Genomic DNA, 144179 nt, shown 5'->3' on the forward strand with positions numbered 1-144179 from the left:
AATTTTCACTAACCAAACACATCCATGTGAATCAGCACCCAGATCAAGAACCAGCACAGAAGCCCCCTCATACTGCCCCTCCCACAGTCACTATCCTCCACCCAACCAGGGTAACCAATATCCTGACTTCCAGCAGCATACCTTAGCCTTGCCTGTTTGTACACTTTACATAAATGGAAGCATATAATATGTGTCTGACTTATTTTAATCAACATTATGTTTGTGATGTTCGGCCAATTGCTGCATGTAGTTATAGGTTATTCACAGTCACTCTTGTACGGCATTCCACTGTATGATAAAACACAGCTTATTTTTCTTCTCTACTGTTGATGGGCATTTATGGCTAGGGTACAGTTTGGAGCTAATACAAGTAGTGTTGCTATGAACATTCTAATACATGTCTTCCGTTAAGCATATGCACACGTTTCTGATGGGCATATACCTAGGAGTGGGTCATAGGTTGTACACATGTCAGCACCTACTGCCAAACTGTTTTTCCAAAATGGTCATACCAGTTTCTATTCCTGCCAGAAGGGGATTTCACCAACACTTGATATCCTCCATCTTTTTTCATTTTAGTCCTTCTGGTAGTTTCTTGCATTTCCCTGATGACTGATGAAGTTGAGCACCTGATCATGTTTATTACGTATTTCCTCTCATTTTATAGGCATGGCTCACAAACCCCCAACAAGAAAGCACAGCAGGGATCTTAACATATTAAACAGCTGGGTCTCTCCAAGCCTCCCACTCAGCCAGGGCACATGATGAAGTCCTGGCCTGTGCTGTTACATAACAAAAGGCTAAATTCCCCACTTGCCTGGCCAGGTTGCTGTCACAGGCACTGGGCTGGATTAGACATGGCTGGTCTGCTCCTCAATAATTATGTTTGCCCATAATAGTGTCCCAAGCACCAGGCTTTTTGCCAAGAGTACCAGATGTCACTGGATTGGCAATGGCTGGTTCAAAAAACCAACAATGGCATAAATACAAGCGTACAATTCTTCAGAACAACAAGTTACTCTTTGGGACACACACCACAAACAGTACAGAGAATTCTACAATCAGTAAAGGAACTAAGAGTAACCCATGTCTGGTTTTGCTTAAGAGTCTCACCAACCAACTCCCAGAACTTGACCCGATCCTTTGGCTGACCTAAATTTAATTTGATTCCATCTAGCAAATATTTATTGAGGTCCTACTACGTGATAAGCACTAAGTTGGATAATGCTAGGGTTCTAGCTCTCAGAGAGCTCATAGTCTACATGAACATGACTATAACATTGAATGTGATAGATGTCATAAGTACAAATATAATTCAGATAGAACATCATAAACTTAATGAAGAGAAAATGTCTGGTTAGAGAAAATCAAGGAAGCTTCATGGAGGAAGAGAAGTGTGAGATAGACTCTGAACTATGGCTAGGAGATCTCAGCAGTCAGAAACCGGTGAGGAAGGCACTCCAAAAACAGGGAACAGCAGGAACTAAAACAAAGAGGTTGGGATGGTAGAGGTCAGCTCAGTTTGGCAGTAGAACAAAATCAAAACCCATGAGGAAAGATACTAACTGATATGATGACATAAAATCAACCTCTAGATTAAAAACAAAAGTCACAAGCATAATTAAAAGGCAAATGCTACACTGGAAAAAATTATTTGCATCATAAGGTAGAGAACGGGGATTGCTGACATGAATTTTAGCAATCCACAAGATGATGATGTAGTGTGACTTACTGACCAGATAAGATATTTATAACATATTGCTGAGCAGAAAATACAGGTTACTAAACAGCGCAGAGTAAAATGCATGCAAAATTGTAATACAGCAAGGTACCCTGAAGGACTATCGTCAAAATGTCAATGGTGATTATTTCTAGGTGGAAAAGGATCACTCAGTAATTTTTTTTTTCTTATTTTTTTCTACATTTTTTGTTTAAGATAAATTATACTATTTTAAATTCAGGGAAAAAAGTGATTCAATTTTTTAAAATAGCATATGCAGTAATTATTTTGCCTATTATGTAGGCAAAGCTTTTTTAAAATAGCTATTGTAGACAAGAGTTCAGGGAATTCTCATATATTTCTGGTTGAAACATGATTGCTTTAATCTTTTTAGAAAACAAATTTAAATTTAAAATATGCTTATACTCTGACCTAGAAATTTCACCTCTACAAATTTATTATGAGGACATTGTAAATTTACACAAATATACATCTGGGATGTTCATTGTAGAATTTTTAGTAGGAAGGAAGGAAGGGAGGGAGGGAGGGAGGGAGGGAAGCAGCCTAAGTTTCTAACAATAGGGACATGGTTAAATAAATTATTCTATATTCATAAAGTGAGATTGTATTAGACTATTAAAATAACATTATAGAATATCTAATAACATGGAGAAAGTGCTTCCAATATAGCAAATAAAAAGCCCAGATTACAAAACAATATATAAAAGTTTGTTTAAAAATTCATGTACAGAACAATAGGAAAAATACCAGAAGGATGTACGCCAAAATGTTGTCAGTGTTTTCTCTGGATAGAAAGATTTCAGATTATTTTTTTCTTTGTATTCTTCATATTTTCTTAAATTTCTAAAATTAACATACATTACTTTTGAAATCAGAAAAAAATGCATATTAACAAAAGCTGTCCTGCCTGAAGGAAAAATGAGAGAAAAATTGCCCATGTTTCTAAAAACTATCATCTCCTCCATGACTTACATTCCCAGCAGCATCTCACTAACCTCTCTATCCACATCCCAGCCACGGAGGGGGAGGGTGCTCATTTTCCTCATGTGTAGGTGTAGCTGAAAATGCCCAGCATACTCCCATGGCCTACTCCAGTCCGGGTCTATTGAAGACAGCTTCTGGCTGTGCCGGGCACCACAGAAACCTTGCAGATGAGGTTATTGCCTGAAGCCTTGTCTCCACCAGTCTTTCTGGTTTTGCTTCTACCTGCTGCATCAGGTATGATACACTGCAGTGACTCTTCCCAACCATCCTGCAAGACCTATACCACAGACTCCTTAATATACTCACCTATCCCCTCTAATCCTCCATAGCCTGCAGCTCAACAAACTGTGATTAACACTCTCTGGTCTTCCCAGGTGCCTCCCTGGCTGCAAGAATCGCCGAGGACCCAGCACTGCCAGGTAAAGCTCAATGAATCTATATGTAATACTGATGAAACTAACTAATGGAGAATAAATAAGTAACAACAGTGGTGGATGCAGGTCACAGGCAGGTGGCGTCATCCTCATCTCTGGGCATGCAAGTGGGAGGAATCATGTATCCAGCAAATTCAGAAGTAAACAATGCCAGGTGACAATTAAGAAATAAGCAACACGCCCACTCTACATTCACAACAAAAAATATGAAGTCTTGAATGAATCCATTCATTTTGTTCAACAGAATCACCCAATCCTCATTTAGAACCTATTTATTCTTAGTTTACATTTAGTTAGGAAAGTTCATCTATTTCCCTTTCTTGGGGAGGTCAGCATAAGTAGATTAGTAGCAGAAAATTAGAAAAGGAGAACAAAGGTTTGTATGTATCCAGATGTTCACTGCAGCTGTTTTTGTTACAGCAAAAGACTGAAAAAATCTAGCTATGTAGGGGACTGTTTAAATAAATTATCTTACATGCATTCAGTAGCATAATAAGGGATCCATAGGTGCTGATTTAGAAAGAGTGTCACAATATATTAAGTGAAAAAAAGAACATGTAATAGTGTGAATGATGTGCTTCTACTTGTGTAAAAAATATGAAGATATATACTTATATCTGTCCTGATACATGCACCTAACATATCTGGAAGGATACAAAACATTGTCTTTTCCAGGGTGAACAAGCATTTGGCGTGGGAGAGAGATTTACAATTTAAAGCAGCGTTTGAACTTTTGGCTTTTGAATTTCTACTTTTATAGTTTTCCACGTCCGTGAATTATGGCTTCAATTAAAACACTGGTTTAAAAAAGAAAAATGGGAAGAAGGATAACTTTTGGAAGCAGAAATAATTGATAACAGACAGCTTGGGAGCAAGAGCAGAGATACAAGGAAAGTTTCAGTAAGTCAATAGTGTGAAAAAGAGAGAATGAGGGTGAGAGAAAAATAGAAGTATGGGACCTGCAAGTCAAATAGATATATAAGATTCATTAATTCCTGACCATATGACTACATGATAGGATGTTTTTTAATTATGTATTAATAATGCCTCAACATCAAATGTTTCAACATCAAAATAAGAAGACACAACAATCACAATTCCTTGAACTTTTTAAGACAAGTGAACATATATGATGGGGGGGAGGGGAGATAGGGAGGGGGGAAGAGGAACAGGTAAAGGGTCATGAAAATCAACTACAATGTATATTGAGAAGTTAAAAGTTAAAAAAAATAAATAAATACATAAAATAAAAGAATAAAAAAGTGAGATTATCTTGCATTTAACACTCTTTACTCAGAGAAATTTAAAACACTAGAGACATTCCCATTTAAGTCAGAATTAAGACAAGGATGCCTCCTGTTCTGATGGTATAACCAATGCAACAAGACAAGAAAAAAGAATAAATAGCAGAAACACTAGAAAGAAAGGAACAGAATTATTGTTACTAAAAATGCTATGACGGTCTACCCATGAAACCTAGGAAGATTGCCCCTCAGTTTAGTGATCAGGCCAGTTACTAAATAAATATGTAAAAGCCAATTGATTTCATACATACTAACAGCAAACAATTAGAAAATATGCAAGAGAATACCACTCACCATGGCTACAAACAATTAAAAATGTCCATGTATGAACTTAAGAAACATGCAAGGACCTACATGAGAAAATCATGTGGACCTCTGATGGACATACTGAAGTAACAGGTGAGAAGATTCAATATTATAAAGATGCTAAGTCCCTCAACATTCATTTATAAACTTAACTCAATGTCAATTATCACACAGGATTTTTTTTTAAGTTGACCAAATCATTCTAAAGTTCATTTGGAAACAAAATGCAAGAGATCAGCCAAGAAATTTTGTAACCACAGGATTCACACCATAAAATAATTAAAATATTAAGACAGTGTGGTACTAGCAAAACAACATAGATTCATATCATTGGACAGAAAGAACTCCAGAAACAGACCCAAGAATGTATGGGAACTAACACATGACAAGGGAGCATTTTGAACCAGTAGGGAAAGGACACACAATGTTGGGGAAATGTAAGGTTGGATTCTTTACCTTACAATGGACATCAGATCATTTTAGTAGTAGATTAAACATTTTAGTACAAAAATTGAATCTATGGAAGTGCTAGAATAAAATAAAACATAGATGAGTATCTCTAACATCTCAGAGAAGCAAGAGTTGCTAAGAACAACATCAAAGACAGAAGTTAAAAGGAAAACACTTAGAAATGCCTCTCTATAAAAATAAAAAGCACTTTTTACATCAACAAGCATTACAAACAACACTGAGAGGCAAAGGACAAACTGGGGGAAATTGTCTGCACTTGATATAACAAATAATTTACATCCTTGATATGGAAAGAATTCTCTTCAATGAGTAACAAAATATTAATCTCTTAATGGAAAAAATACACAAAGGTCATGAATAAGCAATTTCCAAAAGAAGAAACACAAATGGCTAACAGACATATAGAAAAATCTGCAAAAAAATGCATACTATGAAAAGCCAAGAGGCTATTATTTCTCACCATTCAAATTGGCAGCAATTTTTTAAATGACAGTAACACAGTATAAGTGAGGTTATGGGTAAACTGCCCCTCTTCCATGCTGCTGATGAAAATACAAATAAGCACAAGTTATGGGATAAGCAATTTGCTAATACGTATAAAAGATTCAAAAGATTTTAAAATGTATACACACTCTGACCCACCAACTGTTGTTCTAAACCAAAGAGAGAGCTAAACATACGTACAGAAGTTTAGCTCCAAGTATGTACCTCACCGTGCTGCTGGTGATAGGGAAAAACTGGAAACCACTGCAGATCAAATAGTAGGAAATTCAACAGAATTTGTGGTACATACATGTACTAAAATACTAGGCACTCATCAAAATTACGTTGCAGCAAGAGAGCCAATGTATCAGTAAGTTTTAAAAAGCAGCTTAAAACATAGTATATGTCTGACTATAAAATCCTATATTTTAGAAACCAAATGTATATGTATATGCATTAAAAGGTAAAATAGAAATATATATAACAACATATAAACAATATATACACCAGAACGTTCCCCGGATAATGAGATAATAAACGATTTTTTAAAATTTGTCCTCATTTGCTAGATGTTTTTAAATGAATATACTTCTGAAATAAGACAAGTATTTCCAAAAAGGTATTTTTTTTTCCCAGCAGAAAGCAAATTGCTCAGGGTCCCATAAATCTTTTCAGGTTCAGACCCCCATGCTTAACCAGATTATCTGCCTGGATCTTCGCACATGCATTTCACCCCACTCTCTTTATTTATTCCTTCCTCAACTAAAAGGTACTTTCAGTTCAGTATTAAGGTTTTTTTTCCTAAAATCATTCCACTACCAAACATTATTTAAAGCATCTTCTGAGTAGTTTTGAGAAATAAAAACAAATAACAAAAATGAAGAGACCCTATTAGGACTAAAATACGTATTTAGAAATACTTCAACTACAGTGTTATCTAGCTTAGCTTTTCCTGCAGTACTAATATTTTAGATAAAGTAAAAATGAATATATGAATACAACAGAACATTTAATAAGAATAGATTATTTCCCCACTATATCTAGCATTATCTGTCCCAATACCCACTTGTTTTTTTTAAATTTTATTTATTTAGTTATTTATTTATTTTATTTTTTATTTTATTTTATTTTATTTTATTTTATTTTGTTGATATATAATGTGGTTGATTATTGTGGCCCATTACCGAAACCTCCCTCCCTCCTCCCTGTCCCCCCTAGCTCCCAACAATGTCCTTCCTGTATGCTTGTCATATCAACTTCAAGGAATTGCAATTGTTATGTCTTCTTCCACCCCCCCCAACCCCCAGGTTTTGTTTGTGTGTGTGTGTGTGTGTGAATTTATTTATTTATTTTTAGCTCCCACAAATAAGTGGGAACATGTGATATTTCTCTTTCTGTGCCTGACTTGTTTCACTTAATATAATTCTCTCTAGGTCCATCCATGTCGTTGCAAATGGCAGTACTTCATTCTTTTTTATAGCAGAGTAGTATTCCATTGTGTAGATACACCACATTTTCCGTATCCACTCATCCGATGATGGACATTTGCGCTGGTTCCAACTCTTGGCTATTGTAAAGAATGCTGCGATGAACATGGTGGAACAGGTGTACCTTTGACTTGATGATTTCCATTCTTCTGGGTATATTCCCAGCAGTGGGATAGCTGGGTCACATGGTAGACCTATCTGCAATTGTTTGAGGAACCTCCATACCATTTTCCATAGAGGCTGCACCATTTTACAGTCCCACCAACAATGTATAAGAGTTCCTTTTCATCTGCAACCTCACCAGCATTTATCATTCACAGTCTTTTGGATATTAGCCATCCTAACTGGGGTGAGATGGTATCTCAGTGTGGTTTTGATTTGCATTTCCCAAATGCTCAGTGATGATGAGCACTTTTTCATATGTCTGTTGGCCATTCATATATCTTCCTTAGAGAAATGCCTACTTAGCTCTTTTGTCCATTTTTTAATTGGGTTGCTTGTTTTTTTCTTGTAAAGTTGTTTGAGTTCCTTGTATATTCTGGATATTAATCCTTTGTCAGATATATATTTTGCAAATATTTTCTCCCACTCTGTTGGCTGTCTTTTAACTCTGTTCTTTCTTTTGCTGTGCAGAAGCTTTTTAGTTTGATATAATCCCATTTGTTTATTTTTCCTTTGGTTGCCCATGCTTTTGGGGTCGAATTCATGAAGTCTGTGTCCAGTACTACTTCCTGAAGTGTTTCTCCTATGTTCTTTTTTTAAGAAGTTTTATTGGTTCAGGGTGTTTTTTTAATTCTTTAATAGATTTTGAGTTGACTTTAGTGTATGGTGAAAGGTATGGGTCTACTTTCATTCTCCTACATATTGATATCCAGTTATCCCAGCACCATTTGCTGAAGAGGCAATCTCTTCCCCAGTGTATAGGTTTGGTGCCTTTGTCAAATATCAGATGGCTGTAGGTGTGTGGGTTGATTTCTGGATTCTGTATTCTATTCCATTGATCAGTGTGTCTGTTTTTATGCCAGTACCATACTGTTTTGGTTATTATAGCTTTGTAGTATAGTTTAAAGTCAGATAGCCTTATGCCTCCAGCATCATTTATTTTGCTCAGTGTTGATTTGGCTATGCATGGTCTTTTGTTATTCTATATAAATGTCCGAATAGTTCTTTCCATTTCTGAGAAAAATGTCATTGGAATTTTGATGGGGATTGCATTGAATTTGTATATCACTTTGGGTAGTATGGACATTTTCACTATGTTGATTCTTCAATCCAAGATCATAGGATATCTTTCAATCTTCTTGTATCCTCTGTAATTTCTCTCTGCAGTGGTTTGTAGTTCTCATTATAGAGATTTTTCTCATCCTTGGTTAACTCAATTCCTATGTATTTCATTTTTTTGGTGGTTATTGTAAATGGGCAAGCTTTCTTGATTTCCCTTTCTTTTTTATTTATTTATTTATTTATTTATTTATTTATTTGATTTCCCTTTCTTCATGTTCACTATTGTAGAAGAGAAATGCTACTGATTTTTGTGTGTTGGTTTTGAATCCTGCTACTGTGCTGAAATCATTTATCAATTCCAAGATTTTTTTTGTAGAGGTTTTAGGCTGTTCGATATATAGGATCATGTCATCTGCAAACAGGGAAAGTATGACTACATCATTTCCAATTTGGATGCCCTTTATTTCCTACTCTTCTCTGATTGCTCTGGCTAATACTTCCAACACTATGTTGAATAGGAATGGTGAGAGTGGGCATCCTTTTCTAGTTCGTGTTCTTAAAGGAAAAGCTTTCAGCTTTTCCCCATTCAGGATTATATTGGCCGTGGGTTTATCATATATGGCTTTAATTATGTTGAGATACTTTCCATCTATACCTAACTTATAGAGTGTCTTTGTCAAGAATGAATGTTGAATTTTATCAAATGTTTTAATATGGTGTATCACATTTATTGATTTGCATACGTTGAACCAACCTTGCATCCCTGGGATGAATCTCACTTGATTGTGGTGAATAATTTTATGTATGTGTTGCTGTATTCTGCTTGCTAGTATTTTAGTGAGGATTTTTGCATCTATATTCATCAAGATCCTATAGAACAAGAAGCCCTTGAAATATCTGACTAGGAATTTTGAGTGATAATTCTAAGGAAACTGAGATACAATATGATGAAATGAGGAAAAGTATACAGGACCTGAAAGAAGAAATGTACAAGAAAATCAATGCCCTGAAAGAAAATGTAGCAGACCTTGCCAAACTGAAGAATTTATTAAGTGAAATAAAAAACACAATGGAGAGTTTAACCAGCAGGCTTGCGGAAGTTGAAGAGGGAACCTCTGAACTTGAAGATGGGCTGTTTGAAATAACACAAGCAGACAAAAAAAAAAAGAATCAAATGCATTGAAGAAAATCTGAGAGAGATATCAGACAACCTTTAGTCCTCAAATATCCGAGTCATGGTTATTCCAGAAGGGGAGGAAAAAGAGATTGCATTGAAAACATATTCAACAAAATAGTGGCAGAAAACTTCCCAGGTATAGGAAAAATCACAGATCTTCAGATCCAGGAAGCTCAAAGATCCCCAAACTTATTCAACCCAAAAAATCTTGTCCAAGACATGTTATAGTCAAATTGGCAAAACTCAAAGACAAAGAGAGAATCTTAAAAGCTCCAAGAGAGAAGTGTCAAATCACCTATAAGGGAGCTCCAATCAGACTAACATCAGACTTTTCATCACAAACCCTAAAAGCCAGAAAGGAATGGGATGATATTTTCAAAATACTAAAAGACAAAGATGTCCAGCCAAGAATACTCTTCCCAGCAAGGCTATCCTTCCAAAATGAATGGCAAATAGTATATTTCTCAGACAACCAAAAACTGCGGGAGTTCACCACCACACGGCCACCCTTACAAGAAATCCTCAAGGGAGTACTGGTTTTGGTTCCTGAAAAATAACTACCACTGCCATAAAAACCCAAGAAAAATCAAAACCCACTAGTATAATAAAAATGGCATTTATGAAGAGAAAATAAACAAAAAGGCTATCTACCACCCAAGGAACCAACAAATAAATAAAAAAAAACAGTAAATCAGAAAGCAAGGAACAAAAGAGACTTGAGACATCCAAACAAAAATCAATAATACACTAGGAATAAATCAACACTTTTCAATAACAACTCTTGATGTAAAAGGCTTAAATTCCCCAATCAAAAGACACAGACTGGCTGGCTGGATTAAAAAGGATGACCCAACTATATGCTGCCTTCAAGAGACCCACCTCACCCAGAAAGATTCACATAGACTAAGAGTGAAAGGATGGAAAAAGATTTACCATGCAAACAGAAAAGAAAAATGAGCTGGAGTAGCTATTTTTTTATCTGATAAAATAGACTTTCAACTAAAAACCATAAAAAGAAATAATGAGGGACACTACATAATGATAAAAGGATTGATCCATCAAGAAGACATAACACTCATAAATATATATGCACCCAATGTTGAAGCAGCCAGACTTATAAAACAAACTCTATTAGACCTAAACAAGGAAATAGACACTAATACCATAATAGCAGGGGACCTGAACACCCCACTCTCAATATTGGACAGATCATCTAGGCAAAGAATCAGCAGAGAAACACAAGATCTAAATAATACTCTAGACCAATTGGACTTGGCAGATATCAACAGAACATTCCATGCAACAACCTCAGAATATTCATTTTTCTCATCAGCACATGGATCATTCTCCAGGATAGATCACATATTAGGTCACAAATCAAGTCTCAACAAATTCAAAAAAATTGGAATTATCCCATGTATCTTCTCAGACCACAATGGATTAAAATTAGAAATCAATAACAAACGAAATTCTGGAAACTATACAAACACATGGAAATTAAACAGCATTCTACTTAATGACATATGGGTCCAAGAAGAAATCAAGCAGGAAATCAAAAAATGTATGGAAACTAATGAAAATAATGATACATCATACCAAAACCTGTGGGATCCTGCAAAAGCAGTCCTAAGGGGGAAATTTATCGCATTAAATGCTCACTTCAGAAGAATGGAAAGATGGCAAGTGAACAACCTAACACTTTACCTTAAAGAGCTAGAAAAACAAGTACAATCCAAACCTAAAGTTAGCAGACAGAAAGAAATCATTAAGATCAGAGCCGAACTTAATGGAATTGAAACCCAAAAAACAATACAAAAGATCAATGAATCAAAAAGTTTTTTTTGGAAAAGATAAATAAAATTGACAAACCATTAGCATGGCTAACAAAAAAAAAGAAGAGAGAAGATTCAAATAACAAAAATTAGAAATGAAAAAGGCGATATTACAACTGATTTATCTGAAATACAAGGAATCATTCAAGACTACTATAAACAACTATATGCCAACAAATTTGAAAATCTGGAGGAAACGGATAAGTTTCTGGACACACACAAGCTCCCAAAACTGAGCCATGATGACGTAGAAAATCTGAACAGCCCAATAACAATAAAGGAGATTGAAGCTGTTATCAGAAGGCTCCCAACAAAGAAAGCCCAGGACCAGATGGATTCACAGCAGAATTTTACCAAACATTCAAAGAGGAATTGACACCGATTCTTTACAAACTATTCCAAAAGATTGAAATGGACGCAAATCTCCCAAACTCATTCTATGAAGCAAACATCATCCTGATACCAAAACCAGGTAAAGATACAACCAAAAAAGAAAACTACAGGCCAATATCCTTGATGAATAAAAAGGTATTTGTAAAAGAAAGCTTGGGTATATCCATGTTCACAGCAGCATTATTCACCCAAGAGGTAACCCAAGTGTCCATGAATGGATGAACAGTTAACCAAATGTGGTATATCCAAACACTGGAATATTATTCAGCCTTTAAAAGTAGAGAAGTTCTGACACATGCTACAATTTGGGTAAACCATGAAGACATTATGCTAAGTAAAATGAGCCAGTCACAAAAGGACAAATATTGTATGATTCCACTTATATGTACCTAGAGTAGTCAAACTCATAGAGATAGACAGTAGAATGGTGGTTACCAGGGGTTGGGAGAGGAGGGAACTGTTGTTTACTGGGCATAGAGTTTCCATTTGGGATGATGAAAAAGTTCTGGAGATGGATGGTGGTGATGTTTGCACAACAATGTGAATGTACTTAACACTACTGAACTGTAACATAAAAATGCTTAAGACAGTAAGTTTTGTTACATGTATTTTACCATAAAAATGCTATGGTTTGAATGCGTCCCCGGAATTTATGTGTTGAAAACTTAATCTCCAATGCAACAGTGTGGAGAGGTGAGACATTTAAGAGGTGGTCAGGTCATGAGGCCTCTGCCCTCATGAATGGATTCATGCTGTTATCACAGAAGGGGGTTCCAGATTTGAGAATGAGATTGGCCCCTTCACCTCTCTTGTCCTCCTGACTTTCTCCATAGGACTACACAGCCAGAAGGCCCTCACCAGATGCCCAGGGCCCCTCCAGAATTGTAAGAAATAAATTTCTGTTCTTTATAAATTACCCGGTCTCAGATATTATGTTATAGCTGTACAAAAAGGATCAAGACCAAAAAAGTAATAATAAAAGAGCTTGACATACAAAATGGTTCAATGTTTAAAGTCTGGGGGAGGAAAAGTCACTTACGAGGAACAGCTCATTTTCTAATAATGCCAAATAAATGAGCTGTTTTTGTAGAAAGGGAGACATAACCAAAACTCCAGACACCTTTCTTTTGGCACTGCCGACTCCTCTGCCTGGCATCCAGTGCTCTTCTCAGGGTGGCTCTTTTTCAACCCATCTCCCTCTGGTCAACTTCACACACCCCGTGCTCCCCACTCAGGGCCCTGAGTGAAGGGGTCCCCCTGAAAAATAAGGGAAGGAGTAGCAGGGCTGCCTGGCACCTGCCTACCCCTCTCCCGGCCTGCAGCAGTCCCAGAACTGAGAAGCACCCCCAGTGAGGCTGAGCTTCCTCATGGCCCCACCAGCCTCCCTGCTCCCTCCTCTTGGCTCCCAGGCCATAGAAACATTTGACTTTCTAATTCTCCCCTCCTCACAACAAAAAGCTAAATGTTCCCCAGGCACTTGGCCTGGTTTCTGTACCCAAGCAAAGAGAAGGCTAGAGAAGTCTGGCAGCAAGAAGCCAGACATAGCAAGATGCCTAAGCAGCTGCCTCCTGCACTATCAGGCTTTAGACACTAACATCAACTGCTTGGTATCACAGAGTGAGTCCTTACTGCTTTGCCAAGTGAGAAAAACTAACAGTCTGGTAGCCCGGTTCTTACCAAAGGATGATCAACGCCAGAAGTTGGGAGGAGGCGAGTGTTAACAACATCCTCCACTCACACATCCATGTTCTGTCCTGTGGCCTCGGCATCTCCCCCACATGTTCTCAAATGATCATCTCCCCACTCAGCCTAAAAAGGATGGGTGGGCACGTAGGCTCCAGGACCATAGAAGGGAGCAGTGTTAATTTTGCTTTAGTAACTACGCTGCTGTGTCCAGATAGCTTTGTTACTGTTAAAAAAAGAAAATCTGTTTGACCACTCTAACAAGCCCTTGCAAGAAACTGCAGGAGGCTGGTGGTGGGAGCCAGGTTGTAAAAGGATGAAACCCCCAACTAGAAAAAGACCATTGCAGGCTAGCAGCTGCAGCTGCAGACACAGCTCCAGCGCTGTGGAGTGTGGGGTGTGCGGAGGTAGAAGGTCCCAGAGTGGCCAAGAGCGCCTGCCACATTCAAGGTGGCCTTTGCATGAAGGGAAGGCACAGAGTGGGAGTTCTCAGAAGGAGCAATTAACCCTTCAGTCCTGCCTAGCAGTGAGAAAGCCACCAAGGACGGCAAGGAGGGAACATCTGAGAAAGACTTCAGGCAAAACTTGTAGTGTGTTATCGACAGGAAATCACTGTCATCCAGGATGTTGCTTTAAGTATCAAGGTATAAGAAGCAGAAATTGGAGAGTAGCCAAAATATATGATGTTAATTTAATAATAAAGTTCAAGCACAAATTAGACTCCGCATGCCTGGTTTTCTCAGTTCTCCACATCATGGGAGCGTCTATACCCTGGGCTGGGGGTACTGACTCCCTATCAGTCACCACCACTCTGATGGTGGTTACCGAAGGTCCAGGCATGGTGTTGGGAAGAAAGTAATCAGTAAACCCAACCATTTAAATTGTTCAGACACATCACACTTTGCAGTCTGAACAGGTGCAAAGGTTTCATGATGGCTAGCTATAAGGAACCTAGAGAGAGGTCGTTTCTCTGTATTTCGAATCACTCAAACTCTTGATACTGGAAGGGGAACAGATTTTCAACCCTGAGGTCCTCCACTCATGCTTCCAGCCAGCTCATAAATGGTTACCTTGGCACAGCCAAGCTGCCAGCCCTGTCTGAAAACCCAAACCTGCAAAGAAGATAATTGAAGCAGAAAAATCCTCCATCTGTGACATCTGAGTGTGTTCCAGGCCTCTGGGTCTGCCCAGAGGTCTCAGTCCTCAAATGCACAACCCATCCGGGAGTGGTGGGGAGATCGGACTCGGAGCCCATCCCCCCATCTGTGCATGGCACCTATTTAGAGTATGTCATTGGGGTGCTAGGAGCTCCAGAGAATTGCAGAACAACTCAGCGGGAAGGGACCTCAGAGGACATCTAAGGCCAACCCTTGCTTCATAAAAAGGAGACTGAGTTCCAGAGAGGAAAAAGGACTAGTCCAACCTTACCCACTGAGTTGGTGATAAAGCCAGACTCAGCACCCAGAACTCCTGACCCAATTCACTAGAGATGCCTCAAAATTTTCACAAGTAGGACAAGGGAAATTTAAAGTCAAGGAAGTGGTGGCTAAAAGACCCCTGAAACCCACCTGGGCCCTCACAGAACCCCCTCAGCATGGCCTTTGGCAGCTTTTCCTCTTCCCCCTGCCTCCTGTTCTTCCCCACCAGGTGGCTTGTTTACCATGAACAGTGGCTTGGTAGATTTGGGGTTCTGCTCTGCTCATCCCAGCATGGCAGTGTGGCCCCCATCTGTGGATGTGGCAGCCTGTTCTCAGGAAAGTCACAAAAGCTATGCCACGGCCTCTGGGGAGGAGGGACAGCAGCAGAGAGTGAGACAGAGTGGCTGCATTCAGCCTCCTGTAGAGCTGGACTTTCTATATCCATTCCTGAGTAGACCACAAGCTCCCCGGGGCAGGATGCCCAAGGAGCCACCTCTGTTACTCTGAAGCCTCAGGGCCAGACCCTCAGCCTTCAGAGGAGTGGCTCATGAGCTCAGCATGAACCTTTGACCTCAAGACCAGGTTTGAGGATCAAGTGGCCACAGCCCAGGAAAACTTAGCGAAGACTCAGATCGACACCCTTCTGTTCTTTAAGGTTACGGTACTCAGAGACATCTCTTTAGGAAGTACAAGCCTGGCTTACTGTGTATCTTTTCCTGAAAGCTATTGGACAAATCAGTACAGGCCCAGAGTTCCAAACAAAGGAAAGGGAGCTGTCTTGAGAAAACAGAACCGTAAACTTCAGAGAGACCAAGTAGGGCCATTGGATTTAGCTATCAAGTCACCGGTTAGCTCAGTTAAAAAATTTCAGTGATGTGCCAAAGAAATGTTTGGAGACTGTCAGGAGATAGGAAACAGCTGTTGGGAGACCACTCCTTCAGGGACCAGAAGCGGCTAGAATGTGTGCTAGAAGAAGAAAACAGGTTTTAAGAAAAGAAACACTGCTACCACCGAAGCCATCGACACAGTGGGGGAGGCAAAGAGAAAATCTCCAGTGTACCCCATTGTCAAGGCACATTTTTAGGGGGCCTAGAAAAATCCCAAAGCTCAGGAAGAAGGGTTTCAGATGCTGAAGTAGCAGCCAGAGGGACAGGAGATGACTCATGAGTCAGGCTCATGGTCACTAAGTTTCTTCCTATCCAGGGACAATTTTATCCCAAATATCTGGTACTATGCTATGTGTGCTCAGGCCTGGGCCTGGGCAGAGCAAGGAGGCAGCTATTTCCCAGGTTTCGGGTATAAGGGTTCCACAGGGAGGGAGTGGCTGAATGGATACTATGCAGGGTCCATGTTCTGACTCAGCTCCTGCTCCTTGTATGTGACCAAAAATAGGACCTCTCTGTAGGTCCATGCTTCACTAGCTTCAGGATGATTTCTCTTCCTTCTCAAGAGTTTCCTCTCCTGAGCTAAATTTTATTCTAATGGTCATAACTACTGACAGCATCCCTGAGTGTTTACTCTGCTTTCCATACATACACGGTCTTATTTAATCCTTACAAAACCCTATGAGGCAAAGAACACTATTGTCCCCACTTTACAGATATAGAAACCAGGGATCAGAAAAGCAGACTCACCAAGACACATGGCTGGTAAGTGGCAGAGCTGGGATTCGAATACAGAACCCCAGTCTCTGGGCCATACCATCCTCTGTCTCCTCTCAGAAGGCTTACTTATGAATGAAGTCCAGGACACTCAGGGGCTCTTCTCTGAGAAGTTTAGAAGGGTGACTCAGGTGATCAAGCTTACCTTGGGGACACTCCAGGGAAGGTTTCTGTATCCCAGAAATGCATTGTCTCACTTTTCTATCCTATTCACTACAGCAGGTTGCCCAAAGGGTAGGCCCAGGTATCTTGGTCGACTCCTTCCAGAAAGGCAGACACAGTGCAAGTTGTGTTCAGGAACATAGAACCTCAGTCATAAAGAAGAATTAAGAATAGAAGCTTCTCTGCAATGTGGTAAAGTTGAAGCTAAACACATTTCTGCCAGAATTTAAGGAGATTCTCCTGTTCTTCTCTTTAAAATGCAGTTGGGAGCCAAAGATGCCACAAGGCAGGATGCTTCTGCTTTACCCTCACCTTCTCCGAGTTGAGCTGGATGGCCTGTGAAGGAAGGAAAGTTGAGGTTGCTGTGTTCTTTCTCACCTGTGGACCTCTGCAACTCCTGCAGTCCCTTTTCACCTGGCTGATTCTTCCCTGTCCTTCCTCCCAGAAGTATTCCTAAACACCCCACTGCTCCACCCTGGAGAACTACTACCTGGTATTTGGATAGCAACCTGTGCCTTCCTGTTCCTCCATCACAGCTTATGACACTCACCTGTCTAATTCCATACTACATTATAAGCCCCATGAAGGCCAGTGACTGCCACTCTTCTGCTGACCACTATATCCCCATCACCAAGCACAGTGCCTGACACAGAGCAGGGGCTAAATCTTTGTTGGTTGGTTGGTTGGTTGAATGGATGGATGGACGGATGGACAAATAAACAGAATACTGAGTGTTGACAAGGAGTGCTTAACTGCTGTCTGGGAATGGGAACACAAGAATTGTGTAATGATTAAACCTGTTATGGCAAACATCTTCCTTGAAATGACTTCCACACTCCCAACATGGAGCCCAGTGCCCACAAGCCCCCCAAAATACTAACGATCAACAGGCCTTCATTGGGCATCAGCCCTGCCACAGCCACTTAGAGGGATTCTTAGTTCTCCTGCATGGCTAGGTTTTGGATACCTTGTCTAAGACTAGAGAAATGGGTGGTTTATACATCATTTCTTCTGCCTCAAATTGCCTTCATTGAGCTCTCGACCACCTTCCCATGTTTCTGGATGTTAAACTAATTAACTTTATCTTCTCAACCTTTCCCCACTTTGTTTCTAACAGATAAATTACATTTATTATAATTATTATTATCACTACTACAATTGAAAATAAAGGATGTCCTCTTTGTCTTAGTTCATTTGGTCTCCACAACTACCTTGTGAAGTAGCTGGAGATTATTATCTCCATTTTAGAGATGAGGACACCAAGGCTTAGAAGGTTGATGTGACTTGCTCCAAGTACTAAAATCAGCTGACAGTACGGCCTGAATCAGAAACCAAATTTTTCGACCCTCAGCCCATTGCTCCACCTCTAGTGTCCTGTTGCCTCTGGATGCCTTCTCTCTCACCTCCAATTTATCTGAACTGCTGTTCTCCTGGGTCTGCTCTTCAAACAGCATGTACCCCCAAACCTTGTCTCTCTTGCTGGCCAAAATCTACATCATTATTTCAATTTCTTTCATTTCTTTGTTGTTGTTGTTGTTTTGTTTGTTTGTTTGTTTGTTTGTTTTTTAATCTTTCCATTTCCAACTGCAGACTTGGGACTGGCTACCCACATTTCGAAGACATTGTAGCCTCAGCTGTTATCAGTTCATTCCTCTGTCTCTTCCTTTGTTAATTCCAAGATGCCCAAAACAGGAAGGAGCAGGAGAACATGGCCAATCTGACGTGCACCCAACTGTCTGACCATCACCTACTGCAGTAGGGGGCTGGCGTGCTTCCAAGAAAGAGAGGGAAAAGCAGCAGTGTGGCAAGATTTCAGCTTCAGAAACACAATCCCTCCCCTCTGCTACACAACATGAGCAGAACTCTCAGACTCGCATTCATGACATCAAACTGGGAGTCAAAGTATTCCAAATCACCAGACGGGAAAGTGATAATGAGTCCACACTGTATTTCCTAGAATAAGTGCAGGGGAGCCCCCATAGCCAGAAAGCACCTCTGACAGTGTGGAGCCAGGAGACAGGGCACCTGAGTCCCTGCTTAGGGACACCTCACCCTGGGTGGCAGGTGACTGACAGATTACACAGGAGGTGAAAATAATTAATTGTCAAAATACCCTAGAAAATCACTTAGATCACCAATAACAGTGCCAAGTGTATGGTTCTATGTATTCATGTTGGACTCTAATTGTTAGACATGCTGAAGGCTGAGAAACTGTGAGCTGGTCTAAAGTGGGGAACCTAAAGTGGCATGTCCCGGCATTCCTATCCCTCTGCCTTTAAAGAATTCCTAGCTGTGATCAGTGCACATGAGGGATGGGCTGGATGAAGGATCCTGCGGGCTCCATTCACTTGGGTTGATTCCACTGCACATGGATATGGGACATCCCTTACATTAACAAAGGTGGTGAAGGTGGCAGCGTCATGAGGATTAAGGGCACAGTAAGGCTGTGTGTCTTCCACGAGAGTTAGGCTCTCATCTTGACTCCCACGAGTGCAGCCAGCTGAGGGAGGGACTTTGGGGAATCACTTCATCTCTTGAACAGTAGTTTCTAAAAAATACCTGATGGGGCTCCAGGATTTGATGGCCTCATCTCAAGGTCTATCCTGGCCAGCCCCTGAGGCCTCCCTAATTTCTACCCCAGCAATTCTGCTTTCTTCTGCTCTCGCTTCTTAAGTTCCATGGATCTTATCAACTAAAAGAGTTTGCCAACTACTGACCAGTTCTAAGGTAATTCTCCCCCTAGTAAAATATATTTTCCCCTCTCTTCCGTCCTGGCTCTTCCCCGCAGTGCTAGGACTGACAAGGCCACACCTCTAGGCCACAGGCTGAAGCAGGGCCACCCACAGCCCAAGTCTGAGGCCACAGGGCTAAAATCCCTAAGGGTCTCCAGGCCTTCTCCTCCCAAGGCAGCTAAGAAAGGCAATGATTAAGAACCACAGGATACTGACGGGCCTTCCCCTTTCATTCCTGTGGCCCATCAAGGTCAACTAATCCTAACACCAACCAGGTAAGACTCTCATACAGCCACATCTTACAGATGGAAAGACCAAGGCACAGAGAGAATAGGAAACTTGACCAAGACTGTAAGTGGTGGAGCTGGGATTTGAACTTAGGTAATCTGTCTCCTGAGTCCATGCTGTTAATCACTGGGCTATACAGAGCCTCTCAAAGAGACTCTTTGGTATACAAACCAACCACATCTGGCCACAATGTGGTGAGGTTGCCTTTTTAACAAGCCAGATCATTCCTTTGAGTAAGACCCTGGGGTGCTGAGGAAGGCAGGGTGTGGACTGCTCATTTATTCCAACAGTGTTACCACTGCCCAAAACATTTCCAAGCCTTGTCTTTGGGAGCTGCCCTCAGGTACTAATGAATATCCCAGATGGTGGCAGCTTCTCACTCCCTGGACATGAATAGGACTTTTACATCCAGCCCCAAACCTTGGGTGTCAAATCTGGTGAACAGTCTCAGGGATCAAGCTTGGGTAATGTTAGTTTTGGATAAAAAACTATCTGTGGCTGTAAAGCAACAAGACTGGCTTTCCCCTTGGGGCTGGTGAATTAGATCTCCAGATGAATTTGCCTCCCAAGGTGGATACTAAAGTGGACAGGACACTCATCTGGATCTGTCAACTTGAGTCTGTTTAGTGAAAAACAAGAAAGTCAGCTCCATCCTTAATAGTCACACCTCTGAAGCCAACGAGTCAAGAACTTAGAGTTTTTCCAGCAGTGGAGATGAATTTCCACTGATGTGCACACTCACTCACCCACTCCACGGCTCTGCCTCACAAGGATTGACACACATTTTCGAGAAGGCTGGCCAGGTGAGGAGTTCAACCCAAGGCCATTCGCAGAGACATGCTCAGTGACCCTTGATGAGAGTGAGTCACAGCACCAAACTCCAAGGGAGCTGGCTTCCTCCCATCCTAAGCTCTCAGAAAAGTGTACTTGCTTAACTTACATGCTGTCTTGCAGGAAGCCACCTCACCAACGTCAAGTTTCCTTATTGTGCTGGTTCGAGTTCCATGCTGTGAGAGGCCGGCACGGCTGTCTTCTCTCCCATGCTCCCTTCATCACCTAAGTGGTGCCCTCTGGCTCTCAGTGCCAGCAGACCAGTCCCCTAAAGGCTTCAATCCACATATCCACTGGTTCTTGGGCCTCCTGGGCTGGTCACTGTCACCAAACATAGAACTCAAGGTGCTGAGACACTGGCAACAGGAATCATGCATCTTCCAGGTATGTTTCCAAATGGCTTCCCTCTTTCTTGTTTCCCTTGTAGAACATTAAAAATGGAGGGAAACAGCCCGAGAAAAAACCCAAAGAGGGGATGCTGAACCCACTGCACCAGGGAGAACTGAAAACACCAACAGGCTGCTCATGCCATAGAGAAAGACTCATTTATAACAAGCACTTTCCAAGCCAGGCCCTGGCCAAGCTGGACCCAGAAGGCACAACCTGGATCAACAGGTGCAATTCTCGGAATCTCTCTCCAAGAACTGACCTTGTGAAAGAGTAGACACTCACCCCCACAGCAGGCAAAGTGGAGGCTGAATGTTCTTTGTTGAGGTAAAGTGGACAGGGGATTCCTGCACTGGGTGGGAGGTCAGGTGCTGCATGATCTCAAGGGTCCTCTCAACCCCTGAAACTGAACAGGTCCGGGAAAATCTGATGCAAGCAAAGACACAGGCACACCCCCCAAGCCTGCCACTGAAGTTAGCACCTTGCCTGTGAAGTCTGAAATTGCCATCCCAGGCTATTCTGGTGGGAAGGCTGCCCTAAAATTTGTGCCCTGACTTGATGAGCTCCCAGGGCAGGAAGTAATGGAGAACCCTCATGGGGACTTGCTTGAAAGGTTCAATTTTTTAACAAATGACTCACTTTCAGATCTGGGTCTCTGAATCACCCAGCAACCACCTTCACCCCCAGCTCTGATTCCCACCTCCAAGTCTCTGTGCTCAGGAGACAGGTGTCTGGGCCCAGGTGGGAGACCCGACTCCTCTGAGCCACCATTTGCAAAGCCGAACCCCTGTGCGTGGCGGCCTTGGTCCCACCAAGCCTCTGCTGTACAAAGTGAAGCATGGCTGCTAGCCTGCTTTCAATATTCGCTCTTCCTTCACTGGCCTACCAGCCACACGGTCCCCCTACCCCTTTCTCTTTGAAGAAAAGTGATTTAATTTCATGAGACTTTCGGGTAATCATGTTATGATCTTCAACATGAACCAGAACCAACTCCCTGCTAAGGAGGGTGGAGAAGGAAAGGAGAAGGAAAAAGTAAACAGTCCCATTCAGGATTGCCAGAAATGAGAGGAAAAAGAAAATCACAGCAGCTACTTTGCTGGTTCCCCTTATGAGGACAGGCCTCTGCAAGAAACCCGGCTTTTCTGCCAAGGTTTCTGGAAACAAGGAAGTTGGGCTTGGCAGGGCCTCCGTTTCTACCGGTTAATCAGCTCCATTCTGCGGGGAGAGATATTGGTTTTCATTCTTGGGCCTACCTTTTCCTCCCTCTTAATCCCACCCCACTCCTGCCTCCCACTCACTTCCCATCGTGCACTGTACCCCGCCCCACCCCTTGCCCCCCGCTTAGGTTACCTGACATCCTCTACTGCTACAGCTCAGGGGCCTCCCTGCCTCCTCTCTGAGGCCAGGGTATAGAGTTGCTTTAGAAACCAAGTCAAAGCAGCCACTTTTGATTTCCCTGAAGAGCTTCACTTCTACATCCCTCCCCACCTCTTAAAGCTTTTTGGGCAACAAAATCAAAGTTGATGAGAAGGCCAGGTTAAGAGAAGGCCAGAATACGTTTTTTTTTTTTTTTAATTTTTAATTTTTATTTTTTTTTTAAGGGAGAGGACTTGAAAAAGAAAAATTCAGGGCCACAAAACCAAAATAGTGTAAGCTAAGAGTTAGCTGGAGCCAGGGAGGAATTCTCACGAACAATGGTCCTTCTTGGCAGTCAGACAGGTGTGGTGCTCAGTTGAAAAAACAGCAAACAACTCAGGCTCCAGGGCCACCAGGGAGGGGGCTGGTGTGCAGCTGGAAAGCAAGGGTGATGGACTTCACACAGACCCCCAGGAAATGACACAGGGAAGGTGCTCCCCTGGGGACTCCTGTCCAAGGACCATCTTGCCAGACCTCAGCTGTGGGAAGAGCAGGGCTCTGTTACCCAGCTCCAGGTTCCCTTCCCTCTCTCAGGGCTGCCTCTCTGCTCAGGCCCCCAAAAGGCCTGTGAGGCTCCTCTAGCCCCTCTGCAGGGGTGCTGAAACTGCAGCATCTGCCAGGGGCTGGGACAGGTGGGGACCACCGCGCCATGTAAGGCAACTTCATCCCCTACACCTGGTCAAACCCCAGCATCCATTCAGATTTCAAGCTGGGACTCAGAGTGTCTTAGAAATTCTGGAGGGAAACAGACCCAAGACATGACTTTGGGGCCATATGCTTGCAGTTTTAGTCTGTTTCGAGGGTGTAGAGAAAACAATACCGGTGTCATCCACTGCGTGACAAGCACATTGCCCCGGCCTCCATTCAACACTGTTGGCTGCAGGGCATGCTGGTGGGATCTCCCTTTACCTGTGATTATACCTGCCCCAGGGTTGGGTCTGAGCCAAGACCTTGGCCTCCGTGAGGAGTGACAGTCTGGGACTTAGAAACTATTAGTTTTAATACTTTTTATTATTATTATTACAAGCACATTTTCGAGGGTTTTCTTGTCTTTAAACTTTATATTAAAGAATTTAATGTAAGATAAGGTCAAACAGAGTAGAATGGAGGGATTATGGAGTCTAATTACTGAGAATGTGAAGAAATACCATTATATTAGGAAAGTGATCAAAACAGGCTTAGAGCAAGCCTTGGACCACGTCAGTAGCTTAATATGGTGGTTCCAGAGGCTGCCCTTTCAATGCTTGAGAAGTACTAAAGAAAATCACTCTGTCCAAGGGTATCAGTGTTCAGCCAACCTGCATTACTTACAAAATAGATCTTTGTTTCTAGGGAGAGCAGGCTTCCTCATGGCAGCTGACAGAGGTGAAAAAGAGCTGGGTTTCTTGGCTCCATGGCCTGCGTGGTTTGTGGTATTCTCTCAATATGGAAAGTTCCAAGAGGTTGATGGGGAGAGGGGTGAGCTGTGGACCACAGAAAGGCTCTGGTGAGATGCACCATGGTGGTCACACAGTACAGGAGCAGATTTAAACAGAGTATCCCAGAAGTTCTGGGAAGACTGAATGGTGGATCCAGCCCTCACAAAATGATGGCTTTGCTCCCTAAAGCACGTCTCTTAAAAGTGAGCTCTAAATCAGTGGCAGTTTAAATTAGTGGTAAAAGTGCTGAACTAGGAGGTAGGAAACTGAGGTTCTAATCCCATCTTTTCATCACATTTCACTTTTCTGAAGTCTCAGGGGTTTGGGCTAAAAAATCAAGATTGCTCTGTCTACTTGCTGTGTCTCTGTGACCTCTCTAGATAGTGAAGTGAGCATGGACAAAAGTAAAACAATTTACTTTCTGGAGGTGAAACGGCACAGATGAAATCTTCTGAGTCATCCTCACCAGCAACTAAAGTAAAATCCACTCAGAAGGCTCAGAGCTAACATTTATTAAGCATTTGCTATGAACCAAACATTGTTCCAAACACTTGAGCACTCAGTTAATAGCAATTACATGAGTGGGCATTATTGTCACCCCCGAACAGATAGAAGGAGAAATGGAGTTGCAGAATGGTTAAGACACCTGCCCAAAGTCACAGAGTTAATACATGGTAGAACTAGGGTTTGAACCTAGACAATCAGGCACAGAGTCCAACCTCTTAACCCATTAGAACCTATAGTCTACCAAGAAGAAGATGGGAGTGCAGGACACCCAGCGTGTTCTGGCCCTGAAAGCTCTTGGCCATGGGTCTGGGAACGTTACAGACTAGCCCACTCTCTCCTCCCGAAAGGCTGCCTGCTTGAATCCGGGTTACCCAACACACTCTTCCCAGGTGGATGATCCATAGGTGGCTCATGTAGCCTGTGGCATGACACGGGGTCTTGGTACACTCCCCAACGGAGGCAAAGGTGGACTCTATTGTGGCCACAAACGGGAGATCAAAACTTCAAACGTTTTGCTAACATGAGATCAATCTCATCAGTCTTTTCCTTAGTATCAACTGCAAGTTCCACGCAGCCCTTCTACTCAGGCTCTTTGAATTCTTACTTCATGTCGCTTCCACCTTTTGGCCCTTCTGTCACCAAATCCCAGTTGGTGACACGAATCTGGGTCTCTAAGATGCAGACAAGGCAAGGCCCCCAAGGGGAAGAATAAGAGTTGTTTAAGGCAGGGAGGTGCTCAGAAGACTCAAATTCCTCTTGAAAAAGAAATGACCTTCTGCGGTGAAAGTGATTAATCCATAGTCAAACCAAAATAGTTTGTAAGCAGAGTCTGCTGAGGAGTTCCTAATTATGAAATATGAAAGAAAAAAAGTTCATTCTTCTGCTTTGGAATAACAAAAAGCCAATAAGGGGAAATTAAACTGATCATTAAAGAAGACCAAAAATAAATGTCCCTAAAACTTAATTTCCACTCGTTTTTTTTTTAATTCCCATAACTATAAACCAGTCAAACAGACCTTTAAAATGTTTTAATAGGAAAATTCCTGGGAGGGGAAGAGAAATCCTGGTGTCTTAGAGGTTCCAATTTAGCAGTTGGGAGAAGTGTTTTAGCAGCCCGCTATCCCCCCAGGATTGTGAAACTTATCAACACTCGTCTTGGTCCTGTGTCTTCACAAATGGTGAAGGAAGCCAGGCTGGGAAACCAGAGGCTATTTGCAAGGATAGAAAAATTCAGTTTTCTACTTTGAAGAGCAGATGAGCTTATTCCTGTACTAATGGGGGGTGGTTGCAGGTCCAGAGTCGAAGACACCAGCCAAGAAGAGAGCTGGAGTCAGCTGTTCTGTCACCCTGTGGTTTGGAAACCAGCCACTGCCCTTCCCATGTCTTAGATTTCCCTCTGGAAATCTGAGGTTTACATACTGTTCCCTCCCAAGGGACTAAAACGATTAAAGGCCTATTTTATAAAGAGCATAATCTGATTCTACTCACACAAAGAAGGTACTTCCCTAACCTCATCAATCCCTTCTTAGCCTGACCATGTATTCGTTCATCCAGTCAATAAACACTTAATAAAGCATCTCCAATGAGTGAAACATTCTGGGAGACACGAAGGCACTGTGCTTGGAGGCATAACCTCAATTTGATGCAGGTGGAAGCCAATGTGTGGGTTTATGCCAGAGGAGCCAAGCCCTCATCACCCAAGCCTGGAGCCCCAACCCCATTTCAACTGTCGAGGGGCCACACAGAGATGCCTGGGTCCTCCACCTCAGAGTCTTTTGTGAGACTGCAGCCAAGAAGTTGGCCAGGGACAGGGCTTTATCTGAAGACTACACTGGGGAAGTTTCCGCTTCCAAACTCACTTTTGTTGTTTTGACAGGATTCAGTTCCTCAAAGGTTATTGGACTGAAGGCTTCAGTTTTCCACTAGCTGTTGGCTTGAGAACACTCTCACTTCTTTGCTATACTTGCCTCCCCAACATGGCAGCTTGTTCCATCACAGACAGCAAAAGAAAGTAGGGGGAAGAGGAGAGGGAGTGAGAGAGAGAGTGAGTCTGCTAGCAAGATAGACGTCACAATCAGTTGTAACATAATTACAGAAGTGATGTCCCATCATTTTTGCTGTATTTTATCAATTAGAAGTAAGACTTAGTGATTTTGCCTACATTCATTAGGAGGAGTAATTAGAGCAGTCCATTGAAGTGGATTGAATGGCCACCCAAAGTTATTGAAGCTTAATCCCCACTGTAAATGTTTAGGGTGGGAAATCCTGTTATGGTAATTGAAAGGTGAGGCCTGAGGACCATGCCCTGCTGAATGGATAAATAATGGTGGTCATGAGTTTTGTTTTGAGGTCTTTAAGAGGAGAGCACCATGTGAGAAACTCTTCCTCTCTGCTCCACCATTTTCTGCCATATGAGACCCCTGCATTGCTGTAAAGCCACCACCAAAGAAGACTCTCACCAGATGTGTTCCCTGGACTTTGGACTTCCCATCCTCCAAAACTATAAGCAATAAATTTCATTTTCTCACAAATTACCTATTTCCAGGTATTTTGTTATAAACAACAGAAACGAACTGATACAGACATGAATATTGTATCCAAGGGTAGCTTGAAATCTAAATATCTGAGTTCTGTCTATGGGAATTTTTAAGTGTTTCCATTGCATTTGTTAGCTCACTGAAGAATTCTGGACCTGTTGTTAGCTTGTATTTCTTCTTAACACAAGTAATTCATGTTTTTCAAGAAAAATGCAGTTGAGTACAAAGAAAAAAAATCACCCAATATTCTATAAGAGGTAACCACTGTTAACTTTTTAATGTACATATTTTAAATTTAAATTTGTATGTAATAAATCGAAAGGTCTTTTTGCTGTTCTTATACTTTACATTTTAATGCTCTTTTCAACTGAATTCAGATATTCACCTTTATGTTCTTTTAGTTATTATGGTTCCTACTTAAGAACTGAGAAAATAATAAATATACACATACGAATAGACGTTTAGATATTAATGTGCATCAGAATAATCAAGAAAGCCTGCTAAAAATAAAATTTCTGGAAGCCCATTCAGCAGATTTAGGGTGGGACCCTTGATCTATGTATGAATCCGCATTTTCAAGAAAGTCCCAAGTGATTCTCACACAGGTGGCAGATTAGCATACTTTGAGAAACCCTGGGATATTACTAAATGAACCTAGTGTTCCTTTAGGAATTGCTAGTAATCTCTTTTTGAGATGTGAAGTTGCACATCCAAAGTTATTAATTCATTTAGGGACTGAACTGAGCCAAGATCTCAGAGCTCCTGACTTAGTCTTTATTAATTTTACTTTTAAGTGCCTACTTCTTGTCAGGCAGAAATTGCAGCATGACCAACAGGCTATTGCAATCCTGAGGGGAATAGAGAGTATGCTGGATTGGTGAGACCTATCTTTGGGCATTCTGCTAAATATATTAAGGGAAAATCTGATGGGGGTCTTGCATAATAGGTGAGGATGGATCACAGACTCATGACTCTGTTTCACAGTCATGTGAAGCTAAAGTCATCCCTGATTTATAGAAAAAAAATATCCGGCGTTTATTCAGCTAAGAGATGCAAATTTGGTCACCAAGTATTTATTAAGTGACCATACTGCTTTCATAAGGTCATTACAAATTGTTCCCATTTTTTCTCAAACTACAGAAAATATAAAGAATACATCAACCCATCTTACAGAAATGAGGCCCTATATTAATTATTTGGTATATTTTAATTTCAATCACTTTTCTCTTCATGTATTAAATAGTTAAATATAAGACTCTAAATAATAAAGGATAAATACAGAGAATGCTTTTTTAAATTGCTTTATTAACTTCACAATATATAATGAGCATCTTTTCATTTTATAGGTAAAACTCCCCTGCTGACAGAAACTTACAAATAGGGTAAAAAACACAACATTCAATTAGAAGCTGGTAATGGGAGACCCACAAGAAACAAGTAACATCAAAATGTTTACAAGAAAAGTCACAAACATGTAAGTTTTGGAAGCAGGTTTCTCCCTATAAACTTTAGGGAAAACATCAGGATTCAGGGCATAAGGCAAAACTCATCACGATGGTCATGGTGAGGGGGGTCAGTGCTAACTGCCCGCAGACTATGACTCAAGTGCTTTTCCCTCAGCTTTTCCTTGAGCTGCCTCACCTCCTCCCCAATCCTATCCGTATTGTCTTCTCTCATCCTTGCCTGTGGCTCTCCAAGCCTATGCATCACGTCCCATCTATACTGCAGGATGGGCTGCCTAACGCGGAACCGCCTACGATTTCCTCTAGGCACAGAGTATTCATCAGCTTCCAAAAGGAGGGCCAAGGGCTCTCCCCCTTTAGTAGCAACTGGCTCCTTTTCATCTTTTTCTTCATTTTTCTCGTTGGCATTTTCCACCTTGAGATTTTTTATCACTTCTTCCTCTTTGGATTCCATTACTCTTAGGAGACAAAAGGCGAGAGAAGGGACTGAATTTTTTGTGGGCAGTTCAGCACCAAGGGAAGAGGCCCTACTCCTCATTTTTCATTGAGTCCTGGATATCAATGTGTTTTGTTTTGTGTTTTCCATTTTTCCCACCTAAGAGGCTTCCTGCGCCCTCTAGGGCACCCCACCCCCCACCCCAGTCTAATCCCTCCCCCCTCCCTCTCGTTCCTCTCCCCTTCCTTTCCCCCAAACCCACCATTTTACCATTTTCACTACTCGTCCATCCATAGACCTCTGCAGGCACCAAAATGGAGGACAGATGATGGGGGAGCAGGGAAAGGGTCTCAGACCAGGCTCTGCATCCGCCCCCCATCAGTGTCCCTCGCACCAACCTGGGTCTATCCTTGCAGTCTCCTCCTCCTCCTCTTCTTGATTCTCGCCGCGAGGTGCGCCGCCGGGACACTTAGCCCCGCAGACCTGCAGACGGTCGGGGTGGGGGGAGCGGGGCCTGCTGAAGACGAACGCTCGGCGCCCACCCGCCGCCACCCGGCCCCTCCCCCGCCCGGGCCCTCTTCGCCGCCTCCCCCGAGCCCCAACCCTCAGCTGCCCCGACCCCCCGCTGTGTTCACCGATTTCCTGCAGGGAGTCGAAAGTGACTTCCCGTCGCTCTTGGTTGCTGTGCTGCCCCCCTGAAACCCCTGCCACCCCTTGATCCCCACGCCATTATGTTCCCAAGAATGCTGGGGTGTGGAGAAAGCTGCGGGACCCGCTGCTCTGTTCCCCTGCGTCCGCCGCGGGGGTGGGTAAGTAGCCGAAGCCCAGGGCTCCGCGAGCGGGGCCGGGGCCCTTACCTGCTCCGCTTTCCCCAGGCCCCGTGCCAGCCCGCCGTGCGCAGGGCAGCGGGGAGCTGGTAGCCAGACGGGAATGACGACTGCACCGAAGGCTGCGTCGTCGCTCTGCAGCTCCAGGTCACGTGAGGGCCGCGCGTCAGCGCCGAGCTCGCCCCCCAATTCAGGAGGCGAGTGCAGCAGGAACCCTCCCCCGCCCCCCGCCGCCTGCGCGCGCACAGCCTCCTTACCCCGGCCTGTCTGCGTGCGGGGCCTGAGCGCGCACAGCCCTGCCAGTCTTCTCGGTCCTCTCCAATCTGACAGCCCACAAGTGGCATCACCGTCTTACGGTTGGAGTTTGCCCCTCTCTGGTTACCAAGGAAAGTCTGTACCCCCATCCCTGGCTTTGGCCTTGGCCTTTTCTGCTTTCTTTCTTCTTCTCCCTGGCTGTATATATGCTTCCTAATTATTTCTCTACATTTCCTTTTCTAAAATAAGTATGCCTCAAAAAATTGAATATTATGAAATTTTATCTTCAAAGGAATTGCTTCCACCTGGGGAAGTAAGAAACAAACAAACAAACAAACAAACAAACACAACAAAAACGAAATCACTGTTTATATTCACCTGTACCACGCAGAAAATATTTTGTTTGGATTCCACACACCATCATTTTTAAAGCATTCTAGCTTGTTTGAAAATTTTATGGGGGAACAAAAAAGAAAGACTCTTCCTGAACACAGTCGGTATTATGAAAATGTTCTGTGAAATAAATTTTCAGAAGGAGCTACAGTAATGAGATGTCAGATCTTGGCCATTTTATGTAAATAACTTACCGTTTTTTCCTTCTGGGACAAATTTCAAGTTTTGTTAATAAACATTTCTATTTTATTCTATTATAATTAACATTCATTAAATATGGACAAGCATTTGCTAACAACTGATGTCATTTGCTGGAAATTAATGGCTATTACTATTGATGAAAAAGAAAGACCTGTAAGGCCAAGGCAGATTTAGGGATGCAGCGACAGTTAGATTATCCCTGACCTGGCGAGCAGTTGAGAAGGTGTGGGTCTTCCCACCACCATATTCCAGAGCCTCTCATTTCCTCCTTCAGTCTCCTGATTGTTGCTTACTCCAAAAATGTAGAAGGAGAGGTGACGAAGGTGGTGACCTTAGTAAATGCCTTTGGTTCTTTTCCTTCATTTCTTCCCCAAGTTCCCACCTAGTGACTCACGTCCCAGCAAAGATGAGAGGTCTGTTTCCATACTGGAAACCAGAATGGGGCTCTTCTACAACTCTGTGGTGGGAGATACCAAGAAGAGTGCAGAAGTAATTGTTGGGGTGGAAAGCCTCCAAAGACTTCCTGCTCTCTTCTCTTTTTTGCCTAGCCTAGGTAGAATCCTCTATGGGACCTTTCTATTATTTCTCACCTGGTTTTGGAAGTACAGACTGCTGGGACCCCAGCCTTAAGTGCTTTACTTCCAGATCACCCAGGAAGAGCCTAATCTTGCTGTAGGCTCACTATCTGCCAGTCCACATATACCCTCATAACCCAGGGCCTGAGGAACACTTTCCACTAACCATCTGAGTAAACTTGGTGTTTTCAACTCAGAGGTCTGTGAAACCCTTAAATGTTATTCAAAATTAACTGTGTGGGGAGGGCAGCAGTGCTATATTTACATTTTTCTGGAGAGAGGTGTCATTTTTCCTAGCTGATTCTCAAAAAAGAGCAGATTCTCAAAAGTGATTCCTTCCACCACAAAATGTTTGAGTCCCTGACCTACGCTCTTCTCTCTCTCTCTCTCTCTCTCTCTCTCTCATCACTTCTTCTCACCTTAGACTCCCCCTTTTTTCCCCTTTTATTCTACCCGTTGGCCAACCTAGAAACCTGGCAATCATCCTTGAATCCCTCTACATTTTCTCTCATCTTCAATTATTAACCAAGTCTGGTTAAGTCTCACTTTATATCTTTTTAAAGAAGCTTTATGAAGCTATCATAAAATTTTCCCACTTATTATGTACAGTTCAATAATTTTTAATATATTCATAGGTATATACAACCATCACCACAGTCAATTTTAGGACATTTTCATCACCTTGAAAAGAAACCCCATATTCTTTTCCTATCATTTCTCTATCCCCCAATCATCTCCAGGCCAAACAATAGCATATTTTCTGTCTCTGTAGATTTTTCTATTTTGGACATTTTATATAAATGAAATTGTATGATATGTGTTTTTTTTGACATTGGCTTCTTTCATTTAGCATAATGTTTTTAAGGTTCATGGTAACATTATGATTAATTGAGGACCTGCCAAACTGTTTTCCAAAGTAGCTGACCATTTTACATTCCTACCAGTAGTGTTTGAGGGTTCTGATTTCTTCACATTCTTGGCAACGCTTGTTATTATCTGAAATTTTGCTTCTAACCATTTTAAAGAGAGTGAAGTGGCATATTGTGGTTGTTTTGATTTGCATTTCCTGACAATTATTGATATTGGACATCTTTTCATGTGCTTATTGGATATTTGCATATCTTTCTCGGAGAAACAGCTGTTCAGATCCTTTGCCCATTTTTTATTTGTATTATATTTCTTTTATTATTGAGTTGTAAGAGTTTTTATGTATTCTAGATAGATATCCCATATCAGATATATGATTTGCAAATATTTTAACCCATTCTTTGGGTTGTTTTATCACTTTATTAATGGTGCGCTTTGAAGCACATAGTTTTTAATTTTGATGAAATTCAAATTACCTATTTTATTCTTCTGCTTTTGGTGTCATATCTAAGAATACTTTGCCTAATCCAAGGCTATAAATATTTATCCCTATGTTTTCTTCTAGAAGTTTTATAGTTATATCTCTTCTATTTAGGTCTTCAGTCCAGTTTGAGTTTATTTTTTATAAGGTGGGAAGTAAGAGTGTAACTTCATTCTTTTGCATGTGGCTATCCAATTGCTCCAGCACCACCACTTGTTGAAAAGACTATTCTTTCTCTACTGAATTGTCTTGCCATCCTTGTCAAAATTTAGTCCATAGGGTTAGAGTGTGGTGCTGGTAACAACAAGGTCATAGGTTCCCATCCCTGTACCAGCCAGCCACCATAAAAAAGAAAAATTCAGTCCATAGTAGTTATATGGTTTTATTCTTGGACCCTCAAAACTATTCCACTGATCTCTATGTCGCTTTGTGCCAATAGCAGTATCACACTGTTGTAATGACCATTGCTTTGTGATTAGTTTAGACATTGTGAAGTGTGAGTTCTAGTTTTTTGTTTTTTTTTTTTTTTTTTCAAAATTATTTTGACTATTCTGGGTCCCTTGAAATTCCATATGAATTGTAGAAGCAGCTTGTCAATTTCTACAAAGAAGTCATCTGGGATTCTGATATAGATTGCATTGAATTTGTAAATCAATTTGGTGGTCATTGTTATCTTAACAATATTAAGTCTTCCAATCTATAAACATGGGAGGTTTTTCCATTATATAGGTATTCCTTAATTTCTTTTAACAATATTTCCAAAAATCAGAGTATAAGTTTTGCACATATTTTGTTAAATTTATTCCTAAATATTTTATTCTTTTTCATACTATTGTGAATAGAATTGTTTTTGTCTTAAGTTTTTATTTTTTATTTTAATTTATGAGTAATAATTGTATATTTATGGGTACAATGTGATGTTTTAATAGATGTTTACACTGTGGAGTGATTAAGTCAAGCTAATTAATAAATACATAAATTCACATTTTTATCTTTTGTGCTGAGAACATTTAAAACATACTATTTTAGCAATTTTAAAATACACAATGTATTATTATTAATTATAGTCACCATTCTGAGCAATAAATCATTAAAGCTTATTCCTTCTATCTAACTGAAAGTTTGTGCCTTTTGATCAGCATCTCACCTTTCCCCATCCACCACCCTCCTTCAGCCTCTGATAACCACGATTCTACTCTCTACTTCTATGAGTTCTACTTTTTTTGATTCTACATATGAGTGAGATCATGTGGTATTTGTCTTTCTGTGTCTGGCTTAATTCATTTAACATAATACCCTCAAGGTTCACACATGTTGTTATAGATGACAGAATTCCCTTTTTTTTTAAGGCTGAATAGTATTCCATTCTGTATATATACCACATTTTCTTTATTCATTCATTCACTGATGTATGTTTAGGTTGCTTCCATATCTTAGGTATTGTGAATAATGCTGCAATGAAAACAGGAGTGCAGATATCATTTGACATACTGATTTATATGGAATTGTTTTCTTAATTTCATTTTTGGATTGTTCATTGGTAAATGTAGAGAAACATAATAGATTTTTTTTTTTGTATAATGATCTTATATCCTGCAACTTTGCTGAACTCATATACTAGTGTAATTTTTAGGGGATTTCTTATGATTTTCTATATATAAGATGATGTCATCTGCAAATAGAGATGGTTTTATTTATTTCTAATCAGGATGCTTTTTATTGCTTTTCACTCCCTAATTATTCAGATAGAAACTCCAGTGCAATGCTGATTAGGAGTGATGGGAGTAGAAATCATTGTCTTATACCTGATTTTAGGGGAAAAGCATTCAGTCTTTCACCATCAAGTATAATGCTAGCTTTGGAGTTTCTGTAAATGCCTTTTATCAGGTTGTGGAAGTTTCTCTCTACCTCTGGTTTGTTGGGTGATTTTATCAAGAAAAGTTGGAATTTGTCAAATGTTTTTTCTGCATCTATTGAGATGATCAAGTGATCTTTAAAAATTCTATTGATGTGATATATTTTAATAACTTATTTTTGTGTATTAAGCCAACCATGCATTCTTGAGATAAATCACTTTTAGTCGTGATGTATAATATTTCTATGTATTACCATATATTTTTCTAGTATTTTGTTGAAGATATTTGCATCCATATTCACAAAATATATTGGTCTGCAGTTTTCTATTCTTGTATGCCTTTGTCTTCTTTTAGAATCAGGGTAATAGGTAGCCTTATAAAATTAGTTGAAGTGTTCCCTCCTCTTCGTTTTTTAGGGGAAGACTTTGAGAAGGATAGCTTTTAACTTCTATAAGTGTTTGGTAGAATTCATCATTGAATCCATCCAGACCTGAGCTTTTTCTCTGCGGGTAGTTTTTTGATTACTAATTCAACCTCTTTGCTTTTTATAGGTCTATTCAGATTGTCTATTTCTTCTCGAGTGTGTTTTTCTAGAAATTTGTCCATTCTACCCAATTTATCTTATTTCTTGTTATAAAGTTGCTCATAGTGTTCCTTTATAATCTTTTTATTATTATTATTTCTGTAAGATTGTTAGTAATTTTTGCCTCTTCCATTTCTGATTCTCATAAATTGGGCCTTCTCCCTTTTTTAAAATTTTGTTGATCTTTTTAAAGAACCGTCTTGTGGTTTCATTAATTTTTTCTCTTTTTCTATTCTATAGTTCATTAACTTTTACTCTCATCTTTATTATTTGCTTCTTCTTACTTTGTGTTTAGTTTGCTCTTTTTTTTTTCTTCTGGTGTCTTTAGGTAGAAGTTTAGGTTGATTTCAGATATTTATTCTCTCATTATAAGCACTCCACCTCTAAGCACTTCTAAGCACCCTCAAAGCATTTCTTCAGCTGCATCCCCATAAGTTTTGATATGTTGTGTCCTCATTTTTATTTACCTTAAAATATTTTCTGATTTCCCTTTTTATATCTTCTTTGAACCATTGGTTTTTTAGGGATGTGTTAACTTCCGCATATTTGCGAGTTTCCGGAATGTTTTTCTGTTAATGAGATCTAATTTCATTCCATTGTGGTTGGAGAACATACTTTGCATTTTTCCTCTCTTTTTCAATTTATTGGATTTTCTTTTTGATGGCTGGCATCTTGGAGAATGTTCCATGTACACTTGAGAAGAAAAGTATTGTGTGTTGCTGAATGGCATACTCAACAAATATCATTTAAGCCTAGTTGGTTTATAATATTGTTTGTCTTCTGTTTCTTTCTTGATCTTCTGTCTAGTTGTTCCACTTATTATTGATAAAGCAATACTCATGTCAACTGCTTTTGTTGAATTGTCTACTTCCCTCTTCATTTCTGTCAGTTTTCACTTCATGTGTTTTGGTACTATTTTATTAGGTTTCTACATGTTTGTAGTTGTTATATTTTCCTGATAGATTGACCTTTTATTATTATTAAATATCTCTTTTTATCTCTACTAATAGTTTTTGTTTTATATTTTATTTTGTTTGATATTAGTACAGCCGCCCCAGCTCTGTTGTGGTAGCTGTTTGCATGAAATATCTTTTCCAACCTTTTACTTTCAATCTATTTGTATATTTGAATCTAAATAAAGTGTGTCTATTGTAGAAAGCATATAGTCATGGGTCCCTTAACAATGGGTATATGTTCTGAGAAATGCACCATTAGGCAATTTTGCTATTAAGCAAACTTCATAGTGTGTACTTACACAAACCTAAATGGTATAGCCTACTACACACCTAGGCTATGTAATATAGCCCATTGGTCTGACCACTTGTATATGTGGCCCTTCATTGATCAAAACATCATTATATGGCATATGACTGCAGTTGAATTTTGTATTTTTGTTTAGTGTGAAACGTCTGCCTTTTGATTGAATTGTTTAATATATTTATTGCTATTATTGACATAGTTAGATTTACATCTGCCATTTTATGTCTCGTTTCCTATGTGTCTAATGTCTTTTTTTTCTTTTATTTCTCCTTTACAACTTTGGCATGAAGTGAATATTTTCTATTGCAGCTTTTAAATAGTTTTAAGAGTTTTTTTCACTATAGTTTTGAAGGTTTTTTTAAATGATTGTTCTAGGGCATACCATATACTTCTTATCAAAATCAGCTGCTGTTTACAATAGATTAATTCTAGTGAGACATAAAATTGTTAATCCTATATAGCTCTGTCCTCTTCCCCCCATCAATGGTATTATTGTTATACATATTATATCTATTAATTTCACAAATCCGACAATATGTTGTTATAATTACTGATTTACCATCTATATTCATTTCCTAAGCCCAGCACAGGTTTGCTCATACTCACCTTCTTTGTGCTGTAACTGGCAAACATATTCCAAATAAAATACATTTCTATATATTATAAGCCAAGCTATCCATTATATACCTATTATTTTTATACAATTGCTCTATAAATAAATTAAAAGAAGACAGAAAAGAACTACACTTTTATACTGTCTTTCATAATTTACTAATTACCTTTACTGGTGCTCTTTGTTTTCTTGTATGTGTGGTTTCAAATTATCATTTGTGGTCACTTGTGTTCAGCCTGAAGAACTTCCTTATAAGGTGGATCTGCTGACAACAAATTCTCTTGGTTTTCTTTTATATGGTAATGTTTTCATTTTGCCTTTTTTTTCCCAAAAGTTAACTGCTTAGATGTAGGATTCTTGGTTGACAGGTTTTTTTTCCTTGAGCATTTTGAATATGTTATCCCACTTACTTCTGGCTTCCATTGCTTTTGCTGAGAAATGAGCTGCTAATTTTAATGGGTTCTCTTATAAATCAGGAGTCATTTTTTCCTTCTTTTTGCTTTGAATATTTTTACTGTAAGGTGTCTGTTTGTGGATCTCTTTGTGTTTATCTAACTTTGTTGTTGATCTTCCTGGATGTGTGTGTTAGTGCTTTTCAATAAATTTGGGAAATATTTAGACATTACTTCTTGAATATTTTTTATGCTCTTTTCTCTTCTCTCCTAGTGGTACTTTCACTATGCATATGTTAGTGTGCTTAATTGTGTCCTGCATTTCTCTGTGACTCTGTTCCCTTTTCCTTATTATTTTTCTCTCTTTTCTTTTGATTCCATAATTTTTATCAATCTATCTTCAAGTTTTCTTCTTCCACTTCAAGTCTACTGTTGAGCCCCTTTTATGACTCTTTCATTTCTTTCATTTTATTTATTGAACTTTTTGACTTCAGAATTTATATTGGGTTCTTTTATAATTTCTATCTCTTTATTGATATTCTACATTTAATGTGACATTTTCATCATACATTTGTTTACTTTTTTAATCATGCTTTAGTTCTTTGCACATATTTATAATGGCTACAGTAAGTGGTATCAGTATCCACCCACTGGCTAACCAAGAAACCTGTTCATTATCCTTGAATCACTCTACCTCACTCTTCACATTCAATTAAGAACCAAATCTGGCTAACTTTACTTCCTACATACTTCTGGGATGTTCAGTTTCTTTCCATTTCTTTTACCACCATAACCTCATACCTGAAATATTGGAACAGCTTCTTTTGTTATATTAATATGCAATAAATCTAATTTCGAACTTCAGTGGCAGGTAGCTGGGACCATAAGGAGAAATCCTGACTTTCTGCCCTTTTCGGGAAGAGAGCCCTCTGGCTACAAGCTGGAAAGAGGGTAATACCTGTGTTCTTGGCTGCAGCAGTCTCAAAATGAATGTTCAACTTGCTGAGCAGGGGCAGGGGAAAGGGGGCAGTCTTAATTCTAGTATCACAGGCTCTCAATTTTCTTACTAGATTTTCATAGATTTTCTTGAATAGATGTTTTTTTATTTGCTTTATGATCATTTATATGCCTTTAGGATCATTCCCAGAGGCTTTAAATGGCTGTTTTAAAAATAATTTTCACCAGTTTCACTAAGGAGTGGGTTTCTGGAGGTCCTTATGCTGCCATGTTGGAATTCAATCCTCTCTCTCTCCACACACACACACACACACACACACACACACACACACACACACACACACACACACACACACACACCCACACACACACACACACACACACACACACACACACATTTTTTCTAGGTTATCCAATTTATTGGCACATCATTTTTCATTATGTAATTGTCTCATGATCTTTTGTACTTCTGTCATATCGGTTGTAACGTCTCGTTTCATTTCTGATTTTATTTATTTGGGTCTTAACTCCTTTTTTGTTAGTTTAGGTAAAGGTTTGTCAATTTTGTTTATCTTTTCAAGAAAACAACTCAGTTTTGTTGATCTTCTATATCATTTTCCTAGTCTCTATTTTATTTATTTCCACTCTGGTCTTTGTTATTTTCTTTTTTGTGTGCTAAAATTGGGCTTAATTTTTCTTCTTTTTCTAGTTCTTTGAGGCAGAATGTTAAGTTGCTTGAGACCTTTTTTTTCTTTTTCAATGTAAGCATTTATTGCCATAAACTTCCCATTTATAACTTCTTTTGCTATATCCCATAAGTTTTGGAATGTTGTATTTTTATGTTCATTAGTTTCAAGGTAGTTTTTAATTGGGCTTTTAATTTCTTTATTGACCCATTGGTTGTTCAGGAGCATGTTGTTCAATTTCTATGTATTTGTGAATTTTCTGAAATTCCTCCTGTTATTGATTTCTAGTTTCCTGCAACTTCTGCCTTTACTTTGAGTTCAGGTGAGGCAATTGGATGGGCTCTGGTATTTTACAAGACCACTGGCTGAGATCTGCAATCTGGCTGAGCTACTAGATGAGCACCGCAGTGGCCTCTGATCATGCCTGGACATGTGTATTCCCTGGCCTGATGGTACCACTCTGAGTTCATCAGATAGACAGGGTTGCAGGAGGGGTCCTGAGGTTAGATAGAGTTGTTGATCAAGATAGACTCAAACGGCTGCTATGCTCAGTACGAATGCATGATTGAGGGAAGGGCTGACACAGGCAGAGTGAAATTGTTTTTCTTAGTCTTTACATGAGATTGTTATTCTGTTCTGTGGACTACACAGGTGACTCAGGCTTATTCCAGGTTTGGGGGGGGGCTTCATGTAGATGTTTTTATCCATGGGTAGTTGACAGTTGAACTTTCTGTGTGTGGCAGTGAAGCCTGGGAACTCCTATTTTGCCATCTTACTGATGTCTAGCTTTTATTTTAATTTCTAGATTAATATCTTGGGAATGTGTTTTTGATCTGGAGAAAGTGACTTCCTTTTTCTTATTTTAACATCTAAAACATGGTAATACAATCAACCATCCAGAAGAAAAACAATAGGGAAAAATTAATTACCTGAAAGTAAGGTGTATTATTGAGCTACAATAATAAAGGGTTTTTTTAATTTTTTTTTATTTTTTTTATTTTTTATTTTTTGGCCGGTAAGGGGATCGCAACCCTCGGCACCACGCTCAGCCAGCGAGCGCACCAGCCATCCCTATATAAGATCCGAACCCGCGACCTTGGCGCTACCAGCACCGCACTCTCCGAGTGAGCCACGGGGCCGGCCCTTAAATTTCTTTTTTAATTGATTTGATTTATTGAATCGAAATTGATTATACATATTTTTCAGGTTGAACATTGATATATGTTGATTAAATCAATATTACTAGCATATATATTGTTACAAATCATAATTATTCTTTATGCCCCTTGTCCAACCTCTCCCCTTCCCCCATTCCCTCCCCTTCCCCCCTATAATTGCCCTAGATTACTTCTCTCCTTCTAAAAGAATAATGGTTACTCTCTTAACTTGTTGCCTAGATGATCTGTCCAATGCTGAGAGATGTGATCAGGTCCCCCAATATTATCATAGAGCAGTTGCTTCTTCTGTCACTCTAGAATGTGCTCTGTGGAGAGAGACATCCTCTTCTTTTCTTTGTCTCTGCTGGTGACTCTTCTTGTGTGAATGCACTCCAGTGGCTGGTGGACCATCTGCTTGGTGGTTGTGTTGTCTAGCCGCTTTTGCATCAGCCATGGTTATTGTGGTGGTTGTGGTGGGCCACCCACATGGAGGTGCTGTTTTTGGCATGCTCATTGGCACTGGCGGTATGCCTGGTTGTGGGGTGTGTTTGGTTCCCTTCTCCATGCCTCTGGTCCCTGGGCAGGCCCCAAGGCACTGGCATCATGTGCCTGGTTGTGGGGAATGGGTCCGGTCCCCTTCTCCATGTCCCCAGTCCCTGGGTGGGCCCTGAGGTACTGGCGCAGTGTACCTGGTAGTGGTAGGGGGGTCCGTTCCCCTGCTCTAAGCCTCGGGTACCCAGGTGGGCCCTGAGGTGCTGACATTTTGTGCCTGGTGGGGGAGGAGGGTCCAGTCCCCTTCTGCATGCCTCTGGGCCAGGCAGGTCCCAAGGTGCTGGCAAGGTGTCCCTGGTTGTGGGAGAGAGTTCCAGTCCTTTTCTCCTTGTCTCAGGGCCCTAGGTGGGCCCTGAGGTACTGGCATGGTATGCCTTATTGGGGAAGGAGGGTCTGGTTCCTGGCTCCATGCCTCGGGTCACTGGGTGAGACCCAAGGTGCTGGTTTGGTGTACCTGGTTGTGGGAGAGAGGTCCGGTCCCCGTCTCCATGCCTCAGGTCCCCGGGCAGGCCCTGAGGCACTGGTATAGTGTGCCGGGTTGTGGGAGAGAGGACCATTTCCCTTCTCCATGCCCTGGGTCCCTGGGTGGGCTCCGAGGTGCTGGCATGTTGTGCCTGGTGTGGGAGGGAGGTCCGGTCCCCTTCTCCATACCTCAGGTCCCTGGGTGGGCTATGAGGTGCTGCCATGTTGTGCTTGGTTGCGGGAGGGTGGTCCAGTCCCTGACTCCATACCCCAGGGCCCTGGGTGGGCCCCAAGGGTGGGCTCTGAAGCTCTGGCGTGGTGTGCCTGGTTGTGGGAGAGCAGACCATTCCCCTTCTCCTTGTGCCAGGTCCCTGGGTGGTCTCCGAGTTGCTGGCTCAGTGTGCCTGGTTGTGGGAGAGAGGTCTGGTCCCCTTCTCCATACCCTGGGTCCCTGGGTGGGCCTCAAGGTGTTTGCGTGGTGTGCCTGGTTGTGGGAGAGAGGTCCAGTCCCCTTCTCCATGCCTCGGTTCCCCAGGCATGCCCCAAGGTGCTGGCATGGTGTGCCTGGTTGTGGGAGGGGGATCCACTCCCCTTCTCCATGCCTTGGATCCCTGGGCAGGCCCTGAAGCTCTGGCGTGGTGTGCCTGGTTGTGGGAGAGAGGACCATTCCCGTTCTTCTTGCACCAGGTCCCTGGGTAGGCTACGAGGTGCTGGCATGTTGTGCCTGGTTGTGGGAGAGAGGTCCCATTCCCTTCTACATGCCTCAGGTCCCTGGGAAGGCCCTGAGGCACTGGTGCAGTGTCCCTGGTTGTGGGAGAGCAGACCATTCCCCTTCTCCTTGTGCCAGGTCCCTGGGTGGTCTCCGAGTTGCTGGCATGGTGAGCTTGGTTGTGCGAGGGTGGTCCGGTCCCCAACTCCATACTCCGGGTCCCTGGGTGGGCCGCAAGGCGCTGGCTCAGTGTGCCTGGTTGTGGGAGAGAGGTCCAGTCCCCTTCTCCATGCCCTGGGTCCCTGGTTGCGCTCCAAGGTGCTGGCGTGGTGTGCCTGGTTGTGGGAGGGGGGTCCAGTCCCCTTCTCCATGCTTCAGGTCCCCAGGCTGGCCCCGAGGCACTGGTGAAGTTTGCCTGGAAGTGGGAGTGGGGTCCGGTCCCCAGATCTAAGCCTCCAGTTCCCAGGCAGGCCCCAAGGTGCTGGTCGTGTGCCTGGGCCAGAACTTAATTTTTTGTCCTTTGCTTGTAACACGGGGGAACTTCCTGTGGTAACCAATACTTGGGCTGTGCGGTTGCTTAAATTGCTACTTTGCTGCTGCTTCCCTAGGGAAGGCTTTTTGTGCAGCTGAGGGTTTAATGGTTGACCCTATAGGTACTTCCAGCTCTCCAGAGACCTGGTGGATCTGTGTTCTGTAGAATCACTGATCTGGGCATGAGTTTTTTCATCAAACTGCACCCCATGCAATTCTGCATTCCTGACCGGACTCCTGTGAGTGGTCCTGTGCTGACTGAGTGGTGGATCAGCTGTCCTTGATGTGTCCCAGTGTACCCCTGGTGGGCCTGTCTCCCCCACTGCCCATGCTGCAAACACTTCCCATGGGATCGGCCCTGCGCCTGTCCCTTGCACTGACTCACTGACCTCTGAGTGGCTCCCTTTTTTCAATTGTTCTGCCTCCTCGCTCCTGCGTGGTTCCGTGGGAACCCTATTAGCATTCTTGCTGTCCTGGGGGCCACGAAGGCCTTCTTCTCTCCTGCTGCCTCCTAGTGACTCCATCTGAAGGGCACAGCTGCCGCTTCTGCCGGCTCCTGCTCTATGCGCTTATCAGCTTGAGCCTTAAAGCAGCAGCGGCCCGAAATGATCAGAGCAACTTTTTCTTTCTCTCATCGTAGTTTCTCCTGCCTTCATGAACTCCGTAGGTCTCTCCTCCTCTTCCCCTGAGCTCCAGCATCCCCGGCTTGGCTGATGTTACGTTTTTATAGTTGTAAATTTGGTTGATTTGTGGGAGAGAGTGAGGCTGGGAACCGTCTATTCCGCCATCTTGTTTGGATCTCTACAATAACAAAGTTTTAGATACCAGAATAAGAGTGACAAATAACAGAAAAAGCAATACTAATCAACACACGCAAATATTTTTAAGTATGTAGTATTCATTAAATATAAAGTTTTATATCAGTAGAGAAGCATGCAGTACTTTAGAAACAGTGTTGGAAAAATTTGCAAAGATTGATATGAGCCTTACTTTCTGATAAAGTAAATTTAATAAGGATTAAAGATTTAGAGGTAAAACTAAAATATTAATGGAGTAGAAGAAAATATACATATTTTAATTCACAGAATGGGGAAGATGCACAAAAGCTTAGTATAAATTATTTTACAGAATATATACAAAGATTTCTACATATCAATAAGAAAAAGTTAAATAATACAATTATAAAAATGGGCAAAGGTTATGAATATTAAGGGCAGAGAAAATACAAGTGACCGCCTCACTTGTAATCATGGAGTTGCAAATTTAGACAAGATGAAATTCCATTTTTCTTCCATCAAATTGGCAAACTTTTAATTTAAGCTTTAGGGCTTGTTATGGGCTAATCTGTTTCCCCCAAAATGTATATGTTGAAGTATTGACTCCCCTGTACCTCAGAATATGACTACTTGGAGATAGTGTCTTTAAGTTTGAATTAAGTCGTTAAGGTTGGCCCTAATATAATGTGACTGGTGTGCTTATAAGAAGATATTTTTACACAGACACAGGTACAGAGGGAAAACATGTGAAGATACAGGGACAAAAATGGTATCTACAAGTCAAGGAGAGAGACCTCAGAAGAAAACAACTCCAATGACAGTTTTTTTTTTTTTTTGACACTTTGATCTCAAACTTCTAACCTCCAGAATTGTGTGACAATCAATTTTTGTTGTTTAAGCCACCCCGTCTGTGGTAGTTTGTTATGGCAACCCTAGCAAACTAATAGAAGCCCAATCTCCTCTTCTACGAAGTTCTTAAAAAGGGAAAAGGAAAAATAGGAAATATTTATTGAGTGAAGGTGTTAAGTGCTAGTGTATCTCACACCTTATGTATAGAATTTCAAACTTTAAAAAAATGAGCCCAATATATAAAAAGCTTCTTTATTATATTAACAATCATAAAATATGAAAGTGAAGAAAAACTTAAAAAAGAACTGTTTGACATTTTTCATCTTACCTCACTTATATGTTTTATAACTTTGAGCATTGACCCTGAAGTTTTTGTTGTTGATATTTCTAGTGGCTTGATATAGTATGGATATATTTGTCCCCAGAAAGCTCATGTTGAAATCTGATTCCTCATGAATAGATTAATGCCCTCCCTGGGAGTGGGGAGTGAGTGAGTTCTTCCCCTATTAATTCCAGAGAGAGCTGGTTCTTAAAAGGAGCCTAGCACTTCTCCTCCCTCTCTCATGCTTCCCCTCTCACCATGTGATCTTTCGCCCACTGGCTGCTGCTGAATTCTTCCACGAGTATAAGCAGCCTAAGTCCCATGACAGATACAGCTGTCCCAGAATTGTGAGCCAAATAAACCTCTTTAAAAAAAAAAAATATGTTACCTAGTCTCAGGTATTTTGTTATAGCAACACAAAAATGGATTAAGAGTGAAATTTGATACCAAGGAGTGGGGTGATGCTATACAGATACCTGAAAATGTGGAAGTGGCTTTATAACTAGGTAATGGGCAAAAGTTGGAGGAGTTTGGGGGACTCAGAAGACAAAAAGATGAGGGAAAATTTGGAACTTTTTAGAGTCTGGTTAAATGGCTGTGACCAGAGTGCTGATAGAAATGTGAACAATAAAGGCCATGCTGATGAGGTCTCAGGTAGAAATGAGAAACTTATTGGAAACTGGACAAAAGATCGCCCTTGCTCCACCATAGTAAGGAACTTGGCTGCATTGTGTCCATGTGCTAGGACTCTGCGGAAGGTGGGACTTAAGAGTTATGAATTGGAATATCTTGCAGAAGAAATTTCTTTCTTTTTTATTAAAGCATGATTGACTATACATATTTGGGGGGTGTAATATTGACTACCATTATTTCTGTACAATATGTAATGATCAAATCAATATTATTAGCATATTCATTTTTTTACAAATTGTAGTTATTCTTTGTGCCCCTTACCCAGTTTCACCCTGAAACCCTTCTTCCTCCCCCTCTCCCACCTCTAGTAACCATAGATTTGTTCTCTCCTTCTGGAAGTTCAACATATTATTGTGGTCTTTCGTTCTTTCTTTTCTTTCTTTCTTTCTTTCTTTCTTTCTTTCTTTCTTTCTTTCTTTCTTTCTTTCTTTCTTTCTTTCTTTCTTCTCTCTCTCTCTCTCTCTCTCTCTCTCTCTCTCTCTCTCTCTCTCTCTCTCTCTCTCTCTCTCACTCTCTCCCTCCCTCCCTCCCTCTCCTCTTTGTTTCTTAGCACTCACTTGTGACTGAGGATACGTGGTATTTCTCTTTCTATGTCTGGCTTATTTCACTTAATATTCTTGAAGCTCATCCATGTTGCTGAAAGTGGTGGAATTTCATTTTTTCCTATGGCTGAGTAGTATTCCATTGTGTATATATAGCATATTTTCATTATCCAGTCATCTGTCAATGGACATTTAGGTTGGTTCCATATTTTGGATATTGTAAGTAGAGCTTCAGTGACTGTGGGAGTGCAGGTATCCCTTCAAACTGATGATTTCCGTTCCTTTGGGTATATACCCAGAAGTGGGATTGTTGGTGTAGTGGATTGAATTATGTCCCCCCAAAATTCACTGAAGCTTCAATTACGTACCCCAACTTTTATGTATTAGAAATTTGGTCCCCACTGTGGCTGTTAAGAGGGTGGGAAATCCTATTATGGTAATTGATTGAAAAGTGGAGCCTTGAAGAGGTGATTAGATTGTAGGACAGTGCAGTAGTGAATGGATTAATAATGATGGTTCTGAGGGGCATGGTTCTGAGGGCTTTAAAAGAAGAAGAGAGTCTCTCTCTTACTCTATCTCTGCTCTCTGGTTTCACCATCTTGCAGTGTGAGACCCCTGGATGGACTTTGGACTTCCCAGCCTCCAAAACTATAAGCAATACATTTTATTTTCTTTATTATCACCCATTTCTGTGTATTTTGTTATAAGCAACAGAAATGGACTAATACAGTTGGATCATATAGTAGTTCTATCTGTACTTAGTTATTTGAGAAACCTCCATATGGTTTTCCATAATGGCTGTACTATTTTAGTCCCACCAACAGTGCAGAACAGTTTCCCTTTCTGCACATCCTGACCAGCATTTGTTATTCTCAGTCTTTTTAATAATGGCCAGTCTAACTGGGGTGAGGTGATATCTCAATGTGGTTTTGATTTGCATTTCCTGATGATTAGTAGTGTTGAGCATCTTTTTATGTACCTTTTGGCCATTTGTATGTCTTCCTTTGAAAAAATGTCCATTCATCTCCTTTGCCCATTTTTTAATTGGACTATTTGGGGGTTTTGCTGCAAGTTGTTTGAGTTCCTTGTGTATTCTGGATATATTAATCCCTTTTCAGATGCATAATTTGGAAATATTTTTTCCCTTTCTGTAGGTTGTCTTTCTACTCTGTTGATTGTTTCATTTGCTGTGCAGAAGATTTTTAGTTTGATATAATCCCATTTGATTTTTTTTCTTTTGTTGCTTATGCTTTTGGGGTCTTACTCATAAAGTATTTGCCCAGTCCCACTTCCTGGAGTGTTTTCCCTATGTTCTCTTTTAGTAATTTTATGTTGTTGGGTCTTTATTGATGGCGTTGCATGGCTGCTTTTAATTGCGTTTAGTAAAGTGACAGAAAGGAGAAATTACCTAAAGACAGAATTTATAATTAAAAGGGAAGCAGAGCACAAAGATTCGGAAAATCTGCAGCAACCTGGCTCTGTGGTAGAGAATGAGAGCATTTTCAGGAGAAAAATTCAAGCATGCAGCAGATGGACTCGTCTCTAAAGACATTAGCATGGCTATGAAGCAGCCAAGTCAACGAGAGAAAGGCCCTGAAGGCATTTCAGAAGTCTCCAGGGTGTCACCCCTCCTATCACAGACCCAGAAGCTTAGAAGGATGAAATTATTCCAGGGGACAGACTATGGGTGCCACTGCCCTGCACCTCTGGGAACACTGCTCCCTGGATAAAGCTGCCTTGCCTCAAGCAGTTCCAAGTGTGGTTCATGCAGCACCTCATGATAGTGCAAGCTGAAGCTTTGGCCATGTCCATATTGAATATTAAGTCTGTAGGCTGTCAGAATGCAAGAGCAAGGGAGGTACGGCAGCTTCCACCCAGATTTCAGAGGACATATAGAAAAACCTGGAGGTCCAGGCAGAGACCTTCCACATGGGAATAGCCACTGCAAAAGTCAGCTACTAGAGCAATGCAGAGCAGAAATGTGGGGTCGGAGCTCCCACAGAGAGTCACCACAAGAGCAATGCCTAGACAATTCATGGGAGTAGGGCAGCCGCCAGGACCCCAGAGCTGTAGGGCCATTGGCAATTTGCAATGCCAACCTGGAAAAGCTGCAGGCACCAATGCAACCACTTGGGTTGCTACCAGCAGAGCCATGGGGGTGGGGCTCTCCAATGCTTTGAGGGCCCAAATTCCCCACTGTGCCCAGGATGCAGGACTTGGAGTCAAAGGAGATTTATTTTGGAGCTTTAAGATTTAATGTCTACCCTGCTGGGTTTTGGACTTGTTTGGGGCCCATTCCTCCTTTCTTCTGGCCTAATCCTCCCTTTTGGAGTGGGAATGTGTACTCCATGTCTTTTACAGCACTGTATCTTGAAAGTAGATAAATTTGTTTCTGATTTTTACAGGTTCACAGCTGGAAGGAGTTTTGCTAGACTTTGTAGAACAAGCTAAGGCTTTGGGGACTGTTGGAATGGAATGATTGTATTTGATAGAGTTTGGATGTTATTGTCCCTCGAAACTCATGTGGAAATCTGATCCCCAATGTGGTAGTGTTGGGAGCTGTTTGAATCATGGGGGCAGATCCCTCATGAGTGGATTAATGCTCTCCCTGGGGGTGAGGGTAGTGAGTGAGTACTCACTCTGTTGTTTAAAAGACTCTGGCACCTCCCTTCTCTCTCTCTTGCTTCCTTTCACCATGTGATTTGCTTGTACCCGCTGGCTGCCTGCCACTTTCCACCACTAGTAGAAGCAGCCTGAGGTCCATGCCAGATGCAGCTGTCCCAGAATCGTGAGCCAAATTAACCTCTGTTCTTTATAAATTACCCAGTTTTAGGTATTCTGTTATAGCAACACAAAAATGGACTAATACAGTATTTGAGAGGTACATTAATTTGGGGGGTTCAGGGGTGGAATGATATAGTTTGGACATGTTTCCCCCTCAACTTTGTCCCCCCCAAAGCTCATATTGAAAGCAGATCCCCAGTGTGGCAGTGTTAGGAGCTGTTCGGGTCGTGGGGGAAGGTTGCTCATGAACAGATTAATGTCCTTCCTCGGAAGGAAGTGTCTCTTTTTTCTGATTATCTTTAGGAGGTATGAGGAGAGGCTCCCCTTGATAAAGGTACTGTTGATTCTTAGTTACAAGGGTATCCTATGAAGAAAATAATTTCTTTTAAAATTATCTCTTTATCACACATGTATAGCTGTTTAGTGCTTCTACTCTTTTTTAGTTTTAGATATTTTCTAATTTACATTATAATATTTTTGTTTTAGCTGTGAATCATTAAAAGTACGTGTTTTTCACATGGAAATTAAACAGCATTCTACTTAATGACATATGGGTCCAAGAAGAAATCAAGCAGGAAATCAAAAAATTTATTGTAACTAATGAAAACAATGATACATCATACCAAAACCTGTGGGATACTGCAAAAGCAGTATTGAGGGGGAAATTTATTGTATTAAATGCTCACTTCAGAAGAATGGAAAGATGGCAAGTGAACAACCTAACACTTCACCTTAAAGAACTAGAAAAACAAGAACAATCCAAACCTAAAGTTAGCAGACGGAAAGAAATCATTAAGATCAGAGCAGAACTGAATGAAATTGAAAACCAAAAAACAATTCAAAAGATCAACGAATCAAAAAGTTGGTTTTTTGAAAAGATAAATAAAATTGACAAACGATTAGCATGGCTAACAAAAAAAAAGAAGAGAGAAGACTCAAATAACCAAAATTAGAAATGAAAAAAGCTATATTACAACTGATTCATCTGAAAAACAAGGAATCATTCGAGACTACTATAAACAACTATATGCCAACAAATATGAAAATCTGGAGGAAATGGATAAATTTCTGGACACACACAAGCTCCCAAAACTGAACCATGAAGACGTAGAAAATTTGAACAGACCAATAACAATAAAGGAGATTGAAGCTGTTATCAGAAGGCTCCCAACAAAGAAAAGCCCAGGACCAGATGGATTCACAGCAGAATTTTACCAAACATTCAAACAAGAATTGACACCGATTCTTTACAAACTATTCCAAAAGATTGAAATGGACGCAAATCTCCCAAACTCATTCTATGAAGCAAACATCATCCTGATACCAAAACCAGGTAAAGATATAACCAAAAAAGAAAACTACAGGCCGATATCCTTGATGAATATAGATGCAAAAATCCTCACTAAAATACTAGCAAACAGAATACAGCAACACATACGTAAAATTATTCATCATGATCAGGTGGGATTCATCCCAGGGATGCAAGGTTGGTTCAACATACGCAAATCAATAAATGTGATACACCGTATTAATAAAGTCAAACACAAGGACCATATGATCATCTCTATAGATGCTGAAAAAGCATTTGATAAAGTTCAGCACTCATTCACGACAAAGACCCTCTACAAGTTAGGTATAGAGGGAAAGTATCTCAACATAATTAAACCCATATATGACAAACCCACTGCCAATATCATCCTGAATGGGGAAAAGCTGAAAGCTTTTCCTTTAAGAACAGGAACTAGACAAGGATGCCCACTCTCACCACTCCTATTCAACATAGTGTTGGAAGTACTAGCCAGAGCAATCAGAGAAGAGAAGGAAATAAAGGGCATCCAGATTGGAAAAGATGAAGTCAAACTGTCCCTGTTTGCAGATGACATGATCCTATATATCGAACAGCCTAAAACCTCTACAAAAAAACTGTTGGAATTGATAAATGATTTCAGCACAGTAGCAGGATACAAAATCAACACACAAAAATCAGTAGCATTTCTTTTCTCCAATAGTGAACATGCAGAACGAGAAATCAAGAAAGCCTGCCCATTTACAATAGCCACCCAAAAAATAAAATACTTAGGAATTGAGTTAACCAAGGAGGTGAAAAATCTCTATAATGAGAACTACAAACCACTGCTGAGAGAAATCAGAGAGGATACAAGAAGATGGAAAGATATCCCATGCTCTTGGATTTGAAGAGTCAACATAGTGAAAATGTCCATACTACCCAAAGTGATATACAAATTCAATGCAATCCCCTTCAAAATTCCAATGACATTTTTCTCAGAAATGGAAAAAACTATCCAGACATTTATATGGAACAATAAAAGACCACGCATAGCCAAAGCAATGCTGAGCCAAAAAAATAAAGCTGGAGGCATAACACTACCTGACTTTAAGCTATACTACAAAGCTATAATAACCAAAAAAGTATGGTACTGGCATAAAAACAGACACACTGACCAATGGAATAGAATAGAGAATCCAGAAATCAACCCACACGCTTACTTCCATCTGATCTTTGACAAAGGCACCAAGCCTATTCACTGGGGAAGGGACTGCCTCTTCAGCAAATGGTGCTGGGATAACTGGATATCCATATGCAGGAGAATGAAACTAGATCCATACCTCTCACCGTATACTAAAATCAACTCAAAATGGATTAAGGATTTAAATATACACCCTGAAACAATAAATCTTCTTAAAGAAAACATAGGAGAAACACTTCAGGAAATAGGAGTGGGCACAGACTTCATGAATACGATCCCAAAAGCACGGGCAACCAAAGGAAAAATAAACAAATGGGATTATATCAAACTAAAAAGTTTCTGCACAGCAAAAGAAACAATGAACAGAGTTAAAAGACAACCAACAGCGTGGGAGAAAATATTTGCAAAATATACATCTGACAAAGGATTAATATCCAGAATATATAAGGAACTCAAACAACTTTACAAGAAGAAAACAAGCAACCCAATTAAAAAATGGGCAAAAGAGCTAAGTAGGCATTTCTCTAAGGAAGATATACAAATGGCCAACAGACATATGAAAAAATGCTCAACATCGCTCAGCATCCGGGAAATGCAAATCAAAACCACATTGAGATACCATCTAACCCCAGTTAGGATGGCTAAAATCCAAAAGACTCTGAACGATAAATGCTGGCGAGGTTGCAGAGAAAAAGGAACTCTCATACATTGTTGGTGGGACTGCAAAATGGTGCAGCCTCTATGGAAAATGGTATGGAGGTTCCTCAAACAATTGCAGATAGATCTACCATACGACCCAGCTATCCCACTGTTGGGAATATAGCCAGAGGAATGGAAATCATCAAGTCGAAGGTATACCTGTTCCCCAATGTTCATCACAGCACTCTTTACAATAGCCAAGAGTTGGAACCAGCCCAAATGTCCATCATCAGATGAGTGGATACGGAAAATGTGGTACATCTACACAATGGAATACTACTCAGCTATAAAAACGAATGAAATACTGCCATTTGCAACAACATGGATGGACCTCGAGAGAATTATATTAAGTGAAACAAGTCAGGCACAGAAAGAGAAATACCACATGTTCTCACTTATTGGTGGGAGCTAAAAATTAATAAATAAATACACACACACACACACACACACACACACAAAACCGGGGGGGGGGGGAGAAGATATAACAACCACAATTACTCGAAGTTGATACGACAAGCAAACAGAAAGGACATTGTTGGGGGGGAGGGGGGAGGGTGAAGGGAGGGAGGTTTTGGTGATGGGGAGCAATAATCAGCTACAATGTATATCGACAAAATAAAATAAAATAAAATAAAAAATAAATAAATAATAAACGTGCTTAATTTAAAAAAAAAAAGTACTTGTTTTTGTGTGTGCTTGTATATGATTCAGTATCCAAATAGTTAGGGTATGAAGGCCATATTTTTGTCATTGATATCTCTTTTATTATAATTTAATCAGAGATAATCTGTATGACTTCAGTTTCTGGCATCTGATGACATTTGCCTTGTGGTCTAGCAGACAATCATTTTTTGTAAATGTCTAATATGTCCTGGTAAATATGTATATTTTCTATTTGTTGGGTTTTAGATTCAATGTAGTTCCATTAACTCAGCTTCTTAAATGAGGTTTTTCAACTCTTTTACTCGTTAGTTCTTTTTTGCTGTACCTGTTTTTTAAAAATGTGTGTTAATATCTCTTCCTATGAACATGAGTTTGCCATTTCCCCCTCTAATTATATCAATTTTTACAAACGTTGAGGCTATGTTAATAAATGCATATAGATTTTAAAATTTATATCATTCTGATGAATTATTCTTTTTGAGGTAAATAATATTTCTCAATGACTTCTTACCACTAATGAATTTTGCTGTAAATTCTATGTATGATATTATTACCAGTACACAAACTTTCTCCTGATTTGTATTTACTTACTTGGCATGTTTTTCACTCTTTTACTGTCACACTTTGTGTTCATTATGTTCCATGTACTTTTTTCTACATAAGAGAATTTTTGAAAAAATACAATGAGATTTTATTTTTTTAACAAAAACTTTACTCCACTTGCATTTACTCTTGTTACTGAAATATTCAGACTTATTTCTCCCATTTTATTTGGCATGTGCTTTTTACATTGTTTCTATCTTTTTTGCCTCCCCTACCTTATATTAGATTGATAAAAATGTCTTTATTTTAGTCAGTGTGCATAACATCCCCCCTAGCGATAACAAAGATGTTCATTACAACATTTTAATCCAATATTCATATGTTTGTTCTCAAATTTTGTCTAGAAATCTTGTCCACATCTCCCCCAAGAATTAATGACATATATTTTAAAAAACAAACAAACAAAAAACAGTAACTGCTCCTTTAGAGTTTCAACATGTTTAACAGTTTATTTTTGCTCACCGTTGCTTCTCTGATAACTTTTCTTTCTTCGGAGTTTAATATTCCTTTTTTTAAATGATATATTTTAGTGTTTTCAAACATTTATTTACTATTTTGTTTTGCTTTCCTTTATCAAGAATTCATCAGAGGTAAAGTTTTTCAGTCTTTTTCTGAAAATATCTTAATTTCACCTTTTCTCTTGAGTGATATACTTGAGCTAAATATGTAAATTCAGTTTAACTATTTTTTCTTAGTATTTTTAATGTACTATGCCATTGTCTCACACCATTGATTGTGGTTAAGGGGAAGTCTGAAGCTGCCATAATTTCACTGCTTGGTAAAAAATCTGTCTTCTCTTTGGCTGTGAATAAGAAATTCTTTTTGTTTTTGATATTTTGCATTTTCACCAGGATATGTCTAAGTAGATTTCTTTTTGTTTATTCCGATCAGAACTTTATGTGAGTCTTCAGTATGTGTAATCATGTCTTTTCTCGATTTTGGAAAATCTCAGTCATTATCTCCTTAAATGGATGGCTTTTCCCTCATTCTTTCAATTCCCATCTTCTAAAACACTTTTTATTATTTTTTCAGGTCTGTAGTTTTTATTATTTATTTATTTATTTATTTATTTATTTATTTATTACAAATATACATGAGATACAAAACTGATTGTCACCCCTCATGCCCATGATGTGAGGGCCAGGTTTATACTGGCAGCATAACCATTACCAGAAGTTGCTTTTGTACCCCATGTCCCCCAGCCAATTATCCCCAACCTCCCTCCTCCTCCCCCTTTCCACCCCCCACTCCACTTTGTAGCCCTAGAAATGTTCTCTCTCTCTGCAAGACCAACACACCACTGTGGTCTTTCTTTCCTTCCTTCTTTCTCTCTTTGCTCCCACTTATGCGTGAGTACATGTGGTATTTATCCCTCTGTGCTTTGCTTATTTCACTCAGCGTAAGTTTCTCCAAGTTCATCTGTGTTGTTGCAAATGGGAGCATTTCATTCTTTTTTATGGCAGAGTAGTATTCCATGATGTATAATTACCACAGTTTCCTTATCCAGTCATCTATTGATGGACATTTAGGTTGGTTCCATGTCTTGGCTATTGTAAACAGAGCTGCAATGAACATGGTAATGCAGATATCCCTTTGACTCTTAATAGACAAAATACGTTGGACATTTTCCTCACCACAAAAAGGAACCCTGCTTTCCTTATCTGTCAGCCCCCAAACACCCCTCTTTAACAGCCCTAGACAACCAATAATCTACTTGCTGTGTCCCTATAGATTTGCCTATTCTCTACATTTCATGTAAATGGAGTCATACAATATGATCAAATATTTGCAATTGTCCATTTCTTACCCTTTGCCTCAATTTAACCAAACTTTTTACTCAGGCTTTTTTTTCCTGCCTACAGGCCCCTCAACTTTAGATTCCACCAAGCCTGAGAAAGCACTAAAAGATAGAACATGCCCCCCTTATTAACTTTTCCTAAGAAATGATTTACCACAGCAACACACATTTCCTGTCCAACTACAGTGATCATGTAGTTAAATTACTCCCCTTCATATACCCAGCTATATCTTACTTACTGCTTACCATTTCCTATAGAATAAAGACCATTTCTTTTTTTATTTTTGAGATACTTGCAGTTCCCTAGTGCAGAGTATTTTTCCTACTGGTGTAGTTTTTCAGAGTAATATCCTTGCCTAAGTCTGGATTTGTTTTTATTTGGCAAACATGGGGTCCTTGTGATTAGATTCTTTTACTTAGCATGATAATATCAAGATTTATCCATGTTAAATATAAAGCATACATCAATTTTTCAACTTTTATTGTTTTTACTCTTTTTTACATTTCTTTTGTTGCAAAATAATATTATATATTATAAGTATTCCATATATTATCTACTTATTGGTTGTTGGAAATATTGTTCCCACTTTTCAGCTGCTATGAATAATGCTGATAAGCATTATAACTTTGTGTATAAGTTTTTATGTGGGCATATGTTTTTATCTCTCTTGGTTATATACCTAAGAAAGCAATTGCTGGATCATATGGTAACTATATGATTAAATTTTTGACAATACATGTAACTGTATTTCACAGGGACTGCACTATTTTGCAATCCCACCAGCAGGGTATGAGTGAGAGTTCCCATTTCTTCAAATTCTCACCACTACTTGTTATTGTACATCTTATTATAGTCATTTTAATGGTAGTAAAGTGATAACTCATGGTTTTGATTTGCATTTCCCTGATGGCTAATAATGTTGAGCATCTTTTTATGTTCTTATTGGTCATTTGAATATCTTTTCTGAAGAACTGTTTGAAACATTTTTTTATTGACACATAATTGATTATACATATTTGTGTGGTACAGTATTAAATATCGATGCCTATGTACAGTATGTGATGATCAACTCAAGACAATTAGCATACTCATCATTACAAAATGTGATCATTCTTCATGACCCATAACCAATTTCTTGCTAAGCCCACTCCCTCTCCCCCTTTCCCACCTCTAGTAACCACAATTCTGTTCTCTCATTTTGAAAGTTCAATGTATTATTTTGATCTGACTTTCTTTCTTATTTATTGATTTTTTTAGCTCCCACTTATAAGTGAGGATGTGTGGTATTTCTTCTTCTGTGCCTAGCTGCTTCACTTAACATAATTTTCTCCAAGCTCATCTATGTTGCTGCAAATGGCAGAATTTCATTCTTTTTTATGGCTGAGTGATATTCCATTGCATTTTCCATATCCAGTCATCTCTTGGTGGATACTTAGGTTGGCTCCATTGCAAATAGAGCTGCAGTGAACATGGGAGTGCAGGTAACCCTTCAACATGATGATTTCCGTTCCTTTGCCTATATACTCAGCAGTGGGATTGCTGAATAGTATGGCAGTTTTATCCTTAGTTGTTTGAGGAACCTCCATACTGTTTTCCATAGTGGCTGCACTAATTTACAGTCCCACTAACAGGGCAGAAGTGTTCCCCTTTCTCTGCATCTTCTCCAGCATTTGATATTCTCTGTCTTTTTGATAATAGCCAGTCTACCTAGAGTGAGATGACATCGCAATGTGGTTTTGATTCGCATTTCCATGATGATTGGTTATATTGAGAATTTTTTCACGTATCTGTTGGCCATTTGTATGTCTTCCTTTGACAAATGTCTATTCAACTACTTTGCCCATTTCTTTAAATGAATTACTTGTTTTTTCACTGCTAAATTGTTTGAGTTCCTGTATATTCTGGATATTAATCCCTTTTCAATGTATAGTTTGCAAAAATTAACTCAAAATGAATGAAAGACCTAAAGATAAAAGCTAAAAGTATAAAACTTTTAGGAGAAAACATAAGGGATTATCTTCATGACATTGGATTTGGCATTTCTTGGATACGACACTGTTACACTTCTCACTGTGTAACAGAGATGAAAAAAGATTACTCACAGCAACATGAATGCAATGAGAAGCCCAAAGGGACTGCACCTCAGCAACTCCTCTGTTAAAAGGAGAAAACTGGGTACAACACTGACTCAAAGTTAGCTTCTGTTTTTTATTGTAAGGACAAGGAAGTTTCACAAGAAAAATCAGTTGATTCAGTCATTTCAAAAGGACACAAAGACATGGACACTGTGACAAAAGTTATCTATGGCTAAGTATAGCTTCCGCAACGGAAACTAGTAGCATCATTTAAATCTAAGTATAATTGTCTAAAGTTTCTATCAACAAACAGCTTGCCCATAGCAAACATTTTTTTTTCACATTTTTCCCTATAGCAATTATTTAAAATCTCTTAACAGGAGCAGTATGTTAACCACGTGTTAGCTCTAAAATCATTACATTATTCAATCCCAACCTAAACAGTGATTGGAGTTGATTAGATGGACTGTTGCCTTGCTAGCTGTGGGCTTTTGCCCCCTGGCCTAGGACTTTTGCCCCATACATGCATTACCTAAAAACTGTATTCTAAAAATCAAATGAGAAACAAGATTTCTAACCCTGTACATGACACCAAAAGCACAGGCAATAAAAGAAAATAATAGATAAATTGGACTACATCAAAATTTAAATCTTTTGTGCATCAGGAGACACTATCAATGGAATGAAAAGGGAAAATATTTGCAAATCTTATATTTGATGAGGAATTTATATCCAGAATACTTAAAAATCTCCTACAACTAAACAACAAAAACAGCAACAACAAAAAATCAAATATAGACATAAACACCAGTAAAGCCTGCAAATAGAGGAAAAAATCTTAATCCTTATAACCAACCTCAGTGTAACAGAAGAAGCAAACACTCTACCAAATGACAAAATGTCAATGAAAAAATACTACAACTGCAAATAAACAAGAAGATATGCACTACTGAAGGAATACAGTAATGCTCAAATTTCACACTCCATGGAACAGGGAATCCTTGAAATGTCTGAAAAAGAATTCAGAGCAATGATCTTTAAAAAACTAGAAGAAATAAAAGAAGATTCAATTAGAGAACACAATGAAACAAGAAAAAATATCCAGAATATGAAGGAGGAAATCTACAAACTGATTAATACACTAAAAAAGAGTGTAGCAGACCTCCTAAAAATGAAAGATTCACTCAGTGAAATAAAAAACACAACAGAGAGCTTGAGCAGAGGGGAAGAGCAAGCAGAAGAAAGAAATTCAGATCTCGAAAATGGTCTTTTTGAAATAACCCAGGCAGACAATTAAAAAAAAGGAAAAAAAGATTTAAAAATAATGAGTAAAATCTAAGAGAGATAGCAGAAAACCCCAAGCACTCTAGTATCCTAATTGTGGGTATTCCTGAAGTGGAGGGAAAAGGAAAAGGTATTGAAAACCTAGTCAAGGAAATAGTAACAGAAAACTTCACAAGTGTAGGGAGAAATACAGACCTTCAGATCCAGGAAGCTCAAAGGTCTCCAAACAGATTCAATCCAAAAAGGTCCTCCCCAAGACACATTATAGTTAAATTTGCAAAGCTCAAAGACAGAGAATTCTAAGAGCAGCAAGAGAAAAGAGTCAAGGCACATATAGGGGAGCCCCCATCAGACTAACAGCAGACTTCCCAGCTGAAACCCTAAAGGCCAGAAGCAAGTGAAATGATATATTCAAATACTAAAAGAAATACTGAAAGAAAATACGAAAAGAAAAAAAAAATTGCCAGTCAAGAATTCTTTATTCAGCAAGGATCTCCTTCAGAAATGAGGGAGAAATAGTGTATTTCCCAGGTAAACAAAAGTTGTGAGAGTTCACCACCACACAACTAGCCCTGCAAGAAATTCTCAAGGGAGTCCTTCATCTTGAATCTGAATAATGATGACCACTATTACAAATACACAAGAAAGAGCAAAACCCACCATTAAAACAAAACTGCCAATGAGGAAGAGAAGCTAAATAATGCCACAGTAAATCTCCAACTAACAATGAAGAAGAGAAATAAATGGGGAAGTAATGATCAAAAACTATTTAAATCATCTAAACAGAAAGCACTTAAATGACAGGAATTAAACAATACTTTTGAATATTACCCTAAATGTGAATGGATTAAACTCCCCTTTCAAAAGACACAGACTGACTGATTGGATTAAAAAGCTAGACCAAAGTATATGCTGTCTCCAAGAGACCCACATCAGTTGTAGAGACACACACAGATTAAAAGTGAAAGGATGGAAAAAGATATACCATGCAAATGGAAACCAAAAACAAGCAGGAGTAGCTATTCTTATATCGGACAAAATATACTTTAAACCAAAAACATAAAAAGAGGCAAAGAAGGTCACTATATAATGATAAAAGGATCTATCCAGATAGAAAGCATAGCAATCATAAATATATATGCACCCAATACTGGAGCACCCAGATATATAAAGCAAATACTCTTAGACCTAAAGAAAGAAATAGGCCCCAATACATTAATAGTGGGTGATATGAACACTCCTCTCAGTATGGGACAGATCTTCCAGGCAACAAATCAACAAAGAGACACAGGATTTAATCTACATCCTAGACCAACTGGACCTGGCAGATATAAACAGAACATTTCACCCAACAACTAAAGAATATTCATTCTTCTCATCAGCTCATGGGACATTCTCCAAGATAGACCACATATTAGGTCACAAATCTAGTCTCAGCAAATTTTTTAAAAAATGAAATCATTCCAAGTATCTTTTCATACCACAATAGACAAAAGCTGGAAATTAATAATAAGCAAAACTCTGAAAACTGTAAAGTACATGGAAACTAAACAATAGGCTCCTGAATGACCTATGGGTCCAAGAATAAATTAAACAGGAAATCAAAAAATTTCTTGAAACTAATTAAAATAAAGACACATCATATGAAAACCTGTAGGACACTGCAAAAGCAGTACTAAGAGACAAATTTATTGCAATAAATGTTTACATCAAAAGAATGGAAAGACTTCAAATAAATGATCTAACACTATGCCTCAATGAACTTGAAAGCCAACAAAAATCCAAACCTAAATGTAGTAGATGGAAAGAAATAATTAAGATCAGAGCAGAACTAAATGAAATAGACACCCAGGAAACAGTAGAAAAGACCAATGAAACAAAAAGTTGGATTTTTGAGGAGATAAATAAAATAGACAAACCATTAGCTAGGTTAACAGAAAAAAAAAAAAAGAAGAGAGAAGATCCAAATAACAAAAATCAGAAATGAAAAAGGAGACATTACAACTGATATCACAGAAATACAAAGAACCATTAGAGATTATTATAAACAACTGTATGACAACAAATATGAAAATCTGGATGATACGGAAAAGTTTCTAGACACATACAAACTACCCAGGCTAAACCAAGAAGACATAGAAAACCTGAACAGACCAATAACATGCAATGAGATTGAAGTGGTAATCAGCAATCTTCCAACAAATAAAAGTCCATGTCCAGATGGTTTTATAGCTGAATTCTATCAAACTTTTAAAGAGGAGTTAATACCAATTCTCCTCAAACTATTCCAAACAACTGAAGCAGAAGCTACTCTCCCAAACTCATTCTGTGAGGCCAACATAACTCTAATACCCAAACCAGATAAAGACACACAAAAAAAGATAATTGCAGGCCAACATCCTTCATGAACATAGATGCAAAAATCCTCAACAAAATATTAGCAATCAGAATACAGCAACACATCAAAAAATTTATACAGCATAATCAAGTGGGATTAATCCTAGGAATGCAAGGATGGTTTAAAATATGAAAGTCAATAAATGTGATCCATCACATCAACAAACTCAAGGACAAATACCATATGATTATCTCAATAGATGCTGAAAAAGCATTTGACAAAATTCAACATTCCTTCATGATAAAGACTCTCAACAAATTAGGTATCGAAGGAAAGTATCTCAACATGATAAAAGCCAACTGTGACAAGCCCACTGCCACTATCATTCTGAATGGGTAAAAACTGAGGGCCTTTCCTTTAAGAATAGGAACAGGACAAGGAGGCCCATTCCCACCACTTCTATTGAATATAGTACTGGAAGTACTAGGCAGAGAAAGAAATATAGGGAATCCAGATTGGAAAAGATGAGGTCAAACTGTCTCTATTTGCCAATGACATAATACTATATTTAGAAAAACCTAAATACTATCCAAAAACTCCTAGAGGTGGTTAATAAGTTCAGTAATGTTGCAAGATACAAAATAAATGCCTCCAAATGAGTTGCATTTATATACTCAAATAATGAACTCACAGAAAGAGAAATAAAGAAAGTAAGCCCATTTACAATTGTCATGAAAGAAACAAAATACCTGGGGATCAATTTAACCAAGGAGGTAAAAGATCTCTACAATGAGAACTACAAACCACTAATGAAAGAAATTAAAGAAGACACAGAAAGATGGGATGATGTTCCCCTCTTGTGGGTTGGAAGAATTAACATTGTGAAAATGTCTATACTAACCAAAGTTATCTACAGATTCAGTGCAGTCCCCATCAAAATACCAATGACATTCTTCACAGAAGTGGAAAAAACAATCTTAACTTTTATATTGAACAACAAAAGACCCCAAATAGCCAAAGCAATCCTGAGGGAAAAAAAGTAAAGCCAGTGGAATCATTACCTGAATTCAAATTATACTACAAAGCTATTGTAACCAAACAGCATAGTACTGGCATAAAAGTAGACACTCAGACCAGTGGAGCTGAGCTGAGAACCCAGAAATCACCCCTCAGGCTTACAGCCATCTGATATTGGACAAAGGCAACAAAAATCTGCATTGGGGAAGACTGCTTCTTCAACAAGTGGTTCTGGCAAAATTGGATATCCATATGCAGAAGAATGAAACTAGATATGCACCTCTCACCATATACTAAAATCAACTCAAAATGGGTTAAAGACTTAAGCATAAGACCTGAAACTGTAAAATTACTAAGGGAAAATATAGGTGAAACACTTCAGGAATTAGGACTGGGGACAGACTTTATGAACATGAGCCCAATGGCACAAACAACAAAAGAAAAAATAATCAAACAGGAGTACATCAAACTAAAAAGCTTCTGCACAGCACAAAGAAAACAATCAACAGAATGAAATGACAAACTACAGAGTGGGAGAAAGTTTTTATGAACTATGCATCCAACAAGGGACTAATATCCATAATATCAAGGAACTCAAGCAATTACACAGTCAAAAAATAAATAACCCAATTAAAAAATTGGACAAAGGAGCTGAATAGACATTTTTCAAAGGAAGACATACAAATGGCCAATAGGTACATGGAAAAGTGCTCAACATCACTAGTTATCAAGGAAATGCAAGTTAAAGCCACATTGAGATACCATTTCACCCCAATTAGACTGGCTATAATCAAAAAGACAGTGAATAACAAATGCTGACAAGGGTGTGGAGAGAAGGGAACACTCCTGAACCATTGGTGGGACTGTAAATTAGTACAACCACTGTGGAAAACAGTATGGAGGTTTCTCAAACAACTACAGATAAATCTTCCATACGATCCAGCATTCCCACTTTTGGGTATATACCCAGAGGAACGGAAATCATCACTTGGAAGGGATACCTGCACTCCCATATTCATCGCAGATCTGTTTGCAATAGCCAAGACATGGAAACAATGTAAATGTCCATTGATGGATGATTGGATAAGGAAACTGTGGTACATATACACAATGGAATACTACTGTGCCATAAAAAAGAATGAAATTCTCCCATTTGAAACAACATGTATGAGCCTGGAGAAACTTATATTGAGTGAAATAAGCAAAGCACAGAGGGATAAATACCACATGTATTCACTCATAAGTGGGAGCTAAGAGAGAAAGAAGGAAGGAAAGAAAGTCCACAGTGCTCTGTTGGACTTGCAAAGGGAGAGAACATACCTTGGGATACAAAGCAGACTGGGGATGAAAGGGATGGGGGAGGAATAGGGGAAAATTGGGTGCGGGACATGAGGTACAAACACAATTTGTGGTAATGGGCATGTTGTCAATATGAACCTTTCCTTCACATCTTGGGCATGAGGGGTGACAATCAGCTTTGGATGTCATGAATATTCATAAACAATAAAAAAATTACACACACACACACACACACATATATATATATATGTAAAACCTCCTATAACTCAACAACAAAAACAACAACAAAAAACCTCAATTCAAAAATAGATGAATGACTTAAATAGACAGTTCTCCAAAATTGATATACAAATAGCATGAAAGTTTTCAAATATGTTCTGGGGAAAGAGCCAAGGGTGTGGCTGGAAACCTTCTGCTGAAGACATTAGATGTGTAACTAATATAGCCAATGAACACTTTAAGCTGAATCCAGGAATAGAGATAGAGTTATCCAGAAAGTATCTATGGAGAATTTTCTTGTCTGATGGCATGGATCTCCTTGATATGCACAGGAGACCCACAAGATTTGTAGAAAATATGTTATACCACCAAAAACCCTGCCAGCTTTGCATGAAGTCAACAAGTGAGGGACAAAACTGAAGAAAGTTTGTCAGACTTCTGGGATTTTACAGTCAATAGAAAGGATGATAGAACTACTTGGCTGCTAACGTGTCATCCTTCAAGAAAAAGGAAGAATGACCCCGAGGGCAGAGCCACAGATACACAAGCAGAGGCCGGAGAGGACAGTGCTGTCTCCACGGGTCCAGAGAACAAAGTGTCAAGCCACGGAGGATAATTCTCAGGCCTTGAAACCTAATGGAATTTATCCTGCTGGGTTGCAAACTTGTTTGGGACCAGCGACTCCTTTAATCCTTTCATATTCTCTCTTTCCGAATGAGAACGTGTATCCTATGCCTACCCCACCAATAAATTTTGGAAGTACATAACTCGTTTCCTGGTTTTACAGGTTCACAGATGGAGAAGAATTTTGCACCCACATAGATCATAGTCAGAGTCTCACCCATACCTGATTTAGATGATTTAGATAATGAGATTTGGGGCTTTTTGAGCTGATGACATTTAAATGGGAAATTTGACTTACAGTTGAGGCTGGGATGTGTCAACTTTTGAAGATGGTGGAATGGGGTGAATGCAGTTTTCACATAAGATGGATGGGAATTTTCAGGGCCAGAGGGCACAATGTAGGGGGTTGAAGAGTGGCCTCTAAAAAATATGTCCATCTGGAACCTCGGAATGTGAAATTATTTGGAATAAAGGTGGTTTCAGGCATTAATGTAGGAATCTCAAGATGAAATAATACTGGATTAGGGTGGACTCCAATCCAAAAATGGGTGACCTTGAAAGGGAGAGAAAAGGAGAAAACACAAAGACACAAGGAAGAAGGCCATGTGAAGAGAGAGGCAGAAATACAAGTTATGCTGCCACAAGCTAAAAAAAACCCAGCAGCAATCAGAAGCTGGAAGAGGCAAAGAAGGATTCTCTTCTTAGAGACTGTTGAAGGAGCATAGCCTTGCTCACATCTTAATTTTAGATTCCTGACCACCAGAACTGTGAGAAAATAAATTACTTCAGTTTTAAACCACCCGGTTTGTGGTACTTTATTATGGCGGCTTTAGTAAACTAATATTCTCACCAATATAGAGACACATGCCTGCACACACGAACTATGTATTTTTTCTGAAAATAACAATCTTTAGATTTCTTTTCTAATGTTTTGTAGTTATGTTTGAATAGCCTTTCATAGATTTCTTGGGTATTACTATTGCTTTCAATAACAATTCGAGATTAATATCAGTTTCCCCTCTCTCTACTGATTTCTTTGTATATCAAGAACATTAATCCTATGTCAGTCATACACATGGGCAGTTTTTCTTCTCAAGTTTTCGTGTGTTCTTTAATGCTGTTTTCCCTCAAATGCTTTTTTTTTAAAATTTAAATAGATTTGTATAGCTAAGAAAGAAATATTGTTCTCTACATAAAAATATTTGACTAATACACTAGGGACATAAAACACCAGCCCCCAGGTTTACTGGGGTTAGAGAGAGGCCCCACCTCAGAAGCCACACAGCCCTTTGGAGAATAGCTCTGGCCTAAAGGTGCATTCAGAATTTGAGTCTCTACTCCACTATTTCCCAGAAGTTGCTTACCCTCTCCAAGTGTCCCTTTTCTCCTCTGTAGATCAGAGACAGTAATGCCCACTTTGAATGGATTTTGCAGGGATTTGACAGAACAGGCAACATTACTCTTAATTATGAAAAGAAACAATAACTCTGGCAGGGGGTCGGGGGAGCATACAAATAAGCTTGAACAACTGGCCCTTTGGGTAGATAAGAGTCAGCCCTATGAGGTAGGCTTTGGCTATCCAGCCCCAACCAACCTCCCAGTTCAGTAACAGTAAAAATATTCATGAAGGAACAAAAACACAACAAAGATGATGAAGATGAAGATAATGACCCCCAAGGGTTTTTTCTCAGGGCTTTGTTCTCAGGATCCTGGATCAGTCTGTGTGAGGGCCTCCTCTGGGATCTTGCCCATGGCCTGGAGGAAGTGAAGGAGGGAGTTGGGAGATCAACAGAACCAGGCACTCTGAGTTTCATCCCCAGGCCACCTGTTCTCCATTCACTTGGCCTGAATTCCCAGACCTCACCTTAGGCACAGCAAGACCCTGAGCAGATCTGCTATAGTCCCAGTGGTTGTCATGAAGGCACCTGGGATAGAGGAAGGACAGGTGACATCCATTAAGACCCAGGAGAGACACTCTGACAGCACAATGCTATTTCCTAATCTATGCAACAGAAACATGCCTCCATGTTTACTGGAACATATGCAGCAGAATATACATTGTAGCACAGTGTGTGATGGGAAAACACAGCTGAAAAGCCAAATGTCTCACAGTAAAAGAGGGAGGTCTGTGAAATTTAGAGAAGTACCATGCACTTATTCAAAACAGCTAGATAACTTAATATGAACTGAGAGAAGAATGCTCAGTGTAATAATAAGTGAAACAAAGAAGCAAAACCAATTACCTGAAAGTTCCCATTATTCATTCCCTGCTCCTCCCAGCTTATACTATCATTGTGCACACCTAGCACTCACTTCTGGGACCACTCAAGGCCCATCCCAGACTGGGTGGAGAAAGCCTGCACCATTTCCTGCTGCTCCTTGGAGAGGGTGTGCATGGAGCTGGAGGAGGATGTGAGCATTGGGATGGAGAAGATACTCTGCGTCTCTTTGGTGCTAGCATTCCTCACAATTAGCTCATCGTTCACAATGGACAGACTGGAGGAAAGATGGACCCTCAGACAATTGGACAAATGGACAGTCCAACACTTCCAACAATGATCCTGTTTCCTCTGCCACTCGGCAACCAGATTTCTTCCAAATCCCTACTTTGCCTACTTCTCAGATTCTACGTCTGGTACCGTTTACCTCTGCCACAGAGCCCACTTTTGGAGACACCGTCTACACACTACGCTAGATTTGTAGGGTTGTCTATAACACAAGGGTGATTCACTCACATTTGCCCTTTACGACAGCCCAAGGGGAGTAGACAGTGTAATCACTATTTTCAGAGGGAGACAATTGAGTTACAGAGAGGTCATAAGACTTCACTAAAGTCACAGAGCTAGTGAGTACTATGTTGGGAAAGAATCCATATTCTGACTCCAGAGTCTACACTCTTAACTATTAGACTAGACTGCTGGTTTTTGGCATTACTGATAACACCTCTAGGACTCTGCTGCCACATTCCCACACCTGTGATGGTTGTTCCCATGTTGCACCCACAACACAGCACTTACCTGGAATTGCTGGTAGGGATAGTGATGAAGGTCCGAGTGAAGGCATGAACAGAACCCTGTGACTTTCCTTCTACTTCAAGGACAATAAACAACAATATCTCCTTAGAGCTACACGTGCTTTACACACTCACGCAGCATTCCCTAGTCAGCATCTTACTTGACACTCACTCTGAAGGGGGCCAGACTGAGACAATTGTTCACTTGTAGTCAACAGGGCATGGCAGGAATGGGGAGGCAACAATGGGAACAATCTGCTCCCTGTGATAGGGCCCCTAACATATGCAGGGGACCCTGTGACAACCACTTCACAAGTTCATTCCTGTTTCACAGTAGCACAAGAGATAGGCATTATTAGCACATTGTGTAGACGAGGAATCTGAGCTGTTAGGTAACCAAACCAAGTTTGCAGAGTAAGGACCTGAGATTAGAGGCATTGAACTCCACAGCCCGTGTCCCTAATGCCTCAGCTGTGTGGAGCAGACAGATGTGGACCCAGGTCAGACCAGGACAGTTCAGGGGCAGACTGGGGGCAGGAGAACACACAGGGCAGAACAGGAAGGCAAGGAACAGAATCAGGGAAGCTGGGAGAACTCAGAGAGGGAGTCTAGCAAAGGGGAGGGAGCAGCGGGGGCTGTGGAGAGAGTACTCTACAGTCACTCACCTTCCTTGAATACCCCGTTGACAGAAGAGCAGAGAATCGTTTCCTGAAGGGGAAGAACTTGGGAGCTCAGGATCCTCCTTAACCTCCTACCACCTCCTTCTCTCTGGTGCTGCCCAAGGGAGGAAGCAGGTGCTCACCATCTGGATGCACATGTCCACCACGAAGGAGCTGAGTTCATGCTGAGTTTTGGGCAACACACTGAGGGAGTCCACGATGTCACGTTTTGTGTGCTTCAGCAGCTACCTCCCCAGGTCTGTAGAAGGGGGCAGAAGAGGAGATCTGGGCCTGCCACACCCTGACCTTTGGCCCCTATGATTGTCTCCTTCACTCCCCGCCCTTACCCTGCCAGTCACACACTTACAGGGGTCCTTCAGCTTCTTCATATTCCTGTCATCCTTGAAGTACTTGCACAAGCTGATCCTAGAAGAAAAAGAGGAGCAGAAGGTGGTAAGCCAGTGCGGGTATTTTCAGGAGCTGGCCTGTGTCTGCTGGGGAGCCACATGGGCCCAGAACAGAATCTGAGCTGTGGTACTCAACGGGGCTGGGTGTTTGAGGTTGAAGGGAATGGTCAGAGAGAAGCAGGCCTCATTGTGGTAAGCTGCAAGGAGATCCTTTCGATCACCAGAGTCATAGATCAAGTAATACCTGTGGAGGAGGAAGGGGGACAGGCTATCTCTGTACTCTGGGCTGAAATGAGACTTGAAATTCCCCCTGAGAAGGCCTGTGTTTGGATGGCCTCACCTGTCCAAGTTTTTCCCTTACTTGTGGTCCCAGGAATAATTACTGCTACAGGAACTGCAGTACCAGACTCTTCAGTGTCTCAGATCCAAAGAAGCTTCTCTAAAATAAAGAGTCCTCAGGACCACAGCTATCACCCTCTACTCATGGTACCACCTGAAACCTTGCTTAATCCTCCCTCCTCACCTTGCAGGTTGGTAACCTTTTGTGGGCCTCAATGCCATAGAAGGTTGGTCTCGGTGACTCCTCGTCATCCTGGGGAAGATGAGAGGAAGTCAGCAGTGCAGATCAAGGAGGCAGTGATGGATGATCAGGGAAAGGGATAGGTGCAGGAGAGGGTGAAGGTCAAAGGTCATGTATGAAAAGGCCCTGTATGGGCAGGACTACAGTTGAGGTTGTCATCAGGGGTCCCTGAAGCCTGTGGATAACTTGTGTGAAGAGGCTCCATAGCCTTTGTAAGGTTCCCACATGGATCTGCATTACCTTTCCTCACCCCCTTGAGTTTTAAAGGTCAGATGGAAAACATTGCAAGACCTAAAGGGATTAAGGGCAGTTGGGGGCAGTGTCAGTGACAATTAGAGGTGTCAATGATCAAGGAATGCACTTACCAGGCATAATAACTTGGGGAACAATTCCAGGATGGAGCTGCCAAAAATCAAAACAAAATAGACAAAAGTAAGTGAAACTGTGGAGCTCCTCTGCCTCATGGAAGCACACTGACAATAAAGACACAGCCTACTATGTCCCACCCACACACCAGTTCCCTCGCTGCTCCAGCCCTGGTCAGCTCCCCTATGGACTGACCCAGAGGAAGATCTCCTTCTATTCATCTCTCTCTTTCTCACTCATCTTCTCTATCTTCCTCTCACTCTCTCTCTGTCTCTGACTCTCTCATCCAATCTCTGTCTCTTTCATCTTCTTTCTGTCTCTGTCTCTGTCTCTCTTTCTCTCTCTTTCTGTCTTTGTCTCTCTTGCTCTCTCTCCTCCCTCCCCTTCTTCCTGGGTAGCTCCCACCTAGACCGCCCTGGCTTCCTCCTTCAGTGCCATAACCAGTGTCATTTGGAACCCGGGCTTCCTCCAAGTCCCCAAGGAAGGCTCCAGAGGAAGCAGGGTCCAGGATTCTGCCGGGCCTGGCATGGCCAAGACCAGGTCATTCCCCAAGGAGCACCCAGATGCTGAGGCAGGGAGAGGAAGGCAGGGCCATGGATGCAGAAAGCAAGAGAGGGTGGTGGAGGGAGAGAGGGGGAGACATAGGAGAAGACAGGCAAAGGAGAAAGAGGAAGCAAAGCAATGGGAAGGGAAAGGTGGTGGGGACAGGGAGGAAGAAGGAAGACAACCTGCCCGAGGTTGGCCCTGGGGCCTGAGGTAGGACTGGAAAACATGCAGCTGTTGGGCTGGGCCCACCGGATGCAGGTTGAGCCTTTGTCACCTGTGTGAGGAGTAGCCACACGGACAGGAGACCTTCCCCAGCATGGGGTTGAGGTCTGGGGCCCCCACTTATGCTCACCATGTTCTCTCCTGATGGTTGCTGTGCACCTGTGCCTGTCTGAGTCAGTGCCTTGTCGGAGGAATCCTACCCATCTCGGGCTATCAGGGCTTCTCTGAAGGGTCGGGCAAGATGATGTGACACGTGGACTGAAGGAAGGAGGGAGGGCTGTGCCCCCTGAAAGGCCTGTCCTGCTGTCTCCTCAACCTCTTCTGTCCTCTGCCTTCCACTCCTGCCTTGGGAAGCCCTCTGCTCACTGGCGGTGACCCACTTCTGGTCCCCTGACTCCGGAAACCCAAGCTTCTCCCAGAGGAGGGCCTAGCTTCTTTCTCTGAGCCAGAGGAATGGATGTCATGACAGCAGTCACCCAGGTCCTCAGCCCTGAACCTGGGGCAGGAAGCCCCCGTATCAGCCTGGGGCAGGTGGGGGACCTTTTTGGAGCAAGGGAAGGAGGACCCATCTCAGCACAGGGCAGGGAAGCTCCATCTCAGCATGGAGGCATGAGGCCCTGGGCTGGAAGACCCTTCTCAGTCCAGGCACCAGCATGTGGCTCAAGGCTTTACATGCCTGGTTCTGGTGAGGATGGGGAGCCCTGCTTCCTGTAGCACACTCATGGAGGGCAGGCTGGATGAGGCTGGGTGCCGAGAGGCGGGAAACACCCCAGACCAGGAGAAAAGGTGAGCAGGTCAGAGGAAGGAAAGGAGACCTCTAAGCACAGAGGAGAGACAGAGGGAGAGGGGATGGTGTAGGGCCTATGGTCTCCCAGAGAACCAGGGCTGCCTTCTGCAGACAGCACCACAGCTGGAGCTCAGGCTCCTAAGGGGTGACAGAGGGTTCAACTGACTTTATGTTGTTGGACTTATATACCAGGAAGGTAGTGCACGGGAGGTTTCTGTCTGCACATATCTCTTCTGGCTGCAGTTCTTTCCCCTTGTTCGTCTCTCTTGCAAACTCCACCTGTAATTATGTGGAAGAACCATATGGACAGGGAAAGAGAGATAGGATGGCCTTTCACTGCCAGTCCCCTTCCTTGCTGACAAAAACCCTTTCCTGCCTCGTCACCACCCTAATGAGCCCTCCCATCTTCCCTTCAAAGAACAATCTGAGTATTACAACTCACCTCATTTTCAGAGCTGAAGATTTTGGTGTTGGGGGCCTTTGGCATAGTGTCAGACAGGCTAACCAGTTGGTATGGTTTGTTGCTGCTTGGGTTCAAGGGCAAAAGCTATGATGGGAAAAGAGGTAGAATGAAGGCCCCAAAAGGGGATATCTGAGACCAATCTGCCTTCTAGATGATCTTTCCCACCTTCACCCTCAACCCTAGCAATGGGCATAAGGCCTTACCTTAGTTATGTTCTCTTCATGGATCTGCTGGGAGGCAGCCATGCATTTTCTAGGATTCATTGCCATTTCAATGCCACGGGTCATCAAGTCTCCAGAAAGCAGAAAAGAAGGAATCAAAAAAGGCTGAGAGGGGGCCACCTGGACAAGCGCCAGCACCTACACCTGCCCAGGTTACAATCCCTAAGTCTCCTGCCCAGGCAGATCCCTCTGCTCTAGAATTACTGCTGTGAGCCATACCTGAGCCAAAGGGGAGTCCCTGGATTCCAAGAGCTTGCTGGGAGATGTCACATTTTTTGTTCGTGGTCAGCTGCAGAGACAGAGATGGAATTCACTGGTTCTGAGGCTGAGGTGGTGAAGGGGGCAACATGTGGGTAAAGAAATGTGGGTCTGTCTGTAGGTGCACAACTTGTCTTGAGTCTGCATTACCTTTATCTGCTCCACCTTTTCAGGCTTCAGCTCCTGCATAGAGCATGGTACATCAGAGAGGCTGACAAATACTGATATCTGCAGAGAATAAAAGAGAGGCTGGATAAACACCAGAAACTCTGAGCTCCAAGATCAAGCAAGACTTCATCCCTGTCCTGCACTCTTGCTCCTATCTAGCCTTGTTCATTCCCTTGACACACACCTTTTTGTTATCCTCATCCCAAATCTTGCCACTGATATTCTTCAATGCAAAGGTCATGCTGGCATTCTCAACGAAGAACTGGGCCTGCCTTTTCTCATAGTGAAACTACAGGGAGAGGAGCGAGAGAAACAGAATATGAGTCCAGAGTCCCTGCTCATTCAGTCTGCCACCTGTCCTTTTTTCTCTCGTCTGCCTCACTGCCCTCTCTTACCTCAACTGCTGTGAAGGGGACACTGCATTGGCTCTGAATCAAATTCAGCAGCCACTTCTCATCATATTCTGTGCCAAATGGAATCTAGAAGCAAAGGAAAGGATGGGAGAGGAGACTGACATAATGGAGTTAAAGGTTAAAATTAGACCCAAAAATGTTCCTTTTATACCTTTTTTCAGGCCTTAAAATAATTTCTAAAGCTAGGACAACATCCATTATTTCTAATTTTTATACCAGACACGGATTTCCTAAATACTCTTTTTATTCAAACAATGTTCATCAAATAACCAACTTAAGATACTTAACATCAACTTTCTTTTAAAAAGTCTGAAGAGATCGTATCCAAGGCAGACCTGGCCTGCTCCTCTGACAAAGGCTCCAGAGAATGAACGCCCCCACCCACCCATGCTCAGTTTGAGCCAAACCAAGGCATTCGGTGTGGAGTTGCTCCATCTCTTTAGCGTTAGTTTTCTCCTTTGCTTATACACAACTTCTTCTGTTCTCCCTGCAGTCAGCCTATTCCCCTTACATTACTTCTCTGAATTTTCCCTTAGATGATCTAGGATGTTAACTTCTAGCAATAAAAAGGACAGATTACCAAATCCTCTGAGCCCAGAAAAGTACCTAGTGTCTCTACACAAGTTCAACACAACTCCCCCTGTTCTTCCTCTTTTGAATTTTAGATCCATTTTTCTAGGACACTCACAGTGATCTTGAACCAGCTCCCTGAAGTCCCATCCTGCCTGTTCCCCTCCTTTCTTCTCTCTGGAAGTTTTTGCTCTCTCTCCCATGTTGTCAAGGGCTTGGAATTGTTTATGAAAATTACGCTTCTGATGATAAGGTGGAATAGCATAGAGAGTGCTGTAGGTAAGTGGAGAAAAGAAAGTAGTCTGCATATGCTCAGAGAGTCTTCTATACACATTTGCCCCACTGATACCAGGACTACAACAAAGTTTGCACAACCATTAATCTGATCCTGTCATTCTTCACTCTGCCAGGTTAGAGAGAAGAATGACATATTTAACTGCAGGGTTATGTATGTCACTGGCAGTACATTGTCACCATGCTACTGGTCACTTACTATCTTACTCAAGAGTCTACATGGGCATCACTCATTGACGGATCTCCAACTTGCCGCTGGTGGGATGAAAGATGCATGCCAAAACTGGCTTGTTCAGACCAATTGTTGTATCTCCTTCATAAAATACCCCAGCATCTTGCTTTTCTTTGAACGTTGTTAACTTGGTGATCGTGCACTGAAATCGAGAACAGCACATCAATATTTGGAATACCTGAAAATTTTCAGAGAAAATATAATGGCTAATGAAGAAATATCATAAATTTTTGTAACCTAGAAAAATATATAACACAATACCAAAAAGGTTGAAAAACCTTACTGTGGTTCCACTTCCTGGAAGATGAGAGGTGGGGAGCACTCACAGTCAAGGAGAAAACAAGCACAACAAGAAGGATTTGTGTCAAGGTCCTAATCTGTGATGTTAGTCCCTGCTCTGCCCTTTTCAGACTAAGTGATCTGGGACAAGTTGCTTATCATCTGAAACCCTCATCTCCAGTCCTCTGTTTGAGGGATAATAAAATCTACCCTAAAAGTTTGTTGCTATAGCTCAAAGGCCAAAGGCAAGTTCCCTGCTTGAATAAAGAATTAGAGAAATGAAAGATAGGTCTGAAGAAAATATCTGGAATGAATCTTGAAGATACATAATTATGGAGAATAGCAAAAGAGAGGTGGAGAGAATCAAAGAAAATGTATTAAGCATACCTAATACATGTTTAATTGAGTCCCAGAAATAAGGAGAGTGAACATAGGAGAAGCAGTATTTAAAGAGATCTTGGCTTAGAAGTTTCCAAAAGTAACAAGACATCAAGTCAGTATAAAAATATTAATGGGAGAAAAAGTACATTCTATGGAACAATATTCCTAAACAAAATACAAACATTTCATAAGGATGTTAATGTAACAAAAACTGGGCAAAAATGTGATCCAAAACCTCAAACCAAAGGAAATTTTTTTTTTAAACCGGTAAGGGGATCATAACCTCTGGCTCAGTGTTGTCTGCACCACGCTCAGCCAGTGAGTGCACCAGCCATCCCCATATGGGATCCGAACCCACGGCCTAGGTACTATCAGCACCGCACTCTCCTGAGTGAGCCACGGGGCCTGCCCAAACCAAAGGAAATTTTAAAGTTTCTTTCTCAGGTAGAGAAAAGTGATCCCAGATATAGGAAAGTAAAACAAATGACCTTTGTGAATACAAAGGCAAATTTAAGTGAGTATTGACTAAATAACACAATGATAATTTCTTCTGGGGGTTTTAATGTGTACAGAATTAAAATGCATGACAATAATTTGGGAGGGAGTAAATGGAGTCAAAGTGTTCCAAGGTCCCTGCATTGTCTGAAGAGCTGTAAAAGAGCTAATTTACATTAGGATGTGATAAGGCAAAGAGACACATTGTAATCTTAAGGGTTAATGCTATAAGAATGCCAAAGTAAAATCAGGCAAAAATTTCAAGATAAAGGAGAAAAAAGAAACTTAAAACAGGCAAAAATATATATAAATATACAGTAATATGATCTATTTAGACCAAATTATATCTATATTTTCCTTAAAAGTAATCAGACTAAATATTTCAAATTGAAAGGAACATAGTATCAGACTAGGTTAAAAAAAAGATTCCATCACATTCTCCTTAAAAGAGACGCATGTAAAATTTAATGTTATAAAAAATTTGAAAATAAAAAATGGCAAAATATATACCACTTACACACTAACCAACTGAAAGCTTGTATAACCATATTAGTGAGAGAAAATGTCTAACTTAAAGAAAAAATTAGATAAAAAAGGGAGATTTCATAATGATAAGTTTCAATTCAAAGAGGTATTAGGAAAATTATTCTAAATTTGTATGCATGTCTTAGCATAGAGCCAAAATGAATAAAACAAAAATTGCCCTAAGTAAACGGAGAAATGGACAAATCCGCAGTCACTGTGGGAAATTTTAACACACCTCCCTGAGTAACAGATAAAACTAGCAGGCAAACACTCAGCTGCATAGGGAAGATTTAAACAACATGAGTAACAAATTTACTTTATTGATCTATAACACTGCACATAAAAATTGCACATCGAACACTCCAGAATAGGTCATATGCTGAGCCATAAAGCAAGCCTTGAGAAACTTCAGTGGGGTTAATCTACCCCGAATGAATTCAAGAGTACTGAATTCATTCAGTACCCCCTCCCCCACCCTTCCCCCACCACTAGTATGAATCCAAAGAATGTTAATTTCAACCAGCCCCTGCCTCAATTGACTCTCCCGTACCTCAAACCCTGGACCTGAGAAGACCACATGACTCAGACAGGTCTTTCCCTTTAATCAGGGGAAAAATATCACCTCAGCCATCTCACAGGAAGGGACATTTTCCATTGGAACCATGCTGGGTATTTCAGGGCCCATCTGGCTCTCATCCTCTGGAGAGTAGAAAACAGTCAGCCTGGGCTCTCACTACCCCCCATTTAAAGGGCAGTCAGCTGGGTGTCCTATAGTTTATACTGGGGTGGGAGAGGGGGTCCAGAATCCCCTCTGCCCCATGAGGACCTGAGACCTCAGTGTCATAATTACTAATTCACCCATGGTGTGTCCTGAAGGCAGTGACTATCACCAGTGTCTTCACAAGATCCTTGTGAGAAGAACCTGTATGCTCTGGAGTTGGAAGTTCGGAAAATATTGAGGAAGGCTGCTGAGGAAGGCAAGAGCAGGCACCTAACCACTTTGTCAGGGCCACACAAACTTGATGGAGTCCTTACAGGAAGTTATATCCCCAAGGGCAAAGAGAAGAGAGCCCTGGGGGCCAGAGGAGACCAACTTCCTGTTCTTACTGCCCCCTAAGTTTGCTACCAGCCTAACACCCAGGAAGCTGTTTCCAACTGAGCCACCCCTGCAGAGGTGGTTAGCTACAATCAGGAGGCCTTGAATCTACGTACTTGCTGCTACAAACACAAGGAACTCTGTGAGCCAACCTCTGTGTCAGCTACATTACACTGTGTTCCTTCATTCTGCAAACTCAGAGAACTCTGAGTGCGTTCTGTAGGCCAAGCTCTGCTCTGTATTTTTTTAATGTAGTTCTCACAAGAAGACTCTTATCTCAGAATCACCAACTTTCTGAGGTTGTATAAGCTTCATGATGTGCAGGAGATTGTCTGGAGTCATCCAGATGCTACCTGAAAAAACAGAGAGTGGAACTGAGAACCATGGAATAGGGGGAGCAGTGACCCCTTCATGCGCAGCTTTGTTAAAGTGGGGTTTTCATTAGTTAGGGCAAAGTAACAGAATGTTCTGCGAATAGTCACATGGCCAGAATTAACTTTAGCCAATCCCAGAAAATTAATATAAAAAAATAGACATGGAAGATATAAAGGAAACAGCAAACAAAGTTTAGTGGGTCATTGCAATGAGAGTAGAAAAAAAAAATCAAGTCATTTTCTTAAAAAAAAAAAAAAAAAAGAAGTAGTCAATGTAGATAGATGTTTCCAGTTAGTGGTTAAATCCAGAAATGTAGCTCTGAAAGTCAGGCCAGAGGGCTTTGCAAAAGGGAGGGAAGAAAGGAGAGATTTGTGCTCCAGTGCATCAGCCAGAAGTTTATGGAATTGTCCACCTTTTGTCCACAGTCCCTTCCTCGGTCTCTATGCCCTGAAAGGAGAAGTCCAGCTTCTAAGTGAGCTGAAGAGAAATCTGCATATGAAAATATGTGAATATTTGGGGTGAAGGAAGTGTGAGGCAGAAAAGCACACACCTATGCAGATAAACTGTCAAGTCAGGAGTTAAAATTTTTGGTTTTTGATAAAACTGTATCAAATGAACATTTTTATAAAATGGTAAATGATATATGGTTTGAATGTTTGTGTCCCTCCAAAATTTATGCTGAAACTTAAACTCAATGCAGCAATATTAAGAAGTGGGGCCTTTATGAGGTGATTAGGCCATGAAGGTTTTGCCCTCATGGATGGAATTGGTACCCTTATAAAAGGGCTTGAGAAAGCAAGTTCATCTCTTTTTGCCCCTTCTACGATGTGAAAACACAGCAAGAAGCACTATCTATGAAGCAGAGATCAAGTCTCCATAAGACGCCAATATGCTGGCACTTTGATCTTGTACTTCCCAGCCTCCTGATGGTGAAAAATAAATTTCTGTTATTTGTAAATTACTCATTCTAAGGCATTTTGTTATAGCGGCCCAAGCAAACTAAGACAGTAAGTGTATGTGAACATTTTTGTCAATTGGTTATTAGATACTTTTAATTATTTCTCTCAACAAATTTGTCTTATTATAAAATATTAAACACTAAAAATGTATATACGTAGAAAATAAAATCATTACACATCTTCCATTTATAAGATCCTATTGAGACAGGAGGTATTTGGTTTCCATGGGCATTGGTTTCAGGACACACCTCTGGGTTTCAAGCCACTCCCCAAGGTCTTAAGCCCCTCTTCTAGGTCCTCCTCTAGAAGAGAGTTACTGTTGCTTGTTGAACCTATTTTTGGTACCAGCGTGGGGAGATTGAGATCACAAGGGGCAGACTTATGCAAATCTAGTTGCTGAGCATGCTCTACAATTTATACAGGCTTATATGACCCCAGTGACCAAGCATGCTCGGTGGAAGACAGTTTTAATGACCTTCCACTGGAAGTGCTAAAGAGCACAGAATATTCTTGAGTATGTCTGGCGCATGTGACAGGATTTGACCAATAAACATGCCCTAAAAAGAGACCAACTGAACATGTTCAAGACTATGTCACAAAACTGAAAACCACTCCCTTAGTTGAATATTTATTAGATAGCATGAATATGTATTAGATAGCAAAACTATAAAGTCAAATCCGAATCGATGGTGGGGCTGTTGCCCACTCTCTCTGAGGCCAGTTCACTCTAGAGCCAGCCTGCCCTTTGTCTGTAAATGTGTATTTCTTACTTTTGTATTAAACTTGCTGTGGGCCCTGCTCAGTCTTGGGAGGTAGGCTGAACTTTCTCTGCGAAATCTGTATCTCTTATTCTTTACATTAAACCTGTTCTCACTTTCTACTGTAACTCTGCTTTTGATTTCTTTCTTGTGGCAGAGTTGAGAATCTGGTAAGAGGATGGGGTGGGTTGATGTCAGCCATTGGGCCTCCCCAGATTCTCTACTCCGGTATCACTGTCACCATGACCCACAAATATCCAAGATATTCAGTGTAAATAGGTGGGTACACATTTTCCAGATGTGTATCTTTTTAGGTAATATGTATGCCTACCTTAAAGTATTTATGTGTATATAATATATATCCTAACATTCTTTTTCACACAGTGTTGCCAACATGAAAAACTGCAAGGTAGTGAATTTTCACACTGGATTTCCCAAGGGATGAACTGGAGCATAAGATATTTCTTTCCTATTATATCTGGCTAGAATCTTGGATTAGCTCTCCACTCTCCTCTTCCCCTGGCTAATGCCTCCTTACCTTAATGTTTTAATTATCATTAGCCAACCAGTAACTCTATCAGCTTCACCACTTCCAGATAAACTTTTTCATTTGAAAGGGGTCCAATGAGTGTAATCTCAAAATTTCTCATGGTCATGGCTTCACACATAACTGAAGACTCTAGAGCTTTCAAATATTTTATCTAATGATTTGCCCCAGTACCTACTTTTAAGGAGGGATGCCTGGGACACAGTTCTGATCAGCAATAGAATCACAGAATTGTTACATAGAAAACAAATGGGCATGCACTTCAGAGAAGACTGAAGAAGATTGAGCTTGATGTCTCTGCCTCTAAAAGATTCCATGAGAGTATTGAAAAGATAATCTCTTCTTTTTAGCTGACACAATTTGGCACAACAGAGTCTATATGAATCATCTACAGGTAGAATTGCAGGTTTGATAGTTTTGAACAACATACTTCATGGAATACTCTTTTAACTATACTTCCAAAACATTTAAATATATTTTTAAAAGAGGAACAAGTTAAAGAAGAGAGCAAAAATCTCCATCAACCACTAATTAGATATCATCATAATTTACATTCTCATTAACTGTGCATAGTATGACAAAGTCTTATCATTTAGTCTACATAATAACATAATCTGTTTGGCATAACTGCAAAAACAACATGGTATTTTCCTCTTTACAGAAGAGGAAACAGAGCCTCACATTTCAGTCATGACTGAGGCCAGAGCTCCTGTGTGGCCTTTTCTGACTTTTGACTTCAACAAATCCTGACAAGGACCTTATGTGGGAGGGAATCCTCACTCCCTATATGGAGAACTGGGGATCTGGGGAGCTTACCTGTCTCACACTGCCTGCCACACATCATGTTCCTAGTCATTGCAGAGCCCAGACTGGAGCTCGAGTCTTTCTGACACCAAAGCCTTTACTCTTCCTCCTGCTTCACCAAGCCTTGCTTTAATTATTGGATATACTTTTATGAGCTTTGTTTCTGACCATAATAAGAATTCCCACTTACTTTAGACAGCATGGAAAACACATACAGGGATGAAGGGGAAAATTCAAATTACTGGCAACCCCACAACCCATTGACAAACACAAATTAACTTTTTGAGTTTCCTTTCTGACCACTGAAAACTATTTTAAAACTAGTTTCAACTTTTGAGGCAACTCTTTATCTACATTTCTATAGTTTTCAATCATATTACATGAATATTGCTTTTAACAGAGAAGGAAAGCTATGTATCATTTGTCATTGAAAATGAATTGACTATTTCAAAAACGTCATTGGCAAAATCTGGCAGAGATATTTGTTTCTCGAAAATAATTTGTTTTTATGAAATTAAAAAGTTTCATTTTAAAGCACTACATTTGAAAACTTCATAACAATATATTGCTTATGAGTAATGCAAACTATAAATTTGAGGCCAAAATTAGGATGCCTTCATTCATGCTTGTGGAAATTTTGAAAAAAATCCTTGAATCTCACTAATTTGGTGATGCACCAAGACCCAGTTTAACTACCATCCATTACTTTCTCAAAGCAAATACCACTAGGGGCAAAGCAATCCTTGTCCTCCCATGGAGGCAATCCATATGTAGGAGTTAGGAAAATAAGGGTTTTGGCAGAAGGCATGACTACAAGGTAATACTTTAAAATGCAGAGGTGAATGTCCACAGTGGAAGGGAAACTGACTTTTTTATTATTTCTTTTAATTAAAAAACATCTTCAAAAGAAGAGGAGAGTCTGCCTTTTGCTCTCTCTGCTTCCACCCCTTGGTCACTGTTACCACTACCAGATGGACTTTGGACTTCCCAGTCTCAGAAACTGTAAGCAATAAATTTCATTTTCTTTATAAAAAAAAGTCTTTTTATTGAAACATAATTGATTGTACATATCTGTGGGGTACAGTGTTGAATATTAATACCTGTGTGCAATACGTGATGCTCAAATCAGGATAATTAGTATATTAACATTACACAATATATTCATTTTGTGTGGCCCTTTACCAATTTCTTGCTAACGCCCTCTCCCCTTTCCCTCCTCTGGTGGCCTCAGCTCCATTCTCTCCTTTTGAGAGTTCAAAGAATTATTGTGATTGCTGTATCTTTCTTTCATTTTTTATTTATTTGTTTAGGAAAACTGACTTCCTACTGGTGAAAGTATGCTGTACTCATACTTTAGAATATTGAGCACTAAGCTAAGCATGAGAAGAAAAGGGTTGCAAATTTCATTCATGGCAAGTTTTCTCCTGTAGAAATCCCAGGTGTGTCTGATAGTGCACTGTATGAGCATAAACAGCCATACCTTACTCACCCAAGTAAGTAATACCTGGCTTTACATATCCTCATCCTTAAGTGCCTGTCACAGTCTACAATCTGCCTGTTGGCCCACTTCCTTTCATAAAAACTGTCTCCATGGGTGAGTTGAATCCCTCCCCCTGTGCTGGCCCCATCTGTAAAGGAGGATAGCTCCAAATCTCACTGTTCAGGAAAGTGCACAGGGGGGTGAGGCAGAGCTGGGTCTGAGTCCTGGTTTCATTACTTTCAAGCCCAGTGGTTGCCATGTTTTCTCACCATGCATGCAGATAAGCAACAATATGTAGGGCTTTTTAGTCTGTACAACTGGTCTGGTCCTCCTCGTTGTCTCCATCTACACCTGGCTTTGTCTAGTCCAGCACTCTCTGTCTGTCCTGTTGAGAATACTCATGAGCGCTCAAGTTTGCCTTCCCCAGCACCCAACCATTCTCCATCATGAAGTGGCCTGGCACTGACAGCTGGGTTGAGTTGTTCTGCTGTGGAACACAGACCATCTCACAGAATATTGACATCAGACAAAGTCATTCTGTGAGTATGATGAAGTGTGACAAAAAGCAAGACGACCACGCAAACCACAAAAATGACCAAACATCCCCTTCTCCTGGCTTATATGAGTGACTGCTGCTTCGTTAGCAAGTACAGTTTTAACCTTACTGCATTCTCTTCTTCCAGATAAAGTCCATTAAGACACCCAATTATAGAATTGCTCTCACTTCATGACAGCACCCAATCTGGAGCAATGCCCCACTTCCTTGAATTCTTTCTAAAATCACCTGACACAAGTTTAAATCCTGTAAGTCATCCCTGATACTCTTTTTGAGACACCCCATTGTTCTCCATGATGTGCATTCTTCCTCACTGCAATGAATAAAAGCCCAACTTTGGCTACACGAGGGTCCTGAATTGGTTGGCCACAACAGGGTAACAATGCAGGGTTCCTAAGCCCTGTCACTCCTTGTCTCCACAACATCTGCATTCCATGCTGATCTGTGAAGAACAGAGTTCACGGCAGATGTCCGTAACAGATGTGCGTATACTAACTGTGGTAAGGTATGGAGCGTGGAGTGGAAGAGCTGATTTGGAAGGAAGAAAACAAATGGCAGCCACGGCCAGGAAGATCCAGCCTCAGCTGCTCTCTTCATTTTCCGGAGCCCTGGCACACTCTGCTTAGGAACAGTGTGGAAGGGAGGCTGGGACTGTGGAATTCACATGGGCTTAGCTCTGAGAAAAGGCACTATTGCCAGTCTGCCACTTCCCATCCTGCCCATCATCTAGGAAAGCATCAAGTTCACAGACACCTCTAATGAGGTGCCCATCTTACAGGTTGCTGGTGGGGGTGGGTGGTGGAACCCACACCATGCCCCATCACAGCCCAGGAACCTCTGTGGGAAAGGAACCCCAGAAACAGCGACAGGACCTATGGGGGGAGTGACCTTGATGATGCCATTTTCCACCCCTCACCTCATCTCCAAGTGACTTGTGTGCCTTCCTTCAGAATACCTCTGGCTCTTGGGGTGGTTAGGGAAAAGCTAGTAAAGGGCCACAAAAAAATGGTTACATTGTATAATGATAAAATTTTAAAAATTGAATTAAAAATAATTTTAAAAATATACTGCTGGCTCCTGTGTATTAATGCTTACTCCCAACACTTAGTCCGAGAATTTGTTTCTGAACTGGTACCTTAACCCCTAGGATCCCTGCCTGTAGCTCCCACCCCCAGCCCTAGCACATAACTGCTGTTTCTTTTTGTAAATAAGGATTCCATTCATCCTATTTTACTGCTCATAAGGCTTAAATAGCATCATTACCTTAATAACCATATGTAGTGGATTGAATTATGTCCCTCCAGAACTCCCTGAAGCTTGAATTTTGTCCCTCAAGTTTTATGTATTAGAAACTTGGCCCCCACTGTAATTGTTAAGAAGGTAGGAAATCCTATTATGGTAATTGAAAGGTAGAGCCTTGAAGAGGTGAGTGGATTGTAGGACCATGCAGTAGTGAATGGATTAACAATGGTGGTCAGGGGTGTGGTTCTGAGGGTGTTAAAAGAAGAGGAGAGTCTGCCTTTTGCTCTCTCTGCTTCCACCATCTTGCAATGAGAGACCCCTGGGTCACTATTGACACCACCAGATGGACTTTGGACTTCCCAGACTCAGAAACTGTAAGCAATAAATTTCATTTTCTTTATAAATCACCCAGTTCAGTGTACTTTGTTATAAGCAACAAAAACGGACTAATACACCATAGAATTGCCCTCTGTGTACTGCCCCTTGTGATCCCACCCTTTAGGCTAGAGAAAGCCAGTGGTTGGATGTTGTTGTGGATTGAATGTACCCCCCAAACTCATGGAAGCTTAAATTGTGTCCCCCAAAGTTCCAAGTATTGGGAACTTGACCCCCACTGTAACTTGGGATCCACTGGAGGGTGGGAAATCCTATTATGGTAATTGAAAGGTGGAGCCTCGAAGAGGTGACTAGATTCTCAGAACCATGCCATAGTGAATGGATTGCTAATGGTGGTCACAGTCGTGGTTCTGAGGGCTTTAAAAGGAGACCACATGTCTCTCTCTCTCTCTCTCTCTCTCTCTCTCTCTCTTTCTCTCTCCCCCCCTGCCATTTTCTGCCATGTGAGACCCCTACATTGCTGTAATGCCACCACCAAGAAGACCCTCACCAGATATGTTCTGACTTTGGACTTCCCAGACTCTGAAACTGTAAGCAATAAATTTCCCTTTCTTGCAAATCACCCAGTTCCAAGTATTTTGTTATAAACAACAGAAACAGACTAATACAGATGTGAACTCTCCACCACCTCAGTGGCCATATCCAAGGGCAGAAACCTCAAACCTAGAGCAGGTAATGTTAGAGACTGTCCCCCACTCCCATTAGAATTAAAGTGGTGGGAAGTGGCAGCTGGCTGTTCTTAGCGTCCTAACCTGCATCTAAGAAACGTGGTGATATAATGGTTCCACTTACTGGAAGCTCCTGTAATATCACAAAGTAGCAAATAAATAATAATTCTACAATCAGTTCTTGATCTGGATGGCCTCAGACCCTGGAGTGTGCAGTAAGTTATCTCAGAGCCCTATCTGCTCACTGGGAGGCACCCTCTTCATTCCAGTCAGGCTGGACTCCCTGTCTCCTCCCCCTACACAGCACCCATAATTCCTGCCCATGATGCCAGGTCCAGCTCCTCTTACAGGAGTCTCTGATGACTCCTTGAGGCCTCCCTCCTCTTTTTATATATTAAGGTGGTTCTACAGATGTCGCCATAAATTTCACAAGGTCCTGGACCTTGTGCAATGATTACTGTGACCCCTTCCTCCCCTGGGTCACTGGAGGTTGAAGAGTGATGGATATTCAGTGAACACCTGTGTGTTACTGCAGGTCAAGGCAGAAGGAATTCACCCTGGATGGCTCAGGCACTGGGGTTCAGGAATAGCTTCTAACTCTCCCTCCAGTGTCTCTCCCTGCAGACCCACAGTCACCTCTTCCTGGAGCTCCAGGAAGGTCCAGATCCCCAGGTTATGTGTATGACTGATGTGAACATAGAGGGCCCCAACAGGACAGGAAAAGCACAATTACTCACTGGAAAGGAAGGAGGACTTTTTTCTACCCAAACTCCATTATAGTGCACAGTATAGAGATGGCACTCAATTTCCTACATAATATAGATGAGTGTGTGTGATTCCGACTTCTTATATTCTCAAATACTCACTAAACTATAATAATGCTATTGAGGTTAAGAAACAGCATCCCTGTAAAAGACAGGAGCAGTTGGGATGAGAAGGAAGCAAGCACTGGTGGTGTTGTGAATGATGCACCGAATACCATGTGGTGGTTTATCTCTTTCTTTCTTTTTTTTTTTTTGGTGGCTGGCCAGTAAACGAATCCAAACCCTCGACCTTGGTGTTAGAACACCACACCCTAACCAACTGAGCTAACCAGCCAGCCCAATGTTGTGATTTTTACAAAGGTTTTCACATGAACTTCTCAGAAAGATCCCTTGAAGTACAGGTCAGGATTTCCTTTTACACGGAAGGAAAGTGAGGCTCAGGAAGGTTAAACAGATTTTTTCAGTTTCACACAGCTGCTAAGAGACAGGGCCAGGACTGTTCTTACAGTTTGCCTGATTCCAGGGCCCACGTTTGGAAGAAGAAACAACCTCACCTTTAGACGCATGATTTGGGCAAGGAGAACTGACATGTGCCACTGGTGAGTGCACTGTTGCTCTAGAGAGCAATATGGCAACAATCTAGTAAATATCTAGTTAGGCCAAAAGTGATCCTACATTATGATATAGCATTACACTCTTGGTAGACAACCTGGAAAATATCTGCCATAATAGCACAAGTAAAAAAAATATTCACTGCCACATAGTTTGTGATAACAAATCTGTAGGGGGAAAATTTCCATCAATAGGACATTGTAAAATTACATTGCGGTATATTTATACAATGAAATTACACAAAGTGGTGAAGAATGGGTGGAGTAAATCTACAGTAATCAGCATCTGAAAAACATAAAGTGGAGTGACAATAACAAGGGAGACAAGGGCTCTTATATTATGAATTGTAACACATACATAGAATTAAGCCCATGCAAAAGAGTACTTCATTCTGATTAAGGATGTAGTCATTGATACTGAAAATATAAATTATAAAAACGAATTTCAACACAGTGGTTACCTCTGGGAAAAGGGAAAATGCAATCAGAGAAGGATAGACAGGGGATTCCACTATAATTGCAGCATTTTATATTTTAACCTGTGTTCACAACTGGCAATTATATTATTTACTAGTCTTTGAACGTCTGCAATCTTCAAAATTAACAATCAGCACATGTGATCCTTATTATTTTAAAAGTAATCTATACTAATTTTAGAAACATTGGAAAATTTACACATGTGAGAGATGGATGAAAACATAATCAGAATTTCACCATGCACCAAGATAGAATCCCATCCCTCGGGAGGAGAGGCCAGGGTGTAGGAATTACATGGATAGGCTGGTCTCTGAGTAGGTGAGCAGGGCTCAGAGAGAAGTATGTTTGTTACCATCTTAATGATGACCTTTGGTAAAATAGTAACATTACAGAATTAATGTATATAAGACCTACATTACATTTTATCTCCTCCAGCCAAGCAGATACATCAGTTACATGTTGTTTTCTGCAGTACTTAGATTAGGAAGCAGGAATAAATGGAGCAAACAGCCATGTAAACTCTGAGTAATTAAACTTGGAATTACTCTATAGTTTTCCCATTGCGTCCTCAAGCCTCCAGGTCTCTAACTACTCTAACCTCCTGGGTCCTGGCACTTGATGCTCTGAAGGATATTGCTCAATTTCTATTACAATGAACTGTACTTTTTAAGTTAAAATATTAGTGGAATTTAAAAATATTTTCTAACTGTCAAAAAAGGTAAAAGTTGTATGAAAATCTGGGCTAAATTATTTGCAAATTATATTTCATGCTTGAAATATGAAGCATATTTATTAACCAACAAAGCGATGGACAAATAACAGAAAAAGAGGATTCACTTAAAAATATAAATGCACAAAAAGCATTTTTAAAATACCAAACTCACAAGAACTAATGGAATGTAGATAATAATTAAGATGAATAATATTAAACCAGAAAGCAAGCTAAAGATAAAGTACGCAGGTGTGATTATAATTTTGAATACGTGAACGTGAATATATATTTGTGTATATGTAAACATAAGTTAATTCTCCACCAACAGACAAACGCATCTGGAGAATATGTACCAATCTACTGAGAGGGGTTCCCTTTGGTTCAGGGGATGAGTATCAGGAGATACAAGATAATTTTACCTTTTTTTTTTTTTTTTTTTTTTTTTTAAAGATGACCGTTAAGGGGATCTTAACCCTTGACTTGGTGTTGTCAGCACCACGCTCTCCCAAGTGAGCTAACCGGCCATCCCTATATGGGATCCGAACCCGGGGCCTTGGTGTTATCAGTACCACACTCTCCCGAGCGAGCCACAGGCCAGCCCTAATTTTACTTTAAAATAAACATTTTCTTATTATTTGAAATGTTATAAATCAGGAAAATTACCAAGATAATAATTTGAAGAGATCACGTTTGTAAATTGATTGACAAAAAGGGGTATGCATGTCAAAGAGAAACAGAGTCAGACACTAGTTAAAGGTGGCAAAGACAGATTTTATTGAGTACTATTGCGATAGGGAAAAGAGACTTTAGTATAAAACTAAGCTCAATTCTAAATTCAGCAAAGACAAGTGTGGATTCCTAGCCAAAAAGCGGAGTGAAGGAGTCAGTAGATAGAAAATTACTAAGAGCAGATATCAAGGTTAGAGGGATTCTTGCTAAACTGACAACAGAATTGTTGCTAAAAGCAGGCCAAGGTGATCAGATATCAAGGGTGGGGGCTGAGGAATCAGGTCAGATATCACGAATGATTGCATATCAAGGGGGGAAATTGACTTAGCAAGGTTCTGTGCTAAGACTGGCTTCAGCAGGCCAAGGATATAGCCCAAAGATGAGACCTGTTTGAAAAGCGGGTTCAGAAGAACATGTCTAAAGTTTGGTCAAGGAGAGCATCTTTGTCATACACATACACTTACTGTCTTTGAAATATGTATAAAATATATAGTTTGGAGGGGAAAAAGCAGGTTAAAATAAATGCAGGTTAAAATATTTATGTAGTAGATGTGTGTGTGTGTACTTGTGTGTATGCATCTGTGACTGTGTGAGTCTGTTTTTAGGTCTCAAACTCTGTCAGCCCGTACACACACTCACAGGTGCAGCTTTCTCTCCATCTCAGAGAGGGGCTGGGCTTCCTGTCTTGGGGCTGAGAGATCCCCAAAAGTGATGGATCCAGAGGGATTGCTGACAATGTGTGAAAAATGCTAGAAGTTCTGGCTGATGCCATCAAGCGATGTCCCTATCTTCTTCCACCACTCTTGCTGAGTCCTCATCTGAGACTTCTAGAGCTGCAAGTCTGGATGTGACCAGCAAAGAGGTAACTGTGCCCATTTTGCTTTTGGTTTTCTTTCTTGAAAATTAAAGCCCCTAATTTTTGAAATGAGAAAATGTAAGACCCGTGCACTAGGCACAAATCCCACACACGCCGGAGTAGCTCGCTTCACAAAGACCACGAGACAGGAGTCCGCGGCAATCAAGCAAGAGGTGTTTATTTCAGCATGCTGGGTCGCTTTTTCATAAGCGGCCCTGAACTTACAATACCAAGGCTTTTTATACAGTTTATTTTTGACAGATTTTCATAACAGGCTGAGTTGTTAATTAGCCGTGGCGCCTTAAGATTTATGGTTAGGCTCAACAGGCCCGCACTGCTAGCACCCCGATAAAAGATGTTACATGTTTATCTTCCCTGGTCCAGCCAGGTGTTCAGAGGATAAGGGGGGGCTAGTTCAGTCCTTGGGACCGGCTGTCTCCTGGAATGTGTGCCTGGTTCTGCCTTGACTTCTGCCTGACCTCTTTAAAGCTGCTTCACTTAAAATACCTTTAGATATGCTTTCCCCGTTTTTAGTAAGTGCTTACAGGAATAATTTGTGCAAGTTAAGCTAAAGTCATATTTCTCTGTTACTTTTCTGTTACAATTTCATAACAGGCTAAGGCTATATAGGTTAGAGTTACAATTTTTTTATAACAAAAACAGGTGCTATTCTTTAGAGAATTTCATGAAATGGTTCGGAGAGAATACAGCCAGTTCTGTTTGGAAAATTCCTATTTACCTTAAAAGACTAAACATAAGCTTCATTTGATGTTCACTCCATATCTATATTTTGTTCACTGACCGTCTCCTCTCCTCGCTCTCTTCCCTCATCAGTCTTGGCTGATGTGTCCACAGTGCAGACACAGCTCCTCCCAGAGACCAGACCATTTAAGACTCCAAGACCCCACCCCTGTAAGTCTTCCCAAGACTTTCTCTCCACCCCCTCTCTGTCATTCCCTCTCCATGACGTTATGGACACAGCTGCCCAGGCCAGTTTCCCTGAATCATGCTCTGAGTTCAGAGGCAGGCTGTTGCATAGTTAACAGAGACTCAGAGCCAAATATAGCTCCTGGAAGGAAGAGTGGTCCAGGTAATAAACTGGATAAAAACCATACCTCCAAAATTCCCTCAAAAGCAGCCCACTTCCTTTCCCTGCCAAGGCCTCCCTTCCCCAAGGCCCTGGCCTACATTTCTAGCCCTGTGTGCCAAGCACATTTCTCTAAGCAAACTGTACCACTGCCGCTGGCTGATCCCTCCATTTTCCAATCACCCCAGTGCCTCATTAACATAAACGTATTATATTTGTGTGGGTTTTGTTTTCAGTACACACAGGGTGGCATTTCATCTTCAGGAGGACAACTCTGTAAGGAAGTGGGGACAATGCCCTTTGTTAAGATGAGGAAACTGTGTCTCCAAGATGGTGAGAACCAGGTCTGCCTCTCCTTTGAAAAGCCAGCTTGCAGTAATTTGTGAGGAGAGTAAAGAGCTGGGATTCAGAAGACCTGATCCAGTTTATGAAAGTAGATAAAAGGGCTCGAATGTCCCAGGCTAGAGCTGATTGTCCAGGTCCTCATACCGGAGTGTGGTCTTCCTTTATGAGATGCCAGCTGCTGACCTAGCTTCTCTCCTGCCCTCCTCTCAGGTGGAGGAGGCTGCTCTGTACCCTCACAGCGGGATCTTGAAAGTAGCCCTGACAACCTGTGTCCTTCAAAAGAGTCAACCCTATCCCACAAATGCCCTCTACCCCAGCCATGTGAGGCAACAATAATGCTGTTATTGCTCACAAGATCAGGAGCCAGTTTTCAAGACATGCAAACAGAGCAGTGTCATCCCCTGACAGGGATTCCAGATGCCTCTGAGAAGAGGAAGGATGCCACCCTTATCATTATGCATCATATCCATAAATGACTAGCCTGATTTAAGGCCACGGTTTTCACTCCTTTCTTACATCAAGGTCTCCTCCTCTCAGGGCTTTTTTTTTTTTTTTTAATTAGGACATAGTTGATTGTACATATCTGTGGGGTACAGCACTGAATATCAATACCAGTGTGCAATATGTGATGCTCAAATCAGGATAATTAGTTTATTTATCATTGTACAATGTAACCAATTTTCATGACCCTTTACTAATTCCTCCCTTTCCCCCCTCCCTCTACCCCTTTCCCACCTCCAGCAACCTTATTTCTGTTCTCATCTCTTTAAAAGTTCAATGTATTATTGTGATTGTTGTATCTTTCTTCATTTCTTTCTTTCTTTCTTTCTTTCTTTCTTTCTTTCTTTCTTTCTTTCTTTCTTTCTTTCTTTCTTTCTTTCTTTCTTTCTTTCTTTCTTTCGAGTAAATACATGTGGTATTTCTCTTTCTGTGCCTGGCTTATTTCATTTAACATAATTTTCTCTAAGTTCATCCATATTGCTAAGAATGGCAGAATTTCATTCTTTTTTATGGCTGAGTAGTATTCCGTTGTGTATATATACCACATTTTTCTTATCCAGACATTTTTCAATGGACATTTATGTTGGTTTTATATTTGGGCTATTGTAAAAGAGCTGTGATAAACATAGGAGTGCAGGTATCCCTTCGACATGATGACTTCCATTCCTTTTGATATACACAGTAGTGGGATTGTGGGATCACATGGTAGTTGTTTGAGGAACCTCCATACTGTTCTCCATAATGGCTACACTAATTCATAGTCTCACCAACAGTATAGAAGAATACCCCTTTCCCCACATCCTACCATCATTTGTTAGTCTTGGTCTTTTTGATAATAGCCAGTCTAACTGGAGTGAGATGATATCTCAATTTGGTTTTCATTGGCATGTCCCTTATGCTGAGTGATGTGGAGCATTTTTTCATGTGTTTGTTGGTCATTCATATATATTCCTTGGAGAAATTCCTTTTCAGGTCCTTTGTCCATTTTTTAATAGAGTTACTTGTTTTTTTTTTGGTTTTTTTGGTTTTTTTTTTACTGTTAAATTGTTTGAGTTCCTTGTATATTCTCAGTATTAATCCTTTGTAGGATGCATATTTGGCAAATATTTTCTCCTACTCTGTTGGTTGTCTTTTTGCTCTGTTAATTGTTTCTTTTGCTGTGCAGAAGCTTTTTAGTTTGATATAATCCCATTTGTTTATTTTTCCTTTTGTTGCCTGTGCTTGTGGGATAGTATTCATAAAGCCTATGCCCAGTCCTACTTCCTGAAGTGTTTTTCCTGTATGTTTCCTTTTAGGAGTTATATAGTTTCAGGATGTACATTTAATTGTTTAATCCATTTTGAGATGATTTTGGCATATGGTGATAGTACAGGTCTAGTTTCATTATTCTGCATATGCATGTCCAATTTTCCCAGCACCATTTATCAAAGAGACAGTCTTTTCTTCAGTATACATTCTTGGTGACTTTGTAGAAGATGAACTGGCTGTGGGTTCATGGGCTGATTTCTGGGTTCTCTATCCTGTTCCATTGGCCCATGTGCCTGTTTTTATGCCAGTACCATGCTGTTCTGGTTACTACAGCATTGTATTGTAATTTGAAGTCAGATAGCATTATGCTTCTGGATTTATTTATATTTTATTTATTTATTTATTTATTTATTTATTTTTGTTTAGGATTGCTTTGGCTATGCAGGGTCTTTTGTTGTTCCCTGTGAACTTTAGGATTGTTTTTTCCATTTCTGTGAAGAATATCACTGGAATTTTAATGGGGATTATCTTTGAAGAATATAGATGCAAAGTTCCTCAATAAAATATTAGCAAATAAAATACAGCAACACATCCAGAAAATCATACACCACAATCAAGTGGGATTCCTCCCAGGGATGCAAGGATGTTTTAACCTACACAAGTCAATAAATGTGATATATCACATCAACAAAATCAAAGACAAAAACCATATGATTATCCCAATAGATGCTGTAAAAGCATTTGACAAAATTCAACATCCTTTAACGATAAAGACTCTCAGCAAATTAGTCATAGAAAGAAAGTATCTCAACACAATTAAAGCCATATATGACAGACCCACTGCCAGTATCTTCCTGAATGGGGAAAAGTTGAAAGCTGTTCCCTTAAAAATGGGAACAAGACAAGGATTCCCACTCTCACCACTCTTATTTACCATAGTATTGGAAGTACTAGACAGAGCAATCAGGGAAGAGAAAGAAATAAAGGACATACAGATTGGAAAAGACAAAGTCAAAATTTCCCTGCTTGCAGATGACATAATCCTATAGTGAGAGACACCTAAAGTCCCTACAAAAGACTCTTATAGTTGATAAAAGATTTCAGCAAGTTGTAGGTTACAAAATCAACATGCAAAAATTAGTAGCATTTTTATACTCCAACAATGAACTAGCAGAAAAAGAAATCAATAAAGCTAACCCATTTACATTAGTCACCAAAAAAATAAAATACTTAAGAATAAAGTTTACCAAGGATGTGAAAGATCTCTATGCAAAGAATTACAAATCACTGTTGAAATTAAAGAGGACACAAGAAAATGGAAAGATATTCCATGCTCTTGGATTGGAAGAATTAACGATGTGAAAATGTCCATACTACTACCCAAAGTGATACACAGATTCAATGCAATGCCTCCCAGGACTTTCTAACAGCTGACAGCTCCCTAGTATCCCTTCCCATACTTACTTCCTGAAAAGCACACACCTTCAGAGCCAAAAACAGAGCACACAGAAAATAATTCAGGGAGTGAGAGAAGTAGAGGCAGCCTCAGGAGCCCACAAAGGAGCTGCCATCCCCAGTTGATTTTATCTTGTTAATGACAGAGCATCATCAATCATTTTCCATCTCACCACCTCATTCATGAAGTTTGGGGTCAGGGATAAAAAATGAACACCCCATTTCCACTTAATGAACTATTTTGTGTCTTCTCATTCTACCAGCAGGATAACATGACAGAAGTATGGTTTCCCTTTAAACTCTTGTAATACAAGATACTGCAGAAGAACAAGAGGTACGAATCTCTAAGTTTAAGGATCATCTGACAGAACTTTTCCAATGTGGTAGGTCTGGGGAAATGAGCAATCAGATTGGCAATAAAGGCAAAAGTTGGTTAACACCTGGTGCAGGTTTAATGAGGGGGAAATGTGCTTTTACATATTCTGTAGGTGCCAAATGGGTGTATCCATTTTCTGAGGCCCATATTATTATGGCTTCATAACTTTAATGGCCTTGATACAGAAGTCCTATTTCCACCAACAAGGGAGTTTTAGGTAAATGTTTAGAAAAGGATCTCCAAGGTGATTCTGATGTGCATTCTGGAAAAGGGGCCCTATCTGAGGGGTCAGGGCAAGAGTCAAATTTGTTGCCTGATCTAGAGAGGAACAAATTAGTTGGAGGACAGACAGCTAATATTCATGGACCCGATTGTTTAGAGGGTCCAGCTCCATGTTTTTCACTTTAGTGTCTGAATTTAATCTTCACAACAATCCTGCTAGTGAGGTATCACTGTTCTCTTTTCACAGGTATATTTGACTACAATGCACTTGCTTCCAAGCACAGAGCTTGGTGGCAAAGAGATTGCTCCCCATACAAACTGACAGAGCCAGGATAGAACCAGGCAGCCTGGGTATCGTGTGCAGGAATGGTCAGGGTTCATAATATCAAAACAGCCTCAAAGTCACCTTATTAGAGACACCTCTGAAACACTATTTTCAGAAGAAGAAAAGGTGCAAAAGAGCACTTACTCTAAGATTTCACATATATTTATAGCTAAAAACATGCAATTACATATTTTACTTCTCTCACAACAACTCTTTGAGGAAAGCATCATTATTCCCAATTTACAGATGACAAACTCAGACTCACAGATTGAAGTCAATTTTGCAGAGTCATCTAATAAAGAGCAGGAATGAGATTCTACATCTTACCCTCCCCAAAGGACACCTGAATTCTCCTTTATTAATGACCTCCAGGATTTAAAGAATTGTAGTTTTATATGTCTGTAGTCTTGTGCCCACATGAGAACTCATTCCACAACCTCTCCCTCTTTGAAGAAGTTGATGGTGCAGATGAAATCCTGGTGCAAGGTACTGTAGGTGGTAATGGGTCTTGTATCAGAGTTAAGGGAGTTGGATTCCTGCTTCTTCTTTGTCTTCACTCTCTATTCATTTGGGGTTTAGTAGAAAACTGCTTTCCCAATATCAATCTAAAAAATCAAATATAGGGATAGAATATGATAGAGTGTTAAATGAAATGGTTTAATAATCTTTTTCTCGCTCCCCTAATCCCTCAACAAAGTCATCCTGCAATATAGAAATAGTCTAAAACTTCATACATAATGTAAGTGTGAGTACGTTCTACTTCTTACTGCTGCATTTCCAGGTGGTCTCTATGGCACTTATTCTATTTGGTTTAAGTAACAGTCATCAGTTCCCTGGAGAAGGAGAAAGTGGGCCAGGATGAACATTCATTGAAGTCCTACTACATGCCATATACTCTGCACTATTTCCCATTTGCCCCTCACTACACTTCTGTAAGGAAGGCATCATGAAATCTCTTTGAGAGATGATGAAAAGCAAGATAACAGGCTAGGAAAGTATTCTAGTATCACACATTAAGTAAGGGGCAGAAATGGGGCTTCAACTCTTGCCCTCACCACAATATACAATGCAATCTCAACTGGAGCAATATCACCTCAAAGGGGCTGAAAATTGGTTCTTGAGGGTGGGGAATTATAGATATTACAGTGATTTGTGTCACTACAAGGACCATAGTACATAAACAACACTTCATCTGTAGATTTAAAATTTTGTGATCTGGGCAAAAGGAGTTGATAAGGAAAAAAAGAGTCTAAAAATCTTCCAGGCTGGCCAGTTAGCTCAGTTTGTTAGAGCATGGTGTTATAACACCAAGGTCAAGGGTTCGGATCCCCATACTGGCCAGCCACCAAAATATTAAAAAATACAAATAAATAAAAAGCCTCCTTAGTCGAGTGATAATGAAAGAAGGTGGAGTAATGTTTTATAAAACTCTTCTGTAGATGATGTGTCACCAAGGCTTAGGGTCTGGTAATTTTACATCCTCCTGGATGCTCACTCAACAACCCCTCTTGGTGATAATGATGAGGATAATGATGATAATGATGGTGGAAATGAAATCATACCCCTGGGTATGGGAACTATGTGAACTGACTAGGTTTTAAGGTGGCAGTCAGGGCTCAGTCACAACATCAGGTGTCTTCTCTGGTATAGATGACCTGCAGGGTGGGAAACTGATGTTGACAAAACTACTGTAAGCAAAAGTTATGCTAATTTGTATCTCCTTTTATTTCAACCTTTAATGGAGTAACCTATTATTAAATTCATAGTTTATTTTACAGTATAGGAATAAGGAAATATTAATTAAATCACAGAAACTACTTTGAATGCTTGCTCAGTAATGAAACCTGGAATGACTCTAAAGCTTTTCCCATTGTATCACGAAGGCAACAGGGCTCCAGTTGCCCTAATCTTTTTTGGCACTGGTATTTGATGCTTCCCAAGCAATTACTTATTTTTTACAAGGAGTTGTAGTAGTTTTAAATTATAATATCGTTGAAAATTTTAAAACACTTTGTGACAAATTTCTTATTCTCACTGCCTCCTGCTCTCACTTGGAGCTGTAGAAAAGAAGTGCCTGTCAAGATAGAGTTAAATGGGTTTCCAAAAAGCTGGAAAATGTTGGAAACCCACAGCCCTGTACTATGACTTCAGGAGACCACCTTTTCTAGAGTTCTGAAATAGTCCCAAACTTCATCCCTAACATAAACCATTGCCAGAGAGCACTGAGCTATTACAAGGTTCTCTAGCACTTGAATCAAAGAAATTGAAGTATTGTCTTTGCTAATGAAAAAGAAGGATGAGGGATACATAGGATGTGAGACTGCCTGTGAATGGGTAATTTCTGAAGGACTGTGGGAATCGTTCAGTGGAATTGGGAGAGAGGATATTTTCCTATTTATCAATGACCAAAAACCTTGGTAGAATCCTAGAGTTGTGAAAACAGAAAATATGAGTATGTTAATCTGTTCGCCTCACCTCCTCCCTGATTCATTTTCCCTTGATATCTCTCACTCTCCCTCTAAACTCATCTTATGCCAGAGGACTGAAGTGAGCATTTTGTAAGGACAGTCATCCTGTATCTAAGTCCATGTGCACATGTTTAACCACTTCCTTAGGATGCATTACCTGAGTAGTGATTGTAGGCCCAAAGGATGTGCACTGCTTTAAAGATTTTTCCATCTTTATTGACAATCTAATACCCAGAAAGATTTGATGATTGCTATTCCATGAACTCAAATTGTGATGATTGCCTAAAGTTCTAAGTCAGGAAGAAGCATGGCCTTCCTGAGATTGGAGCACAAAGTGAGTGAACTGACTCTGGTGTAGAAGGGGTAGACAGGAACTTTACTTAGTATGGGGGTAACAGCGTGGGAGGAAGAGCACAGGACCTGGGGTCAGCAGACCTGCGTTCCAGTTCAAGTTTTACCAACTATATGTAAAAACATATTAAGGTCTTCGCTCTAAAGACAGCAGTCATTCTTATGTGGCAAAAAGGTCCCAGACTAGCATCATGTTAGGCAGTCCTGATCCAAGATCTCATCAAACCAATCTAGAGCCCCTGCAGTATAAAAGACCGTGAAGCTCCTTACTTCCCGTGTGATTTAAACCTGGCCTACTGAAGTTAGAGACCTATGCTTATCAAACAGTGGTTTTTACTTTCCTCTTTAGCGTGTACTCCTCAAAGCCTGGATAGGCTCCTTGGGGGAACCTCTGAATAACTTCAGGAAAGAAGAAAGTACCCCGTATTCTAGCAAGGGACAAAGACACTGATGGAGAAATCTGTTAAGCATTTCCAAGTGCCCTGACTTGAGTATCTTCTTTGTAATCATTTCATGTGCACCAGATTGGCCTACAGAGCTCTATTACTACTTGCAGGAACTTGTGGGCACTTATCTGTATCTTTCACAGCACAAGAGCACTAGGGGTGGTATATACTCAGTAGACACTGCTGTTTGATGAGTGAACAACAGAGTGGGAAGCTGAATTGTTGATTGGGGAGAACGGGGCCAGTTCTCAGAAATAGGAGCACAACACCAAGCCACTACACCCCCCCGCCCCCGCAATCCTTTTTCAGGTTCTATAGAGGAAAATACACAGCCTATAAAGTCACTCAGACCTAACATCATTCTATATCCTGCAACCTAATGATCCTGGATTCACACTTAGAAAAGTTATCTCCACTTCCAGATCATAGAATTCACTTATGTTTTCTTCTAATACTTACATGACTTCATTTTCACATTCAAAACTTAGCCATTTGGAATTTACCCTGACTTAAGATGAAAGAATGGGTCCATTTTTACCTTTTTAAACACAAGGTTACCTAATTATTACAATACCACTTTTTAAAAATTTTTTGTATATTTATTTTTATTGACACATTGTAATTTAACGTATTTATGGGGTACAATCTGATGTTTTGATGCATATACATGTTGTATAATGAATACCACTTCAGTTTTTTTTTTATTTTTTTTTAAATTTTATTTTGTCGATATACAGTGTGGCTGATTATTGTTGCCCCTTACCAAAACCTCCCTCCCTCCTCCCTCCCCCCCTCCCCCCACCGATGTCCCCTCTGTTTGCTTGTCGTATAAACTTCAAGTAATTGTGGTTGTTATATCTTCTTCCCCCCCCCCCCCGGTTTTGTTTGTTTGTGTGTGTGTGTGTGAATTTATATATTAATTTTTAGCTCCCACCAATAAGTGAGAACATGTGGTATTTCTCTTTCTGTTCCTGACTTGTTTCACTTAATATAATTCTCTCAAGGTCCATCCATGTCATTGCAAATGGCAGTATTTCATTCGTTTTTATAGCTGAATAGTATTCCATTGTGTAGATGTACCACATTTTCCGTATCCACTCATCCGATGACGAACATTTGGGCTGGTTCCAACTATTGGCTATTGTAAAGAGTGCTGCGATGAACATTGGGGAACAGGTATACCTTCGACTTGATGATTTCCATTCCTCTGGGTATATTCCCAACAGTGGGATAGCTGGGTCGTATGGTAGATCTATCTGCAATTGTTTGAGGAACCTCCATACCATTTTCCATAAAGGTTGCACCAATTTGCAGTCCCACCAACAAGGTATGAGAGTCCCTTTTCCTCCACAACGTCACCAGCATTTATAGTTCAGAGTCTTTTGGATTTTAGCCATCCTAACTGCAGTTAGATGGTATCTCAGTGTGGTTTGATTTGCATTTCCCGGATGCTGAGTGATGTTGAGCATTTGTTCATATGTCTGTTGGACATTTGTATATCTTCCTTAGAGAAAAGCCTACTAAGCTCTTTTGCCCATTTTTTAATTGGGTTGCTTTTTTTTTCTTGTAAAGTTGTTTGAGTTCCTTATATATTCTGGATATTAATCCTTTGTCAGATGTATATTTTGCAAATATTTTCTCCCACGCTGTTGGTTGTCTTTTAACTCTGTTCATTGTTTCTTTTGCTGTGCAGAAGCTTTTTAGTTTGATATAATCCCATTTGTTTATTTTTCCTTTGGTTGCCCGTGCTTTTGGGGTTGTATTCATGAAGTCTGTGTCCAGTCCTATTTCCTGAAGTGTTTCTCCTATGTTTTCTTTAAGAAGTTTTATTGATTCAGGGTGTATATTTAAATCCTTAATCCATTTTGAGTTGATTTTAGTATATGGTGAGAGGTATGGGTCTAGTTTCATTCACCTGCATATAGATATCCAGTTATCCCAGCACCATTTGCTGAAGAGGCAGTCCCTTCCCCAGTGAATAGGCTTGGTGCGTTTGTCAAAGATCAGATGGCAGTAAGTGTGTGGGTTGATTTCTGGATTCTCTATTCTATTCCATTGATCAGTTTGTCTGTTTTTATGCCAGTACCATACTGTTTTGGTTATTATAGCTTTGTAATATAGCTTAAAGTCAGGTAGTGTTATGCCTCCAGCTTTATTTTTTTTTTTGCTCAGCATTGCTTTGGCTATGTGTGGTCTTTTATTATTCCATATAAATGGCTGGATAGTTCTTTCCATTTCTGAGAAAAATGTCTTTGGAATTTTGATGGGGATTGCATTGAATTTGTATATCACTTTGGGTAGTATGGACATTTTCACTATGTTGATTCTTCCAATCCAAGAGCATGGGATATCTTTCCATCTTCTTGTATCCTCTCTAATTTCTCTCAGCAATGGTTTGTAGTTCTCATTATAGAGATTTTTCACCTCCTTGGTTAACTCAATTCCTAAGTATTTTATTTTTTTGGTGGCTATTGTAAATGGGCAGGCTTTCTTGATTTCTCATTCTGCATGTTCACTATTGGAGAAAAGAAATGCTACTGATTTTTGTGTGTTGATTTTGTATCCTGCTACTGTGCTGAAATCATTTATCAATTCCAAGGTGTTTTTTTGTAGAGGCTTTAGGCTCTTTGATATGTAGGATCATGTCATCAGCAAACAGGGACAGTTTGACTTCATCTTTTCCAATCTGGATGCCCTTTATTTCCTTCTCTTCTCTGATTGCTCTGGCTAGTACTTCCAACACTATGTTGAATAGGAGTGGTGAGAGTGGGCATCCTTGTCTAGTTCCTGTTCTTAAAGGAAAAGCTTTCAGCTTTTGCCCATTCAGGATGATATTGGGAGTGGGTTTGGCATATATGGCTTTAATTATGTTGAGATACTTTCCCTCTATACCTAACTTATAGAGGGTCTTTGTCATGAATGAGTGCTGAACTTTATCAAATGCTTTTTCAGCATCTATAGAGATGATCATATGGTCCTTGTGTTTGAGTTTATTAATATGGTGTATCACATTTATTGATTTCCATATGTTGAACCAACCTTGCATCCCTGGGATGAATCCCACTTGATCGTGGTGAATAATTTTATGTATGTGTTGCTGTATTCTGTTGGCTAGTATTTTAGGGAGGATTTTTGCATCTATATTCATCAAGGATATCGGCCTGTAGTTTTCTTTTTTGGTTATATCTTTACCTGGTTTTGGTATCAGGATGATGTTTGCTTCATAGAATGAGTTTGGGAGATTTGTGTCTGTTTCAATCTTTTGGAATAGTTTGTAAAGAATCGGTGTCAATTCCTCTTTGAATGTTTGGTAAAATTCTGCTGTGAATCCATCTGGTCCTGGGCTTTTCTTTGTTGGGAGCCTACTGATAACAGCTTCAATCTCCTTTATTGTTATTGGTCTGTTCAAATTTTCTACATCTTCACGGTTCAGTTTTGGGAGCTTGTGTGTGTCCAGAAATTTATCCATTTCCTCCAGATTTTCAAATTTGTTGGCGTATAGTTGTTTATAGTAGTCTCGAATGATTCCTTGTATTTCAGATGAATCAGTTGTAATATGGCCTTTTTCATTTCTAATTTTTATTATTTGAATCTTCTCTCTTCTTTTATTTCTTAGCCATGCTAGTGGTTTGTCAATTTTATTTATCTTTTCAAAAAACCAACTTTTTGATTCATTGATCTTTTGTTTTGTTGTTTTGGTTTCAATTTCATTCAGTTCAGCTCTGATCTTAATGATTTCTTTCCATCTGCTAACTTTAGGTTTGGATTGTTCTTGTTTTTCTAGTTCTTTAAGGTGAAGTGTTAGGTTGTTCACTGGCCATCTTTCCATTCTTCTGAGGTGAGCATTTAATGGAATAAATTTCCCCCTTAATACTACTTTTGCAGTATCCCACAGGTTTTGGTATGATGTATCATTATTTTCATTAGTTTCCATACATTTTTGGATTTCCTGCTTGATTTCTTCTTGGACTCATATGTCATTAAGTAGAATGCTGTTTAATTTCCATGTGTTTGTACAGTTTCCAGAGTTTTGTTTGTTATTAATTTCTAGTTTTAATCCATTGTGGTCTGAGAAAATACATGGGATAATTCCAATTTTTTTGAATTTATTGAGACTTGATTTGTAACCTAATATGTGATCTATCCTGGAGAATGATCCATGTGCTGATGAGAAGAATGAATATTCTGAGGTTGTTGGATGGAATGTTCTGTAGATATCTGCCAATTCCAATTGGTCTAGAGTATTGTTTAGATCTTGTGTTTCTCTACTGATTCTTTGCCTAGATGATTTGTCTAATATTGACAGTGGGGTGTTCAGGTCCCCTGCTATTATGGTATTAGTGTCTATTTCCTTCTTTTGGTCTAATAGAGTTTGTTTTATAAATCTGGCTGCTCCATCATTGGGTGCATACATATTTATGATTGTTATGTCTTCTTGATGCATCAGTCCTTTTATCATTAAGTAGTGTCCCTCATTGTCTCTTTTTATGGTTTTTAGTTTAAAGTCTATATTGTCAGATAAAAAAATAGCTACTCCAGCTCATTTTTCTTTTCTGTTTGCTTGGTAAATCTTTTTCCATCCTTTCACTCTTAGTCTATGTGAATCTTTATGGGTGAGGTGGGTCTCTTGTAGGCAGCATATAGTTGGGTCCTCCTTTTTGATCCACTCAGCCAGTCTGTGTCTTTCGATAGGGGAATTTAAGCCTTTTACATTAAGAGTTGTTATGAAAATGTGTTGATATATTCCTAGCATTTTATTGGTTGTTTGATTGTCTTAGGTGTCTTTTGTTCCTTGCTTTCTGATTTACTGTTTGGTTTCTGTGTTTGTTGCTTCCTTAGGTTGTAGATAGCGTTTTTTTGTTTGTTTGTTTTCTCTTCATGAATGCCATTTTTATTATACTAGTGGGTTTTGATTTTTCTTGGGTTTTTTTGGCAGTGGTAGCTATTTTTCAGGAACCAAACCTAGTACTCCCTTGAGGATTTCTTGTAAGGGTGGTCGTGCAGTAGTGAACTCCCACAGTTTTTGTTTGTCTGTGAAATATACTATTTGCCCTTCATTTCGGAAGGATAGCCTTGCAGGGTAGAGTATTCTTGGCTGGCAATCTCTGTCTTTTAGTATTTTGAATACTAAAAGACATCCCGTTCCTTTCTAGCTTTTTGGTTTTGTGATGAAAAGTCTGATGTTAGCCTGATTGGGGCTCCCTTATAGGTGATTTGACGCTTCTCTCTTGCAGCTTTTAAGATTCTCTCTTTGTCTCTGAATTTTTTCAATTTGACTATAACATGTCTTGGAGAAGGCCTTTTTGGGTTGAATACATTTGGAGATCGTTGAGCTTCCTGGATCGGAAGATCTGTGATTTTTTCCTATACCTGGGAAGTTTTCTGCCACTATTTTGTTGAATATGTTTTCAATGGAATCTCCATTTTCCTCCCCTTCTGGAATACCCATGACTCGGATATTTGAGCGCTTATGGTTGTCTGATATCTCTCTCAGATTTTCTTCAATGTCCTTGATTCTTTTTTCTTTCTTTTTGTCTGCTTGTGTTATTTCAAACAGCCCATCTTCAAGTTCAGAGGTTCTCTGTTCAACTTCGACAAGCCTGCTGTTTAAACTCTCCATTGTGTTTTTTATTTTGCTGAATAACTTCTTCAGTTCAGCAAGTTCTGCTATATTTTTTTTCAGGACATTGATTTCCTTGTACATTTCCTCTTTCAGGTCCTGTATACTTTTCCTCATTTCATCATGATGTCTAGCTGAGTTTTCTTGTATCTCATTCAGTTTCCTTAGAATTATCACTCGAAATTCCTTGTCAGTCATTTCAAGGGCTTCTTGTTCTATAGGATCTAGAGTTTGAGATTTATTAACTTTTGGTGGAGTACTTTCTTGATTTTTTGTATTTCTGGTATCTTTTTTTTGATGTTTATTCATTGTGGCAGGGGGTTTCACAGTCCACCAGTTTGTGACTATTGACTAACTAAGATGTTGCTGTGGTTGCCAATTTTGTATGGCTACCTCCGTGACTGCTCAGTTGGCCTCTATTGCCTTGTGTGTATGGTTGCCTCGGGTCTTGGGCCTCTCCGGGGAGCCACCTCTCTGGTCAGCTTGGACTCTGCTGGGCTGCTGGATCACGGGGCAGTACCGCAGGGTGTGTTGTCTCTGCTGAGCTTTCACTTCCTGTGCAGGACTTCTCCCTGTTCCGTGCTCTCTGGCCTGGGCTGTTGGATTGTGCAGTGGCGACCCCACAGCGTGTGTGGTTTCTGTCGAGTCTCCACCTCCCTAGCCAGACATCTTCCCGCTCTGTGCACACTGGGCTGGGCTGGGACGTGTCTTCTGCAACCCTCGTCTGTCAGCTGGGCCTTCAAGACCCTGCTCAGCACCGCCTCGCCCAGGAAGTCTACCAGGTTTCTGCTAGGCGCAGACGACTAGTCGCTCTGGGTGCCTTTGTAGCACTGTGTAGATTTTTCTCGTGACTTATCACCTTCCTCCTGGTATCGCAGTTATTTGTGTACTTGTCTTATCTCCCACCCCAGAGTGTGAGCTCCTCAGGGGAGGAGCCCGCAGCACACGGTTCACCTTTGTATCCCCCCAGTGCACACCGAGTCCCGAGCCCACCCGCAGTCAGCTCTCCCGCAGGTTCAAGTGGACTTGGGAACTCTCCAACCACACTATTCCTAACCAGAAATCGGTTAAGCGTTTTTCTGAACTGGTGGCCGCAGAGATGGTATCTGCCTCCCAGTAACAGGAAGTTAACAGGGGGCTGGAGCCCAGGGTGCGGTGGGGTGACAGCCCCGCCCATACTTCCTTGCCTTCCCGACGCTGGCCAGGGAGCCCCACGCCACCAGCCCCACCAGAGAACCACGGAGGGAGTGGGAGGGGAGGCCAGCCCACAGGCCCCGGGAAGCCCTGTGCCAGGGCAAGCAAGTGGGAAGGCTCAGTGAGGAGCTGAGCCGGGCAAGGAGGACAGGCTTGGCTGAGCCGGGCCGGAGCTGCCACCACCTGAGAAAATGGAGGCAGCCCCGGGGGCGGTGAGTGGCCCGGTGATGCACGCGGAAGCCGGGCGGGAGTCAGCCCCTTGAGCAGGGCCGGGTCGGGGGTCACTCACAGGGCTGTGCTGGGTCGGGCTGCTCCCTCTCTGCCTCTGCTTTGTTCCCGTTCTCGGCTGCCACTGCCTTGGGCTGCTCACTCGGTCCCGCGGTGTGGCTCGGGCGCTCCCAGGAATCTTCTTTTATGCCGGCCTGAAACCTCAAATCCTGAATAGGGCAGCTGGCTGCCTTCAGTGCGGCCCCGGCCTCCGGGATCCTGGCTGCATCCACAGCAGCCCTGGCGCCGTGTTCCCTGTTTAGAGACTCGCTTTTGCGGCTAAGAAACAGTTCTTTTCCTGCTCCACACTTCAAAGCTGTTGCCTGTGAACGAGGCAGCCTCTCCTGCCAAAAGCAAAGTGGCGGTCAGCCCCCACGCCCGGCCACCAGCAGCGGTCCTCCCTTAAGAGATGGCAAGAGGAAGGTCCACAAGTTTCCCGGCTGCCTAAGGCCCAGTGGCCGCCTTTTCCACTTCAGCTACCCCGCGCCAACCGCCACAGCCACCGCCATCTTGAAGCAGAACTCCCATTGTCATGAATACCACTTCTTAAATCATCAATCATATCTCCAGTGGTTTGAAATGCTGCCTTAATCACATAGTAAATTTCCAAATATAATTAGGCCTGTATCATCATTTTTCTTCTGTCTTGTTAGTGGATTTATGAGCCAGTATCACACACATATATTGCACATTCTTTATTATATACTTTAGAATCTGGTAGGACCATGCCCTCTCTTCACTCTTCTTTTCAAGGTTTATCTAATTAGTTTTGCTGTTTACTCAGCCAAATAAATTTGATAATCAACTTGTCTAAGTCTATAAAAAGAGCTAATGGTATTTTTATTGGGGTCACATTAAATTAATAAATTAACACAAGAAAATTGGTACCTTTATGATACTGAGTCTTCTTACCCAAGAATATCTTATGTCTTTCTATTTGTTCAAGTCTATTTTTGTGTTTAAGTGTTTTTTATTACTTCTTAAGTTTATGTCCAGTCACTTTTTTTTTCATCTTCATTATACCTTCTATTTTTTTGTTTGTATGTTGAAAGCCATTGATTTTTTATGTTAATGATATAATCTGCTACTTTACTAAATTCTCTTTTTGTTTGCTGTAATTTTTCCATTGTTTCTTTGGGAATTCCAAATAACCAGAATTTTACCCCTTCTTTTGCTTCTAATTGCTTACCCTTGCTAATAGTGTTGGATAATACCTCCCACACAACGTCAGCTATTAGAGGAGATAAGTTAGCATCTTGTCTTGTTTTTGTCATTAGCAGGAAACCTTTAGAGGTTCTCCAATAAGTACAATACTGCCTTGTTATCCAAGGGGTGTGTGTGTACGTGTGTGTGTGTGTGTGTGTGTGCATGCATGTGTGTATAGTCATGTTAAGAAAGTATTCACTCATTCCCATTTTCTTGAATTCCTTAAAACATGAATTCGTTTTGATGCTGTCAAAACCTTTTCTGCATCTACAGAAGAATCACGTAATTTTTCTCATCAGCTTTATTGATACAGTAAATTATATTATTGGATTTCATAATATTGAATCACCTTTGCATTCTTAGAATAAATTCCACAGTGTTATAATCTGTAGGTGTATGTGCATGCATGTGTATTCGTGTACTGTAGGATTGTGTTTATAATTTAAGAAACTTCCTTCAGGCTAGCTGGATAGCTCACTCGGTCAGACCATGACATTGGTAATACCAAGGACAAGGGTTCAGATCCCTGTACCAGCCAGTTGCAGAAAAGAAAAGAAACTTCCTTCATATTCTTATATGACATTGATCTGTGATTTTAATTTTTGGTGTAATCATTGTTAGGTTTTTGGGATCAGTTAAATAATTGCTTCATAATCTTATCATGAAAAGTTTGGTAGAACATTCCTTGGGAATGACCCAATCCTGTGCTTTTCTATGAGAGAGGTCTTTAAGCAATTTCTCTATTTCTTCTACAAAATTGGTCTGTTTAGACTTTCTGTCTCTACTGGAACAATTTGGTTAAATTGAAGTTTTCTAGAAATGTATCTTTATTTTATTTTTTTTACATTTTTAAATGTAGTTGAATAGAGTTGTACAAATTATTTACTGAAAAGCCTTGAATCTTCCCTTTGTTTTGAAGAGCATTTCCCACATGCCATTTTAAATATTTTATATTTATCCTTTCCCTCAGGTTTTCTTGATAAATATACACACTGATTTTTACATTTTGTTATTCCCTTCTGAAATAAACCTGCCTTTATCTTTAAGTTCTACTATAGTTCTCTTTAACTCCTTTATTTCTGATTTACTTTTAATAATTCCTTCTGTCTGCATTCTTTAGTTTCTAGTACAGTTCTTTACCTGGTTTTTTAATTAAATATTTAATTCATATATTTTAATTTTTATTGTTATAGGTACTTTTCCTATAAAATTTACTTTAACAACTGTTCTAGCTGTAAATTCCTATATATTATATTTATATTGTCATTATTCTCAATTTCTGCAGATTTAATTTTAAATATAAATTTAAGTAAATGTGTAAAATTTGTTTAACAGCATCAGAAACACCCAATTTTCATAAATGTTCATACTTATCTATAAGTAGATGTATTGCTTAATATCAGGCTTCGGAATTCAGCATATCTACCTACCCTCTGCATATGTTGTTTAGGTCCTCTGAAAACTTACTAAAATTTTTGGCAATGTTATCATTCTTGAGATGAGGGAATTTTGTTAAAATCATTAACTATTAGTGTGTTTCTTACTACTTCTCCTTGCACCTCCTTTATTTTTTGCACTATGAATATTTTTGCTATGAGATTGGGCACATAAATATTAATAACTTACATCTTCCTTGTGAATTTTATCCTTTTGCTTTATCAAGTATACTCTTTTAAACCACTTTAAGCCATTTTGTTGTCAAGTCTACCTTCTTAAATATCAAGATTTTAATCCCTGCTTTCATTTTATTTATAATTGCCTGATATATATTTGCTAAATTTAAATTTTTAACCTGTATAAATGCCTTTGTTTTAGATATATCTTTTGAAAAAAGAATAGTTTTGAACTTCAATTCAGTTGGCAATCTAAATTTTTTTTTCCTTTACTAGGTAAGATATGCCCATTTACATTTTTTTATTTGATCAATATATTTGGATAGTTGGGCTCAGTTCTGTTGTAATTGTTAAACATGCATGTAAATTATATATAGATATAATTTCACTACAATTTTCATTAGATTGTTTTAGTTACTTTCCTTTTTTTGTTTGTTTTTAGAATAGTTATTACTTTTTTCTAATGGTTACTTTTATATTAACTTCTTCATGTTCTATTTAATATTCTTGATATGAAATGCACACTTCTTCATGAATAAAGAAATGGGCAAATTATATCAAGAGATGATTTTTTTAAATATACATACCTACTTCTATGAACTGATTGAATTGTGTCCCCCAAAGTCTATATATAAGAAGCTTAATTTCCACTGTAATGGTTGAGAGTGGGAAATCCTATTATGGTAATTGAAAAGTGGGTCCTTGAAGAAGCGAGTAGATTGTAGGACCATGCTGTAGTGCCTGGATTAATAATAGTATTCAGGGATGTGGTTCTGAGGACTTTAAAAGGAGAGCACTTGATTCACACAGTATTTTGGATGTAAGGTGTTAATATGAAATATCATGCCTTTATGTGTTTAAAAAACACATTCAAGAACTTATAAAGAAATTCTTACAAAAATATTTTAGTATATATGAGCTAAGGTGTTAAGCATACTATTGTTTGAATAGAAACCATGGTAAAGGAGCTATATTTTCATCATTAGGGTACTGATAAAAAATGGGGGAATGCATCCATACATTTAAACAACTGATTAATTTTTAAAAAGTAAATTTTTGTTTTGAAGTATTTTGAAATGTTATTACAGAAACATATTTACATCAAAAAATGATAATAATAAGTGCAAATTCAGCATACAAAGTTCATAAATGGTCCAGATCCATTTTTGCTAAAACAGCTTTCTACATATTTATCCAGAGGTCTCAAAAAGTTTTTAATTCTTTTTGTTGGTGGTGGTGGTGGCTGGCCAGTACAGGGATCTAATCCTGGACCTTGGTGTTATTAAGTACCATGTTCTAAACAACTCAGCTAACTGGCCAGCCCTTAAAAGTTTTTTAAGTACGATCTTTTTGTTCCTCTCACACAGAGCTTTCTCCTCAGCACAATAAAAGGCTGCACATTTGCCCTGTACACTGACAATGCCCCTTTTCCACCCAGACTTCCAAAAAGATTGGGCTTGGTCCACAGACCCTCCCTTGCACCTTCCTGTTCAACAGTGTTCAAGATGCAGTTCAGGCAGGAGGTAACCGAGGGAAAATGCGGGCACCAAAGCAGAATCTGGGCAGCTATGTCCATAGTTTCCTGAAGAGGGGATGACTGAGAGGGCATGGGAGAAGGTCTGGGATGTCTGGACAGAGGTAGGATAATGTAGAGTTCCCTGCTCTCTAGGACGACCCATCCACAGTGTGGATACCTCAAACTATACTGATGAGGGAAAAGGTAAATCAATCAAAGCAATGTAGACTTGGGGTCAAAAGCAAATGGAACTGCTTTAATATACATACAAATTTTCCAGGCAGAACTGGTATCTTTGTAAACACACCATTCCAAAAGATGTTACTCTTTGCAAAATATACTCCTTTTCTTTAAAAAAGAAAATTGGAAATGAAGTCACCTTGTGGGAAGAACCAACATTGCAGCCCTGAGAGTCTCAGACCAAGGGGTTTGGGAAGGAAATGGAGGTTGGGAGCTTGTCTTAATGGGAATCAGCCAGAGTTTTCTGGAATTATTCACCTAATGGTAGAAATCTAGCTGTATCCATCATTTTCTTGGGATATCTAAAACTGAGATTAGTTCTAGCTCCTATCTGAATTGAAGATAAAGGTGGATCTGTGAGAGTGCATTTGGGGTGATAGAGCTAGAATAGACACAAACAAACGTGTGCACACATACACACACAACACATGCAAATACGCTGTCAAAGCAATTGTTTTCATCTATTTTGTTTCCCCATAAAATTGAATACAATAAATGCTTTTTCAAAGTAATGAATATAGTCATATGTGCCCATTACTTTTGTCACATTTCACAAGTATTTTCTCTTTTAAATTTTTAATCAAAACGCCTTTTTGACTGAATACAAAATTTCAAACAATATATGAAAATTTATTTATAAATTTAAATTAATCTTCATGTCTCACTGGCCTGACTCCTACCTTCTGGCTCAAAGGAGTCTGTTGTCAATAGAATAATAAACACTCTGCAGATGTGTCCCTTTAAGTGAGGTGTACATGAATATATTCACCTAAACAAAAAAAGTCTTCTCCAAAAGTAAAATCACATTACCTATCATGGTTTGCAACTTTTCTTTTCTGCTTAATATGAGTTCTAAAGATTTATTTATATTTGCGTCTTATTAGTTCTTGTGGTTTTAGTATATTTAAAATGTTTATTGTTCCTCTTTATTTTTATGTGAATTATCTGTTGAAATTATTTGCCAATCTCTGTAAGTACATGTGCTTCACAAACCATGGATACTAAGCTAATATATGAGGTGCAGTTTGCAAATGGTTTTCTCTGATTGTCACCCAGTCCTTAGCGGTTCTTTTTTTTCAGTTAAAATGTGTATTTAAATTTTACTAATATTGTGATTTTAAAACTATGCAGGTCACAGTTTTTAAAATAATATTAAACAATAGGAGTCAAGACAAAATGGGAAAAAATTTTAGAGTAATTCCAGAGGAGTAAGTTGCTGATCAAGAGAAAACAAAATTTTCTCCCTGATTTACATGCACTCCCCTAAATTTAGCACCCTAATACATGAATAATGGTCATAATGATGGATAACTTGAATAGCAGTTAGGTTTAAAGGAGATGAAGTATGAAGTACATTTGCTCAAAGTATTTTGCTACATAATATGTTCCTTCCCTCCAGCTCACCTGTCCCAAGGCCAACACCTGAGCTTCTGCCTGAGGCCACTCACTGCTTCAGGAATCAGCCAACTCATGTCTCTTGGCACAAAGGGTGGGATTTTATCTCTTCTGTCATCTTCCCCACTAAGAGGGGTTATTGAGTGAGGACCGGTGGGGCCACAATTTCAGGAGGTGTAATGTAACCATTTCTCAAACCCTGGAAGCCCATCTTCTAAAAGGGAGGCTGCTCAATGCCCTCTAGGAAGGAAGAGGGAAAGCTGTAACCTCACTCCAATCCTGTCACTTATCTGGAGACATGACTTAGGCTCAGTAAACCTGAGCTTGGTCATCTGTAAAATGGGCCTGATCATACAATCCTTACAGAGCTGTCTTGAGGAGTAAGTGAGAAAACCTGTCCAGAGTATATGGCATAGGATGGAACTTCAATGGCCTTTTAAATCTTGAGAAACCAGCAGTAGGGACTGGCTGAGTCTCAGGGCTAAGCCAAGCATTGAGAAAATTTATTTCTCACTGTTTCTCTTAATGAGAAGTAAATATCTCTCTGATGTGCCTTGAGTTCAAATTTCTAGAGACAGAAGGTTCTCTACATTCTTGGGTGTTAGCAGACGCTCATATGAGATGTTCAACATCACACCTCTAAGCAAACTCAAATCTAGTTCCCCACTCTAAGAAAACAGGTGTGTCTATGAGCTCACCTGGTGAACTCAGTGATAGATCACACCAGGAAAGGAAGACATGGTATTTGTCTAGTGGCTGCTTCTAGAGTGCTCTGTATATTAATGTATTTACAGAAAAATTCTGGACCTGTCTCATAGTTGTCATTGCAGGGGTCCTCAGATCATGCATTATCCTGCCTGTAGTGGATTGAATTATGTTCCCCCAAAACTCACCAAAGCTTGAATTGTGTCCCCCAAATTTTGTGTATTAGAAACTTAGCCTCCACTGTGACTGTTAAGAGGGTGTGAAATCCTATTATGGTAATTGAAAGGTGGAGCCTTGGGTCGGCCCCATGGCTCACTCGGGAGAGTGCGGCACTGGTAGCCCCGAGGCCACGGGTTCGGATCCTATATAGGGATGGCCGGTGCGGAAGACACTGAGCCAAGGGTTGTGATCCCCTTACCGGTCAGAAAAAGGAAAGGTGGAGCCTTGAAGAGGCAATTGGATTGTAGGACTGTGGAATAGTGAGTTGATTAAAAATGGTGGTCAGGGGTGTGATTCTGAGGGCTTTAAAAGAAGAGGAGAGTCCGTCTTTCTTGCTCTCTCTGCTCCACCATTTTCACAATGGGGTACCCTGCTGTTCCTGTCGCCACCACCAAGGCCTTCACCAGCTCTGCTCCCTGGATTTTGAACTTCCCAGCCTCCAAAACTGTAAGCAAATAAATTTCATTTTCTTTATAAATTACCCAGTTCCATGTATTTTGTTATAAGCAACAGAAACAGACTAATACTTTGCCCCATCATACCAGGATTTCAGCCACCTCCTGCATCCTTGAGGGACAAAAATCCAAGAATTGCTAGTGTCAGTTGAAGTAAATTAACTACTTGGTTGAGAAATAAAGTAAGAGGGTTTATTTGATAACGCCTTAGGACTGCATCCCAGAAGACACTCATTCAGGAGGCCTTAAATTATGTGCTCCAATGAACACCAACAAGAAAGCCAGAGGTGTTGGGCCCATTTTTAGGAGCAAACATTATCTGTGAGCCATATGGTGCCTATGGGTGGAGGATGAAGATGACACCAGCGGGAAGTAGGGGAGGCATAACCCATGATAGCTCCAAAAGGTTTTTATTGGTCCTCCAGTATTTCCGCACTCGTGAACCCTGCGTGATTGCTATGCCCAACATGTTAGTACAAAATGCATGCCCACGTGATCCTTTAATTGATTGGTTAGTTCATGGAAAGCCCCTACATGCTTGCTTATATAAATTGCAGTGTACCGGCAATAAAGTGGAACTGCCCTGACAGAACCCCTGCCGCATCTGAGTGTCTCTTTCACGGGGCTTGGTTGGCGGGCAGCAGGCTCACTTTTCCCTGAGATCCCTCGGTCCCAACACGGGGCGTAATCCTGTCAGCTCCTTCTCCTTCTGGGTCTGCGGGATGACCCCAGGCACGCCCCCCGCAAGAAGTATTTAAAGGAAATGACCACAAAAAGGAGGGAGAGGTTATAAAAGTTGTGATTGGTGTTAATGTGTATCCAACAGCTTTGTCCATAAGGGATTGGTCATAACGCTTCTTTGACATTAGCATTGGTCAGTAGCCTTCTTGTTTGGCAGAAAGTAGTGGAAAGTAGCAGTCAGCAGACTAATGGCAGCTATTTACCCGGGAAGTTGTGACTTGTTCTACATGGTTAAATGCAAAGTTTCAGAGTGTTCCCATTTAAGACTTGCCTGAAACTCAAGCTGAGATGGCCTTCTGGCTTCATTTTAGGTGCATTGACTGGACCAATATCACTTTCCCTTGTCGTTAGCCTTTATCTGACACCCAATTGTCCATGCTTTCATTCGCTTAGAACTAAATACGTACTAAACTCAAGACCAATATTATTCCATTGGAGGTGTCTCATTGGTTATGAAGTGGAAATGAGTAAGAAGGGAAATGAATATATGGGCAACTTCAAGGAATAAATCTGAGATGAGATGGCTTCTTCATATTGACTTTTAGCCTTGCTCAAATTTCAAGGTATTGAAGATTTTTGATAATCCCTCCTTGGGGGCTGGCCAGTTAGCTCATTTGGTTAGAGTGTGGTGTTGGTAACACGAAGGTCAAGTATTCAGATCCCCATACTTGCCAGCTGCCTAAAAAAAAAAGAAAGAAACAGAAAAAGCAAAATGAATCCCTCCTTGGACCCCTTATTACCCATTCAGTCACAGGATCGATATCCATTCATTTTCTCTCTCTCTCTCTCTCTCTCTCTATCTATCTATCTATCTCTTCCCCTTCAAAGACTCAAAGACAAAGTTCCAAAAAGAGATTTCTCCATTTCCTTTCAACATTCTTCACTTCCCACTCCTTATTCCACTGGGTTATGTCTTCTGTCTCCACAAGTGCTGTCATCAAGAACACATTTTAGCTATTTGTCACTAGGTTTAGCTAGTTTGTATAAATATATTAATATACTGAGTATTACTTCAAATTAACTCATATGGGCTGGCCAGTTAGCTCAATTGGTTAGAGCCCAGTTTTAGAACACCAAGGTCAAGGGTTTAGATTCTCATATTGTCCAGCAGCCAAAGTAACTAACTAACTAATAACTAAATAAATAAATAACACATACAATATGTTTTGTTTTGCAGACTCCATCTTTCACTCACCAACAAATTTTTGACAGTTTCTCAGGCTCTGAAGCATGCTCTGGGACTGGATAAAAACCCAGGCTGTCATACTTCATAACTGTGCAATCTTGGGCAAAGTCCTGATTTTCTCTGCCCTGAAGTTTTCATCTATATGAGCTGGCTGGTTTTCTCAGTGGTTAGAGCACAACCTTATAACACCAAGGTCACAGGTTCAGGTCCCTGTACCAGCCAGCTGAAAAAAATAATTCATTTATAAAATGGGGATAAGCAGGAGTATCTGTCTGATAAGGGTTCTGTGAGCACTAAATGAGTCAATACATTAAAAACAATTAATATATGATACATCTTACCCATTTTTATTTTCTTTTTATATCTTATTGGCACTAGTATCCTTCTAGCCATAAGAAAAAGACAGACTGATACTTATTCATAATCATTTATTTTTAGTTCTGTTGTTATTGAGCATACTGTATTAGTTTTTTACATTGCCTATAACATACATGGGTACTTCAAAAAGTTTATGGAAAAATTTGTATTATCTTTTAATTCTATTTTACACGAATTTTTGAAGTATCCTTGTATTACCATGTACTGGGTGGCTTAAAGCAATAGAAATTTATTATCTCACAATTACTGAGACCAGAAGTCCAAAATCAAGGTTTCAGTATGGCCATTCTTCTGCCAATGGCTCAAGAGAAGAAACTTTCCCTGCCTCATCAGCTTCTGGTGGCCTTGGCTTTCCTTGGTTTCTGACGACGTAACTCCAATTTCTGCCTCCTTCTGCACGTCACGTTTTTCCCTGTGTGTCAAATCTCGTTCTCCTTTCTCTTATAAGGATATCAGTCATTGGACTTAGGGCCCACTCTAAATCCAGGATGACCTCATCTTGAGATCCTTTAATACATGTGCACAGACTCTATTTCCAAATAAATTTGCATTCTTACTGGGAGTTGGATATGTCTTCTTGAGGCACATAATAAAATCCACTACAGTGATATAAGTTAAAAAACTAAAATAATAATGATATAAATGCATTCATACATGCATAAATATGTAAATAGTTGCTTGAGAAAACTTCTAGAAGAACATAATACACTTAAAAACATTAGCAGGGCTTATTGGGCACTATGTTTAGGGTATTGTTATTTTATTTCTTTCCTATGTTTTCTATTTTTATTTTTAATAAACACATGTTGTTCTTATAAATATACAAAATAATGAATTCATCAATAATAGTAAGCAATCCCTGCCCCACCCACAGGAAAACCACTTACTGTAGAGCAGGAACATCCCTGAGGCACAGAAAGGGAGACAAGATGCTGGACAGCCCCTTCCACAGTATTACAGGACACATTTCTCAAAACTCCAAACCACAGCATTTTTTTCAATATTTTAAATCTCTGCCTAGTAAACTGGAAAAAAAATAGTACCTCAGTTTTATTTATTTTGCTTTGTCCTAATCAACTGTAAGTTTGAATATCTTATCATAAGAGAAGCAGCAGCAGATATGGTTAGAAGCAATGTATCAGGAGCCACACAGCCTGTGTTCAACTCTAAGACGCGGGCTGGCTGGTTAGCTCAGTAGGTCAGAGCACCTTGTTCATAATACCAAGGTCAATTGTTCAGATCACCATATTTGCCAGCAGCCAAAAAAATAAATTAATTAATCTAAGCCTCGCCACTCACTAGCCCTGCCCTCCCTGTGCCTCAGTTCCCTTATTTAAAGTCAAGCCACAATAGCTCTTCCTCATAGGTTATGCAGAGGATTAAATGAGTAAGTGTAGGTTTAGTACTTATAACAGTGTAGGGAAATGAAAAAGCTAGGAATAAATATTAACACTTTTCATCATTATTATCATACTTAAATTGAACCTTAGTGTTTTCAACTGACATGTTTACTATTATGTGGAGTTATATTGATTGGCCTGGATTAACTTTTATAATGAGATGTTTCTCAAAGAAAAAGCTGTTTATAAAACTGTAAGTAGGATATAATCTCATTGCTATTCATAAACATTCATGGCTATACTTGTATAGTAAAATATCTGAAAACAAATGTATACTCAAAATCACTTATCCATGACTAGTAGATTTCTAAGAGTTTCTAATGAGTTTTTCCTGTCCTGTATTTTTCATTTCTATCTACAATGAAAGTGTATTGGTTTTCAAAGTGAAAATAATAATATAAAGAAAGAAATATTCCCAGCTCTACCCATAAGAAAGTGGCTTGGTATCAGGATGGAAAACATCCTTAAGCCAAGGAAATTCAGTAATAGGGTGGCTGGGATTCCAGATTTAATGTATGAATTTATCCACATGACAGCCTCAAATGGATGGCTTCAGAAAAATTACAGATGCCCAGGGGAATGGCAATTATGTCTCTCAAATGAATCTTAAATTCAGCAGTCAGACGACGTCTCCACTTGCCAGGATTTTAGTGAATATTATGAGATGAAAGGAGTTTCATAACCTGCTTCTCCCTGCACTCTCCCAAATAAAGCCCCTTGAATTAAAAGCAGGTTTCTCTGTTTACTTACCTGGTTATCCAAGCAGTGAATGCCACAGGGCAGGGATAGGGGAAGGGACCGCATGGAATTGCCTAGCGCTCAGCACCACAGCTTCCAGAGGGAGAATGCTGACACAGCAGGATTCAGAGTAAAAGTTAAGTCACAGCCTCAATCTGCCAAGGGCCCCAACAGCAATCAACACACATGACTATAAACACCTCTGAAGTGCCTTCCTTGTGCAACTAAAAATTACAAAAGAAAAGAAAAATATACACATGCCTAGCACTTATAATACAAAATAAGTTTAAGTTTAAAATGGATGCATTCCTAAACCTGTTACCAAACTCAGGTCTGGCTACCTGCCCCCTCGAGAAGGACGGAAAAAGACTCAGAAGTGAAATGGTGGTGTTTAGAAAAGCAGATGTATTCAGCTGAGGGAAATGGTAAGCTATCCCATCTCACACTTAGATCTACTGAGGGGGATTTAAAGAGGGGGTTGAAGGAATGGAATGTGGGAAATGAAAAGCAGGAGAGAAAGGTGTCATGTGCTTCAAGAGCTTCATGAAAGGTCTCAGGTGCAAAGCCTAATTTCTGTTTTCATCTTTGCTGTTATCTCAGGGTCCTGCAAGATTTTTGTTTGCTCCAGAGCACAATCAACTTTGCAAAGTTTTTTTGTGCAGCTTCGCAGAGGTCTGTTTGTCTTGGTTGGTGTCCAGGGTCAGCTTCCAGACATTTGGCCTTGATCACTTCTCAAACCTCTACAAGTCCCAAAGAAAGAACTGTTAGCTTTGCAAAGTACTGATTAGCTTCTCAGCCTTGTTCTTCTATTTAGCAAACAAGATAAGAAAGTCTAGGGATGGAAAGAAAGAGTGGAGCAAAAAAAAACTATCCTTTTTAAAATCTCTCCACCCCTGCAGCCCCGGTAGTTTTAGGTCCCAACATGGCTTAAGTCCTGCTCACTCCAACAAACTATCCAAGGCGTTTGGGCAATAGTCGGGACATATAAAAACAAACACCCTGAAAATACTGTCTTCTTTCACCAGAACGGCCCAGATTAGGTTCTGGATGTAGAAGTAAGACCTAGAAGGTTACCAGTGTGAATAAGACAGAGAATTAGGCTCAGAAAATAGGAAGATGTTTCTCATTCAGGATTCACTGAGACATTGTTCCGAGGTAGCTGGCACTGGGGAAATGCTAAGATTTTGAACACATTAGATTTTAAGAAGTGACTGAAGCTAGTATATGCTGATTCTGTTCATGTCCCCACAGCATATAAACTGAGAAAATAAATGGGTCTGTTGGAGTGAGCAGGACTGAAGCCATTTGGGGCCTAAAACAACCTGGCCTGAAGGAAATGTTAAAAGACGGGGATTTTTTTGTCATGCATTTCTCTTTTTCCATGGTTTGATATTTTGAACCTTGGTTACGGTGCAGGATAACATTATTTACATAAATACAAAGTTGTTTTCCAGTCAGGCTGGAGCTGCAGACTTACAATGAGAAACATACTATCCATACCCTTAGAATCCAAGGAAGACATCAATAAAGATATGGTGATTCCACCCCTCCAGCAGGACCCTGACATAACACAGAGGATGGGAACAGAAAACAGATGTAGTCTCACACCTGGCTCCTTGCACGGAGCCCCCGTGGCTTATGTCACCCTCCCTCCTGCTTTTCACTTTCCATGTTCCATTCCCTCAGACCCCTCTTTAAAAACCCCTCAGTAAATCTGAGTCTTTGAGATGGTTTTAGTCCGGCCATCTCCTTCAGGTTTCCAGGAGAGATGGTTTAGTCTAACATCTCTCCTAAGATCACAGGCATTCCTGAATAAAAGTTGACTTCCATTTTCACCAGCATTTGACTTTTGAGCTGTTTGTTTTTGTTTGGGGTAGGCAGCTAGACTTGGGCCTGGTAACAGGTCCATTTTAGCTCTGAAAAGCAATGTATATGGCAAAGGAGGCATATATGGTAGGTCACAATGGTAAGATGTTAAGGTGTATTTTTTCTCCCTATGTTTCCTCCTTTCCATCAGGTAGCCAGGCAACAATACCATATTTCACTTCGAGGAGATAGGTAGATATATAAATAGATAAATAGATAAATAGATAAATTTAACCAAAATTAAGGCTGTTGAGTAAGAAATAATTTTGTAAACTTCATTGAGAGCCAAATGTGAGGATCGACCTGGGAAATACCATCCGATGGAGTCAGGGAAGTGCTCCAAAGTTTGTTACAAATAACAAAGGCTTTATAGACAGAAAGGCTGAAGAAAGCAGAAACAGTGAACAAAACGTGTATTCATCATTTCAAAGTTACTTTCCTTGTAAGTCAGGGACAGGGAAACAGAATAATAGAAAATAACTATTAGTTAACATCAGGTTACTTCAGGTTACTTACTCTTCTGTATAAAGATTAAGGCAGTGGGAACTTCATTATCATACCTATTGAAGATTTAAACTGGCTTGTTTGGGAAATTGGATGTTATCTCTTTTTCTGAAAGTCACACCACAGCCTAACTAAAGTGCAACTTAGCAGGGGTGACTCCATTTTGATTTTTAGTCTGATCTTTTGGGGTCTAGTGCAGGAACTTATTCCAAAACAATGGCTCCTGATAATTTTTACTTAATAATACATATATAGATAGATAGATATGTAATAAAATTATACAGAAAAGTTTCAAGAATGAAAAATCCAATTTATAAATAGTGGTTACTTCTGGGGAAAAGGAGGCTAATACAATCAGAGAAAAGCGAGTTTCAACTGTATATTATAGTCTGCATGGGAAAACTTTCCCTTCACTCCCTGAAGACTTGCAAAAAATCAACTGAAAAGGGCAGATAAATAGGATAAAAAAAGCATAACAAATATTATTTTTAATGTACAAAGCACAGGGGAATCACAGGAGAACTATTGCCTCATAACCGCGTGGGGGTACACAACGCTCTTCATAAGGAAGTGGGGAGATGGAGAATGTATACAATTCTTTTGAGAGACAGAAAATGATTATTAGGGAGAATGAATGGACCCAAAAGACAGAAATTAACTTATAAATGATTCTTTGTGGAATTTGAATGAGCCCAAGCAGCAGATTTTATCTTATAAAAAAGTCTGTCTAGGTGTGGTGACCTCCCTGTCTCTTTTCTCCAGAGGCTGGTTTTTCCTGGTTATTTGATGAGATTCTTAAGGAGGTCTTAAGAAAATTGCATTTCTTTTGGAAAGAAGTCTTCCTAGCCAGATAAGGAAATTCCAGAGGCCCTCACTGTGCCCAAGAAAGGAGAGAAGGGGCAAGATAAGGTTAGAGCGTCCTTGATTCTGAAGTTTTTTAATTTTTAAAGCTTCAGTATGCCAATGTGTCATATTTTAGAAAATAGTTTTCTGCACCTCAACAAAATATAATGTTTTATTTCTTAATATGGGTATATAGAACTTATATTGTTCTATATACTTTTTTTATATATATTTAAAACTAATAGACCTTATTTTTAGAGAAGTTTTAGGTTTACAGAAAAATTGATCAGCAAGTACTATGTTTCCATATAACCTATCCCTTATCACCACACACAGTCTCCCCTAATATTTACATCTTGCATTAGTGTGGTACATTTTTGACGATGATGAACTAGTGTTGATATATTATTATTAATTTAGGTGCATAGTTTACAGTAGGGTTCAGTCTTTGTGCTGTGCATTCTGTGGATATTGACAAATACATACTAATACGTGTCTATCATTACCATATCATATGGAAGAGATCTACTGCCCTGAAAATTCTCCATGAACTACCTATTCTATATGCATCTATTAATTTTTTCCTCCTCCTGAACCCCTGGTTAAGGGGATCAGAACATGCTATTCCCAAATATACCACATTGGCATAAGAATTATTGTGACCTGAAGGCAATTGAGAAACAGCAGACACAGGATGAGTTCTCTGCCCTTCCCTTATCTGACTAAAATAAAGGCATAAATTTCCATTTATAAAGGTAACATAAATTTCCATTATATAAAAGCATCTCTCTCTCTCTCATAACAGAAAAATAAGAATGACTCTAGAGAAGACTCTTGTCACTGAAGTTGACTTGAGTCTGCATAAAAAACCGTACTGAAGAGCCCTTATTTCCAATATATTTCCCAGTCATATTCCCACAATTTATCACCCCAAAGAGCCCAAACCCCCATTTTTTTTTTATCTAGTCATTTCTCCACAATTTATCATCTTTTGTTAAAATGATATATAAGCCCTCTAATCTAACCACTTCTCTGGGTTTTTATTTTTCTTCTGCGAAGACTCCATGCATGTAAAATTTTAAACATCAGTGAAATTTGTGTGTTTTTTCTCCTGTTAATCTGTCTTTTGTAAGTTTAATTCACAGACCCCATTTACAAACTTAAGTGGGTAGAGGAAATTTTTTTTTCCCCTACACTGGCAACTGCTGATTTTTCTTGAGTTTTTTTTTTTTTTTTTTCCTGCCTTTTCCAGAAAGTTATGTAGTTGTAATCACACAGCCTTTTCAGATAGCCTTCTTCACTTAGTAATACACTTTTTAGGTTCCTCCATGTCTGTTCATAGCTGATAGCTTATTTCTTTTTACTATTGACTAACATTCTGTTGTACAGATGATGTACCACAGTTTGTTTACGCATTTATCTATTAAAGGGAATACTGGCTGCTTCTAAGTTTTGGCAGTTATGAATAAAGGCACTATAAAGATTTGTGTGAATTTTTTTTTATAGATATAAGATTTTCAGTTTGTTTGGTATATGAGATAGGAGGATGGAGGAGGCAATAGCTAAAAGACATGAGTAATGCCATTTTTTTAGAGGGGCAACTTGAAACCTCTAATGTAATCATTAACTTTAAAAATATCACCCTGGGCCGACAAGGATAAGGGTACCTGATCTCCTTCCTCAAAAAATGAAAAATTACTAAAAAGGGGGCACATTAATTATCCATAGGCATGAAGAACATGAGGTTTCATTGTACAACAGATCAATGTAAATGATAAATTGTAAGATAGAAGTAGTGTTTTTCCATATAGTTGAGCAAACTGTAGAAAGAATTGTAAAAGCCCTCACCCAAAGGAAAAACGGATCTCTCAATCTCATTTTGGAGGGGAGACTGCCACTTTGTGAAGTAGCTTTCTTTCAATAAACTTTACTTTCACTTGCTCTGGAATTCTTTCTTGTGAAAAGCAAAGAACCCTCTTGCTGAGGGGCTTGAGTCTTCCCATTTCTGTTGGTCTTACCCTGTCCAGCAACATACATACCAATGAGAATTTATTTGCCATGTGTGTATCTTTTGGGATGAGGTGTCTATTAAGTTTTGTGCCTATTTTAATTGGGTTGTTTCTTTTCTTATTGTTGAAGTTTAATAGTTATTTGTTTATTTTGCATATTAGTCTTTTATCAAATATGTGTTTTGCAAAGATTTTCTCCCAGTCTGTGGTTTTTCTTCTCATTCTCTTAACAGTATCTTTTACAAAGCAGAAGTTTTTCATATTATTGAACACCAGTTTTTTTTTTTTCATTCAGACCTTATACAGTTGGTGTTGTATTTAAAAGGTCATTGCCAAATCCAGGGTCATCTAGATTTTTTACTCTCTTATCTTCTAGGAGTTTTATAGCTTTGCATTTTACATTTAAGTCTATGATCAATTTTAAGTTTAATTTTTGTGAAATGTGTAAGTTTGTGTTTAAAGATAAAAACAATCAAACAAAAAGTTCATGTCTATATCCTTTTCTTTATTATTATTTGCATGTAAATGTCCGGTATTTCAGCACCACCTGTTGAAAATACTATTTCCCATCAAATTGCCTTTTCCTCTTTCTCAAAGATCAGTTGACTATATTTATGTGAGTCAATTTCTGGGCTCTCTGCTGTGCTTTATTGGTCTATTTGTCTATGCTTTCACCAATATCACACTGTCTTGATTACTGCAGCCTGCACACTGTCTTGAAGTTCTTGTAGTGTCAGTCCTCTGACTGTTCATCTCCTTTAATATTGTGCTGGATATTTGAGGTCTCTTGCTTTTTCATATAAACATTAGAATCAGTTTTTCCATAACATTTTAAAATCTCAAATATTTAATAACAAGCACCATTTCTATTAGCTTTCATTCTTATTTATAAAATGATACATACTGATTTAGAAAATGAAAAACATAGTCAAGTCCAGAGATAAATACATAATTAACTGCTCCACCACTTATGAATTTTTAAAGTGTATCATGTTTATGAATTTTCTTGCAATATAATCTCTATGCATGCATATACAGTTATATGCATTACATATGAGTTTCATATATCTAGAGGGTCAATATTGGCTGATTATCATGAAACCACTCATTAAGTTACCGAAGTTTACACCCCACATTATCTGACTCCAAAGCCCACATCTCTAACAATTGGGATATGCAATCTTTTTCTGTGTAAGAGTTGAGGCCATTACAGGAGAAGTGACTATTCATGTCTTGTACCAAAGAACAAATCCGGTATTTGGAACCCATGTCTTCTGATTTCAGTCTGTTGTACAGAAAACCTAGTTTTATAATTTGTCATGATTTCCTGTCTCCTTTTATAGATCTCAAAAGGAGAGTGCTATTCCGATGTAAAAATGGAAAGTAAAAAAGACAATAAGACAACATATATAGATCCTTTTGTGGTTCATAATCATAATGATTGGTTTTTCACACTATTGTGTGAGATGTACCGCTCTCAAATCTTGTTAAAAATTGTTGGCACATTACCCATCTGCTGTAGATTGATTGATTTGTGTACCTCAAAGTTCATATTATTAGAAGCTTAATTCCCACTGTTATTGTTCAGGGTGGGAAATCCTATTATGGTAATTAAAAGATGGGGCTTGAAGAGGTGATTAGATTGTAGGACCTAGCAAATGGATTAATAATGGTGGGCAGGGGCATAGCTCTGAGGGCTTTAAAAGGAGAGGGCATAAGGAACTGACTCTCAATCTGCTCTGCCATTTTCTACCATGTGAGACAGCTGGATCTCTGTCACCACCACTAAGGCCTTCACCAAATGTGTTCCCTGGATCTTTGGACTTCTTAGCCTCTGAAACTATAAGCAATAAATTTTATTTTCTTCGTAATCACCCAGTTTCAAGTATTTGTGCTATAAGCAACAGAAACAAACTAATACACCATGTAACATGAAAATAAAAGAAAGGAAAAGGAAAAAAAACAAACAAAAAAGCAGGAAAAAGGAAAAAAGAAAAGAGATATGTACATACATACACACAATGTGCACACACACATATATCTATTAAATAATCAGAACGTATTTACATATATATTATTTTGTAAAATTGAGATCACATTATATATATTTATCAACATGCCTTTACACTCAAAAGAATAGCCCTGGATATTAATCTGTATTACTTTTGTTTTTTCTTTTGGCATCTAGTTGATGTAGGATTGAACTCTGGCCCTTGGTGTTATCAGCACTATGCTCTAACCAACTGAGCTAACTGGCCAGACCTGTATTTCTTTAGTTATTGTAATTTGGCCTGTTTTTGAATGTTTAGTGAGTATGTACAATGCTTTCTATGTGAATTATTTATTGATATCACTTGTCCATCTTCTATTAATAAGAATTCTTTCCATATCAAGGACATTATGTAAGATAGTTAAGAAATTGGTATAAAGGTAACTATTAGAAAGAAATAGTAACTTTTTAAAATACTAACAAAAAAGACAGTGAATAAAGCAGAAAAATAAGTGAAATTATAATTCACATGTGTATAATAACAGTTAAACAAAGCTGTGTCTAAATTACAAAATATATTGATACAATAAAAAATGTAAATGAGTGTAGCTTACCTAGTACAAGAAAAATATTTTCAAATTGCCTCATGAAACAAAGTCCAAAGTGTTTTTTTCCAACAGATATACCTAAAACAAAGGTATTTACTTACATTAAAAATTTTAAAATAAGCAAACATATACCAAGAAATAGCAAATAAAAATATAATAAAGCAGGGATTACAACATTAATATTTAAGAGGGTAGAACTGATGCAATAATGGACTTAAAAAAACAACAAAAAAGTACACCTGATAACCCTAAAGGCTAAAATTCACAAGAAAATTTGTGAGAGATTAATATTTATGTACCGAGTAACACAATAAAAATACTAACAAAGTAAAAATTATAGGAAGTGCAAGGAGAAATAGAAACACTATTAATAGATTATTCTATCACACTTGTCTGAAAACAAGAACATTTAAGTGGATAAAAAGTTCACTAACAGTAAAAAAGACCTAAAGCACATAATTCAAGGGGTTGATCTTAAAAATAGACATTCTGAACTCCGATACCTCGTATTAGGCAATAGAATTTCTTATCACATAAACAAGCAACATTCATGAAAATTGACTGCCCTGAAGTTGTTAACCAAATCTTGGGCAAAAATGGAAATACAAATTAAAATTGTGGAATTTGATGAGAAAAATTATAATGACAATAGAATATATAATCTACAGCAGAAGCAGTTGGCAGAGCAAATTATATATCATTGAATACATCTATAAATAAAAATGAAAAAAATGCATTTAATTTTAACACATAGAGTAAAAAACACATGTAAACTAAAAGAATACAGAAGGAAAAGATAGTTAATGGTAAAAGTAGAAATAAATCAGAAGACGAAACTAGAGAAAAGCCTATATGTAATATAAAGGGAAACCAAAAAAATAAACAAACCATTGGGTAATTTCATCAAGAAAATGGGGAAATTACAAAGACAAAAAGTTTAAAATGACAAGGGGGAAATAGTCTTCCAAACAAAAGAAAGTTTCAAGATACTTAAGTGAATAATTTGCACAACTTTGCTCAAATACATATGAAAATAGACAAAATGGATACATTTCTAGAAAAATGCATCTTACCAAAATTGCACCCAGCAGAGACATAAAGTGTAAACCAAGAAGTTACATAGAAAAAGGAAAAAACAGAGAAACTGGTTAAATATCTCTCCCATAAAGAAAGAACTAGAGCAAGATCTTTCCAGACACAAGACACTAATACAACCACTATGGAGAAGAATTTGAAAATATCTAAAAACAATTATTTATGCTATTATACTTATACTCAGAAATCCCATTTCTATATATATCTGGAAATGGGTACTGATGGATCTCGGACGTGACTGGTGCCATCTTGGATGTGACCAGCGCCATTTTACACACACTCAGCACAAAATGGCAGCCAGCCTTTCCCTTATGAGAAACTTTATGGTTTCTGAGAAATAGAAACTCCTCCACACCAGCACCAAACCCCTCCTCATTACATCAACCTTCCTTACAGCCTATATAAGCCCTCCGACCCTGATGCCAGTTGCTCCTCTTCATTTTGAGTGCAGCCCGGCAGATTCTTTTCTTTTAATAAAGCTTGATTGGTACCCCACGTTTTGGCTCACTTTCTTTCATTTTGCTGCCGAAACCCAGGAAGGGTCCTGGCTGGGACCTTTGGACGATCCCTTCTCTTGGGTTGATTGGCCCCTTGGCTGCCTTTCCCGGACCTGCTGAACCAGGTACCTCCAGGACTCTCTCCTTTTGGCATTTCAGACCAACACATCCAACATCGGCTTCAATTCAGGGTGAGTCAGTGGGTCTGTCCTACTTCTACGAGTTCCCCTGACTACTTTTTATGACTACTCCCTACTTGCTATGAAGCCCAAGTGCCTGGCCAAGGGAACCCCTCTCATGCCACCCAGCTATTGGAGGATGCTCCTCTAGCAAGTCAGTGGCTTCTCTCTTGAAAAGAAGGTGCATACCAATGAGGATGCTCCTCGGTGTTACCCTTCTTCTACTGGGACTGATCACCTCCTTTCTCACCCTCTAAATGGGTTCCTCACAATCCAAACCTCCATGCTCTATGCCCTTGAACTCTCTCCTGGCCAATTTAAACCTAAATGTCTCCTTTTCTACAACCCCTTGGCCTCCAGGGAGACATTAAACCTAAACGTCTTGTTTTCTTCACCCTCTATGCCTCTGGGCTGTCTCCTGGCCAACCTCTTGGCCTCCAGGGAGATTTTAAACCTAAGCACCTCATTTTCTACTGCAATTAGGTTTGGTCTAAAAACAAACTAGACAATGGATCCCAGTGGCCAGAAAATGGCACTTTCAATTTGGATACTCTCAGAGACCTAGACAACTTTTGTCAATGAAGCAGCAAAGCCAGAGATATTCCTTATGTTCAAGCCTTCTTCTAACTCCAGTCATGTCCTTCTTTCTATCAAAACTGTCCTACATCTCAAATTCTCCTAGCTCATGCTCAACCTCTCCTTCTGGACTTGGATCAATCTTCTGATCTGTCAGAGCACTCTACTCCCCGACAACCTCCTTATGCTCCAGATCCTCCAACAGCCCCTCTCCTTCCCCTTTTTCAGGTGACAACCTTGCCTCAGCTCCAGCTCCTTTATACTCCCTCTGTGAAGTGGCTGGGATGAAGGGAATTGTCTGGGTCCCTATCCTCTTTTCTCTTTCTGATCTCTCCCAAATCGAAAAATGACTGGGACCTTTCCAGTCCAACCCAGACACATATCTTAAGGAATTCAGATAGCTCACCCAGTCTTATGATCTCACCTGACATGATGTTTTCATGATTCTCACTTCTACCTTTGCCCTGAGGATAGGGAGAGGTCTGGATAAGGGCCCAACAACAGGAAGATGAGGTACATGCCCAAAATAATAGGCAGCCTGTGGGAGCCATTTCCATCTCTCACATGAACTCAAATTGGTATTACCAGGCCAGCCACAGGGGCCAATATCCCCAGGATAATATGATCACACACTTGATTTACAGCCTCCAAAAGGCTACTCACAACTTGGTCAATTATGACAAGCTTAGAAAAATCACACAGAGGTCCACTGAAAACCCCAATGAGTTCCTAACCCTCCTCTCTGAGGCTTTACATAAATACAAACACATAGACCCAAACTCCCCTGCAGGCATAGCCCTCTTACACTCTCATTTCATTACCCAATCAGCCCCTTATATTCGAAAAAAAAACCTAAAAAAACTTGAGGATGGTCCAAATTCGATGAAACAAGACCTCCTCAACACAGCTTTCAAGGTTTTTAACAATAGGGAGGAGTAGGAGAAGAAGGATCAATACAAAAGAGATCAGGCCAAATACCAGCTCCTGGCTAATACTATCTGGGGATCACACACTCCGAACCCAAGCTGCCTCTAGGGGCAAGCCACCCAGGAACTGCTTCAAATGTGGTCAACTGGGTCACTGGGTATGGGCCTGTTCTAAACCCAAGCCCCACTCCCAGGCCCTGTCCTCACTGCAAACAGCCAAATCATTAGTGGGTTGATTGTTCCACTCACCAGAGAGGGAGTGTCCCAGGCCACAGCCCACAGCCATTGGCTTCATGGCCATCCCTACTGGAACTTCTTGGATTTGCCCAGGAGGAGGACTGCTGATTCCCAGGGCCCGAGGCCCCCACAGAGATCACATGTGAGCCCAGGGTAACTCTCCTCATAGCAGGTAAGTGGATCTTTTCTTTCTACCCTTCCTGAATATGCAGGACCAAGAACCCTATCCTCTATCACAATAGTAGGGGTCATGGGATCAGAATACTGCCCATGGATCACTCAACCCCATTCCTGCACCCTACGTCACATCCAATTCACACACAAATTTTTAATAATGCCTCAATGCCCAGCCCCCTTACTGGGACAGGATATCTTTTCCAAATTCAAAACTACCCTTACCCTAAACACTTTAACTCCAGCTACAATACTCCTGTTACAGGCTGCCCCAGACCTGGCCCCTGAGGCTTCCACCTTCCCCTCCCCCTCAGACAAGGTTAATCCCGTAGTATGGGACACTTCTTCTCCTTCCATTGCTAATACACCATTCCCCTATCCTTGTTAAGTTGTGGAACCCCTCTTTTTTCCCTAATGTCCCATAATACCCCATCAGTAACAAACACCTAATAGGCTTAAAAGCCATCATACACAAACTCCTTTCTTCCATCTCTTACGGCCTACCCACTCACCTTTTAACATGCCCATCCTTCTGGTTATAAAGCCTAATGGCTCATACCATTTAGTTCAAGACCTCAGGGCCATTAATGCAGCCATTTTACCCATAACCCCAATCGTTTCTAAATCCTATACTCTTCTATCCACAATCCCAACAGCAACCCATTTCTTCTCTGTACTTGACCTCAAAGATGCCTTTTTTCTATCCCCTTACGCCTTTCCTGTTGAAACCTGTTTGCCTTCACTTGGACTGATTCTGATATGCATTGTTCCCAACAACTCACCTGGACAGTACTACCTCAGGGGGTGTGGGATAGCCCCCACTTCTTCAGCCCAGCCTTAGCTCAAGACTTATCTGAATTTCCTCCAACCTCTAGCATTTTAATACAATATGTGGATGACCTCCTCCTTTGTAGCCCCTCCTGTGAGGATTCACAGGCCCACACTGTTGCTCTCCTTAATTTCCTGGCGTCCAGGGGATATCGAGTGCCCCCCAGCAAGGCCCACATTTCTTCTCCTTCAGTCACCTATTTTGGAGTCCACCTCACCCCCAACACCGGAGAAATAATGGTGGATTGCAAGAGTTTAATTTCTGAATTCCCTACTCCTACCACAAAGGGTGAAATCCTTTCTTTCTTGGGGCTTGCAGGGTATCTTTGCCTATGGGTTCCTAACTTTGGCGTGCTAGCAAAACCACTTTATGAGGCAGCCAAAGGGGATCCTGCCATTCCCTTAGATCCCAGAAAGTCCATTCATTCTCCCTTCCACTGATTAAAAGCCACTTTCCTCACAGTTGCAGCTCTATCCCTCCCAAACCTATCTCATCCTTTTATCCCATACATCACCGAAACCCAAGGATTGATGGTTGGGGTTTTGGGAAAAGAGATGGGAGATATCTTCTCCCCTGTTGCATACTTATCCAAACAATTGGACACCACAGCTTATTTTCTACTAAAAAGCACCAAGCTTTTTTGGAGAAATGGATGATTACAGGTGTAGGGTAGGGTTTGTTACACATGAGTTTGTACCAAACTATCACACCAAAAAGCATGCCAAAAAGACTCAGTATATAGAAAGTACAGGTTCACTGTCTGGGCTAACTTACCTGGAAAAATCCTAAGATACTTCTCTGCATCTCTGTGTACTGATAATGCTCCTGTTCTGTCACTTTTAAAGCAAACAAAACTCCGACAACAGGGACGTGCTTTGTTCCAACAACCTGGGCAGAGTTCTGCCAATTGCCACAGTCCCAGCCTAATTACTAATTAGTAAGCTTTCTCAAGCGGAAACCTGATGAGTGAAGGTATTTTACTGTTAGAGAAAGGCAAGGAGACTGAGGGAAGGGCTGTGCTGAAGCATTTCCCCTGTTCTGGGCCAGCCTGCGCGTCATGGTTGCCATAGAAACCTGAGGCCATAACAGCGACCATGGCAAACGTGAAGACATTTAATAGAGATCAAGTTAACCTGGTGAGAAGAGCAAGGATTCCTCCCGCCTTCAGGTGTCTGGACTCAGCTGAGGATGCGGGTGCCCCGCGGTGGGGGCTGAGCCTCCCGGGGGGGGGGGGGGCGCGGGGGACCCAGGGATCCCAGATCCAAGTCACCTCATTCCAGCCTTGAAACTCGGTGCCCTGCTGTCTCGTGAGGCAGACAGATGTGGGACCCTCCTGGCCCCAGTGAGTGCGGTGTCCTGCTCCAGGGTGTCCTTGAGCTACTTTCCAAGTAAAGCCAGGGCGCGGGAGGATAGGACAGGTAAGGACAATCTGAGCCCCGCTTTCCGTCTGTAGAATGGGGATGAAGATGCTCACCCACAGGATTCAGTGATAACACACGTGCAAGCCCATGGCCCTGTGGCTACTGTGGGATCGTGGATGTCTGTATGAATTCAGGCCACTTTTTAATTCAGTTTTGAATTTGCTGTTAGGAGTTAGACGAAGAAAAAGGCCCTGATGATAACCCCATATTACTTTATGGTTGTTATGATCACTACCCAGTTGTATGTGTCAGTCGTCACTGACCCTGTGCCTAGCATTCTGCTGGGCATATGCTTAATCCATTAAAGCATAGTGATTGCTGGATTCTATCTCTCGCGGTATAGCTCTGTGCGGGTGATTGAGCTTATATCACGTTTGCGAAGGAGGCAGGTTCTGAGGATCTGGGATGTGGTTGCTGCTGAAGCTTCCACTCCAGATTTGAAGGGCAGCAGTCCTCAGGAGAACCCCAAAACGTTGCATCCCTGTGGCATATCACGTCTGGCTCAGGTGAATTCATAGATTTGGACAAAAATATGCTGTAGAATAGTGCCTGTGAGGTTCACAAAATAATCTAAAAGTAGAAAAGCTTATCTTGATCTCCTCACTGGAAAAGAACATCAGAAGAATTTAATTCCATCAGCAGGTACATGTTTTGTAGTAGCTCTTGAGACCCATGTTAGAGATATCCTCTTTTGATGAAAGCAATGAACTGTCCAGCTTGAGGAAGGAACTTGATCTTTAGTACGCATTTGAAATAAATATACCTAAATCGTTCTCACTGTATAAATATTACTTAGCAATTCCCACGTTTCTCTCGGATGCAGAAATACGTAGTTGGTTGGAAGGTCATCTAGCAATTTGAGATGATAATATGGATTCTTCGTTTGTAACCACTTTTTTATCCGTTCCGTAATATTTTTTTAATGCCAGAAATTTTGCAAGTGTTAGTTAAAAATGCCAGTTACAAGAATTTAGTATTTTCATAGTTTTCCCTGTAATCATAATGCTCAGCCATGTTCCCCAAACCAAGCAGACATTTTTAAGTAGCATTATGATTATTTTCCAGGGATAGAATATTTTCAGTTTTATTATCACAGGCTCCATTGCCCTCTCCCCCCATCATCCTTTCCCCAGGCAACTACTGATTTTCTTTTACTATAGATTATATTCCATTTCCTGAAATTTTATTTAAATGGAAACATGGAGGTGGTAATTTTTTTATACTGGCTTGTCTTCTTTCATTCAGCCTATCAATTTTCGATTTATCCATATGGTTACATGTATTAAAAGTTCACTCTTTTTTTATGGCTGAATAAGTATACTAGTACACGAATATATGACAATTTGTTTTATTCATTCGGCTGTTGAGAGAAATTTGGCTTGCTTCCAATTTGTGGCTCTTGTAAATAAATCTGCTACGAACATTTGTGTATAAGTCCATGGACATACATGCTTTCTTTCTCTGTGTTAAGTACTCAGAAGTACAATAGCTTGAGCATATGGTAGATATAAAATTAACATTATAAGGAACTGCTAAACTGTTTTCCGAATGGGTTATACCAGATTTCATTCCCACCAGTTGTGTATGAGAGTTTCATCTTTCACAACCTTGCTGACATTTGGTATGGTCAGGCTTTTTAATTTTGGCCATTCTCAAGGGGATGTATGGCATCTCATTGTTGTTATCATTTACATTACCCTAAAGACTAATGATGTTAAGCATCTTTTCATGTATTTATTTCCCATTTGTATATTTTCCTTTGTGGAGTGTCCTTTCAAACTTTTTGCCCATCTTTCAATTGGAGCATTTCTTCTTATTGACTTTTTTGGGAGTAAAACATAAAATATAATTTACCACTTTAACCATTTTTAAATGTACAGTGCAATAGGATTAACCATATGCATGTTTTTGTGCAACAGATCTCTGGAAATTTATTATTTTACAAAACCCAAACTCTCCTACCCATAGAACAACAGTTCCCCCTTTTCCCCTCCCCTAAACTACCTAGCAACTACCATTCTACTTTCTGTTTCTCAGAGTCTGAATACTTTACATGCATCACATATGTGAAATAATGTAGTATTTGTCTTTTTGTGATAGGCTTATTTCACTTAGCGTAATATCCTCAAGGTTCACGCATGTTATACTATATGACAGGTTTTCTTCTTTTTTTTTTTTTTAATTTTATTTTGTCGATAAACATTGTGGCTGATTATTGCTCCCCATCACCAAAACCTCCCTCCCTCCTCGCTCCCCCCTCCCCCCAACAATGTCCTTTCTGTTTGCTTGTCGTATCAACTTCAAGTAATTGTGGTTGTTATATCTTCTCCCCCCCCCCCAGTTTGTTTTGTGTGTGTGTGTGTGTGTGTGTGTGTGTGTGTGTGTGTGTGTGTGTGTGAATTTCTATATTAATTTTTAGCTCCCACCAATAAGTGAGAACATGTGGTATTTCTCTTTCTGTGCCTGACTTGCTTCACTTAATATAATTCTCTCGAGGTCCATCCATGTTGTTGCAAATGGCAGCATTTCATTCGTTTTTATAGCTGAGTAGTATTCCATTGTGTAGATGTACCACATTTTCCGTATCCACTCATCTGATGATGAACATTTGGGCTAGTTCCAACTCTTGGCTACTGTAAAGAGTGCTGCGATGAACATTGTTGATTTCCATTACTCTGGGTATATTCCCAACAGTGGGATAGCTGGGTCGTATGATAGATCTATCTGCAATTGTTTGAGGAACCTCCATACCATTTTCCATAGAGGCTGCACCATTTTGTAGTCCCACCAACAATGTATGGGAGTTCCTTTTTCTCTGCATCCTCGCCAACATTTATCATTCAGAGTCTTTTGGATTTTAGCCATCCTAACTGGGGTTAGATGGTATCTCAGTGTGGTTTTAATTTGCATTTCCCAGATGCTGAGTGATGTTGAGCATTTTTTCATATGTCTGTTGGCCATTTGTATATCTTCCTTAGAGAAATGCCTACTTATCTCTTTTGCCCATTTTTTAATTGGGTTGCTTGTTTTCTTCTTGTAAAGTTGTTTGAGTTCCTTATATATCCTGGATATTAATCCTTTGTCAGATGTATATATTGCAAATATTTTCTCCCACTCTGTTGGTTGTCTTTTAACTCTGTTAATTGTTTCTTTTGCTGTGCAGAAGCTTTTTAGTTTGATATAATCCCATTTGTTTATTTTTCCTTTGGTTGCCCGTGCTTTTGGGGTCGTATTCATGAAGTCTGTGCCCAGTCCTATTTCCTGAAGTGTTTCTCCTATGTTTTCTTTAAGAAGTTTTATTGTTTCAGGGTGTATATTTAAATCCTTAATCCATTTTGAGTTGATTTTAGTATACGGTGAGAGGTATGGATCTAGTTTCATTCTCCTGCATATGGATATCCAGTTATCCCAGCACCATTTGCTGAAGAGGCAGTCCCTTCCCCAGTGAATAGGCTTGGTGCCTTTGTCAAAGATCAGATGGCAGTAAGTGTGTGGGTTGATTTCTGGGTTCTCAACTCTATTCCATTGGTCAGTGTGTCTGTTTCTATGCCAGTACCATACTGTTTTCGTTATTATAGCTTTGTAGTATAGCTTAAAGTCAGGTAGTGTTATGCCTCCAGCTTTATTTTTTTTTTGCTCAGCATTGCTTTGGGTATACGTGGTCTTTTATTCTTCCATATAAATGTCTGGATAGTTCTTTCCATTTCTGAGAAAAATGTCTTTGGAATTTTGATGGGGATTGCATTGAATTTGTATATCACTTTGGGTAGTATGGACATTTTCACTATGTTGATTCTTCCAATCCAAGAGCATGGGATATCTTTCCATCTTCTTGTATCCTCTCTAATTTCTCTCAGCAGTGGTTTGTAGTTCTCATTATAGAGATTTTTCACATCCTTGGTTAACTCAATTCCTAAGTATTTTATTTTTTTGGTGGCTATTGTAAATGGGCAGGCTTTCTTGATTTCTCATTCTGCATGTTCACTATTGAAGAAAAGAAATGCTACTGATTTTTGTGTGTTGATTTTGTATCCTGCTACTGTGCTGAAATCATTTATCACCTCCAAGAATTTCTTTGTAGAGGCTTTAGGCTCTTTGATATGTAGGATCATGTCATCTTCAAACAGGGACAGTTTGACTTCATCTTTTCCAATCTGGATGCCCTTTATTTCCTTCTCTTCTCTGATTGTTCTGGCTAGTACTTCCAACACTATGTTGAATAGGAGTGGTGAGAGTGAGCATCCTTGTCTAGTTCCTGTTCTTAAAGGAAAAGCTTTCAGCTTTTCCCCATTCAGGATGATATTGGCAGTGGGTTTGGCATATATGGCATTAATTATGTTGAGATACTTTCCCTCTATGCCTAACTTATAGAGGGTCTTTGTCATGAGTGAGTGCTGAATTTTATCAAATGCTTTTTCAGCATCTATAGAGATGATCATATGGTCCTTGTGTTTGAGTTTATTAATATGGTGTATCACATTTATTGCTTTGCGTATGTAGAACCAACCTTGCATCCCTGGGATGAATCCCACTTGATCGTGATGAATAATTTTTCGTATGTGTTGCTGTATTCTGTTTGCTAGAATTTTAGTGAGGATTTTTGCATCTATATTCATCAAGGATTTCGGCCTGTAGTTTTCTTTTTTGGTTATATCTTTACCTGGTTTTGGTATCAGGATGATGTTTGCTTCATAGAATGAGTTTGGGAGATTTGCGTCCGTTTCAATCTTTTGGAATAGTTTGTAAAGAATCGGTGTCAATTCCTCTTTGAATGTTTGGTAAAATTCTGCTGTGAATCCACCTAGTCCTGGGCTTTTTTTTGTTGGGAGCCTTCTCGTAACAGCTTCAATCTCCTTTATTGTTATTGGACTGATCAAATTTTCTACGTCTTCATGGTTCAGTTTTGGGAACTTGTGTGTGTCCAGAAATTTATCCATTTCCTCCAGATTTTCAAATTTGTTGGCGTATAGTTGTTTATAGTAGTCTCGAATGATTCCTTGTATTTCAGATGAATCAGTTGTAATATCGCCTTTTTCATTTCTAATTTTTGTTATTTGAGTCTTCTCTCTTCTTTTTTTTTGTTAGCCATGCTAATGGTTTGTCAATTTTATTTATCTTTTCAAAAAACCAACATTTTGATTCATTGATCTTTTGAATTGTTTTTTGGTTTTCAATTTCATTCAGTTCTGCTCTGATCTGAATGATTTCTTTCCATCTGCTAACTTTAGGTTTGGATTGTTCTTGTTTTTCTAGTTCTTTAAGCTGAAGTGTTAGGTTGTTCATTTGCCATCTTTCCATTCTTCTTAGGTGAGCATTTATTGCAATAAATTTGCCCCTTAATACTGCTTTTGCAGTATCCCACAGGTTTTTGTATGATGTATCATTATTTTCATTAGTTTCAATAAATTTTTTGATTTCCTGCTTGATTTCTTCTTGGACCCATATGTCATTAAGTAGAATGCTGTTTAATTTCCATGGGTTTGTATAGTTTCCAGAGTTTCATTTGTTATTAATTTCTAGTTTTAATCCATTGTGGCCTGAAAAGATACATGGGATAATTCCAATTTTTTTGAATTTATTGAGACTTGATTTGTGACCTAATATGTGATCTATCCTGGAGAATGATCCATGTGCTGATGAGAAGAATGAATATTCTGAGGTTGTTGGATGGAATGTTCTGTAGATATCTGCCAATTCCAATTGGTCTAGAATCTTGTTTAGATCTTGCGTTTCTCTACTGATCCTTTGCCTAGATGATCTGTCTAATATTGACAGTGGGGTGTTCAGGTCCCCTGCTATTATGGTATTACTGTCTATTTCCTTCTTTTGGTCTAATAGAGTTTGTTTTATAAATCTGGCTGCTCCAACATTGGGTGCGTACATATTTATGATTGTTATGTCTTCTTGCTGGATCAGTCCTTTTATCATTAAGTAGTGTCCCTCATTGTCTCTTTTTATGATTTTTAGTTTAAAGTCTATTTTGTCAGATATAAGAATAGCTAGTCCAGCTCATTTTTCTTTTCTGTTTGCATGGTAAATTTTTTCCATCCTTTCACTCTTAGTCTATGTGAATCTTTATGGGTGAGGTGGGTCTCTTGTAGGCAGCATATAGTTGGGTCCTCCTTTTTGATCCAGTCAGCCAGTCTGTGTCTTTTGATGCGGAATTTAAGCCTTTTACATTAAGAGTTGTTATTGAAAGGTGTTGATTTATTCCTAGCATTTCATTGGTTGTTTGGTTGTCTTAGGTGTCTTTTCTTCCTATTTTTCGATTTACAGTTTAGTTTCTGTGTTTGTTGGTTCTTTAGGTTGTAGATAGCGTTTTTGTTTGCTTGTTTTCTCTTCATGAATGCCATTTTTATTATACTAGTGGGTGTTGATTTTTCTTGCGTTTTTATGGCAGTGGTAGTTATTTTTCAGGAACCAAACCCAGTACTCCCTTGAGGATTTCTTGTAAGGGTGGTTGTGTGGTAGTGAACTCCCACAGTTTTTGTTTGTCTGAGAAATATACTATTTGCCCTTCATTTCAGAAAGATAGCCTTGCAGGGTAGATTATTCTTGGCTGGCAATCTTTGTCTTTTAGTATTTTGAATATATCATCCCATTCCTTTCTAGCTTTTAGGGTTTGTGATGAAAAGTCTGATGTTAGCCTGATTGGGGCTCCTTTATAGGTGATTTGACGCTTCTGTCTTGCAGCTTTTAAGATTCTCTCTTTGTCTCTGAGTTTTGCCAATTTGACTATAACATGTCTTGGAGAAGGCCTTTTTGGGTTGAATACGTTTGGAGATCATTGAGCTTCCTGGATCTGAACATCTGTGATTTTTCCTATATCTGGAAGTTTTCTGCCACTATTTTGTTGAATATGTTTTCAATGGAATCTCCATTTTCCTCCCCTTCTGGAATACCCATGACTCGGATATTTGAGTGCTTAAGGTTGTCAGATATCTCTCTCAGATTTTCTTCAATGTCTTTGATTCTTTTTTCTTTCTTTTTGTCTGCTTTTGTTATTTCAAACAGCCCATCTTCAAGTTCAGAGGTTCTCTGTTCAACTTCGACGAGCCTGCTGGTTAAACTCTCCATTGTGTTTTTTATTTTGCTGAATTACTTCTTCAGTTCAGCAAGTTCTGCTACATTTTTTTTCAGGACTTTGATTTCCTTGTACATTTCCTCTTTCAGGTCTAGTGCACTTTTCCTCATTTCCTCATGATGTCTAGCTAAGTTTTCTTGTATCTCATTCAGTTTCCTTAGAATTATCACTCAAAATTCCTTGTCAGTCATCTCAAGGGCTTCTTTTTCTATAGGATCTAGAGTTCGAGATTTATTAACTTTTGGTGGTGTACTTTCTTGATTTTTTGTATTTCTGGTATCTTTCTTTTGATGTTTATTCATTGTGGCAGGGGGTTTCACAGTCCAACAGTTTGTGACTATTGACTAACTAAGATGTTGCTGTGGTTGCCAATTTGGTATGGCTCCCTCCGTGACTGCTCAGTTGGCCTCTAGTGCCTTGTGTGTATGGTTGCCTCGGGTCTTGGGCCTCTCCAGGGAGCCACCTTTCTGGTCAGCTTGTACTCTGCTGGGCTGGTGGATCACGTACCACAGGGTGTGTGATCTCTTTTGAGCTTTCACTTCCTGTGCAGGACTTCTCCCTGTTCCGTGTGCTCTGGCCCAGGCTGTTGGATCGTGCAGTGGCGACCCCACAGGGTGTGTGGTTTCTGTCGAGTCTCCGCCTCCGTGGACGCACGTCTTCCCACTCTGTGCACACTGTGCTGGGCTGGGACGTGTCTTCTGCAATCCTCGTCTATCAGCTGGGCGTTCAAGACCCTGCTTGGTACTGCCTCGCCCAGGAAGTCTACCAGGTTTCTGGTAGGCACAGACGACCGGTCGCTCTGGGTGCCTTTGTAGCACTGTGTAGATCTTTCTCGGGACTTGTTCACCTTTGTATCCCCCCAGCATGGACCGAATCTAGCACCTGCCTGCAGCCAGCTCTCCGGCAGGTTCAGGCGGACCTGGGAACTCTCCTACCACAGTATTCCCAACCAGAAATTTGTTAGGCTTTTTTCCGAACTGGTGGCCGCAGAGATGGTATCTGCCTCCCAGTAAGGGGAAGTTTACCGGGGCCGGAGTCCAGGGTGTGGTGGAGTGACAGTCGGCCCCGCCCATAATCCTTGCCCTCCCGACACTGGCCGGTGACGCCCCACACTACCAGCCCCGCCAGAGAACCGCGGAGGGAGTGGGAGGGGAGGCCGGCGCACAGGCTCCGGAAAGCCCCGCACTGGGGCAAGCAAGTGAGAAGGCTCAGTGAGGGGCCGAGCCAGGCGGAGCTGCCAGCACCTGGGAAAATGGAGGCAGCCCGGGGCAGTGAGTGACCTGGTGATGCAGGTGGAAGCCGGGTCAGCGTCAGCCCCCCGAGCAGTGCTGGGCCAGGGGTCACTCACAGGGCTGTGCCAGGTCGGGCGCTTACTCTCTGTCTCTGGTTTGTCTCCTTCCCCGTTCTCAGCCGCTGCCGCCTCGGGCTGTTCAGTCGGTCCCGCGGCACAGCCCGGGTGCTCCCAGGAATCTTCTTTTATGCCGGCCTGAAACCTCGAATCCTGAATAGGGCCGCTGGCTGCCTTCAGCGCGGCCCTGGCCTCCTGGATCCTGTCTGCATCCACAGCAGCCCTGGCACCGTGTTCCCTGTTTAGAGACTCGCTTTTGCAGCTAAGAAACAGTTCTTTTCCTGCTCCACACTTCAAAGCTGTTGCCTGTAAATGAGGCAGCCTCTCCTGCCGGGGGCAAATTGGCGGTCAGCCCCCATGACCGGCCAGCTGCAGCGGTCCTCCCTTAAGAGATGGTGAGAGGAAGGTCCACAAGTTTCCCGGCTGCCTGAGGCCCAATGGCCGCCTTTTCCACCTCAGCTACTCTGCGGATTTTCTTCTTTAAGGCTAATATTACATTGCATGTCTATACCATCTTTTATTTAATTATTCATCTGTTGATGAACATATAAGTTGCTTCCACCTCTTGGACATTGTGAATAATTCTGTAATGAATATGAATATGCAAATATTTCTTCAAGATCTGGTTTTCAAATTTTTTGGATATATATCCAGAAGTGGGATTTCTGGATCATATGATAATTCTATTTTAATTTCTTGAGGAACCTCCATACTGTTTCACATAGCACTTGCACCAGTTTATATTCTCAGCAACAGTGTATACACATTCAAGTTTCTTCACATTCTTGCTAACCCTTGTTATTTTCTCTTTTGTCTTGTTTGGTTTTTATAGTGGTCATCCTAATAGGTGTGAGGTGATATTGCATTGTGGTTTAGATTTGTATTTTTCTTTTTTGATTTTTGGCAGCTGTCTGGTACAGGTACCTGAACCCTTTACCTTGGTATTATAACACTGCAGTCTAACCAACTGAACTATAGGCTTGTATTTTTCTGATGATTAGTAACATTGAGAATATTTTTATATATTTGTTGGCTATTTGTATATCTCCTTTGGCGTAATATCTATCAAGTTCTTTGCCTATTTTTTCATCAGGTTATTTGTTTTTATGTTATTGAGTTGTAGGAGCTCTTTATATATTTTGGGTATTAATCCCTTATCAGATATGTAGTTTGTAAATATTTTGTTCCATTCTGTAGGTTGCATTTTCATACTGTTGATTGTTTTCTGTGCAGAAGTTTTAAAATTGGAGATACTTCAATTTGACTATTTTTGCTTTGGTTGCCTGTGCTTTTGGTGTTACATTCAGAAATTATTGCCAAATCTAGTGTCATGTCGCTTTCCTCCTATGTTTTATGCTAGGAGTTTTATAGCTTCAGGTCTTACCTTTAGGTCTCTTCTTCATCTGATACTGCAGTAATGCATATATTGGTCTGCTTGATGGTGTCCCATAAGGCCATTAGGCTCTCTTCACTTTTCTACATTCTTTTTTTTTCTTTTTGCTCTGCTAATTTCAAATGACATTTTTGAGTTTTTTTATTCTATCTTCTGCCCAATGGAATCTGCTATTGAACCCTCTAGTGAATTTTTATTTCAGTTATTGTATTCTTCTGCTCCAGAATCTCTGTTTGGTTCTTTTTTGTAGTTTCTGTTTGATAATATTTTCATTTTGGCCACACACCATTTTTATAATTTATGTAGTGGTCTATCTATGTTTTCTTGTAGCATATGGAGCTTTGTGAACAGATATGATGTAATGGGGGGCAGAGAGGGGGCGGGGAAAGAGGAATGGGTAAAGGGACATGAAAATCAACTACAATGTATATTGAGAAGTTAAAATTTAAAAAAAGATAATTATTTTGAATTCTTTGTTGGTTAATTTATAGATCTCCATTTCTTTAGCATCAATTTCTAGAGTATTTTTTGTACCTTTGATTGTTCTGTTTACTGTTTTTTAATTGTTTTCTGTTTACTGCTTTTTTGTATGCCTCATTATCTTTTGCTGTGATTTGTGCATTTGAAAAATCAGCCATTTCTCACAGTCTTTATGGGCTGGCTTCATACACAGAGAGACCTTCACCATGCAGCCCAACTAGAGGTTCTGAGGGCCTCTCAAACCTTTTCTGGGGATGAGTGTTCCCTGGGCTTGCATGTGTAAATTTGCAATTAGGCAGGTTTCAAGGTTGGGGGGGGTTGTCTGTTTTTTTCCCAGAAGCTTGTAATCTCTTCCTCCCTCTGGTGTCTGTCTGCAGGAGTGCAGGTTCTCTGCCACTGCAGCAATCCACTGAGATGTTTTTTTTTTTTTCTATGGTTCCCAGGCATCCAAAATGTGATGATTATGTCAGCACTGTGAGTAAGACAGGACAGAATCTAGTCCCTTGGGCAGTTCCCTAAAAAGCTAGAACACTGGATACATGCCCTATTCTCCACTTTTTCTCCCAAGGGAGAAGCCTTGAGCTGGGTGTTTTCTCCCCAATTGTGCTGAGCTATACTAATCTCCATCTGTGACGCTACCAGCTCCCTGTTCTGCAACAAGCCACTGAGCTTTCTTTGTTCTCACTAACTCCCAGGCATCCGAAGTATGTTGGTTCCCCATCATCACTCCAAGTCTTGTGAGACAGAAACCACGGGACAACCCTCAAAAGTACATGTTCCACTCTTCTCTTTTTCTCCCATGGGAGAAGCCACAAGTTGGGCTTTTTCTTCCAATCACACTGAGCGGTGCTGGCTCTAGGGAAGAACTATAGTGATTGATATGAAAAGGCTTTATTAACCATTTCAATGCAGTTGTTCTTGACTTTGAGTTTGCCTGGGCTACTGCTACTTTTAACTTGTATTTGAAGTTCTCATAAAGGCTTTTTTGACTGTATGTTATTACTACGTCAGTGTCTCTGTGGGGAAACAATGTCTAGGGCTTCCTATTCTACCATCTTGCCGACACTCATTTTTTCTTATTAACTTTTGAGAGATTTTCTATATTCTGGACACAAGTCCTTTATTAGATATATGATTTGAAAATGTTTTCTCCTAGCCAATGGCTTTTCTTTTCATTGTCTCAAAAGTGTCTTAATAAGTGTGAAAATTTTTAATTATGAGGAAGTCCAATTTACGAATTCGGTGTTTTGTTTTGTTTGGTGGCTGGCCAGTATGGGGATCTGATATCTATTTGTTTTTTTTATAAACTGATTTTGGTGTCATATAAAAGAAATGTTCATCTAAGTCAAGTATTTTCTCCTGTATTTTATTCTATGTAGATAAAACTTCACTTTAATTCATGTGGATATCCACTTGTCCCAGCACCATTTTTTGAAAAGACTATCTGTTCTCTACTAAATTGCCTTTGAATTTTTATGAAAAATCAGTTGTCCATATATGTATGGATCTATTTCTGGAGTCTTTATTCTGTTTCATTGATCTACTTGTCTCTCTTGATGTCAATATCACACTGTATTTATTACTTTAGGTTTAAAATGAGTCTTGAAATCAACTAGCGTTTGTCTTCTAATTTTGTTCTCATTTGTCAAAGTTGTTTTCTTAATTTGGATCCTTTGCATTTCTACATGAATTTTAGCATCAGCTTGTCAATTTTTAAAAACTGGTACAAATACCATATGACCCTGCTCATTTGTGGACTCTGAAAAAAACAAATTCATATCATAGAGGCAGAGAACAGTGGTTACCACAGTCTGGGGAGAGGAGGGGAGAGAAAAGAGGGAGAGTTTGGCCAGTGGTTACAAAATTCAATTAGATAGGAGGAATAAGTTCTGGTGTTCTATTGCACAGTAGGGTGATGATGGTTAACAGTTAAGTTTTGTATATTACATAATAGCCAGAGGAGAGGCTTTTGAATGTTTTCTCCACAAAGAAATGATAATTGCATGAGGTGATTGATACATTAACTACCCTAAGCTGATTATTATACAACATATATATGTAGCAAAACATAAGATTGTACTCATAAGTATATATAATTACAACATGTCAATTAAAATTATTGTAAGAAAAAAATAAAATAAAAAATGTCTGGCAGAATTTTAATTGGAATTGCACTTAATCTATGGATCAATTTGGGGAGTATCCTAACAATACTCAGTTTTCAGACCCAAAAAGACAGTCTATCTCTCCATTTATATAGGTCTTCTTTAATTTCTCTCAGAATTTTTTTTGTAGTTTTCATTGCACATCTTTGGACAGATTATCCTTAAGGATTTCATACTTTTTCCAGGTTTACTTGATTACATGTGGGTTACCATCATGACTTAGTGGCTGCTGTGGGGAATTGCAAACCGAGCATTGATTTATGATTCTTGCATAAATAACTTGTTACTATGTGAGTTGTCAAGTGTTTTTTGGTTTTTTTTTTTTTCGTTTTTGTTTTTTTTTTTTAATTTGTCATTTCTTCCAGATTTGTTAGGAGACAATCTACTGTAGGGTAGAACTTTCCCTTCTCTCCCATTATTTATTTATGTATTTATTCAAGTACATATTTTTGATATGACTCATAGATTCTTATTCTCTCCAAAGAGTAAAAATATGTCACTATATTTATTTGTTTTATAATTACTTATTTTGGCGCTCAAATTGTCTCAGAATTGGCCAATGAAAGCCCCTTGAAGTTGGCCTCTGTGTCCATTTAGCACCTTCCTATACTTCTTTGAGCATGTGCTTTGCTTTCTGAGCCAGACTAGTTCCCACCTATAGAAATGAGGTAATGATGCCTACTTTAGAGAAACACTTTGAGAAAATGAGAAGAACAAGTCTGAAAATAACAAACACAGTGTGTGACATGTAATAGGCTCTCAGGAAATCTTAGTTCTCTATTACAACTTTGTCAGTTTCATTCTGTAATTGAGATGTCTCTGACGATAACATAATAGCATAACTACCAAGAATGCTTAGAAATGTAACAGCATGCACGTATAAGCCCACATTCCCATTACATGTGAACTTCAGTGTTTTTACTATGTGTTGGAGGGGGTTGTAGGAAGAAGCTGGAGAAGAGGAAAAGCATCATTACACAGCTTCCTGTTAACTGAGTGGTAATAGTTAAGACACCATCACCCCATCCCTTACTTTCTATATGCTTTCCCATCTTTTTACTTCCCTCTCTATTTTATGTGTTATCTTATTCCCTTACCCTTTCTTCCAGTATAACATCAGAGAAAGGTGTGGACTCTGAGCCCCAGAAACAGGAGCTAATAGAGAAGAACCACGTGTGATATAGAATCTGCTAGACAGTTTCCTAGAGCAGGAGTCAAGATTAAGGTCCCATCATTAGGACATATTACCTATTTTACTAACCTTCTACCAGCCAGTTTTAAAATGGAAGTTTTATTATTATTCAGGTATGGTAAGGCCAACAAATCAAGAGACAATTGCTATTTAAAAAACGAGTTTTTTACTCACAGTTCCCAAGAGGAGGGTGCATGCCACACCATACAAGGGCCACAAAGGGAAGCACCAAGATCAGCCAGGAGGCAGAGGAAGGAAGGGGAAATCATGGGCAAGATTCTTTATTGTGATTTCTGTGGGAAGGAATGAACGAGGCATTGTTATCAGTCTTAGGATTGGCTAGTTTGAATATTATCTCTGGGCTCTGGGGCAGAAAGTTTGTCCCTAGTTGTCTGGTACATGGCTCTAGATTGATTAGGCAAGGGCATAGTGGTGTTGAGTATGAAAGCCCAATAAAGGAGGTGGAAGAGGTGTGATTTCTGGATTTGTTGGTTTGCGTATAAAAGGCATAATCCAGTCATTTATTGTGTTTAGGAGTTAGCCCTGGGAGTGGCAGTCCCTCCAGTATCAGCAAGGCCCCGGACATCAAAGCATAATATAAAGTTATGTTTAACACACAGCCTGACCTATACAACAGAATATAATAACCAATCCTTCTAGTCACCAGGAATATTGTGGAATATTGTGATTCCATCTGAGAAAGCAATCTGTGGTGTTAGGTGGGAGGGAAAGTTTAGCATATTTCAAGTAATCACATTAGCAAATATCCCAGAACTCTGCACAGTAGTCATTAAAGTAATGCTACACGAATGTCAGTTGTTTAGGTCAGAATTTTTCCAAGTGTGGTCCATGGAACACTTTATCAAAATCATCAGAGGGCTGGGTGATTACCACTTGTTTGGAGCAAGGTGTTGATAACACCAAGGTCAATGGTTCAGATCCACATACCTGCCAGCCACCAAAAAAAAAAAAGTCATCAGGGAGTGCTTGTTAAAACTGCAGATTTCTGGGCCTACCCTCAAGGTGCTGAATCAAAACCATGGGAGGGAGAGTTGGAAGGTGTCTACATTTTGGGTAACTTTGTTAACTGTTTCTGATACTCATCCAAATTTGAAAAGCACTGCTATAGATTTTCAACAAAGTCTCCTCAAAATTTTAAACCCTCTGATATCTAATTTTGTTGTCATTTTTTTTCTGCCACTCAGATAAATACTTACTGCTCCAGTGTGTAAAATAAGTAACAATTCCTTCATCTAAGTAATATTTATCCAGTGATTTATATGAGAGGACCTGAACTAGGAACTGAGGACACAACACATTGAACAAAACAGACAGGTTCCATGGAGCTTTCATTCTAATCTGGGAAAACTGGCAATAAGCAGATAAACAAATCAATAAGCCAGGTGATTTCTTATGATGATTTGTCCTTTGATAAAAGCATGTTCATATAGTAGAAACTGACCAGGACAGGAATTATTATAGATGGTCGTGTCAGTGAAGCTCTTTCTCAAGAAGTGACATTTGAGATAAACTCTGAATAATATGAAGAAGTCAGGCATGCGCAGGCCCCCTTAACTGGGAGAGGTGGACTTACATGAAGCGGAAAGTCCATGTCATCACAGAGGGACCCCTTACTTGACTAAATGGGAAGGACCATCCTTTTAGGGTTAAGGAAGACACAAACCCAGTTCTGAAATCTACCACTCTGAACAAAGGATTAATGGAGGAAGAAAAACCTCCCATTCCCACCCATGAGAAGAACAAAGACTGAAACCACACAAAGGTTGCCTCATCCTTCACACTATGTTAAAGACATCCTTTCAGGAAAAGGTACTAGCCTGTTAGCACTATGCAAGAGGGCAAATATTTGTTGTACAAGTTGCCTCACTTTTTCAAGATAGCAAGTTCTTCCCATTCAATCATGTCATTTCCTGTTTTGATGCTGGGTTT

The 144179-nt window shown here is 40.0% G+C and overlaps 2 protein-coding genes and 1 non-coding gene across 3 annotated transcripts; 1 reads left to right on the plus strand and 2 right to left on the minus strand.

Annotated features, from left to right (window-relative positions):
- Positions 1-28210: 28210 nt before the first annotated feature.
- Positions 28211-29724, minus strand: LOC134367442 (protein BEX2-like). Its single transcript, XM_063084199.1, has 3 exons — positions 29633-29724; positions 29174-29258; positions 28211-28797 (listed from the first exon to the last, which is right to left on the minus strand). Exon 3 carries the CDS (start codon positions 28791-28793, stop codon positions 28404-28406), a length of 390 nt encoding a protein of 129 aa, XP_062940269.1. The 5' UTR covers positions 28794-28797; positions 29174-29258; positions 29633-29724; the 3' UTR covers positions 28211-28403.
- Positions 29381-78665, minus strand: NXF3 (nuclear RNA export factor 3). Its single transcript, XM_063084747.1, is given in 23 exon segments — positions 29381-29925; positions 63506-63644; positions 65072-65132; positions 65521-65703; positions 66225-66297; positions 66886-66928; positions 67023-67138; positions 67247-67305; positions 67423-67530; positions 67670-67725; positions 67810-67878; positions 68232-68268; positions 69954-70066; positions 70454-70542; positions 70691-70760; positions 70880-70957; positions 71082-71186; positions 71293-71376; positions 71999-72079; positions 72081-72153; positions 72374-72584; positions 75470-75535; positions 78638-78665. Coding segments are annotated over 23 exon segments (2487 nt in total).
- A 42783-nt stretch (positions 78666-121448) lies between these two features.
- LOC134368844 (small nucleolar RNA U13) lies at positions 121449-121554 on the plus strand. Its single transcript, XR_010022535.1, has one exon. It is a non-coding gene; the product is annotated as a small nucleolar RNA U13 (small nucleolar RNA).
- The last annotated feature ends 22625 nt before the right edge of the window (positions 121555-144179 follow it).

Source organism: Cynocephalus volans, chromosome X, assembly GCF_027409185.1.
Source record: "Cynocephalus volans isolate mCynVol1 chromosome X, mCynVol1.pri, whole genome shotgun sequence".
Classification (NCBI taxonomy): Eukaryota; Metazoa; Chordata; class Mammalia; order Dermoptera; family Cynocephalidae; genus Cynocephalus; species Cynocephalus volans.

Excerpts from the sequence above, each read along its gene's own strand:
- LOC134367442 (XM_063084199.1), bottom strand. The coding sequence starts at position 28,793 with ATGGAATCCAAAGAGGAAGAAGTGATAAAAAATCTCAAGGTGGAAAAT.